The sequence below is a fragment of the Eleutherodactylus coqui genome, chromosome 2 (genome assembly GCF_035609145.1).
Source record: "Eleutherodactylus coqui strain aEleCoq1 chromosome 2, aEleCoq1.hap1, whole genome shotgun sequence".
Classification (NCBI taxonomy): domain Eukaryota; kingdom Metazoa; phylum Chordata; class Amphibia; order Anura; family Eleutherodactylidae; genus Eleutherodactylus; species Eleutherodactylus coqui.
In genome coordinates, this window is record NC_089838.1 from 58,686,099 (window position 1) to 58,807,994 (window position 121,896).

The window sequence follows — 121,896 nt, forward strand, 5'->3', positions numbered from 1 at the left end:
ATGTTGTACTATACATTTCTGTGGAATCCGTAAACTAAATGCCGCAGCAAATCTGTGATGTGTGAACACTAATTGGCTTTTTTAAGTATACACTTTGTTAATCTATTCCTGTTTTTTTGTATTTTGTCAGGTGTTGCTCAACTTCCAGCCGGTGGCGGCTCTTCTGTTCAAAACAGCTACGATACGATAGAAGGTGGTGGATTCATGGGTAAGTTCCTGCCCATCCTTGATATATCACAAAGCTCTGAGCTATAATGTCTAAAGTCCTTCTGTCTTCCTAGCATGTTTGGGTAGTCCGCTATTGTGACGGTGAGATTAACCCCAGCATACAGTTAAAAACCTTTTTTTTTTTTAAAACGACTGCACAAGCGCTGACATTACAGCTAAGGTCATCAGCACTCGTGCAGAGCATTTAAACTAAAAGACTTGCTGCTGGATCGCGGGTCTCTCGTCCGCTTCTCGCTAAGCTCTTCACCTCCTATGGGAAGTGCTGAGCCAGGAGCATTTACATGGAACAGCAAGCCAACGAGGTTTTTTAATCTGACTGAAAAGTCAGCTAAAACAAGTGCGAATGACAAGTGAGTTTTTTTTTTTGTTTTTGTTTTTTTCTTCACCTTCACACTGAACTACTATTGCTCAAATTCGTTCGAATTTTGAGCCAAAATCGTTATGATTAAATGGGCCTTTAATTGGGTCTTGAGGAACAAGCGTTTCCCCCCTTTCTATCAATCTAGCTGTATCTCCGGCCAGCTCCACCTCTAGTCACTGTATGATCATCGCTCCTACGTGAGACCACAGGAGCGATCATATCACTGCGATGAGAAGTGCCAGACAAGCAGTCCCATGTAAAAGGGCCCTTAAATGTATTTTCCCCTTGACGCACTCTGTACATCCGCCGCCCCCTGCTTGTACCTCTTGACACTGAGAGAAGGGAGGGGTAGAGCAAAGAGAGTGGGCCCTGCCTGGAGCAATGTGCTGCGGGCTCTCTGCAGCAAGACCTCCAGCTAGGTGAGAGTTGCTGAGACTCCACAGCAGCAAAAAAGTTTACTTTTACTCCTGGCCTTTTAACAGCTACCAGACCACTGCAGATGATAATGGGCTGTGGTAGTCATGTGCCGACTCCTGACATCAGCGCTCTATCTTGGGAGCCGTGAGACCAGGAGGACAGCATGTGACCACTGCGGCCGCCGACTGTCAGAAGGGATCAGATGGTAGGGGTTCATAAAGACTTGGAGGATCGCTGCAAAACGAATGGGAAAGTATAGCTGCTATTATTTTAAAAAATATCAGCCGGACAAGCCTTTAATGTCTACGAATACAATATTTCTTACCTACTGTCTTTATCTGTTTATGTTGACTAGCTCCCTGGTTCTGTGATAGCTATTTAGATACAAGGATTTAGTATTGGAGGAAGTGTTTAATAATTCAATGCTCTTTCACACCATAGGGATGGTTCAACCCGTTCAGCCTACTCCACCACAGAATCCTAAAATAGCGAGGAGTGCGTACCCATCATTACCACCGGGTTACCAGAATGTTTTTCCAGCAAGTGGTCCAGGACTAACACCAGTAAACCAGCCGTATGCTAGCAGACCCCAACCTCTTCCACAGGTGGGCTGCGGTCGTTGCATATCAAAGTCTGCTGTGACGCTATTATTCTATTACTGTAGAACTATTTCATTACTATGTATATAAACTGTTGTGATATCTAGACAGAGACCAAACTGTCGTTCTACAGTGGCCAATGCACCAACATTAAAGGGGAATTATCCAATATTGCATGGAATCTGTCACTAGGTTTATACCGCTTATCGGAGGGCAGCATAAGCTGTATTGCCCGTGATCTGCTCGTACAGTGTAGTTCACGATCTCCCCGAGGCTGCTCTTGCCACTGATTGCTCACTTTCTTCCTACACACAGTATATGAAGGAAGAGGTCAGTCATTCACAGGAGGGCGACAGGCGCTTCTGTTATTGAGGACTGCAGCCGCGGCTTCTGCTGTTCTACAGTGATTTCAAGAAAAGGGCTGCGCCAAAGTAACATACATTGATAGAAGTGGGGACTCTGTCACTAGTTGGTTGCCTTTTAGGTAGGACATCATAAACCTGGATACAGATTCCCTTTAAGCATCATGAAGCCATTTTTAGGCATCTGTGTGATATAATACACTGAGTGGCCAATTTTATAAGAGGCCCTTTTATGATTGGAGGTTTCCTTGTATGGAAATTGGATGTATGACCCTGAAATGCAGTATAAAATCAAGTGAGCAAATTTCCCATGGATTAGTTTGTGTGAATCCACATAAAAATGGGAAAACCGGATGATCGGAGTGATTTTGAAGGACGCCTGATCATCTGCATTAATTTGCATGGGTCAGTATTTCAAAAACTGTCAACTTGCAATTCGAGAGTATACAAAAAACAGTGGGATTGAGAAACATCCAGCAAGAGGGGATCGCGTGGATGCAACAACTTGCCAATGAAAGGGGTCAAAGGAGGATGTCAAGAATCTTTCTGATGTATAGGCAGTGTGAGCAAATGTCTGATAAGTATAATGCTGGTGCTCCAACTGATGTGTTTGAACACACATCATGGTTGCTTGGCACGGATGGGCTACAAGAGCAGAATACTAGGTCGAGTGCAATTGCTGTCTAAGAGAAGTTGGCAAAAGAGCACAAAACTTTGATCACTGAGCAGTAGAAAAACATTACTTGGTCAGTCGGATGAATCAATATTTCCGTTGCGCAAAGCTGATGGGAGGGTCATAATTTGGCACAAGCAACATGAATTGATGATGCCTTCCTATCGGCTGCTCAAAACATGTTTGCAGCAACTGCAAGAAGCTGTCATGTCCGTTGATTGGAGACTTCTAACCTATAAATACACACATTCTCTTAGTAAATGTAAAGTGGGTTCTTCCACTGACGGGTTCCATATAAGCAGAGTTTTTTCATCTGCATGAGCCCTTTAGAATAGAGAATATTTTCTCATATATGTACTTTTCCTCTTGTGTGCCCTGTAAGACACTTATCATAGTTGGGATGGCCATATGATACAGCCCTGTATCTTTGGGTCTCACCTCTTCTGGATCCCCAGGTTTAGAAAGTTCAGCTATGATGTAGGCTCTTTAATGTTTAGACAAGTTACTTATTCATTCTCTAGGTTTGCCTAGTTTAATACTTGCTTTGTCTCCATACATGATACATTCTACAGCTTCTGTCTTCTGAATATACCTTGTGTATAGTAATGTATCTCTTCTGCCTTTTAGCCCAACGTTGGAGTGAACAATTTGGTGTCATCGGTAGGAGGTTTGAGTATTCATCAATCTCAGCAACTAGATGAACTTCGAGCTGTGAATCTTCTCCAAGAGAGGAACATACTGCCACCAACCTCCCTTAAGGCCCCTGCCCCTTGCCTGCAGGAAGATATCCAGAAACTGAATTGTAGCCCAGAGTATGTTTGTCTTGTGTTTCTTCTGTTTAGTCATGCTGGAGTTATTCTAAAGAGCAAATGTGCAGTGCGCGGTTTTAACCCATTAAGGACCAGGTGCCGTAAATATATGGCGCTTTATCCTGGGCCTTAATTCTAGCCGATAGTAAATATACGGCGCAGAATTAAAACTCCTGCAGTCTAGCAGGAGCAGGTCAGGTTCTTGGCTGTCAGACACAGCAGTGGACCCGGAGGAAAAGACAGAACCTGTTTTCAAATGCTCCTGCCTTATATTTACAAGCTACATATTGTGCTCAATGAGTGCTATGTAGAGAATACCAGAAACTCAGCCATTTCCTGCATGGGACCTAGTGAGCACATGATTGCTGGCAACCCCCAGCATGTCTGGGATGCCGGGCCTTAGGAGACCCCTGACCAATTCGGATAGTGACAACTGTCACACTAGAGAGGATGTTTACCGTGTAATGAGGGCTTTTATGGATGGTCCAGTTACAGTGGTAAAGTGTGAAATAAATAACAAAAAAAAGTGTGAATGTCCCCAAAGAGATCTTGCATTACATCATGGGGGACACAGATGTTAAAAAAAAAAAAAAAATTACAAAAATGTTGAGAGAAAAAAAAATACAGGATAAAATATGTATTTAAAAAAACGAAAAACTACTCCCCACCGACACCAACATAAACCGTCACCATATCCAACCTGGGCTGCACGATTCTCAACTAGCTCGTTCCGTTGGCCAACAAGGAGCGTGAGATTCTTGGCCCATGTAAAAGGGCCATAACTTATGGAGCTGTTGGGCAAGGTGACAGGGAGACGGGTGCTGTTTTGGCTTTTTTTTTTTTTTTATTAATGCCCAACTTATTCCTAGTACCTGCCTGTAAAGCCTGTTCTCTGGTTGTAAATCTGATTCTTTTCAGAGTCCCATGTGCGTGATCTTCCATAAACTTGTACAGGAGAGCATCTGGACTTTACAGTCAGGCACCACAAGAAGCTGAGGAATATGAAAAATACTGCACCCGATTCTCTGTCACCTGCCCTAACTGCACCATAAGTTGGTTCATAGTACTTTAGGCAGGTGACGGGTTACTTTTTAATTTTTTTTTCTTTTAATTCCCATAGGGGACTTCAGCTTATATGGTTTGATCACTTCTGCAATACTTCTAGGAATTTGGTAACTGCAGTGTATTGTATTTTCAGAGATTATAGTCTATTAAAGAGACCCTCTGCTCCTGGACAAACTATGATGGCCACACTGCTTCTCTGACCACCTGATGTGGATTAGTAATACATTGGTAGTCTGAGCCACTACACACTGCTGTGATTGGCCAAGGCTCTTCATGTGGGTAAAGCTGGCCAATCAGGGCACCATGTAGTGTCCTAAGAGTACTAATGCGCTACCAATGCACAGTGTACATCAGGTGGTCAGAGAAGCAGTGCGGCTATCTTGGATTGTCCAGTGATGATATGCTTGCTGGGTCCAAAAAAAGGAAACTGCACTGCCGCTTACTTTATTCTCTACATACTGCTCATTGAGCGCTGTATAGTCTGCAAAAGCAAAGGCAAAATCTGTTAAACGCATCTATCTTCCCAGGGTCCTTGGCTGCCTGACAGCTGAGGTCCGGACCGACTCCTACTAGACTGCAGGAGCTCTAAACCCGCACAGTAGATTTACAATGACGCAGACTTAAAATCCAGGACCAAGCGCTGTATATTTATAGTGCTTGGTCCTTATTGGGTTAATGGGCTGAAATACATGGCAGCGATAGGCTCCGGGTTGCCATGTAAACCCATCGGCACACTGTAATTATGTGGCAGGGGAGAGGAGACAATGACATGCCAGAGTCCGCTGCTTACTAACACCACACACACCCAACATATTTTTTAGGTTTGATTTCGTGGAAGGGTTAAAATGTCCTAGTTGTGCTTATTTATGTCAGGACTAGAGAAATTTTACATATTTTGGAGGTTTGTTTTTTGTTTTTTTTTTTAATTTTATGGTTGTAAGCTATCGCAGCCTTGGGGTCCATTCACATCTGCGTCAGATGAAATGGTGCAGCCTGCGTCCGTTACAACATCAATCAAAATTCCAGAAGCTTGATAGACCCCACTAGTCATTGTGGCCCGTTCTGCGCTGGCATGTGCCGGTGTTTTTGTTCGGCTCTAAGGATGGAATCGAGCGGAAATCATCCGGAGCCCCTGTGCAGATGGGAAAGGGGTCTTAGATAATGAAATGGGTTTTATTATGTTGCTGATTTTTTTTTTACTTATTCTATCTCCTAGACTGTTTCGCTGTACTTTAACGAACATCCCTCAAACACAGGCTCTGCTGAATAAAGCCAAACTCCCCCTTGGGCTCCTGCTACATCCATTCAAAGATCTGTCGGTAAGAGGGAATAAAATCTATGAGGGGAACTGAGCCCTAATTTATCCTTTGTCCTGGTGAGAGCGCTGAATTAAGTCCTCTTCTAACAAAGAGCACTGCTGGGATCTTGTTTTTAAGACCCATTTGCACTTAATGATTATCGCTCAAAATTCGTTCAAACGACCAAAAATGAGTGGTGATCATTACATGTAAACTCTGCATCATGCAGTTTTCATTTGAACGATTTTATGGTGAACTTGCAATCCATTGTTCAGTTACTGGAGATAAAGCAAACACATTTATTTCTCAGTAGACCACAGTCTGCTATCTTCACAGGGAGCTGGCAGATAACATTGTAACCTGCTGGCAGCCAGGATGAGAACAATGCAGCTTGTGTGCACAGCTGGGCATGTGAATAATCACAGGCTTGGCTCTGCAAACAGCTCCTGGAGGCCCTTTTACAGGAAGATGATAGTGTTAATGGCCATTGACACTTCATGCAAAAAGATCGCTGAAGGCCCATTTACATGCAAAAGGTAATTGTTTAAACGATAGGATTTGAGTGATTCTTTTACATAAACTGCTAATGGACACTAATGTCCAATAGCAGCTTATCACCTTTATTTGCATGTAAGTGAGCCTTTGGGACCTGTATGCAGAGAACAGCAGGTGGTCTGTTCTCTGCATTCAGCGTCTTTTGTTTTGCCCCAGGACAGCAACTAAATACAATATAATTAGCACTCCCATGTAGAGTACAGCATCATGGACAGCAAACACAGCATGCTGTCTGTTATCTCCAGCTGAAAGATGGATTTTATGCTCACTTAAAAATCACTGTCCAACTGAAGAATAAAAGATTTCTTTCAAGCGATTAATCGTTGCTTGTAAATGGGCCTTAAGTCCTTAGTCATTTGAAAGCTTATCTTTGCGTGTAAATGGGCCTTTAAAGACAAGGCCACTTTTTCTAATTGATCCAATGAATTTAAAATGAAGCAATTTTTTTTCTGGTTGCATTGTCTTAATTTTTTAAAAGTGTATTATTTTTTGTTTCTGCAGCTTTCATGCACACTTTGCTTCTTTATGATAACAGACAACCAACTGTGTAGCATAATTCTTCTAACAAGAAATGTCCATTACTCAGGAAAGTCCCATAAAAAAGGCTTTATTGTGGCCCCTTTACACATAATCACTCAAATTCATTCATTTGAATGCAAAAAAAAAAATCGCTCACCGTTCATTCACTTGTCATTTAAAAGAAACAAACAAAAAAAACCTCACTGGATCGCTGGCTTCTCATTACATGTAAATGCTCCCCGCTCAGCGCTTCACATAGAAGGTAAAGCGCTGAGCGAGAAGCTCGCAATGCAGTGATACGTTTTTCTGTGTAAATGCTCTGCACTAGCGACTTTAGTGATGACGTCGGCGCTCATGCAGTCATTTAAACGAGTGTCATAATCGTTCGTCGCCAAACCTGATTATGAAAATGAAAGCCCAGTTACACGGTTTAGGCAAATAATACATCCTTGATCATAGCCGTTACGTCCGCCGCGCGATCTCTGTTCATACATACCCTAACGCTGCAGATCTCCCATCATACACCATGGGACCCTGCAGTTTCTTATAGCAGACACCTGGCGACAACAGCTTCGGTCAGCCGCGTGGCTGATTGGGAATGTTAAACCTTTAAATGTCGCTGTTAATTCTGACAGCTGCATTTAAATCCACCAAACATAGTAGGGAGCCATGCAGATGTCATGGCAGCCGGGAGCCTTCTGAAAGGCGCCAGGGCTGTCCTGGCAGAATGCCTATCAAGCCATCGCCGTGTGGAGGCTTGATAGCCTGCCTGTCCGATAGCAGTATGATGTAATGCTATGGTATTACATCACACTGCAGAAGCAATCAAAGCATCGCAAGTTGTTGTCTCTGGGGACTAAAATAAAAAAGGTTTTTTTTCTTTACTAATTCTAAAAAAAAAAAGTTTAAATCACCCCCCCTTTTTGCCATATTTATAATAAATCTACATCCTAAAACAAATACATATTTGGTATCGCCGTGTACGTAAAAGTCTGATCTATCATAGTAACACATTTTTTACCGCGCACGATGAGCGTCATCAGGAAAAAAAAAGAATGCCAGAAATGCACTTTTTTGGTCACCTTGTCTCCAAGAAAAAAATTCAATAAAAAGTGATCAAAAAGTCGTATGTATTCCAAAATAGTACCAATGCAAACTACAGGACGTACCGCAAAAATGAGCCCTCGCACAACTATGTCAGCAGAAAAATTAAAAAGTTATTACACTCAGAAAATGGCGCCAGAAAATAATTTTAAAAAAAAAGGTCTTTGAAAAAAAATAAAAGTAGTACAGCGAAAAAAAAAATCTGGTATTGTAACAATGGTGCTGACCCATAGAATTAAGTTGTCATTTTTATTGCAGTTTGTGCGCCATATAAGCGCGCCATTTGTTTTCATTTTACGCTACATATATGGTACATTAAATATTACTATTGAAAAATACAACTCATCCCGCAAAAAACAAGCCCTCATACAATGACGACGATAGATAAATAAAAGTTGCCTTTTTTTGTTTTGTTTTTTTTCCTCCCTGCTTTAGAAAAAAAAAAAGCACAAATGAGAAAAGGGAAAAAAAGGGCCACGTCTTTAAGGGGGTTAAGAGACTATTATCTAATTAATTCACAGTAAATCCAATTTAAAATAGCATAGCACAAAACTTGACAAAAACAATAAATGAAATGACTTTGCGCACAAAACCAATCACGTGTTAACTGCAATAAATGACATAATATATTAATATTAAATCCCTTTTAAAGTTAGAAACCTAATGCTTTAGGGCTTATTTACACAGGCGTATATCGGCTGGCGTTTTCATAGCCGGTGATATACGCTTCCATCTGTGCAGTACCTCCCCTTCCCTCTCCCTCACTGGCTCTCTCCTCCCCTCTGAGTGATTTGCAGTGGAAGTGGGTGGAGGCGGAGCTAAGCTCCTGCCCCTTGTACATAGTCAGCAATGGGAGTGGGCGGGGCAGAACATAGCTTAGCCCTGTCCCGCCCCTCCCACTGCAAACGCTGGAGAGGGGGAGAGAGACGGTGAGAGGGAGCTGCTTAGATTGAAGCGTATATCGGTTGGCCGATATACGCTCGTGTAAATAAGCCCTTATAGTGTGTGTCAGTTACCATGTAGGCGCATTGTCTGCATAGGTGCTGTAGAGACAAAATGATGGGGAATTTTTTTTTCAACATCTATCCCAAGTTGATTTAAATAAAATGAATTTTAGAAAATGGGCATGTACATAACCTTTTAAGGAAGTTTTCTACCACTTTTATTTAGTCTAACACAATTGCCAGGGAACGGTAAATATGTATATAGGAGGAAGGGAAGGGCTCTCTTACATCCACCACCTTGGTCCCAGAAACACTTGCAGCAGTCACATGCCATTTATTGTTCACATGACTGAGGCTAGTGATTGGTCACTGCTGTTCATGCACACGACTGCTGCAGCCAAAGTATTTAAAGGGTTTGAAAGAGAAGAGGGCTTCTTGCCAATTGGGCCTCCCTGTGATTCAGCTGTTCGGTGCTGCTGGGTTGCCATGCCACGAGGGACCCGCAGCGTTTTACCAATCCAGTCGTGGATTTTTTTACCCCCTTTTTTTAACAATTGAGTATGCTATTCCAAAACCAAGCACTGGACCTTCTTGAATGTAGACTTTTACTCAACTAAGTTATTTTTTTCTTTAACCTTGTTCATACTTTTATTTACTTTGTTTTCCCAGCAACTACCTGTTGTAACATCCAGCACTATTGTCAGATGTCGCTCGTGTCGGACTTATATCAATCCCTTTGTCAATTTTCTGGACCAGAGGCGATGGAAATGCAATTTGTGTTACAGAGTAAATGATGGTAAAAATTGCCTTTCACTCTCTTGTAATGTAGTTATATCTCCAGATAGTGTAATCATAGACGTGTTTTTTATATTTTTATAGTGCCTGAAGAATTCATGTACAACCCTGTAACAAGAGTCTATGGTGAGCCCCACAAAAGACCAGAAGTTCAGAACGCCACTATTGAATTTATGGCCCCATCTGAATACATGGTAATTACTAACATTTTGCTATTGCAGCTCATGTCACATAGTTTTGCTGTTTATACCTGTTTTCTTACTTTTATGAACTGAATATTGTGTCAAACACTTAAAAATGCCATAAAGCTGTTTAATTGAATTTTCTTTAAAAATGCATCCTATTTTGGCTGTTAAAGCCTTTTGGAGAGATGCATTGATTGTAAAACTAGGCCATTAAGGCCGCGCTCACATTGTAGTTTTGACCTCGTGTTTAATGTAGGAAGAATTTCTGATGATAAACGAAGACTGACAGGCGCCCAACAATGGCATCCACTAGCCAAAAGCTAGATTGGCATCCATTTAAAGGGCCACTCTAGTGAAATCTATTTATTTTGTTATGTAACTATGGGTGCCCTTTAGGTCATAGGTGACAGAGGCCATTGTTAAGCATCCATTACACATAGGACAGTATGGTGTCTATTTAATAGACATGTCATGAATAGCTCTTCACATATACACTTTTTTGGTATCCTTTACCCAGAATCTGTTGGACTCGAGATGGAGAGCTAAAGTTTATACACTAACCTAAACTAAAAAACACATTGTGAACCCAGCCTTAGTTTGTAGGATCTAGTGACCTTTATGATACGTGGTGTGCCACACTTTTAAACCATGGCTGATATACCGCCATGCACTATACCTTTCCAAGATAACATGTACATACAGCAAACCGTATTTGAATGAACAAGTACATGAACTTTGAGGAATGTATTTTTGCAGTCTACACTGACATAAAGGTGTGTTGTAGCATTGCAATTTAGTGTTAGTCAATTGAATTTGGCTAACTGCATACAATTATAGGACATTCAATCAGTAGTTTTTGGGGTTTTTTTTCCCCTCCCTCCCCTCTTATTTTCTAGCTGCGACCCCCTCAGCCTCCTGTGTATCTGTTCATGTTTGATGTGTCCCACAACGCTATAGAAACGGGTTATCTGAACACTGTTTGTCAGTCCTTACTCGACAATCTGGAATGGCAAGTACACATTTATATTACTATTAGTTTCTTTCTTTGTTTCAAAAACTGGTTCTTAGAGAAGTACAATCTATGAGGACCTATAGATGTATATGCAGTCTATGAACAATAAGAGAAAAACAGTGAAGAATGAAATGCACAACCCTAGTGTTGCATTGTAAGGCTTTGCACTACTGTTACTGCGTAGCTTCAATATTTTAGCATCAAGCTCTATTTATACAATTTTTTTAAAATATTTTTACCTAGACTAGTAATTGAGTCCTCTTTATGTTAATTGCCCATCGTACATAGATGATAGTTGGCAGGTCCATAGAACTTGAAGTCTCTAATAAGGAGGAATATGTAAAAACATTAATTGAAGACAATGGGAGAACTTATTTAGAATGGCATTTCATACTCCAGTCCTAAACTGAGATGCCCCAAATTTATTAGGAGGCATGTGTTGAGCTATTCTAAAAATTAGAAGAATCACAGGAAAAAGGACATGGGGGAGGGGCCCTATCGCGTGTTGTAAAGTTATTTCAGTTGACTGAAACGGGCACAAATAACTGTTGGTTTCATCTGCCATAACTGTAGATGGGAGCACAATCGCATAGAAGCGGTTCAAGCAAGTGGATGAGAGACATTTGTCTGCTTTGGAAATGGCAGCGGTTGTTTTAACTGGTTTCTTTTATCTAAATCTTTAACAGTATTTGAAATCTACGACTGTTGCAAAGAGACATAGATTTGTTGCAATTTTTAATACGTCAAATGGATAATGACCTTGCCTCTCAGTGATCCCTGCCATACTCTTCTCCCCCACTCCCCAACTTCTGTTCAGCCACCGCCCATCGCTGCCACTCTTTACTTTCTGGGTGCAGGAAGTTAGTATATGGCATCACCAACACAGGACCATGTGACTGCTGCAGCCACTTAAGCCAATGATTTGCTAAAGCGATCATGTGACCTAGTGTCGGAACATCTTTGTTCAGCACCTAGAAGTGAAGAGCAGCGGGGACCTGGTCCCAGCAGACGAGAAGCTACAGAGCGCGCAAATATGGCTTTTGTTGTGTCCTTATGATATATTAGGTAGCTATGTAAAAAAAAAAAAGATAAAATCCTGGATAATTCCTGTAATTCCTCCAGATGTGTCATATAACATCAACAGTAAGTTCTGAAGTGGCTTGGAAAACGTTAAAATGTATAGATAACTGGTGGCTTATTTCGTATTCCTTTGGAGAATGGTCATCATCAGGAAACCTATATGGCATGGAATATACTTCTTGTTTATGATTGCACTGCCATGTTACGACCGCTAAAGACTTCAGTTGCGACCTAGTAAAGGACAAGAGAGTATTTGTCACTGTTTTGTTAAAATAAACTTTTGGGTCATGTAGAGCCCAATGACTCTGACAAAGCTGACCTTTTAGATTTTGCTTGGTATGACGTTTCAGGGTTGCAAAATGGATTCTGTCCGCGTTGGCAAAACTTCCAGCAGAACCTCATTAGGAGCAGAAATGCCATGGAACTAGCAATCCAGAACTCTTACAAACCCCATTACTTTACACACAGGCTTCCTGGCAATACAAGGACGAAGATAGGTTTTATCACATTTGACAGCACAATCCATTTCTACAGTTTACAAGAAGGATTGTCACAGCCTCAAATGTTAGTGGTGACCGATATAGATGGTAAGTATCCTTTATTGTGACGAACATGTCAAATTGTATCTTCCTTCTGCTAAAGATTCTGGTTTGTTCTTATATTCCCAGTCATTGTTACAAGGCCTATTAAACGGTCTGACATTGATTTGCAGCAATGCTACCTATCAATAGTCGGAGCTGTAGAGGCATTATTTTGTTTTCCAATTTGCAGAAACCTTTAATAAACTCATCCATGTGATAAAATGGCTCTCAATAGAGGCACCTTTTGTTCAACATATCTTTATCTTTAGGCAGTTTCTATGAGCATGCCGACGTCTTCAAATTAGCCACACATACTGTTTTTTGCCTTTTTAGCATGCTCCTTGATCACCTGATTGGCCTGAAACTGCATCAATTTGTATACCCTGTTTTTGTCTGAACATACCATAAAAACCGCATAAGGCTGTAAGGAAAACTCATGACAGTTGGATCGGATCAGACAGTGTTTCTATAATGTTATTGTGGATACATATGTGTCTATATAGGAGCTGGTGGCAAAAAATATTGGCTGCAAAGGTGTATAAGGCCTCCTGTACACGAGCAGCTCGGACCCCACATGCGGGATTCCCGCAGTGAAGTTCGACCCGGTGACTCCAGCTTACGCTCCACCGCCTTCCTCCTCTGCTGTGAGTGTGCAGCCGGCACACGTGCAGTTCAAGGGACGCTGGGCCATCACTATGGCGACTGTCGCGGGAGCCGCGTCATTATGCGATTGACCTCAGTGGCAGCCGGCCATGCTATGATTTCTCCCTTGCGAGCAGAAAATCGCAATCTATTTCCGCTCATGGGCCTGAATCGCATTTTGCCATAGCATGCTATGGGCTGGATTTGCTGCAGAATCCGAAGGCGAAATCCTGCTCCAGATTTCGCAATGCAAATCCACCAGTTTTGCAAGAGGCCTAGCTCGTATAATGCTGAATAAAAAAAGAATCTAAACACATTTTGTGTATGCCCCATGATGTACAACAAATGTTTCATGAACTGTAAACTTCTACAATAAACAGCACTGAACAATATGATTTGTGTCCATTTGCAGATGTGTTTATCCCAATGCCTGAGAACCTGTTGGTTAATTTAAATGAATGCAAAGAGGTATGGAATATCCAGCAAATGTTAACATTGGTACTTCAATATTTTCCCAGTAGCCTCTGGGAAATTTTTAACTTCAGTTTGTTGCAATGTAATTGAATGATTATTTCTAACTGCTCCAATAAAATGTATATTGGGTCATAAAAGACAGAAGAAATAACTTGTAGTATTGCATATGTTTAAAATACTCTGGCATACCAAAAGCTGCCCAATTTTTTTTCTGAGCAAAGCCACTAGTTAGAACTGATAGAACTGCAGGTACAACGTGAGCAGCATTGTATAAAGCAGGGGCAGCTTGTGGAAATGATTCAATATGATAGATTTAAATCGCTGCTTGCTCAATGCTTAGAGTCCAGTAGGGACCTGCACAGAGATGACAGACATTGCTATATGGACCGTCACAAGGGAAGGCGGTCCGTTACTGATGGGACCACCCTGTGGACTCCTAAGCTCAGAATAAGCAGGGATTTACATCCGTAAATTACAAACTCTACTAAATCGCTTTCCACAAAACCTATCAATCTGCTCAATTCCTCCTGCTCTACAACATACTGCCTGCAGATCAGTCACTGGTTTCAACATGAGTCATTTTTTTTAACAAGAATAGTTGAGGAAAAAGCTGAAAGTTTTCTAAAGTTATATGTACCTAAGGAAAAAACCTTGTGGAAATTAAATAATTATAGTGTGTTAGTTAGAATGTGTAGATGATTATATGAGGGAGCTTCCAAATTCACAATTGTAGTTTGTCACCTATAGAAACTGGGTCTTGCCACATTTGTTAGCTCAGGGGGATATATACAAATGTGCTCTGCTATTTAACAACTGAGTTAATGTTTTCTATACTTAGTTGGTCCAGGACTTGCTAAAGAACCTTCCACAAATGTTCACCAAGTCATCGGAGACTCAGAGTGCTCTCGGGCCCGCACTGCAGGCTGCGTACAAGCTGATATCACCCACTGGAGGAAGAATATCTGTGTTCCAAACCCAGCTGCCAACAGTAGGTGCAGGAGCTTTGAAACCCCGAGAGGAACCTAACCAGAAGTCCACTGCAAAGGTGAAGCCTACATTAAACTACGTGCTTGAGTTTATGCAATTGTAAAATAAAAACAAGAATCCTTTTTTAATTGCACGAATCTGTTCCCTTTACGAAGTTTCATTATAGTTTTCTTTATGATATAGATCTAAAATAGTGTGTATACAGAATTAAACTTTAATCCAATTATACAATATCCAAAGGATAAGACTTCAAAGGGGTTGTTTGAGTTCTGGCAGTCCTATTTTTATTAAGGCCTTAACGTACAGGACGTACATTTACGTACTGCAGGATCGGGCTTTGTATGGAGGGGATCGCAGGTATGCAACAGTTCCAATATACCGCCCTATTGATAAGAGTTGTTAACCCATTAAATGCCCCAATCGATGTTCAGGAGTCCCACGTTGCCCCCTGTAATAAGATCGTCAATTGCAGTGTGGTTGCCATGGCAGCCATAGGCCTTCTGAAAGGCCCCAGGGCTGCCATTGCCTATCAGCCATGCCTGTCAAATCGCTGTATAATGTAATTCTATGGCACTACATCATACTGGAAGAGTGAAAAAAGCATCGCAAGTTTTTGTCCCCCTATGGGGACTAAAAGAGAAAAAAAAGTAAAAAATAGTTTTAAAAAGTTTTATTAATAAAAAAAAATTTAATAAAAGTAAAAAAAAAACAAAAAAAACCTTTTGCCATATTTATAATAAAAGAATCTGTAAAAGTCCGATCTATCAAAATAACACATTATTTACCCCGTGCAATGAACGTCAGTAAAAATTAAAAAAAATACTAAAATTGCGCATTTTTTAGTCACCTGGTCTCCCAAAAAAATGTAATTAAAAAGTTGTATGTACTCCAAAATAGTACCAATAGGAACTACAGGACCTCCTTTTCTATGAATTAATCCACTCTGTTTTACAGGAGATTCATAATTTGACACCAGCCACTGACTTTTACAAGAAACTTGCCTTGGATTGTTCAGGACAGCAAGTAGCAGTCGATCTGTTTCTCCTAAGTGGCCGATACTCTGATTTGGCTTCTTTGGGTACGGTACCAACATCAGATTTGTTTCAATACTCAGCTTGTGTGACATTCCTTTTGTTTTGTATTACAATACTTACATTTCCTAATTTGTTTCAGGTTGCATTTCTAGATACTCGGCTGGTAGTGTTTACTATTACCGCGCTTACCATCACCAGCATAATCCAGTGCAAGTAGAGAAACTGCAGAAAGAATTAAAGCGATACCTTACCCGGAAGATTGGCTTTGAGGCTGTTATGAGGATAAGATGCACCAAAGGTTCGTATGAAACCAGACTGACCATTTTACTGCCATAAAGAACCACTTTCCTATTGTCTAGAATGGCCATCAGACCATACTTTTATTTACTTTCTGTACCTCCAGGATATGTGTGATGGGTCTTGATCGGTTATATGAACAGAAATTTTGTTCCTTTTTGTCTTGAACGATTTCAGACCTGCTTCTAAAATATTCGTTTCTTGGCACCTTGCAGTTTTTATATTTTTTTTCTAACCAAAAACGAAAGGTTATATCCGCCTTTATACACATGTGTTTTTATATATATATCTCTCTCAATATCATCTTGAGTGGAGTCAACTTATACAAACATTGCTTTTCTATTGTACCTGTCCTAAATTAAAGCCCTCATTATAGTCTAGAGTTAGTCATGATTCAGGCATCCGTCTATCTAAACTCCTATAATTCAAGGAAACATTGTAGTTTATCCTACCTCAGGTTACTGTAAAAGGGCTACAGTTCCCAGAAGGATTTCATCATAACCTGCTCTGTTCAGACTTTGAATTGGCAAAGAATGCGTAGAGATTTCCACATTCTGCAGAACTCACTACAAACTTATTCAACCTTTTTAACTGGATTAAATGTAAGCTGTATAATAATCATGTGGATATAGGCTTTAACCCCTTCAGTGGCAGGTTTATTATCATGTCAGCGCAGCAAGCCCCGGAGATTTTCCTGAGGTAATTTGAAATGGCAAGCGTGTACAGTGGCACAATAACTGTGTCCTGGCCAGCATTTCAGCACTAGAGCTATCCAAGGAAATCTTCCAGGGTTTAACTGCATGATTTTCCGGGCGTGCCACTAAAGGGGTTAAAGGGACTCAGGACAGCATAAATTTGGTTACAGTCTGAGGATGTAGTTTTTATTGCCCTCATGAATATTATTAGATTGGTAGCTGAAACCTTCAGATGTCTAATGTGTGTGTGTTCAGCTTCACTTGCCATTTAATAGTATTCACCATTTGCAAGATTTGAATTTGTTGTATTTGCACCCTTCTGTAGGCCTTTCTATCCATACATTTCATGGAAACTTCTTTGTTCGGTCTACGGATCTTCTGTCACTTCCCAATGTAAATCCTGATGCTGGGTATGCAGTACAGATGTCTGTGGAGGAAAATCTGACCGATACACCTGTGGTCTCCTTTCAGTCTGCTCTTTTATACACGTCCAGTAAAGGTAAGTGCTTTGTAGGTATACGAAAATATTTGAATCTTTCTTCAGCACAGATCTGTGACTCAAGCTCATTAGCCCATTTTTAACACCAGAACCTTTTTTTACCTTTTACATGCCATTGTTCTGAAATGGGATGGGTTTTTTTTGTTTTTTTTAGTGATCAAATAGTTTACCACTTTTGTTAACCTTTTACAGGCTTAAAAAAAACATAAATTGCTTTCTTTTACCACATTTGGAGACCCACAATTTATTTTTGTGTCAATTTAAATTTTGTTGCGGCTCATTTTTTTTGCGGAATAAGCTGTTTGCATTCGGACCATTTTGGGGTACATACATCTTTTTGATCACCTTTCATTCAATTTTTGGGGGAGCCAGAACAACTGTACTAATATTTTTATTTTTTTAAGGTGTTCGCCATGCAGGATTAATATTGTCATATTTCTGTAGTTTAGACTTTTATAAACATTGTTCTACCAAATATCTGTATTTTTGTGTCTTTTCTTATTGTTTAGATTTCTTATGGGAAGCCAATGGGGAAATGTGTTTTGTGTGGTGATGTGTTTTTTTTGTTTTTTGTTTTTTTTGGGGGGGTTTTTTTTTGTACTGTGAAAAATCTCTGTAGAGGATTTGTACTTGCATTCAGTCATATGATCATTTGTACAATATATACTGCAACACCCCAGTATTGTAGTATATCGTGTGTTTGTTTTTTGTTGTTTTTTTTTTTTGTTTCCTATTAAGCCATGCTACAAGCAGGGCTTAATAAGCATCCATGCACAGCAGCCCTGCAAGCCTTCACTAGACTCCATGCTATCCCATTGGCTCCCTGCTATCATGTTGGATGAATGGAGTGCCAGAAGCTGGTTAAAAAATACCCCTCCTCCGGCTGACTACTTAGACATATGATCAGATTTGACCCCAGCATCTACCCAGTTTACTGCTGCAATCAGAGCTAACTCCCATCACACAGCAGTTGCCTGCATATGCAGCGGTCTCTGCTTCCGATCCTGCTCCATACACCCTTCACAATCACATGGTTAAATTTTATCTCCTTGAGGGCATTTTATTCACATGTTCTATTCGGTTTGCTTGTCCTTTTAACTCTTATCTGGATTTCTGTGAGGTTGGTGATGATGCTTGCACGGGTTTAAAAGTTCGTTTCTGGCTTTAATTTAGTCCAAAATAAACAGTGCAGGCGCTGTGAGCATATAACATGTGCAAATAAATAGAAAACAAATAAAATGCTTTTGGAAAATGTTATATGTCAGGCTTCCACTCAACATAAGGGATCAGTAGAATAGAAGCACATATTGGAGTAAAACCTACACACCACTTCACTTTTGCTAGCAGTGTATTCATTTTGAAATGCAGACATTGGGCTACTGTGGCCTGTCTATTTTGAATGTTCTATAGGCAGAATACTGGCAGCTATAAGCTGTGCCCTGCGTTCTGCTGAGGAGTTATTTTTGATTATTAATAATTTTTATTAAGCGTATCATATGGTTCCTTTATACGGTTAGAGTAGGATATTATCGTTTAGGCCATTTCCTAATACATTGGTTAAGCTACCTGAAAGGCGAGCTTATGTTTTAATCCACGAAATCTAAAATCTTTCTTTTGAGGGCTCAGCAGTTGGAGTATGGTGCTGTACCCGTGCTAAAATATTTGAAAATTACCTAAATTTACAATAAATTGTCTTCTGATCCCAGTAGAACATTTAAAATATGCACAAAGGATTTAATTCTGTTACTAAACCAGATATTGGTTTAAATATACCGTATATACCGGCGTATAAGACGACTTTTGAACCCCGAAAAATCTGCTCTGCAGTCGGGGGTCGTCTTATACGCCGGTAATTCAAAAAAAAAGTGTAAAAAAAAAAAATTCATTACTCACCTGCCCCGGTGTTCTGTCGCGCTCCGGCAGGATGTCGCTCGCTCCGGCAGGCTGTCGCTCGCTCCTCGTCCCCGGCGCAGCATAGCTTTCTGAATGCGGGGCTTGAAATCCCCGCTTCCAGAAAGCTAATACACACGCCGGCAGCCATGACATCATTGAATGGCTGTGATTGGCTAAAGCGCACGTGGCTTCAGCCAATCACACTATTCAATGACATCATTGAATAGTGTGATTGCTAACACGTGCGCCTTCAGCCAATCACAGCCATTCAATGCTGTCATGGCTGCCGGCGTGTGTATTAGCTTTCTGGAAGCGGGGATTTCAAGCCCCGCATTCAGAAAGCTATGCTGCGCCGGGACGAGGAGCGAGCGACAGCCTGCGGGAGCGAGCGACAGCCTGCCGGAGCGAGCGACATCCTGCCGGAGCGCGACAGAACACCGGGGCAGGTGAGTAATGAATTTTTTTTTTTTTCTCCACTGAATACCGGCGTATAAGGTGACAGTTGGGGGGTCGTCTTATACGCCCCGTCGCCTTATACGCCGGTATATACGGTAGGCTCTAGAATGCCTGTGTAGCATAGGAAGGGGGGCACAATTTAAGAAACTCTACTATAAAGTGTCTTTGGTAAATCTGTGACCTCTCCATGATCTAGAAGTCCCTTCATTGGTGAATTGTGCTAAGAGGGGATTTTGCTGACATGGGATTGGTGCGCAGTATCATTTTGTTGGGCCTTTTGAAGTTTCACTTTTTTTTATTTTTTTTTTGTTCCCGCTTTGTCTACCAACAGGAGAGCGGAGGATTCGAGTGCACACGATGTGCCTTCCTGTTGTTCCAGCATTATCCGATGTATATGCTGGGGCTGATGTGCAGGCAGTGATTGGACTGTTGGCAAATATGGGTAGGTATGAAAGTCTAGTAATAAAAATTTAATTTCTTGTTCAAAGACAGTGTTTTAAGATCCTATATGGCAACTGACATAGCAAAAACTGGGCGGACAGTTGTTTGCTTAGGTTTCCTAAGGACTCGTTCACAGTTTTGCTGTCCGTTCGTTATTCGACTAGGGAACGAGCAGTGATGAAACCAAAATTGCTGAATCGCACAATGACCCAAATTATTTAGAACAAATTAGCGATGCAGTTTCATCGTGTATTTTAGCAGAATTCAGTTACGGAATCTCTGAACGCGGATGTGATCAAACCCTAACTTCTGCTTGTCCACTACAAGCCGCTGTGATTTTTGAATATGTTAACATTCGGCTGGACTATTGCATAAGAATTTAATGTATTGTAGAAATAAGTAAGGAGTAAAAAAAGTAAAAATTTTGGCATAGATGTAGGCCATATGTGTTTTGTGTGCTGTTTTTTTTTTGTTTGTTTTTTTTCTAACGAAGATTTTTATTAATTTTCTAATTTTAATGACACTGACGTCTTATCAATCGGCAAATGCAGGTAAATTATTACAGAGAAAAAGGGGTAGGGGAAGGGGAACATAGTGGATGGGGGGGGGACCAGGATTGGGGAAGGGAGGTGCGGCCTGGAAGGGTGCAAGGCCCCTTGTTATGAGGCAGAAACCCAACTTCTAGTTTAGCGGCCATATGTGTTTTAATGCACCACTCGGGCTCTGTAATTTATAAAATGTAGATTTAAGTATATAATCTGAGACCATAAATACTAAAAGTACAATAACATGAACTTCTAAGTGACAGACTGGTACAGGAGGAGTGTCTGGGCCCTCAAGAACTTACAATTACAATGAATGGAGGAAGAAAGATAGAATCTGCTTATAGTGTAGAGGCAGCAGGTTGCTTTTGAAGGTTCAGATCTATCTCTGTTCATGAGCGCTTTTGTATACTTGCCATAGAATACAAATGCCATGAAGACTAATGTCAGGACTTATCCTAATATAACTATTGTTGCTTTCTTAAGCTGTTGACCGATCCATTTCATCAAGTTTGAGTGATGCTCGAGATGCCCTTGTTAACGCCGCAATAGATTCCCTGTCTGCTTACCGTACGTCAGTGCTAACTGTACAACAGCCAGGTCTTCTAGCACCAAACTCGTTGCGTCTCTTCCCGATGTTTGTACTGGCGCTCTTGAAGCAGGTTAGTTCTTTTCTGCTAAAGTTAGTTAATTTTGAACCATTTTTGTTGCATCACTAAGCATACCTGTACTGAATATAACCAATTCATTTAGTACTACTTGGATGTAGATATTAGATTCATTTTCACAAAAGACATTTTAGAGATGAGGAATTGGTTGAAAATTTGCCTCATCTGCACAGCATTTTTGTTGAATACTCAAACTATATCCCTTCATCTGTTGTCTTTTTATAATATTGTTTTTTCACCTACAGAAAGCTTTCCAAACGGGAACAAATGCAAGTTTGGATGAGAGGGTATTCTCCATGTGTCAGATCAAGAGTCAACCGCTGGCGTACCTGATGCTTATGATACATCCTAACTTGTACAGAGTAGATAATCTATCTGATGAGGTGAGTGTTTAATTGTACTATCTCATACTTTCTAAGGAGAATCTATCTGGGTAAGCAGTTTGTCTCGTGATGGGTCAGAGGTTTGCTTGACAGCTCACCATTCAGAGGTTCTGGATCCTTCTACAAAAGGTTCTAAACAGATATTACTTAAAGTGCTAGAAGACATTCAGCTACGAAGTCTATGATGATGACCATAACCTTATTAGCATATATCAGAATAAAGTGTAAATCCAAATCATTTTACTCTGTCTAAAAATGCATAGTTGTAGGCTTTTCTAAAACGGTGGGTTTTCAGGTTGCTTTTTAAAGGTCATGGAGAGTCTGATCATCTGGGATAATGAGTTCCAGAGTATGTGATGCATAAAAGAAATCCTGCTGGCGATTGGAGTGCAGCAAAAGAGGTCTTCTCCCCTCATGTAATCTCAGGTTAGGTCACATGTATGGAGGAAATACGTTGTAGACCACCTTATATAGTATCATTAATATTTCAATCCGGGTAGAGTGAAATGGCAAAAGAAAATGAATTCTGTTTTCACCATGTTAACCCTTAAGGGTGCAGCCTTCCTCTTTTTTCCAATATTGGTTTCCCCTTCCCATTTTTAAAAAATCGTAACTTGTTTGTTTTTATTTTTTCATAGTCGTAGCTAGTGAGAGGGCTTGTTTTTGTAGTTTTCAATGGTACTATTTAATGTACCATATAATCTGAAAACAGAAAAACAGAAAAAAATTTTTTATGTGGAGTGAAGTGGAAAACCATCTTTGGAGGGGGTGGGATCAAACTTACACAGTGTGCAATAATGACATAACTTCGCTTGGTCAGCATGATTACGACAATACCAAATTTAGAGTTTTTTTCTGGACTGCCTTTAAAAAAAAAAATCTTCAAAAAAATTTGCTGCTGTCATCTTCTGACTGCTAGCCACAAAGTTTTTAGGCACCTCTTGAGATCTGTAACTTTTTTTTTTTTTTTTTTACTCCTTTTTCATATAGCATATACATTTCTCAGCACTGTATAGCAATTATCATTTTGTTAGCTCTTGTGGTATGCTAGAAATAGTAAACATTATACTAATTGTGAATATGTGCACATGTTGCTGCTTTATTGGCAGTATGAATAACACTGTAATTTTCCTGCAGGGAGCCCTTAACATCAATGACAAAACAATACCTCAGCCACCTATTCTTCAGTTGTCTGTAGAAAAGCTAAGCAGAGATGGAGTCTACCTAATGGATGCCGGCACGGTATGATTCTGGTCTTTTTATAAGCTTGTTTTACTGAAGAACAACATATTAATAGAAACCATTACCGTTACAATGTATTACATTTTTCAATAAGTGTGATAGGTGTAATATTATAAAGGAAGGTATTACATAGATTAGAGTCACAAAATACATAGAATTCTGATATGGATACTGATCGTTTCTTGTAAGAAGGGGAAAGAAGGCGTTTCAAGAGATCAAGAATTATGTTACCAGAGAGGTGATATATATTACAGATGTAAATATTAGTTTGGCAATAGTGAACATTAATTAGATCTAAGGATAAGTGATATTATTTGATAGTATTATGAAGTTGCAAGATGATCTAGTAAGTATTGGAGAGAATTTTGAGTAATCGCAGGACTTCGTGGAAGTCTGAACAGATACAACGAACGTATGATACACTCAGATTAGAGGATACAAAGATGTTTTGAATAAAATGTTGCCGATGTAACTCCATGTTCAGCCCAATATTCAGAGTCAGGGAATCTTAAAAAGGTGGGGAAACCTCTGTTATTCCATAAAGTATTTGTTTCCAAAGTTTAGATGGTAATTCTTGATATTTTGACACTTATATTTGAATGGCCAGTTTATGAATGAGTAAAATATGTCTAGTTTATATTTTCTAAAACTGAGCATGGAATATTGGAGGTGGAGTATTGTATTAAGTGGTGGTCTGCATTGGGAAGGGGTTCATTTGATACCCAGTGTCTTAAATATCGTAGTTGTCCTGCAATATAATCTAGTTTTAAAATCCAGTAAAGCCGTCCCTGCTAAGTCTTTGGGGCTTTGTAGTGTTTCAGTTTGAATTTTATGTCGAGTTTCCCCATAAAAAAGAAGATAAGGAATTTATGGTATTAAAGAATTGCTGTGGTAATAGAAGTGTGTTCTATGTTGTGTAGGAGTTAAATAATAATCTTAATAATCTTTATTTGTATAGCGCCAACTTATTCCGCAGCGCTTTAATATTTTAACATTTCTTTGGTTCATTTTGAGGGGAAAAAAAACTCACACTTGAACACACAGTTTAAACTACGTTATGGGAATCAAAGGTTGGGGAACGCGGTGCCCGGAGAGCGCTGATCTATACTCTGAGCCCCGTTCCTGTACTGTTGTCAATGACTATGCAAATAGCATTAGGTAAACAGATGCAGCCTGCCAAACATTAATTTGGCACATGGCTACATCCGTGTTTTTACTTACCTGTTGTAAAGTTCACTCTAGGATGAAAACTTCTTTTACTTGACTGTACTTGCTTGCAGTCATACTTTGCATGAAAATATTTCACAACTGTACTTTGAAGTTTAATAACCTTTTTTTATTTAAGGCTGCCTGTCTACGGGCATAGCGATATCCCTCGGTGGATCTCCACCGCGAGAGCTGCCGCCGGGGAGCAGGAGCCAACTGACAGTTCTCCGCACTGAGCCTGACAGATAAGCTCACTGCGGAGAATCGCTATGATTCTCCGCTCGTGGACAGAAGGGCTGCGCTTTGCATAGCAACGCTATGGAAAGCGTTCATTACTTTTCCCGTGGCCGGATTATTGCCGCGGGGAACGCAATGAAAATACGCCCGTGGAGAGGCAGCCGTAAGCAGAGTCTCTTCCATGCAAAAATCATCTTATATAAATAATACAAGTAGCAGCCTGAGTACCAACGGGACAGTTTGGTCCTGTTGGCCTTATTAAGGGGTTTGTAAAGTTTAGCTTTTCTAGTGTGACTCTGGAGGAGCCCTATGAAATGTATTGGTCACCCATTGAATTTTATAAACTGCCTCAGTGCCCCAGCTTTCCTTTAGCTGGACTGCTGGGAACTTTAAAGGGGTTATCCAGGGACATAGTGTAACACAAGCTTGCCGAGCTTGCAGTAGTAAAATAACAGACTACATACTCTGTCTACCTTACCCCGCTGCTGCTGGCTGTCTGGTTCCTGTTGAATTTCATTTTCGGGAGGGGAGTGATGAAGACCCTACCTGGGTCACATGAGCTCTGCAGCTATTCACAGTCTGAAGGGATTCGCATTGTCCTTTTGTCAAAGACTACATTGCCAGCTCCTGGTAGGGAAGATCAGTGGTGGCCGGAGAGGTTGCCGAAGGGTGAATGTTGTTTACTGCTTTGTGTAACACTCTTTCCCTGGATACCCCCTTTAAGTACTACTTTATTGGCTGATCAGGTTGCTTCGGGGTCATTCCTAAACAAGGAAAGTCCAAATCAGTCCAGGTGCTACCAAAACTTGCTATTGAAATACAGGTGCTACCCAACAATTGGCTGTGATCTGCGTGTGATTTTACAGTGGATCAATCACAATGTGCATAGCCATGCTAATTGGTAATATCCCTGACAGCCACACACAATGGGCTTATGTGTTGGCAAACTTATGTCACAATTTCTACAGTTAGATTAGTTGAAGGAGATGATCATCAATCCATATATAGGTGTAAATTTGACAGATATATTCCTACAATTTGGGAGTCTGTCACCACACTCTCCCTTAGAGAATACTACAACTTAAAATGAACTGATTTTGTAATAAAATTGATAGATAAAATATGTAGTTGTCTTCCTCTTAATGTAATTGTTTTATTGGCTGTTTAGATTATGCTGCTGTGGGTGGGCCGCAACTGTAACCAGAATTTCTCCACTCAAGTTCTTGGAGTTGCTAACTACTCGGCATTATCTCAAGACATGGTAAGTTCGCAGGTTTTCCGATGCTCCTATTTATAGTACCTGAGTATTTTCTGGTGTTGAGTTTTTGGATATCCCTTCAAAAAATGTGTTTTCTGTGGTTAGTAACTTTCATTCGCTACTAACTAACCAGTAGTAAAACACGAGTAAAAAAAAAAAAAAAACCAGGTAAACATTGTTAATTTTTCCCATAAAGGTAGCAAAATTTGGCTTCTACCTCATGGGGTTGGTTGCCTTCCCCTGGATCTATTTTGGGGGGTAATAGGCTAAACTGGATGGGCACATGTTTTTGTTCAGCCTAGCATACTACGTATGTAATTATAATGCATTGTTTTCTATTGTGAGCAGACTCAGCTTCCTGAACTGGATACAGCTGAATCTATTAGACTGGTAGCTTTTATCGCCTGGCTTCGGGAGCAAAGACCTTTCTTCCCAACATTACATATAATCGGGTAAGTGAGAAATACATCACTATATTATAGTTGATTTAATGTACGGCTTGTCAGTGACTGCATCTTCACATCCTTTCCCTCTTGGTAGTGTTAGTCCCTGTTCTCATCATGGTAATGGCTTCCATTTGATATGTTGACTGGAAGATTGTCCTGGCGTTCATCTCCGACAGAAGCCTGTGACACGTTCCACTGCGTAGGCGTTTAGTGGAATATATCATAGGCCCCACTGAGTAAAAGAGGAAAAAATGTACATGTTATAACGTCCATGTTTGTTTTTCCCTTCATACTGTTGTATGTATTAACATAATCTACTATAGTCCATACCTTTTTTTTTTTTGTGGTATGGAAGCCCTATTATGAATACTTTGCGTGTATGCTAGGGAAATCTCCCAATGTCGTGAACAAAGCCTTACACTAAACAGGAAATTGAATATCATGGAATAATTGTTTGACTTCTTTCCTCATTGTAATGTATTTGTATTGGGAACTCTGTACTTGGAGTCAAAAACTTTAAGGTTCTGTCATTCAACTAGTCCTTTCAACAACATTTTTTTAATGGATTTCTCCAATTCACATAATAGAACCCTGTCTTATATTGGGCAATTCGCGGCTTATTTTTATGTTTTATTAATGCTATCTCTGTGATTCTAGCAATGCCCTTGTTTTCTTCAGAGATTTTTTTTCTAGTCTGCATTGCAAAATTTTAAAGAACCATTTATTTCCAAGCAGAGCTGCTCTTGTTTGTTTTTCGATTTTACCATTTCTAGTGCGAGATTTCCTGGCCTAGGGCCCCTTCACACAGAGAATGATTATCGTTCCAAAAAATCGTTGGATAATGTCTTCTGAACGATTATCGTTCAAATTCGCAACCCCTTCATTTGAGATTACATGATCTTGTGTTTGCATGGGTTTAATTGTGCCCATGAAATTTGCCCATATGTGTTATTAAAATGGAGAAAATAAATGATGAGCCCCAGTAGAGAGAGGGACTGATTTTTTTGAATTTTGTGACACTCATTAAAGCGCCGTAAAATATGTTGGCACCATATATGCAACAGTTAATGGAAGTGAAGTTCTTACTGTAAGCTATCATGTATTATAAAGAGTAAACACCTTTTGTGTACAGAAATGTCCCTAAGAGTCCTGGCAGTGTATGATTGACTAATTGTCTTTTCTTCTAAGGGATGAGAGTCCTTTAAAGTCTACTTTCCTTCAAAACTTGATTGAAGACAGAACAGAATCGGCCTTATCATACTATGAGTTTCTTCTTCATCTCCAGCAACAAGTGAACAAGTAAAAAAACAAACTTGCACTAAACAAGTGTGCATGAGAATGAATCTATCCCAACAGTATCACATACCGTGGCCTGGAGCTACATCCGCATCGCTAAGGCCTAGGCCTCATGAAATAAGATGTGCATACACTGTGATTTCAGCAAAAATAATCTCCAGATCATACATGGGTACAGATATGTGCAAGCACACAAGCTATTTTCAATAGAGTATAAGGAAAACTAAGAATTCAGACATGCCTTTTGTACCTGGTGTCTACCAGAACTGCTGAAAATCTGTTATTTGCTTTCAGATAGGTGATTGTAGCCCTTATGCAGAAGCCTGTATTGGCACCATGAGGTTTCTACAGCATTCAGGAGGTGAAAGACATTTAAGAATATAAAGTCAGATCTTACTGTGGAAAACAGATTTTATTTTTTCCCTTTTTTTTTTTTTTTTGCATTTTATTTTGCTGCTAGATTTTTGAAATTTAACTAGCTGAAATACAAGTTGCTGCTATGACAAACTGCTTTGTACTCACATGTATATGTGTAAATGTTTTCATAAACTGGCAAAACTTTACCTGTGTAGAAGATTATGTATTTACAGCCGGCCATAAAAGTAGTTTTCATCTGTAGACTTTTATTCCTATAATTTTGTTGCCATTATTATGGCTTAAAAACCTACAGGGATTGAAATGTAGTTATGTAGCAAGCCTTCATGCAAAGTGTATTATCAGAAACCTCTAAGGCGGAAAACCCATCGTCGGCAGGCAGTTCTTGGGATTTTCGGCACCTAAATTCGAACAAACCTTCTCCTTAGCACGTTGTCTTCTCTCGTGACTCTCATTGTGTTGAAAGGAAGTGATGAGGTTGTGTCGGACCTCGGCCAACTGTTACTGCTTGCTAATAACTAATCTCTGCAGGTTTTTCTAATGGGGTCCTGCATATGAGAAAGGAGTAAAGTGGACCGTATAACTAAAACTACAATCTCCCAAAATGTAGCCAATCTGTACGGTTTTGGTTTTGTTTTTTTTTTGTATGAATGATTCCACCAACAACATGCCAGACTAAACTGGCTGATGAGGAACGAGGTTCGAAAAGAAGTGTAAGAAACCACACTGGGCTTGCGCAAAGTGGCTAATCAGCTGACAACAGCCAACTTTTCCAACATGATGGATCACATTTTTGGCAGACTGATGTGAGATGTCAGCCATGACAAAAAATAGTTCACTTTTTTTTTTTTATTTTATGTATGTCCCATTCCCTATCAGTGGTTGGCCAAGAATGACCATTTTAGGTGACACTTACCTTATATGTATAGGCAGTTTTAGAGGGGAGGGTGTTATGGTTCTCTGGAAGTGCCACCAGAAGGTCTTTGAATTGAGTCATGGAGTTCTACTTCTGGCAAGTTTTGGTAACAGAACACATGCTGTGAATACTAAGTGAAGTTATCTGACACAGAAGCCATTTGTATTTTAGCAATAGTTTGCATCTAAGTTTTGCAAAGTAGGCAATGATCAAAAAAGGATGTTTATTATTACACATTGGCCAAACTTAGTGCTAACAATTAATGATCTATATGCAAGTGCATGTCCATTGCTACAATTTTGTTCCTCCTCTAGGACCAAAGTTAAGTAATTTTTGTGCATTCTGTGTAACGACATTATTATTATTATAGTCATACATAACACTGTGCATATATGTGTGGTGTTTTGAAGAAGGCATAGATTTGCTTGATGAACAAAAGGTAAACGTTATATGCACTACAATGGGGTTAACAGCTCATATGTGCGATTACATAGGCATTCAGCAATACATCTGAATTCATATGTTTTAACTTTTAGAATTTCAACTAATGCCAATCACAGCTAAAGTTTGTTTTTTTTGTTTTTCCTTTTTTTTTATCTATGATAAAATCTTGGATTCTATCAGCCTGCACATGTTAAGGAATACAAAGCCATTTTGTTGCTCATACCAATGCCCATGTTATACATTGGGAGTATGGTATTAAATATTGGGGAGAAAACAATGTTGGAAATGAAAATCTAAAAACAAGCTGAAATGCTTATTCCCAATCAACATTGATAAAATGACACAGAATTGCTACCACTTTGGCATTAGAGGAATAGACTTCTAACTGCAAATTGTCAGAACACATTAGATTTCTTTGTTTAGCAAGAAGTCTTTCCGCTATCCTTGTCATTTTTTTTTAATGATTTGGCACAACTTTCTATATTCTTGGTTAATTTATTGTAATGTGGAAAGGTAGAACAAAGATATGTGAAACAGATTCTGATTTTCCTTGTTTTAATAAAAATGCACCTTTTTATTCTGAATTTCATATTAATAAAGTTTTTAAAGATCAAGTAACACTTCCACAGTTGTATGCATATTTAGCCATCATTTTAAAAGAAGCCACTGCCGGTTGTCTGGCCAGCATTGTTTACTCGAACTCTAACATGGAGATGAAACAAAAAAGGTTTCTTTCGATGCTTAGACCACTTGAGATCTGGTTAGTGACCAAGCAAATAATTGTTTCAATTCGAGTTGCTGTTGAACTAGATTTTAAACAACGGTTTAGTCCAATGTCCTTCCTAAGTTTGGGTTATGAAAAAATTATCGCCTCCTCTCTTGTTCCCATTTTCCCTCTTTTTTTTATTTTTTATTTTTAAATCCTTTTCTGAGCTTCAGAAAGGAGAGGGTCGGCAAGTGCTGGTGAGTGATGTTACCAGCTTGTGCCCACCACTCTATTTGCTTTCACTGTGCTGACCTTTAATTACAGGTGACTGCACAGTATAATGAGTATTTTTTGGACTACGGCTTTCCCCGTGAAGCGACCACTATGACTGCCTATGGAATTTGAGGTAGCGACTTAAAGCTGCTACTGTGCTCTTACTCCTGGGCAATACTATAGCTGTTCAACCCAACAGAATTTTCAGAGCAACTTCTTGCTTTAATTTATGTGGACTGTGCATTTTAAGGTTGACCGTAACTAGAAAAGCTTTACTTTGTCATATCTTTCAATGGAATGCAACGAAATCGGCTGCCAGAATCATTTGAAGGCAGAGCAGAAGACACACTGAATTACACTATAATAATGACACTTATGCCCAATCGGATATCTTAGATTTATTGTATAGAAATATTTTGTGGACTGCGTTAAATCTCACATTTATAATAGGGCTTTTTAGCACTTGAAAGAAGATCTTTGTTTCCAGAAACAGTGTGACGCTTGTCCATATAATGCATCTGGGATTTCAGCTCATCAATACTGGACACAACTGTTTTATTCCAGAAAGGGAGCCATTCTTTAGTCCTTTTCTGTCTCTGTGTAGACAACAGGGCGCACTAGAATTGAAGGCGTAGCACAACAAAAGTCTTATGTGGCCTCACGCTGCAAATGTTCAGTTGCTTATGCTAACCGTGCACGTAAGATTGCTTATCTCCCGGGGTGCAAGGACTGGGCTTTTTTAAAGCAGACTCAAATGACCCAATTTGTATGGCCATCTTTAGATCATTAGATTCATTACATAGAATATTATTTGTAGGTTTCCAATGTTTTACTGCCTTTCCAGCGGTATATCTGTGCTGTTTGGATAGTACAAGTTTATGCCCAAATTATAAGAATTGGACTGGGTCAGTGTATCAAGTCAATTGTTGTACCATTCAGCAGAATGAAGGTTCATGGTAGTCTCTAATGCATTTTTACTGCGTATAATGAGGATTTGAGTTTGGACAAGAAGAACATCTTGCCTTACAGCACAGAGACACACATGTTCCTTTTTGTAAAATACCCCTTAAAATTGGTATAATAGAAATTGTACAGTTAATTTAGTGTATGTATGTATGTAATGCATTCTAGGTATATTTTAATATAGTTAAAGCTCAAGCCAAAGAGGAAAAGGCCTCCTGCTGAGTTCTTGCATTATTGGATAGTTTGAACACATTCTTTGACAGTGTGAAATGGTTTAAATTTGGCCTGGATCCAGACAGGGCAGTTCAGTAATGGATTTCAGATTTGTAATGCATTGATTTATTACTAAACTGCGTGTCAAATGATGCACCATCAATAACAAAGGAACCCTTTCACTTTCCTCGCTCACTTGGCGCATGAGGATCCATAAGAAAGTTGATGTACTGAGATCGGGAGGGGTTTTTTGCTCTACTATACTTGCGTTAAACTGCTGTAGTGCGTCAAGGTAGCACAAGCCAACTTTCTGTGCTGCTCCATGAGAAAGTGAAGAAGGGGGCTTCTGGAAGTTCTAAACTTTAACACTTCTATGAAGTTTAGAGTATTTGATGTCTGAGGTATGGTCAACCACTAGAAACCAGTTTAAAGGTCTGTGCCCACTCACTTGATAAATCGTAACACTACAGAAGTTCTTTTTCTGCTTGTCAAGTTGCCTTTGCTTTTGCAAACACTGCTCCCTTGGGTTATATTTGGTATTGCAGCTGAGTCTCATACATTTCATCCATGTTTATTTGAATATCGTACATAGCCAATGTGACAGGGTTCTGCTATTTCTAGGCGCAAGCTGCCATGTTTTCCTAATCTCCTATAACTGCTTTTTGCCCGATCAGATTTTGCTTAGGTCAGCAGTATGATTTCTCTCAGGCCGTTTATATTATGTACTTGACATAGGAGGCATCATTTAACCAATATATTATGAGCATGCTGTACTGTATGTTCAGAGTGCATTAATCCAGCGAATTTTTATGAATAAAATTACTAGCCGCTTGAGGGTACATTCTGGCCAGATATCAAATGTGCATATAAAATTTGATGCCGGCAAGGAAACTGCTCTAATTATAGTATATATGAGATAAAAGTAAGATATTGATATTAGATTTACTGATTCCATCCGATATTTGTGTACTGCTGTCTTAATATTTAAGATTTTTGAATGTATATACGATCAGCTGTCAGGCAATATCACACAACCGCAGCAAATACTGGTAGTTAGAAAACTAGACAGCCATCTTTTGTTTGTTAAATTGCTCTGGACTGTAGCTTTCAAACTCGACTGCTATCTCTGACCACCTGTGTACCAAAATGTAAAATCAAGTAACCTTATAAAAAAAATTATGTATTCTGCCACAGGTAGAGGAAAATGCTGCCCTCTGTTGGCAGGGAAAATGTTATATTTATCATATCCTTTAATTGACAACAGCTCAGTTGTAGAAGTTAAACTGAATCCAATTCCACATTAATGTATATAACACTTGTTATTCATTTCTAGTAAGTATGAATTTTGTAAAGTAGTGTAATATTTGTAACATTAAAATCATATCTGTAGGAGGCGGAAAATCTTTGAATTAAGAATAGAGAACACTTCACCTCTTAATGAGAAAAATATTGAGACAAGTTACTTGTCTTTATTTTTACAGTTTGTACTGTAATTTTCTGTTCCTGTAAAAAGTCATTTGTAGCATATGCAAATGATTATTTTATCTGTGCTAATTTATGAGACTTGGCAATTTAATAAAGATACTGAAAATGTTGTGATCCTTTTTAATGGCCTGTTTTGTTATCCCCAATACATGCTCTTCAGATTGCATTTTTCTTTTTTTTGAGAGATTCATTTTATTTGGGTAGCACACATTTTCTTTTTTAAATTTGATTCCTAGTAAATAGATTAGTTACCCTTTCCAATCCACTTTTGGATTAATGGTTTCCTAGGGGGCTTGTTTCTGCTTTTATTGAAGAAGGCCATCTGCTGGCTAAAGCCAGTAACCTACACCATACGACACGTCGGAGCCGGTAGCGGAGCTGGCAGTAGAATACAGTAAGTATACCCTGTCTTACATCTTCCGACATCAGAGCTGGGCAAGCTTCAGTGATTTATGTAGGAAGATGTCTGACAGTTGACATGAAAGAGTTAAGTTACATTTTCAGGTGGCATTATGAATTGCATGAAAAGTCCAGTTTTTACTACATGTGATTCTATCAATATTACAATATATGTTTCCTTGTATTAAATTAATGGCAGAAAAAGGCTAGCTGGTTCATCTAGTCTGCTCTTATATTTATCCTAAAACACAAAAGATTTGTTTTTTATTTTGGGAGATAAATAAATATATGCACTGTCTAAAAAAAAAAATCAAGTATGTAGGACTTGCCCTTTTGTTGCAAAACTCTGCATACCGTTACATCTCAGGCACATATGCAAATGATTAGAGTTGTGTGATTAGATGAACGGCCTTGCCACCTGAGGCCCTAAAAGTGGTTCCATCTTGGCCTCTCAAAAGGGCTCCGTGGCTACTTGAGTGTAGTAGTCCTTTTTTTTTCCACTTGTGTAGAGCTTATTGATCACTAGACATGCCTCTATGGTACAATCAAAGAGATTTCGCCTTATTAATAGTTGGAGAAGGGGTAATAATTTTAATGCACAAAGTTTGATGGTCATATCAGGGAATTGCCCGCTGCCTGGTCCTTTGTGACCAGGCAGGAGCTGTTGGAACCAGTGGGTGCATGAGGGCAAGCACACAAGGCGACCAGCCTCAGGCTGCCCTCGACAGACCACCAGTAAAAAGGACAATCTGATTGTCAAAGCACGAGTATCTCCAATTATTCCATTGTCTGCCATCCAAAGACAGTTTGCACCATCATTTCAGGCCCCTGTGTCTGTTGAAACAATTTCCATGTGCTTGGCTGAAGGACATTTAGTCACACTGCACCCATTACATGTACTGCCTTCGACACCCACCCACTGTCTCCTCCATTTGCAGTGCTGTCATGAATGACAAAACTGCCCTTCTACAGTGGATCTGGGTTGTCTTCTGTGACAAATCCAGGTTTAGTTTGGGTACTGACAGCGGCCGTAGTCATGTCTGAAAACCTAGGGGTGAGCGCCTAAATCCTGCTTTTAGAGGAGTAGATAAACTGGACAGCACCTCTTGTAGGTAAACAGTTGAAGGTATACCTGGGATAGTTTGTGATCAAAAACACAGAAAAGTATAGAGGAATTGTGGTAGTCACAAGTGGGGGAAAACCTTGTCCCAAGGGGGGACATCAGTCTAGGGGATTGTACCTCCAGAAACAGTGACAAATGGAAAAGAAAAAAGTGACTCCTGCGCTCAGGGTAACCCATGTGGTACCGACTGTGACTGCCTAAAAGGGACACGTATGGGTGTATGGACCAGTGTAGTCCGTGCAGTATAAAGGAAGGAGACAGAGCTCTCTGTGCTAAAATAAATGTCTATTAATTTGTACAGGGCTCCAGACGTCAGTGCATTTCAACGCGTTTCAGAGCTAAAACGCTCCTTTCTCCAGCACAAATTAACGAGGTCCGTGTCGCTCAAGTGTCAGAGCTCTAGAGCGACACGTGACAGTTGATTACCCCTAGTAGTTGTACAAGTGACAATAGCAGGTCAACGGTATGGTCAGGACATTCTGCAGCTAAGTGTTGCCGGCTTCCAAGACACATTTTCCAGCAGGATAATGCTCGGCCGCATGCACACAGGTGCCACAGGAATTCCTCCACAACATTGTCACACTACCATAGCTGCCCGGTCACCAGAAATATCGCCAATAGAACATTTATGGGGCCAACTTAGACAGCCTACAAATTTGCATGATCTAGAGGCTTGGTTATAACAAATGTGGACCATTATGCTGCAGGATACCATACGGAACCTGTATACCTCCATGCCCGCCCGTATCACATCTTGTATCCAAGCTAGAGGCGGTACAACAGCCTCCATGCCCGCCCATATTGTATATAAGCTAGAGCCTGTACAATAGTACTACGTCCTCCATTCAAGTGTTCAGTTTTCCGTAATAAATTCTTTTGCTCTATTATTGAAATCACATATCAATGTTCATCATAAATTTCGTTCTGTTCTGACAACTCCTAGGTGCATGATTATTTTTTTACAAATGTATATATAGTCCATCAACATCTAATATTAGGTCCAGAACGAGTTGAAAATATCGTAGGTTGAAACCATAATGCTATGAATATCTAGTAATTCATTCTGAAGCCTCCAAAATGAAGATTAAAGGGGTACTCCTACCTTAGCATTTCAGGACTGAGATGGGACACTCGTACCTGTTTATCGACCCCCTTGCTGAGTGTTAAGGAAACAGTTGAGGTAGCAGCCTTCTGCCATTTCCTTTTCTCCTATTGAAGTGAATGGAAGTTATCTAAGCCGCATATCACAGTGCACAATGTGTCCATAACTCCTGTGTTACAGAAACCGCATTATCTTTTCTCCTTGGGGAGAACACCTAGACAGCATAGCATGCTGTGCTACACTAATTCCATAGTGTTACGGCAAAAATGTATGACTGTTTAAGGAAAGCTGAGTGTACCTTGTGAATGACGTCATATGACCCATGCTACGGCGATAGTCTGCTGAGGGACAGCAGTGTGCCCTGTGACTGAAATCCAGGTGGCCCATGCAGTAGGGCTGCCCACACCAAGACTTCAATACGTCATATGATGGAGGAATTAAATGACAGAGCACACACCATTATGGATTCGTCAAAGAATTCCAACCTGATGGCTATCAGGCATCTTTATAGCCCCCTTACATTGGGGTGTCACAACATCATTGGACAATTAATTATTGGTTAGTTTTCAATCCAACATTTTCATAGGTCAATTTAACACTTCTTCGTGTTTTCCTGGCTTAAAAAGTCATCTTATACGGCGGAAAATACGGTATTCAGTCCATGACTACTTTACATTTCATTATTATATTATTCTATTGGTTAATAAAGGCATCAACGCTGCCTATTAGTTATATCTTGATATTCTTGGTACAGCATCTAAGCCAAATGTGGAACCTTCTTGATACTCTTATCTTATCTTGACATATGTCTTTCAGTACATACAGAAATTAGATAAGTTGTTTTCTGGTATATTCCACGGTGTCTGCTGCTGCATAGTTTAAAGTCATACTATATATATATATATATATCAATTATAGATCATCAAAAATTTTCCATTACACATAGCTTCCATTCACTTCGATGGAAGTTATGGAAACTGCTCCTGGCAAGGTGTTTGTTATGTCTTATCTTGGCCATGAAAAACTGAGATGGGAATAGCCCTTTACACAGTTAACTAATACAGATAAAGCAAGTCTTTATATACAGTAATGTTATAGTAATAATATATGTATTCTATGGTGTATATATGTTTCTTACATTAGTCTAGGCAAACACGTGTGTGTGTGTGTGTGTATATGTGTGTGTGTGTGTGTATATATATATATATATAATCAGCTGATATACCCGGCCTCGCCCGAGGTAATTTCATACAGGTGTTCATGTGTTGTTTGCACTGAAAATTTTATGAAGTCAAGGTTACTTTGACTTCAGCGGTATAATATATAACAACTAGGGATGAGCGAGTATACTCGCTAAGGCACTACTTGCTCGAGTAATGTGCCTTAGCCGAGTATCTCCCTGCTCATCCCGAAAGATTCGGGGGCCGCTGCGGGGGAGAGCGGGCAGGAACGGAGGGGAGATCTCTCTCTCCTGCCCGCTCTCCCCTGCTCCCCGCCGCAACTCACCTGTCAGCTGTGGCAGCCCCCGAATCTTTAGGGACGAGCAGGGAGATACTCGGCTAAGGCACATTACTCGAGCGAGTAGTGCCTTAGTGAGTATACTCGCTCATCCCTAATAACAACCAATCACAGCTTAGCTTTCATGTTACCTTAGCAGTATAATATATAACAACCAATCACAGTGCAGCTTTCATGTTACCTCAGCAGTATAATACATAACAACCAATCACAGCGCAGCTTTCATGTTACCTCAGCAGTATAAAATATTACAACCAATCACAGAGCAGCTTTCATGTTACCTCAGTAGTATAATATATAACAACCAATCACATCACAGCTTTCATGTTTGTACAACAGCAGGGAGTTAGAGAATCAGATTTTGTACATTACACGGGGGCGCCAATACTTTTGCACTTAGCATTGATTTTTTGAGTTGTGACCCCTTTACTTTTCCTATTTAGGACCTAAAGAATGCTCCTGCCAAATTTCATGTTTGTACGATATCAGAAAGTTAGTTAATTAGTGGCAAGTCAGTCAGTCAGTGAGGGCTTTCACCTTTATTTATATATATGTGTATATATATATATATATATATATATATATATATATCTACCTTCTTAATAAATAACTAGCATCTAAATGGTTAACTCGTTTATGTTGTACACTGGTATGTAGATGCAGGCTCATACTCCTCCATACCCTTTCCTGGCTTAGGAATGTCCCAAGATAGTGGGTTCTGACCCCCTCCCTTTGGAGAGGAGCAGTTAGAACAAAGAATATAGATTGAGCCTATTCTCCTCCTTAAAGGGGTTGTCTCGTGAAATCAAGTGGGGTTCAGCACTTCTGTATGGCCATATTAATGCACTTTGTAATACACATCGTGCATTAATTATGAGCCATACAGAAGTTATTCACTTACCTGCTCCGTTGCTAGCGTCCCCGTCGCCATGGATCCGTCTAAATTCACTGTCTTCTGGCGTTTTTAGACGCGCTTGCGCAGTCCGGTGGTCTCCCTGGTGAATGGGGCCGCTCGTGCCGGAGAGCTGGTCCTTGTAGCTCCGCCCCGTCACGTGTGCCGATTCCAGCCAATCAGGAGGCTGGAATCGGCAATGGACCGCACAGAGCCCACGGTGCACCATAGGAGAAGACCCGCGGTGCATCGTGGGTGAAGATCCCGGCGGCCATCTTGGTAAAGAAAGAAAGAAGTCGCCGCAGCGCGGGGATTCGGGTAAGTAATAAACTTTTTTTTTTTTTAACCCATCCCTTGGGTTTGTCTCGCGCCGAACGGGGGGCCTATTGAATTTAAAAAAAAACCCGTTTCGGCAGGAGACAACCCCTTTAAGTTTCTGTTTCCTTGAAATTTTATATTTAGTAGTAACACACCTCAATGCGTTACCATATGTTAAATCATTAGCACCTAGAGCCCATCCTTATGATTACAGGGGGGCATGTATGTCTGATCATACGTAATCTAGGGTATATTTGTACTGTTAGGATGTTAATAAAGACAGAAGAGCATCATTGTCGGATAATACCGGCTGTGTCATGTGTTAGTGATTTGTGTACACAACTTCTCATATAATTCGGGCCAGACAATGAAGCATTCTAAGAAATCTCTGATGATTTCCCTAACCGTATAAAAGTCAGAAGTCACTGATAGAAGCTGTAAAGCACTGTATGTTGAGTACATTACTTCCTGTACAGAGCAAACCTTGAACCAGAAAAATAAAATTGGCCAGCAGTTGAAGGCAGCTTCAAGGATCAACTCATCCTGGCACAGTTAAGGGGCAGTAGAAAAAAATGTATCACACCCTACTATAGAGTGGTGCTATGAGACAGCCACACAGTAATACAGGTGTTCTATCAGTGAAATACCCTTGCTTGCAAGTCAGTAGTGATTCCAGGATGCATGATTCTTCTAATGCGTCATCAACATGGTACTGCAGAAAGGTGGTGCTTCATAGAAGAATTCATGATCATATCCTTACAAAATATATAGCAGGGATGGTAAATGGCACTAAAGTGTATGCACACATGGAGGAAATTTTCTGCATGTAAATCCGCACATAACTTTATTGTGGAGTTTTGCCATGGATTTCATTCACTAAATTGCAGTGAATGAAATATGCAGTGAAAATTTGCCCCTTTTCCCCAACAGTAGAGGATGCAGTGGATTTAAAAATCTGTCGCATGACTAGATTTTGCTATGGATTTTTTTTTCTCTGTGAATGAATGGGCTTTGTTTAAACCTCATTCAGTTACATTGTACTGCACTTTTTTTTGTGAAATTTCAGTGTGCATTTTGCAGTTGAGCCACAACAATTCCACTATGTGTGAACTCACTCTGACTTGATGTCAAATGCTTATTCGATGAAACTGGGAAGTGAGCTCTGGTAATCTACTCTTAAGGTGCATTTAGACGGAACAATTATTGTTCAAAAATTTGGACGATAATTGTTTAGTGTAAACACAGTCAACGATCAAACAATGAATAATAATTCATTCACTTATCATTCATTTCATGCAAGCATGAAAATCATTGCTTGCTCGTTCGCTAATCAGTTTAAAATACCAGTCGTTCTCATTCACTTATACAGTGAATGTAAACGACTGAATAATTTAGCGAGCGAGTGAAGATTTATCTGCCTGTATAAACAGGTTCCATGAGCGAGCTATGACATTGTTCATTTATTTGAATGGTAAATCATTCCGTTCAAAAGGAGTCTTAGATTTCACTATGTCAAATCTAAAAAAAAAACCTGTGCTGCTTCTCTGTGCTACAATATTCTATCATCCAGGGTGGAGATGCTTTCACAGCAAGGTCAGACTGGTCTACTAGAGGATCTACCAGTGTCCCTAGCTCTGACCATAATATAGCATGGCCCATTGGCTCATATTGAAGACACGTGCCATGTACATGAAGGTTCCAAGGAATGAAGTCTAATGCGTTGACAAATTTTCTAAATTAAACCTCTGTACACCCATACAATGAATATAAAACAAGGCAGCTAAGATGTGATTGAAGTGTAGACTTTAAGCTTTGATTCAAGGGGTTTAACAAGGATATTGCATTAACATTTAGGACAGGCTCAAAAGTACAGTAATTTGACAACTGACCAGCAGTTTCATGGTCTGCTGTTGCCTGAAAGACCATGGAAGAACACAAAAGTTGATAATTGCCAAATCCTTTCCTTGGTCAAGAAAAGCCCAGCACAACATCTAACCAAGTCAAGAACACTCTCAAGGAGGTAGGCATATCATTGTCAAAGTCTACATTAAAGAGACGCTTTCATGAATGTACGAGATCCAAACCACTGGTAACACTCAAGAGCAGAAAGACCAGAGAGAACTCTACTATTAGACAGCTAAAAAAAAATAGCAACCTCATTCTGGAACAAGATTAACTTGTATGGCAAAGGAAAGGAAGGGCTCATCATCTGTCAAATATAGTTGAAGCAGTGTTCTTGCATGAACAAGTATAGGTGACAATGGAACTGGGTCACTTACGGATGATGTGACTCAGAATAGAAATATTTTGTGTAGTGCATTCTTAACTTGTACCTGAGATTTCAGGTGACTTTTCAAAAGAAATTGTCAAGAGTGCACATGAGGAATAGCGCTATTCCTGGACATTGTATGGCTAGTATCTTTTTCACTAATTTCCCCTCTCCATACTTTCTAATTCTCGGTTTTCCCTGAGCTAGTGAGTGAAGACTATCTGCTATAAGGTCTCACAAACACAGAGAAGATATGGAGATTCTGCTCCCCTTTACACAGAAGCAGAAGCAAATACATTACAAAAAGGCAGTAAGCAGTATACACTGGTCGGAAATCAGAGTATTACACGCAGACAGTGTTGGAGAAAATTTATGAACTTGGATCAAACTATTTCCACATGAAGAGTATTGAATAATTAAAAATGTATGATGTTTATTAGTATGCAACAATTTATGGGGCCCTTTTGTCATTTAAAATGCTACATTGTTTTAAATAATGAATCATAAAGTGTGTTGTGTAAGATGGTCCTTTTTTTTTCCTCAGTGACCAGGTATTCCAAATTGTGGAGTTCAAAGTCCATACACCCAAATGTCTTGACTTTGAGAGAATTTGGATAATTGACATGTTCAAAATGGAGGCATTATCGTGAAATCTCCCTAAGGACTGGCCGACATTCAATGTCAGTACATAGTCCCATTCTCTCTCTCCCTACTATGGGGACCCGCGAGAGATATCCCCATAGCGCAGAGAGAGAGGGAGCGAGGCTATAGGGATTCTCACAGAGATTCCCCATAGAATAACATAGAGGGAGCTAGGGGTGAATCCTCTAGCCCCGCACCCTCATCCCACGCTCTCGGTGGAAGCCCTTTAACCCCGCTGCCCCCTCTCATTCCCCGTAATATAGGAAAATCCCTTGGGGAGAGAGGGGGAGGGAGTCCCCTACTGCCTCCACTGCTGGGGAATTGCCCAGCAGGGGGGCAGGAGGAATACCATGCAGCTTACAGCAGAAAGCACATTTTACCTGTTGCTTTGTAAATTCCTGTTAGTCCTTGCGGGGATTAACGGAACCCTTAACAGGAGTTTCCAGCTAGACATTTAAAATGTGCTTCTGGGCAGCACCTTCTAAATGTCCTGCTGTAAGCTGTGGGGAATCTATTCCAAGCGCAGGAGTTTCCATAAACTCCTGCTTCTGTAAGAGTCAATGGAAACTCCTGCGCAGCACACAAAAAATAGCCAATGTTCTATCTTTGTTAGGTGCGCGCCGTTTTGTGCTACGACATTCTCTCATGTGAGCACTTCTATAGGAACCCATTGGTTCTTTTAGAAGCGCTCTTTTGGCGCACCCAAAGCAACGCTCATCTGACTGAGCCCTTACGGATAATGGCTCATGTAGATGGGCACATGTATTGTGAAGGAACCACATTTGCTATCAAGAACAGGATTGAATCCTTTTCTGTGAGTTCAAGACATTTGCCAAGGCATTATTTCGAAAATGGGTTTTCTTATCCCCAAAGATAGGATCTTGGGATCTGTCCAGAAGTATTGGTTCTGAAGTATCATCAGCTGTTTACGTTGTCATAAATTAAGTCTAGCGATATGCCAGATAAGAATGGCTATTAAAGGGATCGACCCAGCATTAAATAGTAATAGTAATCAGCATGACATTTTGTTTACATTTTGTAATTTGCCATTTGTGAAAAAAGTTTTATTAATGAGTTAAACTGTTATCAAATTATATAGTAATGTGTAAGTCCACCTAATGAGCTGCTTGCCGTCAGTCAGATCCTCCAATATCCTCACTGTGGAGGAAGCACAATGACAAGTGTAACAGTGTATGGAACAGTGGACTATGCTCAGAAAAGTGTAAAGAGACAAAGCCTCTTAAAGGTTTCTCCCACTAAAAATACTTATCACCTCTCCATAGGACCACAGGATAGGTGGTAAATATAGGATTGCTGGGGCTCTGACCACTGAGATCCCCGGAGAGCATGAGCATGAGTATGGCAGACACTGAATTACCCTGGTGAATGGAATGGTAATGCACATGTGTACCACCACTCCATTCACTAGGCCCTAGGGGGACTTTGGGACCACAATTCCCATGATCACCACATACATTTATCATCTATGGCAACAGATTTAAGATAAACACACATGTACTGGAATTCCTTCACATTTGCAAATGGAAAACACGCAGAAGATCACAGTAATGGCCATGTGGAAGCTATTTCAACAAATCTCATCCACCTGGTATAAACTTTTTCTGCATTAAAATTGACAGCTGCGGTAGAGGGGGACACAGCAGCGGCAGACAGGTAAGTATTTTTTTTTTTTTACACTACTTTTAATTGCTTTTCAGGGAAGGGCTTCATAAGCACATATGTGGAGATAAGATAAGAACTTTAAGAAATTTCTACTGCGCCACTTGGAAGGTTGTCAAGAAAGCCAGAATGTATCCAATAAATGCCATTTAACGTCTAAAGTAACCAAAGGTTGGGTTGTAAATTGTCCAATGATGTTGTGACACCCCAATGTAAGGGCTTTTACCCACTAGCAGTTTTGTTTCGCTGTGATTTTTTTTCTCCAAATGTCAATGGGATTTTCTAATGTTAAAATCGCATCGCTCAAAAATCGCAAAATGTGATTGTTCCCAGCAGGAGAAACCACATAAAAGATCACCTGGTTTCTCTTGCTGGGAACAATCATATTTTTCTCTACTGGCTAACACGGTACCAAACCTTTGTTTTCATTATACAAAAATCACAGAGGCTCAGACTTGCGATTTTTGTGTGATGCGATTTTAACATTAGAAAGTCTCATTGACATTTGGAAAAAAAGCACAGCGAAATCGCAGTGAAAAAAAACCCGCAAGTGGGTAAAAGGCCTTAGGGGGCTATAAATAAAAGGTCAGGTAGGAATTCTTTGCTGAATCCATAACTGTGCGGGCTCCGTCATATGACATCTTTCACAGGTGCCCTCAGTTGTCCTTAAACGGCCATACATTTTTGCTGTAACAGGCCACTATAGCAAACCCTATTACTACTGGGGCCACTATGGGGGGAGTCACTATTACTACAGCCGTTACTATGGGGGTCCTTATTACTATACAGCCTTACAATTACAATTGGCCCTTTGAAGGCAACCATAATGGCGGCTTCACATGAGTGTATTCGCGTGCGTCTTTGCATGCACAAAATTTGTGTGCGCAATACGCAGAGAATAGATTCCATTGCTTTCAATGGGTTCGTTCTAATTTTCACACCAAAGGCCCCTATAGAAGTCTATCAGGGGGCGCAAATGTGCACACAAGGCGATGCGTAAAACACTGCGCAAGAAAAAGAACATGTCTGAAACTCATTACACTTAATAGCCATTTAAATTAAGGTCCATACACAAAAGACTCATAGCGCAAATATGTTGAGGTGAGCCGTGTGCAAAAACGCATACGCCCGTGTAAAGCCACCCTAAGGCAGGGCTGACACGGCCGTAAGCGTAAAACATTGCGTGGGTCATGCATCATTTTACCGCTGTGGAGCCGCTGGTGACCGTATCTCACGCACGCAGTCAGACGGTTTTTAGGTTTTTTTCCAGCGCCCATACATTATGTAAATGTACATGTGTATATATACGCAGCAAAACAGAACATGCGGTTCCTTTTTGCGCTTGCGTATTACATAAATCTAAGCAGAACTGCGCAAAGTAATATTATTGCCTGTGAATTACTGCGTATCACATGGGCATACAGCGCATGCGTACACGGTAATCATACGCGCATGAGAGCCCGGACAAGGAGTTTGACACCTCCCCTGGAAATGCTGCTTCATTTGTCTATACCGCGCCATTTAAAAAATGTTACAATGCTTTCCACAATATGGGGGTATAAAGTGCAGCTGATGGAGCTACAGGAATAATAAAACATTCCTAGCTGTCAGCCTCTGCAGCCCAGCAGTGTCCACCTGCGCTGCCCTTCCATTCCCAGCCTGCTGCGGCGGAGCTTCCAGCATGCAGTAAGCAGTGGACACCACCAGATGGCGATGCGGCTGCTCGGCACGTCATCAGTGCGCGCCGCAGCCAGCTGCCAGGGATGTGAGCCGCTTATTGTGCCTCGGGCTGCAGGGTGGCGAGAGACTGGCGATCAGCGCACACAGTATGGCGAGCCCGGCCGGCGCGGAGGAGCTGCTGACCGCGTCCCAGAGGAGAGCCGAGATCCGGCGGCGGAAGCTGATGAACAACTCGGAGGAGCGGATGAACAGGATCATGGGGATCCACAAGCCGGCCAGCAGCGGTGCGGCATGACGCAGGGACAGAGCCCGTTCTATGGCTGCGCAGCATGCACAACACCGCATCCCGGGCGCAATGCTTGCGGAACACAGCAAATCTGTGGATTTACACCCAAAATCATTCTGTGCTGGGTTTTTTGCTTGTGTAAATCTGCAGTGTATTTGTGCACACAAAAATAGCGCAGGGCAGGCGAAACAGGTGGGCGTAAGGCGGCCTGCGCACGGAATGTGCCCACCGCACGCATGGAATCCGCCCGTTGCAGCGACCCTGCCTACCTGTCTTCTGTCCTGCGGATGGCGCACTACGGATTTCCTGCACCGTCGCTAGGCAATTCCACGGCCTTTCTGCAATGATGACCGCGGATCGGACGGCCTTCTTTGACTTCAAGGAAAGCCGTCCGCGTGGAAAATGCTCTAAATTAGAGCATGCTGCCATTTTTCTTCATCCGCGAGTGGAAACCACAACCGGTCTCTGCTTGTGTGCATGAAAAATCCCTTTTCCATTCTATGCTACGGATGGAGATCGTTGCAGACGCCGGCCGCGGATTCCGCAGCACCGCCCGTATGCATAAGCCCTCAGGCCGCCTGCACACGACAGGGCGGAAATCCACATGCAGAATTACGCAGCGGCGTCCGCATTTACCTGTTACTTTCCGTTTTCAGTCTGTTGTGCGGATGGTCCAAATGGCGAGCCGTCAGGCATGCGCAGTACAGCGATGACACAGAATCCGCAACCTTTCCACAATGCGATTGCGGACGGGCCGCGGATCAGACGGCTTCCATTGACTTCAATGCAAGCAGTCAGTGCAGAATCCACACAAAAATAGAGCACGCCGCGGTTTTTCCTCCGCTTGCGGAATCCATAGTTGGTTTCCGCTCATGGGCAGAAAAGTCAATTTTCCGTAGCATGTTGTGGGCGCTATTTGCTGCAAATCTGCGGTGCAGCAAATATCTGTCCGTGGATCGGAGCCAGAAGCGGTTTTTTTTTTATTTGGTAGTGTTAATCCGCTTTGCACCTCCGCCGGTGTGAATGAGCCCTTAGATCAGCGCTGCGCACATTGCTGTGGGACATTGAAAATGAGTGAAGTTACATTGTGACTCCCAAGTTCGGCCCCCTTTGCACGCGTGTATGTACAGAGTATAGAATCTGTTGATTGCGTTTTTTTTCTTGCGCATTTCAGTCGTGCAAAAAAACGTCAGCACGCTCTATTTTCCTGCGCACTCAATGTCCCCATAGAAGTCAATGGGACTGCAAAATACACCAGAAGATGCGTGATACGCTGCATAATTGCGCAGGAGAAAGAACACATCTGGAACTCGTTAGCCTAATTAGCCGTGTCATTCAGTGCGTGTTTTTTTTGCCACACACAAATGGACAAAAAAGTACAGTAAAATATGATGATGTGCGCTTAAAAAAGCATAGTTCATTCCGCAACTACGCAGCGCTCAGGCGCACCCAAATACACGTACGCCTGCGTGAAGGGGGCCTCACTGCTACCTATTAGTCGCTGGAAATCCAACATGCAGTCGTCGGCTCGTGGCAACTTATAAGCCACAACGCGACCGTACACACTGCCACTAGACTGCTTATCCCTCGGCAGGACCGCGGTCTTCGGCCTGGCAGGATGTTGCCGCTGGTGGTCTGATAGGCAGGCGCCGCTAGATCAGCCTCTATTGCTGCGGAAGCAAAGTTCAGCAACTCCTACAATATCCCTCTGCATAGTTAGGCTAATTTCACGCGCGAGTGCAATATCGGGCCATGAAAGTCACCACATATCTCGCTCGCCAACATGCAATGTCCCCACTAATGCAAAAACGTCTTGCATTACACAAAGCATCGTGATTGTTTTCAATGGGAGACCGCATCGCACTCGCCTGCACCTCTCAGTGTGGCCGGCAAAGCATGGCACGGAGGGTGAACAACGGGCGAGGCGTTCTGAGGGAACGCCCAAAGATAGGACATGCCACGACACGAGACCTAACCTTCCAGTCTGTGGGAGATCCAAAACTGCTTCTTTATGGCTTGTTTACTATAATGGTCGGTGCCAAGGTATTTGCTGGCACCTCTCATGGGGCACAGGTTCTTGTGATTGGCAGGGGATCTTTACTGGCACAACACAGAGTATAGTATGTATGTATGAGAAGTTAGGAATGTGTCTTACATGGATATGTATATAAAGGTCCTCGTACACGGGGCGGTTAATACATGAATATTCCTTGGAAACAGTTAATTTTGGCGATAGTTGTCCCGGGTACATGTGCCCACTGAGGGGGCACTGAGCAAGAAATCGCTGTCTTGTTAGAGCCGCTTATATCCGCCTGTGTGAACAGGCAGTTGCTCATGTATGAGTGACTACCTGTTTACTCTGAATGGAGGCGGGCAACCGGAAGTGTTCTCCAGCCGCGCCGGCCTCTGGAAGACTATTACTCCTGTGGAATGGCTGACGGGCACTTCTGCTCCCAACAGTCATCTTGGGTACCTTGGCACATACGACTTTTCTGTAGGGTCTTTGAGATTTGCTCTTTGGGTCTGACTTGCTGTTGTACATTATATTACATACATTATATACAAAGTTTGACTACATCTGAGTTTAAATAATTTTCCTTTATATCATTAAACGTCTTTTGTTTTTTTTTTAATTACCTGAAACTCGTAGGAGTTCATAGTTAATTGGGTATTATGGGCAATGTTTCATGTAAATTAACTATTTTTAGGAAAATGGATTCGTCTGCCTGATTGTTTTATTATTTTTTTCTCAGTAGAAGAACTCCGAATGGAACAGCTTGATAAAGCCGGCTCGTTCCCATTGCAACCGTCCTTATCTAAGCGGGGGACCATTCTTACTGGAGACAATGGCACACCAAGTGATCACCCGTGTGGCGGCGTGGACGGTGTGGAGTCGTACACAGCGGAAAGAACAGACTTGAGCAAGAATTCTGAGTTGAAGAAAGACGGCAACGATCTGAGGAACAGGACAGACGGGACCTTTGAGTCGGCTCCGCGAGGCCTGAACCAGTACATAAGTAGATTCGATGAGGCCATCAAGCTTAGGAACCAGCTCAGCAGTGACAAGCCAGCTCCTGAAAATGGTAGCGGGATGGAGGAATTGGACGCTTTCCGCATTTTTCGGCTGGCCGGTAGTGCTCTTCTCGCTTTGACCGTTAGACTGTTTGTGTGCAAGTATCTGGTAAGAATATTACTGAAATGCCGTGTATACATCATTCTTCATATTGAGGGGGTGCAGTGGTTGTCACTAGAGTCATCATCGTAGAAGCAAATGTTTACTGGTACAACTGCAACATTAACTGCCCTATAGGACGTGTCAATCTCCCCTCTACGGGGCTCCTTCCCACGAACGTATCGCTACGGTGTATTACGCCAACGGGTTTTGTGTGCGGAATACGCTGTACCAATCTGCCATGGGCTCTCATGTTGCCACTCATGTTGTACGCAGCACAGATCGCAGCATCTTGGCTCATATTACACATGCTGACATGCCAAGATAGTGCATGGCGATCGGTGGCCTGCAGCAAGTACGCTATGCCATTGCATACATGCTGCATGCCATGCGGCATGCAGCAAATTGCGCTCATGTGAAGCAGAATTGGTCACGTTTTGTTTAGCTGTTAGACCTCATTTATTTATTTTGGGATTTTGCTTCTGCCTCTGTTTAGGGTTTTGTTTTTTTTTGTCTTAAGTGCCTTATCTTGTCTTAATCCCAGCACGCTGTGTAGCTAGCACCAGTTGACAAGTTACGCTTGACTTTAGCAGCTAGTTAAAACTAGTTAGACGCAAAGTGATGTTTGCATGACCTAATTCCAGCTTTATTAGGTTCCCATATAAGGGCTAATGCCCACGGTTGGGTCGGATTCCGACTGTAAAATCTCCCAGCAGAATTAGACCCGGTGACCCCCAGAGACCCATACTCGCCTGTCCGGATCTGCCGTGAGTGTCTCGGCTGGCACACATGCGCAATGCAAGGCATGACGTGCCGGCGAGGACGCGGATCCGCAGCGACTTGCCATGGAACGGATGTCTTCAATTGACTGCAATGGAAGCCGTCCGTGTGATTTTCAGCATAAAATAGAGCATGCTGCGATTCTTCCCCGCGAGCAGAAAATAGAAGTTGACTTTCGCTCATGGGCTTGGAAGAATCTTTTAACATGGCATGCTATGGACAGTGCTGCGAAATTTGCGGCAGGCGTCTGGCTGCGAATTCCGCAGCGATAATCTGTCTGTGGGCATTGGGCCTAATACAAAAAAGCTTCGTTCAAGCAGGCTTGAAAAAAGGTTTACTAGAAGCCATAACATTGTTTGTTTTTGTTCTTTTTTTTTTTTTTTTCCTTTTATATTATAAAGAAACAAAATTAGAATGGGGACTTGCTGACGTTACTTCACTTCTTTGTTAGGATTCTGTTCTATACCCTAGGTGGAATGTCTTGGAGATATATATGGGAATCGCATAAACAGCAGTTCCTTTAAAGCGATCCTGCTGTCATTCTTCTAAGCCAATGTCCCTCAGATTCACTGGTTTGGTTGCTCTAATGTGCAGGGTTATTCAGAAAGGAGGAGCAGATCTAGAGATTTAATAACAAACTACAAAAGAGAGGAACACAATCCTCACATCCCTGAAAAGAGGAAGGTTCAATGTTCTTTATGATGTAGCAGTAAGTTCCATTTTCTGCCGCATCTCACCGCTGGGTGTCTAGTTTAGTTTTCTGGTCCCTGAGCGACCAGTGCTTTTTTGTTTGTGTTCTTTGTTATTATGGACTAGTATGTGGGAGGCGAAGATGTCTGGTCCAGCAGGGTGTATGTGCTTTATGTTGAAGTGTCTCCAGGAGGAAATGGCTATACAGTCCGTCCCCTATAGACGTGGGAGATGCATGCAGAGGCTTATATATATATATATAGAACTTTGTTTTACAAGTCTAAGCCAGAGAACAGACATAAGTGGCGTGCGTGAAGACAAAAATGGCCATGTCCTGAAGGGGTTAAAAATGGATTTGATCTAATTCAATATTTTAGGGAATGGTGCCAGAAATGGATGAAGGGAACCTGTCGCCACCATAAACTAACATACGGTGCTCATAGGACAGGTCCCGAGGATTTTCTCACGGTGCGACAGCACTACAAACCGCATGTATGTGCAGCCCGTGGTTTCCAATGGGTTCCTTCACATTAGTGATGCTTTATAGGCTGCTGCACTGCAGGAATACAAAATCACAGCACGCTCTATACAGCCACGATTTGAGGTGTTTTGTAGCCCATGTTTCCCTACCAAGCCTTCGGTTTTCGTGTGATGCAACTTTTACAGTTGGAAATCCTTCTGCTTGAGCCCTAAAATAAAGCCTATCTGCATTAAAAAACCCACAATACATCACCTAACAGGCGCTGTCTCCTCCGCCGCGCTTCTCCTCACAGTTTCCCGGCATATTTGCTTGTAGTTTTTCCCCAGCGCTTCCTGGTCAGGAAGCAATATCGCTGTCGCCCATGTGAAAAAGGCCTAAAGGACCACCATGTAACCTGGTGTAAATGTATCCATAGTCCCTCACATACTTGACTGAGGGCAAGTGTCTTGTTGCACTTTTTTTTTTCTCCGTGGAGTTCTATAGTCAACTATTTTATTGTATTCGAAGGCGTTCAGTAAAAAAAGTACCGTATATTCCGGCGTATAAGGCGACGGGGCGTATAAGACGACCCCCCAACTGTCACCTTATACGCCGGGAATACAGCGGAGCAAAAAAAAAAAACATTGCTCACCTCCCCGGCGTTTTGCGGCGCTGCTGCAGGATATTGCTCCCCCCTGGTCCCCGGCAGAGCATTGCTTTCTGAATGCGGGGCTTGAAATCCCCGCCTCCAGAAAGCTAATACTGTGATTAGCTAACACACGCCGTCAGCCAATCACAGCCATTCAATGACATCATTGAAAGCTGTGATTGGCTAAACACACGTGCCTTCAGCCAATCCTAGCCATTCAATGATGTCATTGAATGGCTGTGATTGGCTGGCGGCGTGTGTTAGCTAATCACAGTATTAGCTTTCTGGAGGCGGGGATTTCAAGCCCCGCATTCAGAAAGCAATGCTCTGCCGGGGACCAGGAGGGAGCGACATCCTGCAGCAGCACCGCAGAACGCCAGGGGAGGTGAGTAATGATATATTTATTTTTTTTTTGACACTTTTTTCTTTTTTTTTTGTATTACCGGCGTATAAGACGACCCCCGACTTCAGAGCAGATTTTTGGGGGTTCAAAAGTCGTCTTATACGCCGGTATATACGGTATATAAATTACATACAAACGAATGTATTTTCTAAGTTGCATGCCATTGCGTATGTTATTATAATGCAAGGGAATATATACGGTACTGACATCTTATATATTATGTTAATGTGGTAATGCATAGATTAACTATATAAAATATCCTCCAAATAATTATTTTGTAGGTTAGCAAATCCCGACTTTTTCCATAACAATTGATTGTGACTTATTTTTTGTCTCTACAGTCCATATTTGCTCCGTTCCTTACGTTACAGCTTGCGTTCATGGGACTGTCCAAGTATTTTCCAAAGGTAAAAATAGAAATGCTTTCAAGCTTTGCTCAAGTCTAATTTGCTGGGCTGCTCTTAAAAGAACATCTTGTATACATGCTTGCTTGTATATATTGTTTGATGCGGCTCGAACCGCCGCACCTTGTAAACTATTTCACACAACTTTGACACAATTTTCCAGAAAGCCAGAACTCAATGCACTTTATTTCACAAGACTCTTCTGTAACCACTAAATGCTTCCCCTTTCCCCTATTTCTGGACAGTGGAGACAAAGGCTTTCCTGCTCTGTGTGCTGGTACAAGTGTTCCTTTGGCAGGCGCGCACCTGAAAACTTAGCGTGTGGAAAATAAGGATATGCAAATAAGGATGATGAAACAATACCTCTGCAGCGCCCCCTATTGGATGGCAGCATTCCTGCAAATCAATGCCTGACCCATTACACAGGTCTTTTAGAGCACTGATTGTAAATTGTATACTAAGCCAGAATCCATACACAGACAGCTGTTTCAGGGTTTTGCCCCTCATCAGTGTGCAGTAGGATCCTGGCTTGGCTAGTGAGAGGCCTATGACGTGAGTCGAGACGGGTATCATTACTCCTTAAGGAGAGCACCTAGAATGTGAGTGAGGAGACTTTATAAGACCATCCATGCTCCTCTGGGTAATATGCAAATAAGGAAGATGAAACAATACCTCTGCAGCGCCACCTATTGGATGGCAGCATTCCTGCAAATCAATGCCCAGCCCTTTACACACTGATTGGAAATTGTATACTAAGCCAGAATCCATACACAGACAGCTGTTTCAGGGTTTTTGCCCCTCATCAGTGTGCAGTAGGATCCTGGCTTGGCTACTGAGAGGCCTATGACGTGAGTCAAGAGGGGGGGGGGGGTGTATCATTACTCCTTAAGGAGAGCACCTAGAAGGTGAGTGAGGAGACTTTATAAGACCATCCATGCTCCTCTGGGTAATATGCAAATAAGGGCGATGGAACAATCTCTCTGCAGCACCACCTACTGGATGGCAGCATTCCTTCAAATCAATGCCTGACAGGTATTAGAGCAATGATTCCATGCCTGAGCTTGCTGTTGCCCTCGTCCAACACCCGACACTTTCCCTCTATCCACCTCAGTGGCAAGTGCTGATGGCCATGGTCTTTTATCTGAGAGTATGTAGAGACTGAGAAAAAGAGACCCGGGTGCAAAGAGCCGAACCCAGCCTATTCACTCAGTGTCGGCCTTTGTTTCTGCTTTTCTCTTCAGGCTCTGCTGACTGACTCTTTTCTGTCATGGGCAATTCAGGAATAAAATTAAATGGGTTGTCTAAGATATCTGCTTTATTAAAAACTGGTCCCCTAGTGTGCAAAACATAATAAGGAGCTGATACTCTCCACTCGTGTACCTGCTGACGTCATCAGCCTGTGACATCCCAAAACCTGCTACTGGAACCAATGACAGGGCTCACAGGTAATTGTTGAGCTCTGTCATTGGTTGCAGCAGCCTGTTTATTTCATAGTGTGTGCTATATTATAAATATACCATAGACACATGCGGTCTATTTAGATTGGGCACTTTTGTAAAGAGCTTTTCTGAGATTAAAACATTTACATGGTATTAAATAGAGAAAATAAGCCATATTCTCCTCTCCAATGGCCGCCACTGGTCCCCTGCCAGTCCAATCCTGGAAGAGACTGCAGAAATCATGTTCCATTCATCATACATAGCCACTCTGCTAATCGCTGGCCTCAGCAGGTGAACATAAAGGGTATGTGACCACTGACACCAGCGGAGCAGTCAATTTAGTGATGGACATGACTGCTGTGTTGCTGGATGCGAGAGGTCCATGGAAATGTGCATATGGCTTTTTTCCCTCTGTTTTAAATGACTATCTACCCTTACATTTTTATTTTCTTTTTAAATCTTGGGGAAAAAAAGTCCTTGTATAGACCACAGAATTGTGCTTTGTGTATTCGGGCAAAGATCTAAGTGTCCTGCCCTCCTACCCCACAGAAAATACAAATGTATAGCACCAGAGCCAACTTAAGTACAGAGATCAGTTACAAAGTCACATTAGCCAAAGTTCATATGCATTTGTATTGGGTGAAACTGCATCTCCGATACTGACCTGTGCAATGGTAGGAGTATGGTGGGAGTTGCTGTTTCACGAGTGACAACACTTTTCCACATCAGTCTGTTAATCATAGGAGTGACTACAGAACTGATCAGATATAGTCTGAATAAACAGTTACATTCTGAGACTCACAGAAAATGGGATTGGTGGTTTTCTGTTTTGTTCTCTATCTGGTGCAGATCGTATGATGATCCCTCCCAGCAACAACTCTGCTGAGTTTGTCACCCAGATGTCTTTGGCTCCTCACAATTGTGGCACATCTACGCACTGGGACTCTGAATATAATAGTGTGACATATAGTGCCTCTTGAATTTAAACAAAAAAGTGTCCCTGAATAAAAATAAGCCCCCTTAAATCTACTGTAACAGCTCAACCCACCTTGTCCCCAGAATATATTGCGGGAGTGAGCATGGGGGAGAGAGAGATCTTCCTCCCCGCCGGCCCCCCGAATCTTTTGGCACGAGCGGGCATGTACTCGAAAATGGCAATACTCGCTCGAGTAATTTGCCTTAGTGAGTACGCTCGCTCATCTCTACTGATTACAAATACCACTTCTGTGACCCCTGTTAAAAAAAAAAAAAAAAAAAAAAAAAACCTCCACTGTGTCTTTTGAATTAAAAAAATTACCCGCACGGTGCTGCTGAAAAAAAAGCCGTTGTCCTTCAAGTACAGATCACTCACCTTCTGATGTTCCCATAACCTCAGCCTGTCTGTCGTCTTCTGCTGAGGCTTACAGAGAAAATGTATCTGTGTCAGAGTATAACATTTTTTTTTTACTTGTTAAATGGCCAGGCATGCTCTAAAATGGCAAATATAATGGATACCTACCTCTCTTTTTCATTCTCATTCCATTGAATGTCCTACTGTCAGCGCTGGCTGGAAATCAGGTAACCGCTGCGGCCAATCAGCAGCCGCAACGTTCTATCCTGAACTCTTGGCATCGTTGCACCCAGGATGTGAGCACTCATGGCAAGAAAACGAGAGGTGACGCTGTGGCCTCTGATAGGTTGCAGTAGTCACATGACTTCTGGCCTGCACTTACAGCAGGAGATTCAATGGAGCCACTTAGCTGCTTCCAGGTGAAAGTGATGAGAAGAATCTGTTCTTTTATTGTTTTTAGAGCAAAACCAGGAATTAAAAAAAAAAGATATCTATCTATCACAATCTCCGACAACCCCTTTAAGGACCATGGATACATTTGAATCCAAGGTAGGGGGACTGGCTCAATGCACCCCCTCTAACTATGTATAATCAATGAGTTAATACAATAGTTTTTGTGTGTTTTGGCATAGCACCATAATTCCTATGAAACTGGCAACCTAGTGACTACAACACTAGGGATAATGCCAGTAATAATAATATAAGAGAAGCTTTAAGAAATAGAAATTCTGAAAATGACAAAAATATTTGCTTTACTGATTGACTTCTTTGTTTTTAAGGGGGAGAAGAAGACTAAAACGACTGTCCTCACTGCTGCTCTCCTTCTGTCTGGAATCCCTTCTGAGGTGATAAGTCGTTCGTTGGATACATATGGCAAGATGGTGGATGTTTTCACTGACTTATGTGTTTACTTCTTTACCTTTATCTTCTGTCATGAAGTACTCCGATACTTTGGGATACAAGAGCCATGACTATTCATTCTTTCACAAGAGACTGTATATCTTCCAGGGATGATTTATTCTTACATAGATTCTAAATAAAATATTATCGCTATCATTGCTCAGAAATGAGCAGTTGCCCCAATAATATATATTTTTTACCTACTGTAAATGTACCTTGTTTGACATCTCCAACTGTTCTTATTTATTGTGGTTTTTTTTTTTGTTTGTTTTTAAATATCAGTTTGTATAGCAACTGGAAGTTATAGCATATCGAAAGAATGTATCAGTCCTGTGATTACAACAAAATACCACGCATCACTATGTAGCGTTTCTAGAACTTATATACATTGTTGTATGAAAAGACTCTACATTCATTACGATTATTAAAAATTAAAATAATTGCAAGTACGGATTTAGTAGAGGGACTTTAAGAAGCATTTACAGCCTTGAAGCTTTGTGAATAGTTTGTAAATAGTTTTAAATATGATGACTTCCGTTTTCCCTATTTTTCAGTCTGTCCTCAACGAATTGTCATTCGGACTGAAGTCTGTGTGATGTTAACATTGCTATAGTTACACCATTTTTGTATAGTTTCAGGGTTGTTTTGTAGGGAAATATACTTTTTTTTTTTTTTTTAAACTATGGCCATTTTGGACTCTCAGCCATGGACACGTGTAACATTGTTAGAAGTGTTCTTCATCACAACAGAAGAGTCCAGTGTGATGACGTTAGAGCTCATCACACTGCTCTGTTATGGTTAATACAGTTGTGCCATGTTTTACTTCTTTCTTTAAAGATTAATTTATCTATACTCAAAAAGAAATTCATTGACTTGAAACTTTCCTTCTGTCCCCCTCAAGTGATACTAGATGTGTGATTCCGGCCTTATTTATAAAAGCAGTTGTTCCAATGATGTAAATGTGCTATAGAAGAGTGACTAATTGTAAGTTCAGTTGGTTTGTATTTAATAATTCTAATGAATGTAGGTCACATTATAGACTTGTATTTACTTTGACATTAAAGAACATTTAAAGACTGAAGCCTAATCTTGTATAATTTAAACATTTTGCCAAATTAAAAAAAAAACACATGGCTGAGCGAGAGCCAAAATGGTCGCTTGATAATGGCCCTTCAGTACTCAAGTCTACCACATGGGCTGCTATTGTTAATCCGTAATAGATTTCTCTTGCTTTCAACAACCTCACAGGATGCTCAGAGCCAGCAGTATTTAAAGGTTAAAGCAGGTCCCGGGTAGATGGCAGATTTTTACATTCTTCCTTCGTTACATACCAATCAGCTAGTGCAGCTCAAAGCGACCTATTGGAGGGTCAGTCTGATACCTCGCTCCACAACAAAGTTGCCTAAAAGTTTCCTAAAGCGGCCCTCTCATCTCCTCCAATGAGCAACTACGGAAGAGGAACAAGAAATCACTTCTGCCATGCATTGTAGCCCCTTATAATGTAGCCAGGGATCTAATATGGAGGATGCCAACAAGGACATTCTCAATAAGTGCGCCGCCGACCTCTGCAGCCTTCAGGAAGATGCTACATGGGATGATAACTGGAACAAGCTGCGCTCAATTCACCTCCCGCAACCCCTTCATGCAGGACTTCTGCTGTGCAAATGCACAGAGTGTTGGCAACTCTTGGGGATATAAAGATAGATTCTGGCTCATTATTACTTCTGCAAGAAGACGCTTTTCTAATTAATAATATTTAAGACAAAGATGGGACTTATTCAGAATGTTTTCATGAAATAGCGCAATTCATGAAGATAACACTTGAATTCATTTTTTAATGTGATGATTCAGAAAAGGGATTTTTAGGTTTTGTTTTTTTTTGTTTTTTTTTTTAAAAATGAAATTTTTTTTCCTTGTTTTATTCTTTTCTTTAGTCCCCAGAGTGGACTTGAACTTGCGATTGATTGCAATAATCAAATGTTGCAAACTTTGCAGAGATAAGTTGTCGCTGGAAGAAATCTTTGCCTGGGAAGAGTGAACAACTTCAGAAAGGACATACTCTGAGTCACTAAAAATAACTGTACTGCAATCACTAACACAGTCTGCAGAGCACTTAGTGTTTCCCCAAAAATAAGACACTTTTTTATATTAATTTTTGCCTCAAAAAGGCACAGTGTCTTATTTTTGGGGGGGTGTATTATGATACTTAACTAGAATCCAGCGTTCAGGTCCCTTGCGTTGGTCTCCGTCGCTGCTGCAGTCTTCCATGTCATCCTGCACGCCAACTGAGCAGTTCTTCCTGGTAGCCGGGCTTGAATACCCTGCCTCCAGCATGCTAATCCTCTGATTGGTTAGTTGAGTGCCACGTCAGCCCATGAGAGTCGGCGCTCGATTAACCAACCACAGCCATTCATTGCATGACATCAGCGCGAGGGACCCAAACACCGGCTGCTACGTGAGTTTTCTTTTTTACATGTAGTGTAGCTAGGGCTTATTTTTGGGGGAGGGCTTATCTTTCAAGCCCCAACCCCCCCTTCCCATCCGAGCATCAGGGTAGGGCTTATTATCTGGGAAACACAATATGTAGAACTGCTATCACATGATGTGAGTGATTCGCCGTATGGCCTGCTGCATGAGAGATGCTCCCCAGAGCATCCTTGTCCCCTGACACCGCCACAACAACCACAACAAAATTTGTTCACCAAAAGGTGGGGAAAAAGGGGTAGAGGGGTCAGGGGCTTAAATCTCCTTTTATTATGGATTGTCTGGTTACTGGACAGCATTGCCCCTATAGCTACAACGGTGTTAAAAAAAAAAATCAAAAAGACTATTACTAAACCCTGTTCTGCCGCAGGCTTCCAGTGTTGTAGCCTCGCCTTGGTCCCTGTGCTTGTTAATACTGATGTCATCGGAAGTAACCTGACTGCAGCAGCCAATCGGAGACTGCAGCGTCACCATCCTGAACCCCTGACATCATAGCACCCAGGATGTATTGATGCCAAGAGAACAGGCAATGACTTATTTTAACATAGCTGGAACAATGTCATCCGGAAACCACACGGCCACTTTTAACGTCGTTTTCAATTCTACCGGAGAATGGGGGACGTTTGCCTTACATAAGTGTGCTTGTGCGGAGCATAAGGGTTACAGCCACAGATTATAATGTGCATATACTGAATATATTTAGAAATGTCTAAATCTTCAGGGACTGCATGCCAATTGGGTTAACTGTTTTTCTTTATCACACAAGAGTACACAGTAGGCAGAGTGCCACATGGACAGCGAGGGCTCGGGAAAGACTTGACTACTTCCATATGTAGTTCAGAAGAAGGCATGCTGAGACTGTGGCCCTGCTTACCCTGCAGTACACAGATGTACATAAAAAATGATAAAAACATCATGCTGCAGTTAGAATACTACAGGGACTTCTGTATCAGAAACTCTAAATGGAAGGTTATTTGTTATTTTTTAGAACACTGAAAAACTCTTCATTTTAACACCCCCACCCCTTATGAGTGAGATCTGAACTTTCAACACTGTTTCTAGAGATGCAGTTTATGGCTTGCTGTCATGTCTCTGACTGCAGTGCTGGACTTGGGAGCCAACGGGATTGTTAAATGTGCAATTTCTTTTCATTTAAGCCAATAAGGCCGAATGCCTTGTCTGTTACCCCTGCGTGCATCTCTGAATTCTTATCTGTGCTGTGGATGTGCCGGAGGGTGCACGTGCGCAGTACAGATGATGCTACGCAATGTCGCGGATCCCGTGGCCTTTCCGCAATGATTATTGCGGAAGGGCCAAGGGTTGGACGGCTTCCATTACCTTCAATGGAAGCCGTCCAAACAGAATCCACTTTGCAAGCGGAAAAGCCCACTTGATTTCTGCTTGTGGCCAGGGTAAAGCGATTTTCAATAGCATGTTTATGGGCAGTATTTGCTGCTTAACCTGGATCCATATTCCGCAATGCAAATACGCTTGTGTGCATTCGAGCTGGTAGTATAGACATTACACAACTCAGAAAACCCATTTAAGAAAAAACAAGACAAATGATCAGTATCAAGAGAGAGCAAATTTAGGATCACATGACTGCTAAAATCTACAATAACCAGTATTGAAATGATCTCACTGAGTTGACTGCACCGATTGGACAATAAGGTTAGAGGCAATAATTAGAAATGATATTTATTACCGACATGCTCATACTTGTGGTTTACACTTGTCAGCCAAAACATTCCACTGTAAAGTTAACATAACAAGCATGTGCTCGCCTCTCTCCCCGCTCCCGCTGTGTCCCGTGCCGTTGCTGCAGATCTCCCCTAAGTCACGTTTAGAGGGTGCCCCAGTCTGTTTATGGGACATCATAGTCGCTATAGCCAAAGATCACTGAGCTCTGTTATTGGCTGCAGCCCCTGTGACATGTCGTAAACCGGGCAGGACCAGACACTGCCTATTTGTTAGGTTAGAGCATGGGCAACTGGTTGTACAGACATTCTACAACTCAGACAATCCCTTTAATGTAGCATTTATAAGATGATGTCACACAGTTTTTTGTTTTTAAATGTTTTGGCAATTTTAACGCTTTCTTGATGTCAAAACACACTGCCCCTAGATTTAGCTGTAGGTCAGCAGTAAAATAGCCATTACAAATATTTGTCTTTTTCAGTGCTGTTATTTTTTCTTACAATTGCAGCATTTTTGGGTCCATGGCATTTTTCCAAATTCACAGCATGCTCCGAGTCTGGCATTTTTACTGCCATTTTCCCACAGGCTTCTTTATAGGAAAAGTTAAAAAAACAAAGGACGCAGTATAATTTGATTATAATAATGGCACCATATGCAGTAGCGTAAGACACGGCCATGTGATGCACTAATATTATGGCTTTAGCCAATATGCCTTAGGCTGGTGACATTTGACACTATTACAACCACATTCATGCGTCCGTGATACAGACCAGTGTCCTGGCCTGATAATGGGTATCCCGACTCGAACTCGGAGAATCATAGGGATCTATAATGGTCAGAGTTCAGATCAGGATACTTGCAGTCAGGCCGGGACACTCGTCCATAATATGGACAAGACATGTAAATGCAGCCATATTATGCTCGTATGTCACAGGCCTTAAAAAGAGTGTCTGGCATTTATCACAACTGGGACTCATTCTACTGAGTGCCGTAGGGTTTACGATAAGTAAAATATCAGAGCAACAATGTTGTCTATGATTTAATAAGAGTGAACACTTTTTACATTTATTGTACCGTTTCTCTCAAGGAATAAAGGCCAACACAATGTTGTTTTATAAGAATAATCATGTTTGAATTTTTGCCAGTACAATGGCAATACATAGACATCCATTTCCACCTTCAAGTCTGTAGCCTTTCATTACATGAGCTAGACATTCATGTTTGAGTCCATGTCAGTTATTTCCAATTTGTCAGAATCTGCAGTAACGAGAATTCTTCTCATGTAGGACTTGCACATTTCAGTTTCTTTTCATTGTCCACATTATAAGCTCCTGTCCTGTGATACCTTGAAAAATAAAAACACTAGTAAATCATTCAAAAAACATTACTATACTGAAAATGCAGTATAGAATAGCTTGTATATATATTTTATTATATAAAAAATCCACCCCAAATATAAATCCATGGGTAATGATTGGAAGGAAAAACAGTGAGTCGCTGTTTCTCTCCTCTACCGAACAGACCTCAATTTAAAAAACAAAGAAACATAACTTAATTTTCTGCACTTTATGGAAAGAAGGGAAGTAATGAATTGACAATCTTATTGCTGAACATGTCTGTTATGTTCCAGAGTCCTAGCTGCTGATTTGTCTCACCTCCTTCAGCATTCACTATTCTTGTCCCCCTGCCCCTGTTGGCGGCAGCAGCAGGTGCCACATCTGCCTCCGTCCTGGGGCCATCTGTCACTGTCTCCCATTGGGTGCTTTTCACACATGCTCAGCCTCTTAAACAGCCCGTGTGTGCACCGAGCTTTCCAGTCCCCAGCTATTCCTAACAGGTCAAGGTCTATTTAGGGTAACCCCTCACACTAGAGAGTGCCTGAGCTATTAGCTTCTCTAGTGTGCAAAGGTGTAATATTGTCTTGACTCCTTTCCTGGTTTTTGATCCTTGTTTGTTCCACCAAGAGTTCCTGTCTTTTCCACTCCTGGCCTTGGCTTGTTTATTGACCACATTTACTGTCCCTGCCCTGATGCTGATTAATTGTTGAACAAGATATCCACCACTCCTGAGCTTAGCTTTGTTCCACCACTTCGTCCCTATCTGTTCCACTGATAATGTATTATGGTAACCCTGACCAGTTTATATTAGCTGCCATATAACCAAGACTATTTCTGGGGTCTGAGGTTCCTTCCAGCGCAAACTAGATGCCCAATTGGTAGATTTAAAGCATGAAAACCAGGGAACCACAGGTGCTGCCCCCAAATCTAGCCCTAAGTCAAACTGGTTTTGTGGAACAGCAGGTCCACATCTGCTGTCTTAACATCATTCATCAAAGCTAAAGGCCCATTTACATGCAACTATCATCACTCAAAATTCATTAAAAGCCATAGTTTGAGCAATAATTGTTGTGTGTAAATGTTCCCACCTTTCACTCTTTGGCTGAACGATGATTTATAGGTGAGCATAAAATCCATCGTTCAGCCGGAGAGAAGATAACACAGACCGCATGCTGTGTTTGCTGTCCATGGTGCTGTATTCTCCACGGGAGCGCTGATTACATTGTATTCAGCTTGCAGCCTCATGGCAGAACAAATGGGCTGAATGCAGAGAACAGACCACCAGCTGTTCTCTACATACAGGTGTGGAGGCTCATTTACATGCAAATGAAAGTTATAAGCTGCTAATGGACATTAGTGTCCCTTAGCAGTTTATGCAAAACAATCACTTAAAACCTATTTTTTGAATGATTATCGTGTGAATGGACCTTAAGACATTTGTACTGGTTTAGCTTATCAATTATAAATTGCTATAATACAATTATATGACATTAACTTAAAGTGCCCTTTTATATTGTGTAAGGTCCCAGGAGTATCTACAGCACAGCTAGGAACCTGCTGCACTGCAGACCATCTTGTAGTAGGTGCTGATATAGGTCAAATAAAAAAGGTCTCATATGCACATGGCAAAGTTGTGTACATGGACCCTGTATGATGGTGCACAGACTCTTGTGTATTGCAGTGTATTACAGTGTTACAACCCACAATCACCCCTTCCTTCCATAAAATTACTGATATGCCACAGTGGTTAACCATCAGCAGATCACTTAATAAAGGCATAAATGTAGCTTCACAGGCATCATAGTAACAAAGTATGTTAGGCCGAAAAAAGACACATGTCCATCCAATTCAGCCTATTACCCCCCCCCCCCCCCCCCCCCCCCCCAGTGTTGATCTAGAGGAAGGCAAAAAAACCTCAATGAGATAGAAGCCAATTTTCCTCATTTAAGAGAAAAAAAAAATTTTGACACAAAGTCTAGCCATCAGAATAATCCCTGGATCAACAACCTTTCTGAAGAAATGTATGACTAGAACATGTATTATTGTAACGCTCAGGTGTCCAGGACCCTCTTAAACTCTTATCAAGTTCACCATCACGACATCCTAAGACCTTCTGTAGTTCAGAAGGGAGGGGGGAGGAGAAGAGTGGAAACTGGCTATCTGAAGAAGCAGCACCTTGGGAATCCCAAAGTCAAACCAGTGTGTGTCAAGGTGGATCTACATCCACCATTCTGACATGGACAATGAGAAGTTGCTACACAGATGAAATGAAGAAGTTAGACAAGTACCTGGAACTCAAATACAGTATTTTGTGCTTTTGTATCTGGAACAAGGAATGGTATAATAATACAGAGGTTTTCTAGAGACTTCAGCAAACAAATATTCCATATGAAACATGGTCTTTGAGTATCTAAAAAGTTTTATGTGTATGTATACTGATGCTAGATGGTTAGGTTGTGTTATGAATGTTAATGCAACAATATTTTCATTGTTTTTTGTCAGGCAGACTGATGTGGATCTGCCTTGTCACACACCGCTTTGGCTGTGGGTTATCTGAGGTGACAGCACCTGGGAAACACCGATTTTCACCCTTAACCCCTCCAAGTGGGATACAGGCTTTGCTGCAGTATCTCTAAGCCATTACACATACAGATAGTAATGTGGCTGCTGACGCTGCACTTGGCTGACGTGCAGTACCTGATGGTGTGAACAGGAGTGTAGTAGAAAAACATGCTGCAGTTAGGGCTGGCGCCACAGGTGCAATAGGAAAATCCAAGCTGTAGGTCAGGCTAGGCAGTAACGAAGTCCAGAGTAAAGAACCAAAATAGTCAGTTAGGCAAAGGTCAAAGCCAGTACAAACACGACCTGGGGCTTTGCCACAAATGTTAGTATGAGACTAATTGCTTAGGCATCCACCCTAGGGTGTGGATACCTAATATAGGGAGAGCAGGAACAGGATTGGAGAGGGGAAGTTATTGGAGTGCACACTGGCCCTTTAACAGACTGGGTGGGTGCATGCAAGAGCTCTAGGGGCAGAATTTAGGAAGCAAGCAGAGGAAGGAGCAGGTGAACCTTAATGGAAGGACCCGCCATATGTGTACCCTCATCATCCAGACATATTGAACATTCCTAGAGAACAAGTTCTCACTAAGGTTCATCCACATACTACAACTGCGTGAATTTATACGCTAACTGTGAAAGACACCCAAAGCACAGAAGAAGCGCTGCTATAGCATTATATTTCATTCTATAATAGAGTAATTTCCTAAACAAGTGCTGAGGTATTTCATTGAATGTGGCGTATACTACTTAAATATATATTTTTTTACTCCTATTCCCACAACCATCCCAAAATGAAGATACGGTATTTACTTCTATAATATACCTTTTTCCCCAAAAAAATGGAATGTACACTCTTTTAGACATTTAAGGTCAAATTTCACATCACATAAACCTTGAAATTAAGGAGTTAATATTTTATTATAAGACAATGTTTTATGGAAATGTGCTGTCTATGTTTCAAAACAAACTCAAGATGAGCTTTCAGCCAACATTTAAAGCAAATTTATGAATTTTTGTGTTAACTTTGTAAGCATAAAATTCCCTTTTTCCCCCCTCATGTTTGCAACTACAGTATATGGGCTAAAATATGTAAGTTACTTTATGCCCTCTTCGATCCTGCCAAATTTCATCAACCTGTGAGATGTTTGGGTTGGGAGCTGTTGATGAATGGCCCTGTGGTAAAAACAGCCCTGTTATTAACTGACTAGCTATTGCTGGGTACTTGGTGATGATGGGGCATTTCTAATCAGTGAATCATGTACTAGTCACTCACTGAGTTATTAGCAACACAAGTCTATGACAGCCATTGGACAGCCACTCTCCTTTCCTTTGACGGACTATTTAGCCTTGCAGCTGCAAACTGTTCAGCACTGTTTGTAAACTTAGAAAACAAAATAACACCAATCCCCGCTCTTAACCCATTACATGCATGATCAATGTACATTGCAAAATGTAAAGAGTTCACAGAGGGCTGAGGGGTTGCCATGGTAACTGGACGCCATACACTGGTGTCCAGGCCTGCCATGACCTATGATCACTATTGTGAGTGATAATGCATTGCAGTATCGAAGTACTGCAATTCATCATAGCTTTTATGGTTCAAGTCTCCTGCAAAAACATAAAAAGTGTAAAAAAAATAAAATAAAGCTTGTAAAAAAAAATATGACAAAAGAAAAACTTTTTTTACTCACTTTCCAGTTACTATAAAAAAAATGTTTAAATCCACGTATATGGTATCATCATATCCCTAATGACCTGTACAATAAATTGAACACTTTATTTATCCTGCATGGCAAAAACCATTTAAAAAAACCCTTAAAAATAAAGGTAAAGTGCTTATTTTGTTCATTTTGCCCCTCCCCCAAAAAAGAATGCAATAAAAGTAAACGAAATAGCCATTATGTACCCCCAAAATGGTAGAAATAAAAACTCAGCTCATCCCGCAAAAAACAAGCCCTCACAGAACTCAGTCCATGTAAAAATAAAAAAATTATATGAATGCAACAATGTGATACTTAAAAATTTCCAAAACAAGTGGAAAAACTGGTCGTAATCGTACCAACCCACAGAAAAACTGGATCATGTCATTTATGCTGCACGATTTACGCTGTAAAAAAAAACAATGGTACAATTGATGTTTTCTCTCCCTCTAAAAAAAAATTTTATAAAAGTTTTACAATACATTATATGTACCCGAAAATGGTACCAATAAACACTAGAGTTTTCCGCTGAAAAAACAAGTCCTCATACGGGCAGAGGGACAGAAAATGTAAAAAGTTATGGCTTTTGAAAAGTGGGCATTAAAATCCCCAAAAATTGTTACGTCTCTAAATAGGCTGTGCTCTTAAGGGGTTAAAGCACCAGAGTATGTAAAAATGAGTCCTTTTATTATACTCACGAAAAGTATAAAATCAAACAAAATATAATAGAGACTTATGATTCATCTGCTCTGGAGTCGGGCTGGAGCTGCTGAACCCCTGAGCCTCTACTATGCCTCAACATTTCTTAGTGTAGAATTAGTTTAACTCCTTAGTGGCATGTCTATATTTCTGCCTTAAGTACCAAGCGATTTCATAGTTTAATTGCAAGAGCCATAACTCATTGACATAACTGTATCAGGGCTCGCTTTTATGGAGATGAGTTGTACTTTTTAATGGCGTATATAGTATTGTAAAACTTTTATAACATTTTTCGTGGTGGGAAACTGAATGACCAGGAATTCCGCCATTGTTTTGGGGGATTTGTTTTTATGGTGTTCACCATTCCGTAAAAATAACATAACTTTGTAATCGGGATCAGCATGATTACTGCCATTCCAAGTGTGTATAGATTTTATTTTTTTTACCACTTTTAAACAAAAAAATGTTTTTAAAGAAAAACAATTGTTCTGCAACTCTGCATTATAGGACCCATAGCATTTTTATTTTTTCAGCTGTGTGGGGTCTTGTTTTTGCATTGAACTTTTTTAATTCTTGAAGGAGACTTGCAGATGTGATCATGTGATCGCTAGGATAGTACAATGCATTACTTATGTAGTGCATTCTGCTAAGCCTATTAGACTCTGCTGGAGGTGGGGTCTAATAGACAAAGTTACATGGCAGATATGGAGGCCTTTGTCAGGCTTCTGGCTGCCATGGGAACCCATTTGTACCTTACAATCACACTGCAGAGTGCTGATGGGTGACAGAGGGAGCCCCCTTCCACTGTCATCTGCTTATATACTGTTGGTGCTATTGATTGTGGCATGTTAAGGGTTAAACTGCCAGGATATGAAGTTTGTCCGCTACTGGTAGTCAGCGTAGAAGCCCGGCTCTCAGTAGTCAACCAAGCCACCGCCTTAAAAGATGTATGTGCAGATTTAAAGCCCATTACTGAGGTCAGTAAAAAGGTGTATTTGCCTTCACTAAGGGGTTAACTGAGTGCAGTATCAGCAGTTTGTTATTTACTCATAAAGGCTAAAAGCAAGGTATCTAATAGTACACAGACAGAACACAACGCATAAATGTGTGAACAATGCCTTATTTTCTTCAAGAAGATTTAATGTCAGCCATACCTTAATATTAACAATGATGAAATAACAATTAAACAAAAAGATGAAAGTACAACTGCGACCACGGCCAAGACAGTTGTGTGATCATATGGGCTCAGTGGATTCCCCAGAGGAAGAGTAAGTGCGTGGCATCTCTCTCCATGATATCCTGCTTGACACCTACAAAATATATTTAACAATATTAGAGCAGGATTTCTTAAATGGGCATGAAACAATAGATCAAACGTCAGTTTACCTACATTGAAAGTGACTGCACAACAACTCAGATAAATGATATTTTCCTAGGTAGGTTAAAAGAAAGGTTAGAGGACAAATTTCAAACTGGTTGTTATCAGAATAAAACAAAATTCTACTAATACTACTGTTTCTAAAGGCCCATTTACATGCTGAAAAGCGTTTGAGCAAAAATTGTTGCGTCTAAACGCGCGCCAATCATGCACTTTTCGTGCACTGCTAGCTGAACGTTAAATTCGGTCCAACCTAAAAATCGTCCTTCAGCCTTATCAGCAGTTCTCCGCGGGTACTGCTGATAGCATTGTTTCCCACTGGAGAACAAAAGAACTGAAAGCAGGTAAGATTCCTCGGACAATTAACTGCTTTCACCTAAGGCTTCATTTGCACACTAAATTGCTCTTAAGTAGCTGAGTAGCTACTTAAAGGTTTATGCAAAATGAACGCTCAAAGCTGTCACTCAAACGGTCGTTTGAGCGATCTGTGAGCGATCATCGCTCCATGTAAATGGGCCTTTACTGCAACAAGGAAACAAGACTCTATTTTAACCAAGTCTGTAGGTACACTGCTGATGTGTATGGAAAATCTCCCGACTTCTACCCTAATGTGCCCATAAAGTCTAAGGGTACCTTCACACTAAGCTGTGGGTATTCTGCAGCAGAAGACCCAAAGCAATTACTAAGGAAAATTGCAGTGGTCAAATCCACACCTAGCAGGTGGTTAGGGCAGCGCCTCTATTGATGAAGATGTTGATTGTAGCCAGTTGTTTGGAGAAAAAAATCTATGTTTTTTTTTTGCATGATCCGTAGTGTATAGATAGAGAGATGTGCTAGTGGTGGAGGACACCCTGTCCAGATGGACACCCTGTCCAGATGGACATCCAAAGAGAGCAAGCAAGAAGAAGTTCTTTAAGAAATAGACTCCTGCACTCAGGGTGCCGCAGAACACCAGATGCACCAAGCAGTAGGCAATGCAAAAGGACTATGTTAGTGGAGAGACTTCTTGTGTGATCAAAGGAAAGATGATCATAAGAAAGTGAGGAAACCTCCGTATTAAGATCAAGATTATATTAATTGACAAAAAGTGATACAGTGCAACCACTGAACTGAAGCTTGATTTACTGTATCAATTTGGAAGCTGTATATGTGTACATTGTGATCCTAGTCTTCACCCTACATGAGTTTTGTTACCTTTTGTTACCTCTGACTATCAAATGATCTGTGTTGCTCTGATGAACTCAAAATGTTTGGATGCAACAGTTAGATTCCAAGTACTGGGATTATTATGGTAATACTGTATTGAAAAAATGCTCTGAAATCTGTTTTCAGAATGGACAGTGCATATAATAACATACATGACATGTGAGGCATACCTACCAAATTTTGGGGCAGTCAAAAAGGGATACTCACAGGTAATTGTGTGACAGATCCATTTTATCATCCACATCTATTGTAGAAGTGCAAAACCAGAGATAGCTTTTAGGGTACTGGAGATCAGGCTTTCCAAAGAAAGATTTGGCAGAGACAGAGTGTAGCTTGCTCATTTATCAGGGAACACCTGTGTGGCTGTGGCAAGACAGGAGAAAAGTTCCAGTTTTGCTGAGCTCAGGGCCCTCTTTTGTGAGAGTAGTCTATTGCAGATCAAGCTACTACCATAACATCTGACAGGTGAGGACACCCCCTAGACTGACACCCTGGTTGGGTAAAACTGATGGACTTTTGTCTGTACTTAAGGCACTTAGCTTAAAGGGGTTGTCTCGCGGCAGCAAGTGGGGTCATACACCTCTGTATGGCCATATTAATGCACTTTGTAATATACATCGTGCATTAATTATGAGCCATACAGAAGTTATTCACTTACCTGCTCCGTTGCTGGCGTCCCCGTCACCATGGATCCATCTAAATTCGCTGTCTTCTGGCGTTTTTAGACGCACTTGCGCAGTCCGGTCTTCTGCCTGGTGAATGGGGCCGCTCGTGCCGGAGAGCTGGTCCCGCGTCGTCATCATAGCTCTGCCCCATCACGTGTGCCGATTCCAGCCAATCAGGAGTCTGGAATCGGCAATGGACCGCACAGAGCCCAACGTGCACCATGGGAGAAGACCCGCGGTGCATCGTGGGTGAAGATCCCGGCGGCCATCTTGGAGAAGGAAGAAAGAAGTCATCGCAGAGCGGGTATTCGGGTAAGTAATATATATATATATATATATTTTTTTTTTAACCCATCCCTTGGGTTTGTCTCGCGCCGAACGGGGTGCCTATTGAAAAAAAAAAAAACAGTTTCGGTGCGAGACAACCCCTTTAAGTCTCTGCACTTTTGCCTTATGTTAAAGAGGGCAAACGTATTGTGCTATTTAGTGGCCAGACAGTTAGGGGTGTGTTAATATGTATGTGTGTAATGTGACGTATTATAACAACAGTGCAAAGATTGTTACTTTTGCTGTCTGTTATGTTACCATAATAAAGATGGATTTATGGACTTTTACCAAACATTTGGCTTGGATGTGGGTTACTGAGGTGTGACCACCCATCTAGGTGGAGACAACATGGCGATCCTGTGAGCTCAATACCCCCAAGTTGCCACACTATACACTTGAATGCTTTTAATACAACAATCATTGGAATATATATATTTTTTTACAATCCAAATTGCATTATATGATGGAGTAATATGCAAATTGGGTTCTCAGATACAGGTAGGAACATACTGATACTTTATAGAGCAATGTGGTAAGCTGATTAATGCAAATCTATTATCAAGGTCAAAAAGATAGGTAAAGATAAAGTCCCCCAGTGCAAGCACTGAATTTCTTGGCAGATTGCTTTTGCAGGGTGGTTTGGCCTTGCCCTCCCCAGTCATCTTTTTACCCCCCCAGCAAGCCGGGTACTCATTTTATCGACCTTGGAAGGATGGAAGCTACCTGAACGACGTGAGGATTGAACCCACAACCTTCAGGTTGTGAGAGCTTAGAACTGCATTTCTGCTGCCTTAACACTCTGTGTCATACAAGGCTCCTAAGGTCAAAAACTGTGTCTTCAAAGCAGGGACACTTGGGAGGTATGTGTGAGGTACCACAATTAACTCGATGAGGACCAAGTGCAAAAAAACACCAAAAAACGCCCACGTTACTATAGCCACCCCATTATCCAAGCCTAAACAAGATATATATCAAAATGTCCAAAACAATATGGGGAACCCATTCCTGTACTTTATTTTAGTTATAATTAGAGATGAGCGAACGTACTCGTCCGAGCTTGATGCTCGGGCGAATATTAGCGTGTTCGGGATGCTCGTTACTCGTAACGACTACCACGCGATGTTCGGGTTACTTTCAGTTTCCTCTCTGAGACGTTAGCGCGCTTTTCTGGCCAATTGAAAGACAGGGAAGGCATTACAACTTCCCCCTGTGATGTTCCAGCCCTATACCACCCCCCTGCTGTGAGTGGCTGGGGAGATCAGATGTCACCCGAGTATAAAAGTCGGCCCCTTCCGCGGCTCGCCTCAGATGCCTTGTGAGATAGCTGAGGGACAGTGCTGCTGGTGCCGGAGCTGCTGTAGGGAGAGCATTAGGAGTTAGTGTAGGCTTCAAGAACCCCAACGGTCCTTCTTAGGGCCACATCTAACAGTGTGCAGTAGTGTGGAGGCTGCTGTTAGCAGTGTTGCACTTTTTTTTTTTTTTTCCAAATCGGCCGTGCAGAGCATTGCGCCCTGCAGTAATACTACAGGGACAAAAGTGGTGGTTAGGCAGGGAGAGTGTTAGGAGTTAGTGTAGGCTTCAAGAAAACCAACGGTCCTTCTTAGGGCCACATCTAACAGTGTGCAGTACTGTGGAGGCTGCTGTTAGCAGTGTTGCACATTTTTTTTTTTTCCAAATCGGCCGTGCAGAGCATTGCGCCCTGCAGTAATACTACAGGGACAGAAGTGGTGGTTAGGCAGGGAGAGTGTTAGGAGTTAGTGTAGGCTTCAAGAACCCCAACAGTCCTTCTTAGGGCCACATCTAACAGTGTGCAGTACTGTGGAGGCTGCTGTTAGCAATGTTGCACATTTTTTTTTTTTCCAAATCGGCCGTGCAGAGCATTGCGCCCTGCAGTAATACTACAGGGACAGAAGTGGTGGTTAGGCAGGGAGAGTGTTAGGAGTTAGTGTAGGCTTCAAGAAAACCAACGGTCCTTCTTAGGGCCACATCTAACAGTGTGCAGTACTGTGGAGGCTGCTGTTAGCAGTGTTGCACATTTTTTTTTTTTCCAAATCGGCCGTGCAGAGCATTGCGCCCTGCAGTAATACTACAGGGACAGAAGTGGTGGTTAGGCAGGGAGAGTGTTAGGAGTTAGTGTAGGCTTCAAGAACCCCAACAGTCCTTCTTAGGGCCACATCTAACAGTGTGCAGTACTGTGGAGGCTGCTGTTAGCAGTGTTGCACATTTTTTTTTTCCAAATCGGCCGTGCAGAGCATTGCGCCCTGCAGTAATACTACAGGGACAGAATTGTGTAGGCAGGGCCAGAAGACATATTTTATTGATTGAATATACGCAGTGGGCCTTTTCTTTAAAAAAAAAGGGCAAAAATTCTATTTGGCCTGCAGGCTTGCGCCAATTTATTTCCTGGCTGGGAAATCACCGCTCTTCTGTAGTTAATAACTGTGCAACACTGCAGTTCTGTGACACATTTGCAGGGCCACAACACATTTATTATTCATTGAATATACGCAGTGGGCCTTTCCTTTAAAAAAAAAAAGGGCAACTACTATTCTATTTGGCCTGCCTCTGACAGTCCTCAGCGTTCTGGGTACGTGTGTGCTGGGTGGAGAACATAAAAAAAATCATACGCAGCCAGCTAAGTTTAACAGCAGGCTTGCGCCAATTTATTTCCTGCCTGGGAAATCACCGCTCTGCTGTAGTTAATAACTGTGCAACACTGCAGTTCTGTGACACAGTGCAGGGCCACAACACATTTATTATTGATTGAATATACGCAGTGGGCCTTTCCTTTAAAAAAAAAGGGCAACTACTATTCTATTTGGCCTGCCTCTGACAGTCCTCAGCGTTCTGGGTACGTGTGTGCTGGGTGGAGAACGTAAAAAAAATCATACGCAGCCAGCTAAGTTTAACAGCAGGCTTGCGCCAATTTATTTCCTGCCTGGGAAATCACCGCTCTGCTGTAGTTAATAACTGTGCAACACTGCAGTTCTGTGACACAGTGCAGGGCCACAACACATTTATTATTGATTGAATATACGCAGTGGGCCTTTCCTTTAAAAAAAAAAGGGCAACTACTATTCTATTTGGCCTGCCTCTGACAGTCCTCAGCGTTCTGGGTACGTGTGTGCTGGGTGGAGAACGTAAAAAAAATCATACGCAGCCAGCTAAGTTTAACAGCAGGCTTGCGCCAATTTATTTCCTGCCTGGGAAATCACCGCTCTGCTGTAGTTAATAACTGTGCAACACTGCAGTTCTGTGACACAGCGCAGGGCCACAACACATTTATTATTGATTGAATATACGCAGTGGGCCTTTCCTTTAAAAAAAAGGGGCAACTACTATTCTATTTGGCCTGCCTCTGACAGTCCTCAGCGTTCTGGGTACGTGTGTGCTGGGTGGAGAACGTAAAAAAAATCATACGCAGCCAGCTAAGTTTAACAGCAGGCTTGCGCCAATTTATTTCCTGGCTGGGAAATCAAATCACTGGTAATACAGCATGCTGAGGGGTAGGGGTAGGCCTAGAGGACGTGGACGCGGCCGAGGACGCGGAGGGCCAAGTGAGGGTGTGGGCACAGGCCGAACTCCTGATCCAGGTGTATCGCAGCCGACTGCTGCGCGATTAGGAGAGAGGCACGTTTCTGGCGTGCCTACATTCATCGCACAATTAATGGGTCCACGCGGGAGACCTTTATTAGAAAATGAGCAGTGTGAGCAGGTCCTGTCGTGGATGGCAGAAAGTGCTTCGAGCAACCTATCGTCCACCCACAGTTCTGCGCCGTCCACTGCTGCAAATCCGAATCCTCTGTCTGCTGCTCCTCCTTCCTCCCAGCCTCCTCACTCCACTACAATGACACATGCTCAGGAGTGGGAAGACTCCCAGGAACTGTTCTCGGGCCCCTGCTCAGATTGGGCAGCAGTGGTTCCTCTCCCACCAGAGGAGTTTATCGTCACTGATGCCCAACCATTGGAAAGTTCCCGGGGTCCGGGGGATGAGGCTGGGGACTTCCGGCAACTGTCTCAAGACCTTTCAGTGGGTGAGGAGGACGATGACGATGAGACACAGTTGTCTATCGGTGAGGTAGTAGTAAGGGCAGTAAGTCCGAGGGAGGAGCGCACAGAGGATTCTGAGGAAGAGCAGCAGGACGATGAGGTGACTGACCCCACCTGGTTTGCTAAGCCTACTCAGGACAGGTCTTCAGAGGGGGAGGCAAGGGCAGCAGCAGGGCAGGTTGCAAGAGGCAGTGCGGTGGCCAGGGGTAGAGGCAGGGACAGACCGAATAATCCACCAACTGTTTCCCAAAGCGCACCCTCGGGCCATGCCACCCTGCAGAGGCCAAGGTGCTCTAAGGTCTGGCAGTTTTTCACAGAGACGCCTGACGACCGACGAACAGTGGTGTGCAACCTTTGTCGCGCCAAGATCAGCCGGGGAGCCACCACCAACAGCCTCACCACCACCAGCATGCGCAGACATATGATGGCCAAGCACCCCACAAGGTGGGACGAAGGCCGTTCATCGCCTCCGGTTTGCACCGCTGCCTCTCCCCCTTTGCCCCAACCTGCCACTGAGATCCAACCCCGCTCTGAGGACACAGGCACTACCGTCTCCTGGCCTGCACCCACACCCTCACCTCCGCTGTCCTCGGCCCAATCCACCAATGTCTCGCACCGCACCGTGCAGCCGTCGCTAGCGCAAGTGTTTGAGCGCAAGCGCAAGTACGCCGCCACGCACCCGCACGCTCAAGCGTTAACCGTCCACATAGCCAAATTTATCAGCCTTGAGATGCTGCCGTATAGGGTTGTGGAAACGGAGTCCTTCAAAAGTATGATGGCGCCGGCGGCCCCGCGCTACTCAGTTCCCAGTCGCCACTACTTTTCCCGATGTGCCGTCCCAGCCCTGCACGACCACGTCTCCCGCAACATTGTACGCGCCCTCACCAACGCGGTTACTGCCAAGGTCCACTTAACAATGGACACGAGGACAAGCACAGGCGGGCAGGGCCACTACATCTCCCTGACGGCACATTGGGTGAATTTAGTGGAGGCTGGGACAGAGTCAGAGCCTGGGACCGCTCACGTCCTACCCACCCCCAGAATTGCGGGCCCCATCTCGGTGGTGCTATCTGCGGCGGTGTATGCTTCCTCCACTAAAGCACCCTCCTCCTCCTCCAACGCAACCTCTGTCTCGCAATCAAGATGTGTCAGCAGCAGCACGTCGCCAGCAGTCGGTGTCGCGCGGCGTGGCAGCACAGCGGTGGGCAAGCGTCAGCAGGCCGTGCTGAAACTACTCAGCTTAGGAGATAAGAGGCACACGGCCCACGAACTGCTGCAGGGTCTGACAGAGCAGACCGACCGCTGGCTTGCGCCGCTGAGCCTCCAACCGGGCATGGTCGTGTGTGACAACGGCCGTAACCTGGTGGCGGCTCTGCAGCTCGGCAGCCTCACGCACGTGCCATGCCTGGCCCACGTCTTTAATTTGGTGGTTCAGCGCTTTCTGAAAAGCTACCCACGCTTGTCAGACCTGCTCGTAAAGGTGCGCCGGCTCTGCGCACATTTCCGCAAGTCCCACACGGACGCTGCCACCCTGCGCACCCTGCAACATCGGTTTAATCTGCCAGTGCACCGACTGCTGTGCGACGTGCCCACACGGTGGAACTCTACGCTCCACATGTTGGCCAGGCTCTATGAGCAGCGTAGAGCTATAGTGGAATACCAACTCCAACATGGGCGGCGCAGTGGGAGTCAGCCTCCTCAATTATTTTCAGAAGAGTGGGCCTGGTTGGCAGACATCTGCCAGGTCCTTCGAAACTTTGAGGAGTCTACCCAGGTGGTGAGCGGCGATGCTGCAATCATTAGCGTCACCATTCCTCTGCTATGCATCTTGAGAAGTTCCCTGCAAAGCATAAAGGCAGATGCTTTGCGCTCGGAAACGGAGGCGGGGGAAGACAGTATGTTGCTGGATAGTCAGAGCACCCTTTTGTCTATATCTCAGCGCGTTCAGGAGGAGGAGGAGGAGCATGAGGAGGATGAGAAGGAGGGGGAAGAGACAGCTTGGCCCACTGCTGACGGTACCCATGCTGCTTGCCTGTCATCCTTTCAGCGTGTATGGCCTGAGGAGGAGGAGGAGGAGGAGGAGGAGGAGGATCCTGAAAGTGATCTTCCTAGTGAAGACAGCCATGTGTTGCGTACAGGTACCCTGGCACACATGGCTGACTTCATGTTAGGATGCCTTTCTCGTGACCCTCGCGTTACACGCATTCTGGCCACTACGGATTACTGGGTGTACACACTGCTCGACCCACGGTATAAGGAGAACCTTTCCACTCTCATTCCCGAAGAGGAAAGGGGTTCGAGAGTGTTGCTATACCACAGGACCCTGGCGGACAAGCTGATGGTAAAATTCCCATCCGACAGCGCTAGTGGCAGAAGGCGCAGTTCCGAGGGCCAGGTAGCAGGGGAGGTGCGGAGATCGAGCAGCATGTACAGCACAGGCAGTGCAACAGTCTTTAAGGCCCTGGACAGCTTTATGGCTCCCCAGCAAGACTGTGTCACCACTCCCCAGTCAAGGCTGAGTCGGCGGGAGCACTGTAAAAGGATGGTGAGGGAGTACGTAGCCGATCGCACGACCGTCCTCCCTGACGCCTCTGCCACCTACAACTACTGGGTGTCGAAGCTGGACACGTGGCCTGAACTCGCGCTGTATGCCCTGGAGGTGCTTGCTTGTCCTGCGGCTAGCGTCTTGTCAGAGAGGGTGTTTAGTGCGGCTGGGGGAATCATCACAGATAAGCGTACCCGCCTGTCAACCGACAGTGCCGACAGGCTTACACTCATCAAGATGAACAAAGCCTGGATTTCCCCAGACTTCTCTTCTCCACCAGCGGACAGCAGCGATACCTAAGCAATACGTAGGCTGCACCCGCGGATGGAAGCATCGTTCTCTCTCACCATCCAAAACGGGGACATTTCTGCTTCATCAATCTGTGTATAATATTCCTCCTCCTCCTCCTGCTCCTCCTCCTGAAACCTCATGTAATCACGCCGAACGGGCAATTTTTCTTAGGGCCACAAGGCTCACTCATATAATTTTTCTAAACAATTTTTATACGTTTCAATGCTCTTAAAAGCGTTGAAACTTTAACTTGAACCAATTTACCTCCAGGCCTAGTTACCACTTAAGCCACATTAACCAAAGCGATTAATGGGTTTCACCTGCCATCTTGGTTGAGCATGGGCAATTTTTTCTGAGGTACATTACTACTGTTGGTACACCAATTTTTTTGGGCCCTCACCTACAGTGTAATCATAGTAATTTCTATGTTCTTCGCCTGCACTCATGGTACAGAAAGGTGTGTGGGGTTGGCCTACACTTTAGCTACATAAATGTAACTGGGGGCTTGTCTATACTGCAGCTACTGAAATGTGAAAGAGACTGTTATCTCCCTAAACTGCTGCAATGGGAATGTTACTGGGGCCTGTCTTGAGTGCTACTATTACTGAAATGGAACTAAGACTGCGCTCCCCCTATACTGCTGCTAGTGATATGTTAGTGGGGCCTGTCCCTAATGCTACTGCTGAAATGTTAATAATTGTGGGTTCTGCCTATACCGCTGCTAATGGTATGTCACTGGGGTGTGGAAACAGAGGCTTCACAAAGACATGATGGCGGCGAGGCCATTTCCCACCAACGCTGTTACTGTTAAGGTGCATATAACCACGGACACGTGTAGAGGACACATAGTGCCTCCAAAACATCCCCCTCCTCCTCCAACAATGAAAACATTCTTGGCAAATACCTTTGCATTGGTCCGTCTGGTGGCAGTCCAAGAATTTCACCTTTAACGACACAACAAGAGAGCACCACCACCATCCCCCCGCCACGGCCCACTTAATCCTGGCCACATTCCGAAAACCAACTACATAAAACCGCGCTACCAGGTCCGCAGTCACCACCACATTACCACCAACGAGGTTACTGTTAAGGTACATATTACCAGTCTGACTGGGGCATGCAGTGTGGGCCGAAGCCCACCTGCATTAAGCACGACATTACTACCTCAGCTGTGTTGGGCAATGCAATGGGATATTTTTATGTACCGCCGGTGGGTTCCTGGCACCCACCCATGCTGTGGGTCCACAGGGAGTTGTTACTACATCTGTCCACTTGTAAAGAACCCCAGTCTGACTGGGGCATGCAGTGTGGGCCGAAGCCCACCTGCATTAACCACGACATTACCTCAGCTGTGATGGGAAATGCAATGGGATATTTTTATGTACCGCCGGTGGGTTCCAGGAAGCCACCCATGCTGTAGGTGCACACGGAGTTTAACCTACATCTGTCCACTTGTAAAGAACCCCAGTCAGACTGGGGCATGCAGTGTGGGCCGAAGCCCACCTGTATTAAGCACGACATTACTACCTCAGCTGTGTTGGGCAATGCAATGGGATATTTTTATGTACCGCCGGTGGCTTCCTGGCACCCACCCATGCTGTGGGTCCACAGGGAGTTGTTACTACATCTGTCCACTTGTAAAGAACCCCAGTCTGACTGGGGCATGCAGTGTGGGCCGAAGCCCACCTGCATTTAATCGGACGTTACCTCAGCTGTGATGGGCACTGCAATGGGATACATTTATGTACAGCGGGTGGGTTCCAGGGAGCCACCCATGCTGTGGGTGCACACGGAATTCCCATTGCGGAGTTGTACCTGGCTGTGACTATTCATAAAAAACCGCGGGCTGACTGGGGCATGCAGACACCTTGACAGAATGAATAGTGTGTGGCACATAGGTTCCCCATTGCTATGCCCACGTGTGCAGCTCCAGATGGAGGTGGCACAGGATTGGATTTCTCATTGCTTCTGTACAGCATTGTGGACTATCGCCCCGCCCCTTTTATGGGGGGGTCGCTGCCTAGCCATGCCAACCCTCTGCAGTGTGTGCCTGCTTTTCCTGTGGCAGACGCACTTATAAATAGACATGAGGGTGGCGTGGCATGAGGGCAGCTGAAGGCTGGGCAGGGACAATTTGGTGTACGCTGTGGACACTGTCGTGCGGGGGTGGGGGGGTTGGGCAGCATGTAACTCAGGAGAAGTGGCAGCGGAGTGTCATGCAGGCAGTGATTGTGCTTTGTTGGAGGTAGTGTGGTGCTTAGCTAAGGTATGCCATGCTAATGAGGGCTTTTCAGAAGTAAAAGTTGTTGGGAGGGGGGGGGGGGGGGCCCACTCTTGCCGCTATTGTGGCTTAATAGTGGGACCTGTGAACTTGAGATGCAGCCCAACATGTAGCCCCTCGCCTGCCCTATCCGTTGCTGTGTCGTTCCCATCACTTTCTTGAATTACCCAGATTTTCACACATGAAAACCTTAGCGAGCATCGGCGAAATACAAAAATGCTCGGGTCGCCCATTGACTTCAATGGGGTTCGTTACTCGAAACGAACCCTCGAGCATCGCGATAATTTTGTCCCGAGTAACGAGCACCAGAGCATTTTGGTGCTCGCTCATCTCTAGTTATAATATATTACATTTAAAAATAAAGTAAAATTAAAATTTTTTTTTTTTACTTTTCCTACACATTACCCCTAATAAAACAAGAAAAAGGAAAAACCTTTCAGCCAAAAAGGTGTTAAACAGTCCTATATGATACAAAAAATACAACAAAAATAAGGGACATCAAACCCCCACGTGTTAAATCGCTCAAAAGCATCTGGTCCTTTAGAACAAAAACATTGGTCATTAAGAGATTTGATTTAGAAACTTTGTATGATATTGAAAGGTTTCCAAAATATATCTGCACTACAGCAAATCTGTCCATTAAGTGTACAATTCACTGTAGAGATAGCACAGATTTTTTTTCCCACACATGGACTTAAAAAGCAGAATGAGTCCTTCCACTCCATGCACGTAGCAAGTAGTCACATCAATCGATTCTGCATGCCAGCTTATGGGGTTCATCGGAGCTGACCAACGCCCTTTACGAAGCTCCTCTTCTCAACATATAAAGTGATTTGCATCTTCCAGCACCTGTTTCTGACTGTTTTAGGTAAGGACTTGCTTTATCAGTTTCTTTATTCTTCATTTTATATTACTACTGGTTGATATTTTGCAGGTACAGATAGTCCCCTACTTGCGAACAGGTTCCGTTCCAGGAGCCTGTTCGCAAGTCCGAACAAATGGTTGTATGGAGGGGATCGCGCGTGGATCCCGCTCCATACAACGTCGGATACAGGCTGTTCTTACAGCGGACACCCAGAGGCAGCAGTTCCGACGAGCCGTGCCGCTTGTCGGAACTGTTAACACTTTAAATACTGCTGTCAGAGCGGTATTTAAAGTGTTAACATTTCTGACGAGCGGTGCGGCTCGTCGAAACTGCTGCCGCCGGGTGCCCGCTGTAAGAAACAGCCGGCACCTGGCGTTCAAGGGGCCTGTATAGTGTCCTGCGATGAGATCGCTGGACGCAGTGTGGTTGCTAGGCAGCCGGGCCTCCTGAAAGGCCTCAGGGCTGCCTATGCAGACTGCCTATCAAGCGCACGGCTTGATAGGCACTCTGCATAGGCAGCCCTGGGGCCTTTCAGGAGGCCCGACTGCCTAGCAGCTGCACAGTGCCCCGCGATCTGACCAGACAGGCTTCTATCAGGCTTGATAGAAGCCTCTCTGGTCCCTGCACAGCATGATGTAATGCCATAGCATTACATCATACTGTGCAGAACAGATTGTTCGCATCTTGCGAAGTTCATAAATCGAACGTTCGCAAGTCGGGGACTATCTGTATTTGTAATATCTCCCAAGATCCCCAAATATACTTGTTCTCATTACTCAGCGTTTCTTCCCTACACTTACACTCCATTATTTCTTTAGTTCCTCCTGGCAGCAGCAAGTCACATGACTTTCACATCACTATCAGCGTCTTTTGTCACTTCACTTCAGTGCGGCATAACCGCCACATACAGCTTCATACTTTATGGCCATAGGCTCCGACCTCAAATGCCACATAGAAGTGGCTTCCTCTATGCAGAACGCTCTAACCCGTTATAGATGTCATTTATATTTCCAGAGGTCATACTGGCGGTTCAATACCCCGCGTCACACATTACTTTATTCAGATCCATATTACACTTTGTCATGTGCCTCACTGCGCCATTCCATATACTACGTCATTTTTCTTGCTCTGCCATTGCATTCCTCTGAACTGTCATAAACACACAGGAGATAGGGAAAGTACATTGTCCTATGCTTCTGCCGTTTCCCTCGGATCAGGGTAATTATATAATATGAGTGACATATAGGGGTCTTTGCCGGTGCGGACTCATGACCAGAGGATCGGATAAGATTAGAAGTATTTATTGAGTATTGGTAGTCTGTGACATCACAGCTTTCCATGGAAGGAAGCTTTCTCCATTCAAGTCCCAGTACAGAACACTCACATTGAGCGCTGAGTTAAGCATTTTTTGTGACGCAGAGCTCATCATTTCAGCTCTGTTACGTCAGAAGGATAAGACTGGCACAGCATCAGCCATTAAAGAGCTCAGCCGAACTTCTATACAGCGTGATCAGCTGTTGAAGAGGATCATGCATATTTGCATTCTAGCTGTACGAGGCATTGGTTGCTGGAACATAAATATATGTGTAATGGATGTCTAGGGGTTAAAGGGAATGGGTCACCACCGGACATCGCCATAAACTGCAGCCATATGTTCTTGCCTCAACCTAAGTAAACTGCTGTTGAAGTGAAATCTTGCTGAATCCGTGTGATCACTGCACCATCAGTACCAACATCCATAACTACAGAATGCCCCTCTTAAACTCTCTTAACCTATTACAAAATCTGCAGCATATTTGAAATTCTGCAACATGCCCCACGCCCATAGCTCTAACTGAATACTGACCACTATATTGCATTAACTTACTTATATCAGGTGGGACTTGTGTTCCATAATCTACTGTCTTTTTCTAACTATGCATGAAAAGCACTGCGGAATAAGTTGGCGCTATACAACTAAAGATTATTATTATTAACTACAACTTCTGATCCAAATCTAAAGATTCTATCACGCAGCTTTTTTTTGGTCTTTTTTTTATAGCTTGCATAATAATGCTTTAAATTTCATATGGTTTTTACAAACTTTTTTAGTTAACTATTCTCTAATTCAGATTTTTTTTTTTCAGGAAAAAACTCCTAAAAAACACTACTAAAAAAATACTACTAAAAAATACTTAGAGCATGCTTTATTTTGAAAGAAATCCATAAACCCCAAAAAATGCACTAATAGTAAGGAAAAATACCGTAAAAAAAAGTAGTGCTTTTCATATTTGGCTAACAGGTAACTTCTGTTTTGTTTTGTTTATTTAGGGGGAGGGGGGTCTGTGGAAAATAACCACAATGTTTTTTAAACACAATGCTGTGTGAAACTACCTTGAAACTGATGCTATTTTACATGGCTCAGTATGTGTTCTCCCTCTAACAAAGTGTTTAGTTTTAGGGTAATATACTTTTCTGTGGCATTTTTATGATAATTTAAAAAGCATAATGAATAGAGATGAGCGGGGGGTTGCAGAGGGGAGTGGGGGGGAGAGGGAGAGAGAGAGAGCTCCTACCTGTTCCGCGCTGCAACCCCCCGCTCCACCACGCCACGCCCCGTCCCACAGCGCCCCCGAGTACTTTTCACCCGAGTAGTGAAGTACTGGAAAATCGCGGTGCTTGATTGCGAAATCGGCCTTACCGAGTACGTTCGCTCATCTCTAATAATTAATAAAAATCAAATATGTGGGTAGCTATACTCTTTAGCTTCCTTTCATTCCATACTTTACATGCAACCCCCCTCTTCACCCAATAAATATTTTTTTTAAAGCATCAAATGTCTTGCTTGCCAAAAAGTTGCACACATGTGTAGGAGAGTATTTGCATCTGTTAGTCACAAAATAGACCTGATCCAATAGACTTAGCAGGTAAATAGACTTGATTGTTGATCAACCCCTTCCTGATGTGCACCGTATAGGTTTCTGTGTATGGCTACATGCACTGCGGATGTTAGCCATCTTTAACAGCCGGCAACAGCTGCGATCAGTGTTCACACTGATCATAGCTGTTACCTTTTTAAATTTCCCAATTGGCATTTGGGGGGGTCTCAAATGCTCCACTTCCCCTCACAGTGCAATCGGGGGGTACCGTTTGGTTGTCATGGTGGCCTGGAGCCTATCAAGAAATGCCTATGGCATGCGTTCATAGAGTTCCTGTCAGAAAGTTCAAGTCCCTTATTGGGACTAAAAAGAAATGTAAAAATAAGTTAAACAAGTTTTAATACATACTGAAAAAAAGTTGAAAAAGTTAAAAAAACAAACTTCCCAGTCATCCATTCAAACATAAGGAAAATTTAAAAAAACAAAAAATTGCTATCACTGCATCTACAAAAGTTCACATTAATAAAATATCACATTATCAGTCCCGCACAGTGAACCTAGTCAGAAAAAAATATACGTGATGCTAGAATTGTGCTTTTTTGGTCACCCTGTATCTTAGAAAAAAATTGAATAAAAAGTGGGGCTATTATAGGGGACACTATTACTACAAGGGTCACCAATATAGGGGACACTTACTACTGGAGACACCAATATAGGAAACACTGTAATGGCCACTGTGGGGGGTCACTATTACTATTTGGACTACTATGGTGATCTCTTATTACTACTGAGGCCACTATGGGGGTCATTATTACTACTAGCAACACAATCGGGGGGGTCACTATTACTATACAATCTTACAAATTACAATCGGCGCTTTGAAGGCAACCATAAGACTGATGCAGCCGTCGATGAAAATGACTATGACAGCCCTGCTCTATAGGGTTAGTTGTCATATTTGCATTAAAGTATGGTAGGTATGAAATCAGTACATACACACAATAGGGCTCCTTTGTTACTTTAAGAAAACGACATGATCCATGAATGCAAAAGTCCTTGTATTTCCTTTGACATGGATCCCGCTTTCGACCTTTGCCTTTTTTTCTTCCATTGTTAATGTTCCCTTCTCCTTGAACTTCTCTGGGTTTTGAAGAATATGCAGCTAAAAAAAATTATATGGTCAAGATACAGTGTAGACATCAACAGCTGGCAACACGAATACAAAGTTGCCGTATTACATTCTTTGCAGCATTTGGCAATTTGTTAGAAACATGTATATGTCTGTGTACAGATGCATCTGGGATCTCTCGACAACCTTTAGGCCTCATGTCCACGGGCAAATTATGAATTAGGATCCGCAGCGGATGACCCGCATGTGGATCCACATCCATAGGGATGCATTGACCACCCGCGGGTAGATAAATACCCGCGGATGGTCAATAAAAGTGATTTGAAAAAAAATGGAGCATGAAAAAAAATGGACCAAGAAATGGACCAAAATCGGAATATACTCACCTACTCCAGATCTTCCCTTCTTCGCAGCTTCATCTTCTCTCCGTCGCAGCCGGATCTTTTTTCTTCGGGCCGGCGCATGCGCGCGGCACGCAACCGACGTGCCGTGCGCATCCGCTGGGCCGAAGAAAGAAGATCCGGCCGCGACGGAGAGAAGATGAAGCCGCGACGAAGGGAAGATCCGGAGCGTGCGATAGGTGAGTTAATTCTTATTTTAAGCGCTCATGTCCGTGGGGCAGGAGGGACCTGCTATGGGTTCTCCATGGAGAATCCGTAGCGGGCCTGATTTTCCCCGTGGACATGAGGCCTTAATGCGTACGGGAGCCTGAATACTGTGTCCTCACAACAAATGATGGAGAAACAGGGAGTAAACACGATGCATTTCTGGGGGGAGATACACTGCTGCTATTAGTGTCTCTATATTAAAATACATGCTACACCAAGAGGGAAGATACTGTAGCTCGGTCAAAGCAAAACCATAACCAAACATGATAAAATGTGGTAACTTTTTAACTTTATTGCACATGTTGATATGGCTATGAGGAGATCATAACAAAGATTCCCTCATGTCCTAACCAGCAGCACAATATTGCAGTATTCTTGCCCCTGTGTAAAAGTGTGGCTATTATTTCTATGCTTCATGCTAACAATACAGCTGTCAGTGCACAAGCAATGAAGCATATAGCTTGCCATCCTAGCCAGTGTTTCCGAGGGCCCGGCTGATTCCATCTCTGCCCCATACTGCCATGGATGTTCATCATCATCACTGTCATCATGTTGAGTGTCTGCCTCAACCTCTATGTCTTCCTGTGATGACTCCATTTCTAAACCCACCTCCTCAACAATAGGGCTTTAAGCCAGATGTGATCCTTCCTCCATTCCTTGCTGAATCATCTTTGTGGACATTTGCTACAGAATGAATATCAGTGGCATAAAACCATTCATTCCACTGTTATCCCTGTTGACAAGTCTTCTTGACACAAATCTCTGATCAGTTGCTAATGCCTGAGCTGAAAATTATACTGGCCTCTAAAAAATTGCCTGTCTGTTGCATGAGGAAATCATTTACTGTTTTCTGCTGTACAGATGGTCCAGTGTGTAAAGTGAAATTCCAGCATGGTGCAATGTCACATATCAAGTGGTGTTCAGGGAGAGCATTCAGTTTCTGCCAGTCTAGAAGGGCATGCTTAAACACATAACAATGGCTAAAGTGTATGCAAACTGTCCTGGACATGGCCCATACATGCTTCAAACCAGCATATGTGTTTAAGAAAGGTGTTACGACCATATTGGTCGCATGTGTCATGTGACCTAGACGTAGAATGGTCACTACATAATGATAATGTAGTTCTGTGGAAAAGAATGTGTCTTTAAACGTGTGCCTTTAATTGTGTTATATCTTGTAAGGATGCTGCTTTTAATTGTGTTATATACTGTAATTGCCTTACTTTCATTATATACAAAATATTGTATAATTTTGTATACTACATTAGTATCCACACTTGAAGCTGGTGGTTTGAGCATAGTTTAGAAGGGAATAGAACAACTCCAGTGACTGTATGCCCGGTCACCCAATCAGCACTAAGCTGAAGGGAAGTGCAAAAGTTATATAAGTTGTTGTAATGTTTCAGAGGTTTCAGAAGAGGAGAGAGAGTCTACAGATAAGAAGAGTGTTCTAGAAGCAATGTAGCATTGAGTCATCTACCAAACTCATTAGAGGAAACCGTTCCTGAACAACCCTTCTTAGATTTGATGTTTGGAGGATACAAGGTGCTTAGTGCAGGTTGTAAATATCCCGGGGATATCCTGTTAAAAAAACAAACAGATCAGCAGTATGGATTATATAAAGAGGCAGCAGCACTTCAAGCCACTACCTTCAAGACTGTATTTGAGAGGCTCGATTGTAATGGACTTTAACCCTTCATCTGAATGAGTGTAAGTTAAACTCTGCTTCATTGGGGACAGGAAAATGTCAGCCGCAAAGAACATGGAGCAGGAAGAGGACTCGGAGCTTAGGCCCATTATGTCAGAAGTTGAACCAGACTGGCACAACCATGGTGTTGTCAGTAATACCTAGCCTTGTTTCAGTGGTGCATTGAACTGCAAAATATTGACCCAGTGTACTGTCTTTGGCCATAATTGCTGCTCACGTGTTGCACACTAACGATCGCAAGAACTGGCCCACCCTTTTCCCCATATGATTGTGCAAGGTAGGAACAACTTTCTTCGAGAAGTAATGGCTAGGTGTCCACCACCTAGGCTGAGCGAATGCCATCAGTTGCCTAAAAGTGATGAATTCAAAGAGGTGGTATGGCAGAGACTGCACCATGAACAACTTCGTCAGGTGTGAGTTCAGCCACATGACAACTGTATGACTGGGCACAGTGTTGTTTGTTGACTATATATTCCATTATGGATAACTGATGGGACAGAGGAGGAGGAGCAAAAGATGACATTCGTGATGATGACAAAAAGATTGTACTGACGTGGATAAGGCCTGGCTACTAGACAGATGACAGGGATTCAAAGCAGCAACAGCAGCAAGGTCTTGATCACATTGTGGGGAAATTTGATTCAGCACAGTGCCATATCTCGTTCCTCTGGGGAGTTTATAAAGAATTGCCATAATGCAGAGTACTAGAAAGAGCTGGTATAACCACCACCACCACCCGAGTTTACCCCTATTCTGGTAAGTTTTCTTCTGGAGCCTACACTGGCAGCAGCAGTGTCGCTGTCACTTGCTCCTGAGTCGATCATACCAGCAGGCCTACTCCTGGAATGTTTTGCAGGTGTTCTGGCCCTAACAGCTTGGCTCTTTATCACTGCCAGTGCTGCCACTACACTCCTCCTCTGGCGACGTCAATGTCATCACCTCCTCGTCACCTGGTTTCCACATCCTGACTAAAAACACATCATCATCATCATATTGTTCATCATCCTTGCTACCTCTCTGTCCTGATGTCTCATGGACTCCTTGCCCCCACCATATTCGTATTCAGAACTGTCACTATCACCATGGCTACCACCACCTGCAATAGTACCACAGCTAGGCGTCTCAGACACAACACGCTCCGAAAACTGACTGTCCTCACACAACTCCACATCATCACTATGTTGGTATTTTCCATTTCCTTAGCACCTGGGGTGCTGGCTCCTAGAAGAAAAGGTGGCACCTCAGTAGGAGGGGGCACTGAAAACAGAGATAATGGAAGGGAAAGGCTAATGCTTCGATCATTGTGCCAAGTAGTTGTAGGAGAGTAGAAATCCACTAAATCCAGGCTCAAAGTAACGTTAGAATCTTTCTCATGAGATGACTAAGAATGAGTCAAGTAGTCCACAATGGCTGTAGTATTCTCCAAAATAACACACCTACTGGGGGAGATGGACAACCCTGGATTGCTGCTGCTACTATTACCAGGGACATGGCTAATGCTACTACAATTTTCTCCCAAAATAAGCCCTACACAGATAGTAAGCCCTACCCCTATTTTCAGTGTGTGCGTGTGGGGGATAGAAGTCCTTCCCCGAAAATAAACCGTAGCCACAGTAGGTAAAAAAAAAAAAACAATCCTTACGTAGCCGCCGGCATCTGTGTCCCTCATGCTAGTCTCTGGCGCTGTGGCAGGCTGCAGTCCTCAGCGCTGATAGGATTCTCTTTTGGTGATGGGACTTTGAGTATCCCACTTTCGTTAAGAGAGTGCTTTGATTGGATCGAGTGCCAGCCAATGACATCACTGAATGGCTGAGATTAGTTCATCGAATGTCGACTCTGATTGGCTGGCGCTCGATCCAATCACAGCGCTTACTGGAGGCAGGGTACTCAAAGCCCTGTTACCAGGAGAAGAGAATCCTGTCAGCACTGAGGATGCAGCAGCGCAGGGACCAGTGGGAGGGACACAGACGCCGGCAGCTGGGTAAGTATAAGACACCATCCTGAAGATAAGACACAGTGCCTCTTTTGAGGCAAAAATTAAAATGAGACAGTGTCTTATTTTCCGGGAAACACGGTAGCACTGGGCCTGGACACATGGCTGGTGCCAACAGTGCTTGCATGCGACATGGTATGAGTGTTTTTTCATTTCCCCTGTCCTTTCCCACTTTTCTTTTACCAGACATTATTTCTTATTTTAAAAACAGATGCACGCTGCTGTGTATCACACACTACTTTGGACAGAAAACAATTGTGAAAAAATGACACTTGCTCAATCCATTGGAAATTGCACTGCTGGGTCACAGGGGACCGAAATCTCGTGGAATGATTGCAAAATTTCCGCAGGAGAAATGCAGCTTCAAAATTGCTGCGGATAGTGAGGAGAGAGGCTGCCGTGGAAGAATTGACCTGCCGCGTCTTTGAATTCCTCGCGGCATGGCAAATTTTTTTTGCAAATCTTGTCCACATTGCTGGCTAATAAAAAGCTGTGGGCGGAATTTCCGTGCAGAAAGTCTGCACAGAAATTCCGCGGCAAATGACGCCCTGTGTGAACCCAACCTAATAGATTGTTTGCAGATTTGTACTGAAACACAAAGCTCTGAGAAATGCTTTGATCTGCTCCAGTACTGCACGCTGTCCCTTGCAGACCTTCTTGTAGCTCTTCCCCTGCCTAAAATGGTTGCTGCAGCTATGAGCATGACTTTTTATAGTGGATCGGACCTCATCCCTTTACTTCCACCTGATTGCCTGGGAGAGCCATTTGCAAAGCTTTAAAGGTTACCATAAGGTCATGTGTTCCTTCCATCTTCTATCTTTCAAGTGTCGGATGTCATCTTAGTTGGTTCTGCTGAGATGAAGCGCATGGGTTTTGGTTAGCCGAGAACTGAACTTTTAGTAAAGCTCATCCAAAATACATGTTCAACAGGTTCAGTTCGTTCATTCTTAGTTGGGAGCTTTTCCCAGTGTATATATTAAATGCCTTATCTATGTGTAAGTAAGTACTATATACTATTACTTAATCACTCCCCCAATGCAGGGTGGGTGTATCAGTGGCTGTTCATCAACATTTTCATAGAGCATTTTGCCTTTCTGGGAATTGGTATTTGTAACTGCCCATGTATCCGTAAGTATGGCCATTCTCAGTTATTTTGTATGCATTGATCTCTTTTTCAGTGTATTTTTATATAGTAACATAAGCCATTTATGTCATGTGAACATAGCCTCAGATGTAAGCAATGGATTAGATTTTTTTATTTGCACAAATTTCTGTGACAAATCTACAGCCTGTATATGCTACTCTTCATAGTTTTGATTTGGCTTTATGTTTGCAATCACTAGGTAAGATTCTGTTTCCTTTTGCACCAAAATATTTAAATCGTATATTAGACACTCTTTGTGCCCCACTAGACATGAGCTGCGGCTTAGAAAAAAAAGGATGTGGCTTAGCAGGGAAGGTGTGTCCTCAACAGTGACAGTGTGTGGCAAACGTTTGGCACAAAGTACATGGAATGAACGAGTAGTGTAATGTTAGACAAAAGTGTCACCGTGTCTAGCTAGATGAATCAAATTTATCATGCAGCGTGATTCACTGTGATAAATTTGGCATATCTTCAGACTGTCTGGTCTATAAATATTAGACAGGATACCTAAATCTATCCCAATATCTTTAACTCAACGCTGACTTTCTCTTGGGTAACAATTTTTGCATGTTTTTTATCTTTCATCTGAGCTGCAGCAGCTTTTAATTCTCTTGGAGTTCACAAAGGTTTCTTAATGGGCTTCTTCACTAATGCTTCAGAGAAACAGTGATTGCTGAAAACAAGGATGTCTTTGTCTGCCAGCGGTAAAAACTTCTGAGAGTCTGCCATGGTATTTCAGGATGAACTTTTCATAGACAACATGTAGTTGTTTGGTTGTCCAGATAGAAAATGGTAAAAAATATGTATAATTATTGACAACAAGGTGCAGCACACAGTCAAAATTGCAATTTCCATGTGAGTGCTAAGCTTTTTTTTAAATAGTGAAACGACATGCATTTTTTTTCTCCACGTACATGAAAAACGCATGACATTGATGCGAATTGTACATTTTTAATGCATCATTACATGTCTGAAAATCACTGATAAATGAGTGCTATGTAGGTCAGATTTTCACTGACGTATATCGCACTCGCCTTTTGTGAATACAGCTTGAACCATTCTATTGGTACTAAATATTGCTGTTAATTATGCCAGCCCAGAGGCAACATAAAGATGGGGAAAGTACCTGTCAGTTTCTGCTTCTCTATTTTAGTTTTATGCTATCCAAATGTATGGCAATATTATAAATCAGCCCCATTATTTCTGGAGCTGTGGAATGATTAATTCTGTCAGAAAGTACTTAATCTGAGTAAAGAGACCACACATGCCAGCCTTGCCAACCATTTATTTCGTATGAGGGGGTCTACTGATTCTTCCTTGAGAGCAGATATCGAAGGAGAGAAATGTAATGGGGTGTGCTGCTCCCCACCTGCTCTCTGCTTTACTATTTTGCTTAGCCATAGTTTATGTTCTATTACTGAATAGACTATATATATGTGGGTCGCTGTTGCCCTCTGGTGATTAGTACAGGGACTGCTGTTGTAATGTGATTATAATGATTATCTGATTAGCTTGTAGTGAAGGAGTTACTTCCACTGTAATTCCTGTTTTGAATTGTTCAGCATGCACTTCTGCTAGTACAGCTTGCGTCACCATTCGTATAACCATGCAAGTAAACAAGGCATAACCTTACAGAAACTGCTTAGTACTTAAGCTAATACTTTTTCTTTAAGGGACTGGGAAATATTTGAAAAGACTAATTTCAGAGTCCCATGTGTTGAGAAACTGCTGTCTACCTATGCTACAACCCTGTGATCAGGTCCATTACCACCACTGACACGAAGAAGATGTCTACTTTGGATCCAGTGAGTCTTCTAGCCCCTGCAGAGTGCTCAGCCCTACAACAGGAGGGTCCTGTGGTCTAAGTTTTGGTACCGCCTCTGATAGACCTCCATTGCCCGATCCTGTCTGTGGCACACATGATATAAGAGCCCTTACTTTGTTGATGTATTCAGTAGGATGGGGGCCTCTGCTGGAGGTGTCTTAGCATTATTTGAAAATCCTGTGTTGGAAGTTACTTTCAAACAGGACGATCCAAGAAGTCCGCCTAGGTCCGACTCACCAGAGGTCTGGCAGCTATTAGGCCCAGTGGACACGGAAAATGTTGGCTAATGAGCCCCACCATTAAAAACTACTTTCAGTACAATGATGATACCTGCAAGACTCAAAAACAATTGGAGGCCCAATACTTTTTTTTTTATACTACCATAGCAAATAATGCTCAGGACACCCTCGACAGACCACAAGTAGAGAGGATCATCTGATTATCCAACAGAGGATTGTTCATAGTTTAGAAGAATATCTGAAAGCCCCTATTTCACTAGTAGGCCTCCAGGTTCATTTTTTTGAAGCCAGAGAGGGAAGTCCATTGTTCAATCTTTTATTATTACCATGCTTTTACAACAGGATACAGAACTCCACTAACATAATAGCACCAAGATCAGGCTTCACTGAGTAATTCTGACTAACAGACTAGTTTATCCTTTTCAAAACAAGCTGCAAGAAATTTTCAATAATTATGAGAAAGAGATTATTGAGGATAAGAAATACAAATTCAGTTGTGACAGGTCAGATTTTGAAAGGAAGGTTGCTTACAAATGAATGCACTTCGGAAATTCACAAGGAGGATCTGGACAATTTAAATAAGGTGACATCCAATATCAAGAGAGCCCAGCTTTAGTGACTTGTAATATTAGAAACCAGAGACATTTATAGATGTGGAAATAAAAAAATCCAAAAAAAAAAAAGGTTCCTGACGTTGGGATGCTACACCAACCAATCTTTGCAACAGGCAACACAAACATTAAGTTCAAGCAACAGACAGTTACACATTATCAGCCTTTCCTGTTATGTTCTTAGAAGTCAGGGCTTTTACCCACTAGCGGGTTTTTTAATGCTGCGATTTCGCTGCGCTTTTTTTTTTCAATGGGACTTTCTACTGTTAAAATCGCATCGCACAAAAATTGCAAAAGCACAAACTTGCGATTTTTGTGCAATGCGATTTTAACATTGGAAAGTTTCATTGAAAAAAAAATGCAGCGATAACGCAGCAATAAAAAACCGCTAGTGGGTAAAAGCCCTTAGGAGAGTTTTGTCTTCCAAAACGGCCTTACTTTTTTGTCAATGCATATTTTAGAAAATTTTATTGTTATTATAGTGTCCCAGAACACCATCCTGGTCCCCTTCATAATTGTCATACATGTGTTGTCTTTGCACTTTGCAAAACTGTTATGTCAATTTTCTGTATGTATGTTGCACAGCTGTGGCATCTGAAAGGTTAACTAAAATCATTGCCTGTCAGCTCCAGCTGCTGAATGTATCTTTCTTACTGTGTCATGTGGTACAAGTGAGGTTAAAAAAGTGAGTGTCTGAGAGCGGGAAAGGTTGTTGATGATCATCCATCTACCCATGCTGTTGGAGGACCCACAGTGATGCAGGGAAGCACCTTTAGCTTCCTTGCATTGAAAACGGAGAAGAAGGAGAGGCTCCCTATGGAGGAGCTGAGGATCTTCCCTCTTCCCCAACCTGCTGGAGAAACCGCAGGGGCGCAGGGAGACACCTCTGGTTTCCTTTTGTCTAATATTGAGGATAGGAGAGACATCTCTACCGCATGTGATACGCATGGGAGAACAAGTGAGTTACTAAATTCCCCAGAGTGAGAGCAACCCCCAAATAATTCTATATAGAGCAATCCACTAAAACAGGTACCCGTTCACACTACAGGCATCATTTTTCCGTCCGCCATTAGGATCACCACACAGAGGTACATATAGTCTAAGCCCTTCTTCAATAATTGTCTGCTAGAGTGTATGTGGATAGACCCCAACCTTTAACCTCCTCTGGAGTATACCCAATTTCCAGGACCAGTGACATATAGATAACGTGGACTATAGGGCCGTATTGTTCCTGTGTTTCCTCCCAACCTCTGAGCTTCTGCCTCTAACTTTATGCAAGTGAATGATACCTGTTATTGCAAGTTTATTTCAAGTAAAGTTTTACCAGGGCTCACCTGTTCCTGAGGACCCAAGGTACGATACGCAAGTCTCTTTGTTTATTACTCCCCCATATAGAATAACCATGTGTGGGAACGGTGGCGTCACGACATGATATATACATATCCCTACAACAATTCCACCTTGTGTTACCACTTGGCAACACTGTGACAAGGACTAGGCCTTCGCCATAAGCACAGTGAGTGTATTGGGGTGTTTTATTATTAATTATGTATATCTTTGCAGGAGATTGATGATCAATGATACTGTGTTTGTCCAGTTTTCCAGGATTTTCTGAACCTTTTTAAAGAAAACAGATTAGGAGAAGGTCCAGCAAAATATGTTCCTTCTTCATGGCTTTTTCTTGTCATCTAATTCTTTTTGAAGAAGTCAAGTCAGATATTAAAAAGCTTCCCTGGAGAGGGGAAGAGCCTAACTGTGAAAGGAAATGGACATATACCTCAGTGCCCCTATCTAGTCTCATGTTTGTCTTAACTTTTAATAGCTTCCCACAATTCATGATGCAAGGACTGGAAAGACAAAGGCAGGGATGTTCCCTGCACTCTTATGATGCAAAAGATGCAGCCTGATCTGGTGAAATTTCTCAGAATTGGACTGCAATATCATCTCTGGGTGCGGCCAAAATGGCGCCAAACTCCATTTCTAAGCTGGATCCAATAAAGGACTCAGAGGAGGTAAACTTGAACTTTGTATCTCAAAAAAGGCTCACCATTAACCCAGGCTTTAGGAAACTACTGCTCCTTGAGATCTCAGTTTGGAGTCTTGGCCAGCTGCACGTCTCAGCAGCATCAGACAATGAATCCAATGTATGATTGTTGCCAGCTTCTACACACGAATTTCTTTTTTAAATCTTTACTTCAAATATTCAGACACATGTTAAAAATGCATGTCTCTGCTAACAAGTAGCTGACATGTTTCGACAGACAGGCTACCTTGTACCTTAGGAGCTTGTGGAGTGGACAGACTAAATACATTGGGTTTGCCTTACCAATAAAATGTGTGCAAAATATTTCAAGCTGTCTGAAAAAGGAAAGCATAAGTGAGGTAGGAGATTGTGAAAAACGTATTCGAATTTAGGCCAGTATATCATTTTGAAAATATTGATGCTTCCAGTAAGAAGCAGTGGAAAAGGGGACCATGCCTTGAGTATTTGTTCAGTGGAACATACCAATGGGTCCGGATTAACCCATTCCTGTTCCATGATGTACATGTATGAGCAAAAATGGTACTAATAGAAGCTTGTCACACTAAAAACAAGCCCTTACACAGCCTCATCCATGGAAAAATAAAATAGTTACGGGTCTTTGCATGCAGCTGTGTCAAAAAAATCAATTTTCAGCAAAAGGATTTCTCTTGTACAAAAATGAAAAAACCCAAATAAAAATACAATTTTGGTATTGTAATCATACCAACCCACAGAAAACAGTTATTATTTCATTTCTATCACATAGGGAAACGATAGCAGACGGTGGATTGGCCATTGAACGCACTGGGCAAATTTCCAGTGTGCTGGTTGAATCCTGCGGCCTGTGGAGGGGCGAAAATGTTGTAAAATGTACTTTTACTGTTAATGTACAATAATAAAACAGTTATACTCACCTGTGACACTCATTCCTCACACTTCCAGCCTCTGCATTCTGTGTCCGCACTATTCACCTGGAATTCAGTAGATTCACAGTGCGGGCGTGGACTGAAGAGGGTGGGAGAGTAAAACTTTTCAATTTTAATACATATAAGGCCCTTTAATACTGAGTTGGGGCTGGGACCTTTTAAGGGGCATTATTTGGAGCACTAAGGGGCAGTGTTTGGAGCACTAAAAGTGGCAATTATTGTGTGGGTCCTACAGGGAACAAAAAAGGGGGAACACTATTACTGTGTGGAACACCATGGGTGGCATTATTACTATCTGGAGCAATATGGATGGGGATATCATGTAGAGGTTTGGAAAACTAAACCAGGTGGCTGGACAATTGAAAAGTCAAGGATTAAGTGAGAAGTAAAGTCCAAGGCAGCATACCAGGATGCAATAGAAAAATAACGCTTTTATTCCTCCATAAAAATAACCGCAACGTTTTGACCTGGACAGGTCTTTTTCAAGCAATTTTTCCATTGCATCCTGGTATGCTGCCTTGGACTTTACATCTCACTTAGTATTTCTGGTGGAACCAAGATCCGATTTCACTTTCCCTTGGCGTGCATTGATATCACAGTCCTGCCATTTTTATGAATGAGTGTGAGTGCTGCCTGTTGACATTTTCTCTAGAAAAGTCAAAGATTGTTATGAACTGTTTAGTCATCTGTGACCCTACAGGCTCCCTCCCCTCCATGGTTTTTGGTTCTGCACTGCTTCTTTCAGCTGTGTGATATCCATGCCACTGTCAGCTTTGACAGTATCAGCCATCGTGTCCTTTGGCGGCCAGGTCTTCTTTTGCGACTGTCCAAGCATTATAGATTTTTCTAATGACTCTGCTTGCATTACATGACCAGAATATGTGAGTCTGAGTCCAATCATCTTGCCCTCCAGTGATATATCAGGTTTCATACAATTCAGGACTTCCCTGTTTTACACTCTTGCCATCCAGGGCATACGCAGCAGCTTTTGCCAGCACCACAGCTCAAACACATCAATCCTCCTATCAGCTTTTTTTGCAGCCCTGCTTTCACATCCATACATGGCTATGGGGAAACTGATGGTTTGCACTATCCTGCGTTTATTTGCTATGCTGATATCCCTACTCCACATTTTGTCCATGTTTAGTATTGCACTTCGCCCCAATGCTATCCTACGTTTTATCTCTGGCATAGATTATCCAGCCTGGTCAATTTTCGAACCAAGAAAGATGAAGTCTCGCACGCATTCTATGGCCTCGTTGTTTGGATTAAATTCAGGTAGAGGCCCATTTTTTTACTTTCTGTTTTAATCTTCCATATCAGCAGCTTAAGAGCAGCTTCTGTTTCTGTAAGCAGAGTTGTGTTATCTGCGTAATGGAAATTGTTGATGTTTCTGCTACCTATTTTCACCCCAGTTTTCAATTCATCTAGGTCCATTTTCCGCATGATCACTTCCGTATACAGGTTAAACAAGAAGGGTGAGACGATGCAGCCCTGTCGGACGCATTTGCCGATCCCAAACCAATTTGAGTCCCCATACTGTGTTCTCACAGTGGCTTCTTGATTGGTATAAAGTGATTTTATCAGCTTTACTAGATATGCTGATATGCCCAGTTCTTGTAGGGCCTGCCATAGCTTGTCATGGTCAATGCAGTCAAATGCCTTGATTTAGTTGATAAGGCAAATGTAGATAATGCCTTTGACATTCTCAAGCTTTTTGGCGTGTCCTCGCAGAAATCCTACCTGCGCATCAGAGAGTGCAGCTTTGACTACTGATCGCAGTCTTTCCTATATAATTTTGAGAAGGATCTTACTTGCATGCGGAATGACGTCTATTGTTCGGTATTTGGAGCAATTCCGGAAGTCGCCTTTCTTTGGCAGAGGGATGAAGACAGATCTTTTCTAGTCATGTGGCCATTGCATGGATACCCATACTGCCTGGCACAGCAATGTGATGGTTTTCACTTGTACTGGCAGCAATATCTCTGCCAGTATGTTATCTATGCCCGGCACTTTATTTTTGGCTAGTTGTTTCATTGCCATAACCACTACTGACTCCAGAATGGGGGCTCAAAGTCCACAGGCTCCACCTCATGCAATGGTCAAAATACATGGTTGTAGGCATATACTGCACTTCCCCGTAAATAAGCCCTACTCCTATAATAAGCCCTACACTGATTTCCGGGGGGAGCTTGAAATATAAGCCCTCCCCCCCAAAATAATAGATGCCACGGGCCAGGTGGGTATAAGACCCCCTGAAAATAATACACCGTGCCTCTTTTGGGGCAAAAATTTATATAACACAGTGTCTTATTTTCAGGGAATCACAGTAATTCTTCTCTGCGTTTTTCCCCCACCTTTCCTTGATACTCTGTTGGTTATTCAGTTCCTTACTAGTTTTGCCTTTGATTGTGCCATTGAGTGCAACGGAAGTCATTGGGAGATGCCAATGTGTACATTCAGCATTTGTGTTTCATAAACCATGTGTTTCTTATCATGAGCTGATATTCTTGGCAGAACTGTACCAGGTGATCACTGGCTTCATTTCTTTCACCAATCCTGAATCTTCCTGTGGTGGTTGCTTCTGGCTGGAACTGACTTTGGAACTGAAATAGCCCAAAATGTAAATTATGTCCTTCTTTTGCACATCATTTAAAGTTTTCTGGACTTTGGCATAAAAACCTTCAATTTGTCCTCGTCGGCATCTGTCATTGGGGCATAGACCTGTAAGATTGAGATGTTCACTGGCTTACCATGCATCCAGATGGCTATGATACAGTCACTGATTGTTCAAAAACTTTTCTACTGCTTTTGTAGACCACTTCTTCACAATAAAGGCTACTCCATTCCTCTTGATTTCCTTGTGTCCAGCATAGTGCAATGTGAAGTCATCGGACAGAAAATATCTATTTCCAGTCCACTGCAATTCACTAATCCCAAGAATATCAATGTCAAGTCTTGTCATTTCACATTTCACAATATCCAAAGTGAAAGAGGCCCGTGTCAAATTTTGCAGGGACATGTTGTGACTTGGAGAAGTTGTAATGGTGGTCTGGGCCAAATGGAGAAGAAAAGAAAAAGTCTACAGACTCCAGTCATAGACAATGTCACCTGTAATCACTGGATATAACGTTAATATAATCAGTTATATGGTCTGCACAGTTTATCACATTTATATTATGGTGGATGATGAAACACTTAGAATCCTGATGCTTCTAGAGGAGTAAGTACTGCACTGAAGGACGGCCTCCTTTTTTCACACAGGTTTTCCCAGACCAATATAGTTAGCTTGTTTATATAGCTTATACATATTCCACAGTGCTGTAAACAGACTTATAACTTACATTGGACCCTGTTCCCACAGGGAATCACAATCTATATTTGCCTATTAGTATGTTTTTTGGAGTGGGGGAGGAAAGCAGAGAAAACCCATGTGAACATTTAATTTAGATTTGAACCTATGACCCAGTGGTTGCAAGGCAACAGTGATAACCACTGAGATAGAAGGAAGCTTATGGCTGGGTTCACACGGTGCGGATTGCCACAGAATTTTTGTACAGAAATTCTGATGGCAATCTTAAACCCGAGCCTAAGCAGCAAAGTGGACGAGACAGTCTGTTTCGGTCAAGCCACACTGAAACTTACATGCCGTGCGTTTTTATGTCGGGCCCAAAAGATAGTCCTGAAACTATCTTTTGGGCCGGAAAACGTCGGCTGCTGCATGGGCTCCTATGAGAGCCCATGGAGGCGGCTGGAGGTGGAAGGGAGTTTAGCAGCGTGGTTGTTAAACTCCCTCCCTCTGCTCTCCTCCCCCGTGCAGGCTCACTTCTGCTCTCCTCCCTGCTGGCTCTCCTCCTTTTCAATGGGAGGGGGCAGGGCTAAGTGCTGACCCATTGTTGGCTGCTGACAAGGGGCGGTATGTGGGCGGAGCCACGCTCCCGCCCCTTGTCCATAGCCGTCAATGGGAGGAGGTGGGACTGGACAGCGCTTAGCTCTGCCCCTGTCCCGCCTATTGCAAAGAACGAGTGCAGTAGGAGTGCGCAGAGGTGAGACTGCGATGGGGAAGAAGGGGAAAGGGGCGATGGCATGGTAGTCTCGATGTATATGTTCCGGGACCCATGCCGTCTGAACAAACACTTGATTTGTGCGCCCGTTCAGCAGTTTTATCTCTCCCAACGTAGCGTATATCGGCCATCCGTTTTCATGGCCGGCCGATATACGCTCGTGGGAAAGAGCCCTTATATTGTAATTTAATAAAATATAACATTTACTTTCACTTCCAAGACATGTAAATATTTCTTATTGTATATATGTATACTGAGATATAGTAATTGTTAATGCACAAAAGTCTGTCTGTGATGGATATTTGAATCCAGCACTCAGAAATTAGTCATTCACCCATGTTATAAAAAAAAGGTTTTAAATTGTTGACCAGTGTTATGAGGAATATCTTGAATCTATTTCCTTCTTTAGTTAAAATTCATTCAGTATGCATCTAAGGCTGCCTGTCCAAGGGCGTAGCTATATTCTGCGGCAGATCTCCACCACGGGAGCCGCCCCCGGGGAGCAGGAGGCAGCTGAAGGTTCTCCGCACTGAGCCTATCTGACAGATAGGCTCACCATGGAGAATCTCAGCAAATCGCAGCATGCTGTGATTTGAATCGCTATGATTCTCCGCTCGTGGACGCCGCGGCTGCGCTTTCCATAACAACGCTATGGAAAGCTCCAGACAGTGTGATTCGCCTTATGCATCACATTTCTCATTTCACAGTTGAATTTCTCAATTTGAAGCTAATCATCAAAGGGGCACCACCTTCAACCACATATAAACACACCGTTACATTTTCCCACTTTCCATCTGAAACAACTTAAAAAAGGAACACTGACTGAACAATTCCTCTGATGGAGGAGAAATTGCCTGGTTTCCCTTACACAATGCGTTAAAGACACAAAGCTTCAGAGACCATATCCATTTATAATCTTAGGCATACCGAAGAGTAAAGGACGCACTCAAACAACCAATACATGAATGTTTACAATATTCTTAGGACACATTTGACTATTTTTTCTAATAGACTAGTGAGGAGTTAGTAATTGGAATACTCAGTTCAGCTTGGGATTGGCTCGATTTTCCAAAAATCATTAGGAATCAAGACCACCCGATCACGATTCTCATTAAAGGCTATATACATCTTTGCACTCTTTTTTATTTTCTTTAATTAATGTATCTTTCAAAGTGAGGACTTTTTGTAATTGGTTTTCATTAAAAATTTCTAATTGCTTAAGGCCCATTTAGATACAATGATTATTATCGCTCAAAAGCCATCTTTTGAGCGATAATCGTTGTGTCTACACGCGCAGCCATCGTGCACTGTTTGTGCACTAATAATTCCTCAGTGATTTCTAGCAAACTGGAAATCACCGATGACTGTCATCAGCGCTGCACACTGATTTTATCAGCAGGTGGCTGATTGGATTCTTTCAGCTGGTATTCCACTGGGACTTCTCAACAGGATACCAGCTGAAAGCTCCGAGAACAAAGCAGCTGCCAGCACTCCTGCTGTTTCTTGGAGCTATCAGCTGAGGATACCACTGATAACTGCGAGAACAAAGCAGCTGTTTGCATATACAAAACAGCTGTTTTTCTTGGAGTTATCAGTGGTGTCACACTCCGCCTGCATTTAACTCTTTAAGTAGCTAATTAGCTACTTAAGAGTTATGCAAAGATGATCGCTCAAAACTGTCATTTGAGCGAATTCTGAGCGATCATCGTTCCGTGTAAATGGGCCTTTAGTTTTTATGCTTCTATTCTATGGCACTGAAGATTGGAGGACTGTCAGATTTGAAAAATTTGCCAGTGAGAGTAAACTGACCACTCCTTATTAACCCCTCCTGTAGCCTGCTCTGTCTGTAAGGGAGCAGCTGTGAGGGATAACACATTACACAGCAAGGGATTTGTGAGACACAATCATTCAGGGGCTTTCTACAGTGACAGGAAGAAATCAGCACCTTGTGATTTGTACGGTGGGCATCTGTCAGACATACACATTTTTTTTCTGATTGTGCTACACATCTTGCAACATTTTGACTCAAAGGGATTCTGTCATTAGAAAAAAAAAAAGTAATACTTAACTATTCCTCCCCAGGCAGCCTTTTTACCAGATCCTTACCTCACCAATCTTCTCCTGGCTCCTGCAGTCTCCCGGGTCACCTCAAGCAAGCCAGCCGACCCCCTCCTCTTCCGGTGACGAAGCATCGATTCTCGTCAGTCTCCTTCCTGCAGGGCAATGTATGCTACATCACTAGTGACATAGCGTTCACTGGCTAGCAGGGAATGCCGAGCTATTGCCGAGACTGCGCATGTGCACTGTCTCGTTGCAATAGTATATGAACACTTGCGGCGATACAGCGCACATGCGCAGTCTCGGCAATAGCTCTGCATTTCCTGCTAGGCAGTGAATGTTACATCATTAGTGATGTAACATACACTGACCTGCAGGAAGGAGAATACTGAGATGGGACGCTACATAACAGGAAGAAGAGGATCCAGGTGGCCGGAGGTGAGGTGACCCGGGGTACTGGAGGAGCCAGGAGAAGATCAGTGAGGAGAAGATGCAGTAAGACGGCTGCCTGGGAAGGAATAGGTAAGTATTGATTTTTTTTTAAATTAATGACAGAACCCCTTTAATTTTCAAGTTAAAGGAGGACACATCTGTATATAAAAAACATAAAAATGCAATGGCAGAACTGCTTTCCTCTGCAGTCAGTAGGTAAAAAAACATAAATTAGCACAGCAGCAGATGTGCTCGGAAAATCAGCAGTAAAAGAATGTAGGCACGCCTGGGATAAATATACTGTATCTGCCTTAGGAGGAAAATAAATCAGAAATATAAGATCAGACTAGATGGAGCATATGGTCTTTTTCTGCTGTCAAGCCTCTATGTCTCTTTATTTCTATCCATACAGCACATGTGTCTAGCTCAACTGAATAATATAAGCTGCAGTAGTAGGTACATCTGTTCTTAAGGGTCCATTCAGATGACCGTATATCAGCTGGGTTTTCATGCCCAGCCGATATACGGTGTCCCTCTCTGCAGGGGGAGGAGGCTGGAAGAGCCGGGAGCAGTGCTCTGAGCTCTCGCCTCCTCTCCGCCCCTCTGCACTATTTGCAATGAGAGGAGGCGGGACAGGGGCAGGGCTAAGTTCCTGGAATTAGCTCCACCCCATCCCGCCTCTCCTCATTGAAAATAGTGCAGGGGGGTGGAGAGGAGGCAGAGAGTGGGTGGGAGCTCAGAGCACTGCTCCCGGCTCTTCCAGCCTCCTCCCCCTGCAGAGAGAGACGCCGTATATCAGCTGGTGTGAATACTCAACCGATATACGGTCGTATGAATGCACCCTTAGAGTGAGTCGCAATGATCACATGTGCCCCAAGGGCCCTTCATTATGTTGATTGGCCAGGGTCTCAGAGTTGGGCCCACCACCAAGTAAACATCTTTTGTATCTTAAGCTTCCAAACTAGTGGAACTAGCAAATATTTCAACTACAAGACCTCTATAACCGTGTGGCAGAAACCCGCAGCTAAGCTGCATATTTGTGATGTGTATTTTGCTGTAGATCCATGGATTTAACCATTGTGAACAGAAAAAATCCAAGTGCAGAATTTCCGCTGTGGATTCACATTAAGAGGGACACCTCACTTCTTTTTTCCCCTGTAACACAGGATTCAAATCAGCGGAATAAAAGTTCGGATTCTGAGAGGCTGTGGACATAGGGGGCACACTTTTACATATCTTTTGGAGCTACCCACTTATTTATAATTTGTGGGGCTCAGTGTTCCGTCTCTTGAAATCACTCTCACCTTCACCCTAAATAAAAAGTAGTCCAGGCCTGGCCGTTTTGCTGCTCAGCATTGACAGCCTCCCACTGAATATTCAAACTATCACATGCCATGCTCTTCATGCTTCCCATCCTACATTAGCACGTAACTGGAAAAGCAATAGAATATCTTCTATCAAAGCTATAACACTGATAGTTTCAAACAACTGCCTATATGAAAAAATGTTAGTAGTTCAAGGTGGGAAACTAGACACCTTCTATGACAAATGGAAGATATGGCTTAATCATTACCCTCCGCCAATCTAAAAACTTAACCCCTTCCCTTAATCCCCCATCCAACAATATCACAAGGCTCAATAACTATCAAAATGGTACACAATGGTTAAATGTTATTTCTAGGTTCAAATGCTAAGAATGTTACTAATAAAAGAATCTGAACATTTCAGCTTACAGATAGACTTATAAAATAAATCTGTATATACAGATCATATGCGGTATAGGAATGTATAGTCTATCCTTTGTAATTCATTCATATGACCATAACCACAAATCCACTTGTATGTTATGTTATTAAAAACAACAATAAAAATCATTGGAAAGAAAAATTCAGATTTCTTTCAAATGGATAGAAAGCGAATTTGGCACGAATTTTGGCAAAAGATCTGTGCCAAAATCCACAGTGTGAACATACCCTTAGGCCACCTGCAGATGGCTGGGTCGGATCCGGCAGTGAGAATTCTTGCAGCGGGACCCGACCCAAGCGTCTGCAGAGAGCAGCGTGGCACTCACCTCACTCCACGGCTCTGGCTCTTTGATATGCCGGCTCGCAGAGCCCCGCACAGAAATAGGGCATGCCACGATTTGTTTGCCGCGCGATATTTCGCACGGTCAAATCGCAGCCGTCTGCATAGGATTGTGTTTGCTAACGCAATCCTATGGCAGCTTCCACGGGCGGAAATTCTGTGGGAAATCCTGCCGCGGAATTTCCGCCCGTCTGTAGGCGGCCTTAGGGAGCTTTTACATGAAATGACTATAGCTAAAAAAAATCAACGATCGATCGATGAACAATAATTGTTCACTTATCGTTTATTTCATACAAGCATGAAAATCATCATTGGCTTATCGTTCCATTGATACAGTAAAATAATTGATTGAACAATCCTGTAAGAAAAAAAATAAACAATTTATTTGTGTTTAAATTGAACGTTGAGCAAACGGTGACATAATTTGCTCGCGCGAATGATTCCTCGCTCTGTCTAAAAGCATCCTTACTTTGCCATTTCATAGAAGTAAACAGGCTCCTTGATGTAAGTAAACAAAAGAAAGTTTTCAACATAGGACAACTATGCTAGTAGATCGTAGACTGAACATGAGTCAACAATGTGATGCAGCAGCCAAAAAGGCAAACACAATTCTGGATATATTAAGAGAAGCATAGCGTCTAGATCATGTGAGGTAATTATCCCCCTCTACTCTTCCTTAGTCAGACTTCATCTGGAATACTGTGTTCAGTTCTGGGCATCCTACTTTAAAACAGACATAGACAAACTGGAGCAAGTTCAGAGAAGAGTTACCGAGATGGTGAGCAGTCTGCAAATCATGTAGTATGAGGAATGGTTAAAGGATCTGGGAATGTTTAGCTTACAAACAAGAAGGCTGAGAGGATACTTAATAGCTGTCTACAAATATCTGAAGGACTGTCACAGTGCAGAGGGATCAGCCCTATTCTCATTTTGCAGAGGGAAAGACTAGAAGCATTGGGATGAAACTGAAAGGAAGGAGACACAAATTAGATAATAGAAAAAACTTTCTGACAGTAAGGGTGACTAACGACTGGAACAGGTTACCACAGGAGGTGGTGAGTTCTCCTTCAATAGAAGTGTTCAAACAAAGGCTGGACAATTATCTGTCTGGGATGATTTAGTTAATCCTGCACTGATCAGGGGGTTGGACTCGATGATCCTGGAGGTCCCTTCCAACTCCACCATTCTATGAATTAATTGAACAATTAATGCTAGGGCTATTTGTCAACCTTAGCCCCGACACACACAGCGAACGACCAAAGACTGCAGTGCGGTTGATGTGTGACACGGCAGTTGCCAAAACATGATTGGATTTGGATTTCTTGCAACTAATAGGTGGTGCTGCAGAGGCAGAAGAGCAGCGATGGCCTAATAAGTCTCCTTACACCTTCTTGGTGCTTTCCCTAAGAAGAAACTATACCCTTCCTGACCCACGTCATAGGCTTCTTGCCAGTCAAGCCAGCCACCTACTGCACACTGATGAGAGGTAAACCCCCAAAACACCTGTCTGTACAAGGTTTAGCTTTTACTTCGAGGGAAGACTCTGGCTTTGGCTTATATTCCCAGTCATTGTTATTAGGCGTGTTAAAAGGTCAGGCATCGACTTGCAGGTATGCTGCCTTCTAATAGGTGGCGCTGTAGAGGCATTGTTCCATCTTCCTATTTCCCTACAACTAAAACACGTGTAATTTGCAAAACCTAGCTTTGCATAAGTTTTCTTACATTAAATTAAAAGAGCCTTTAGAAAGCACAAATATATTTACATATCTTCAAATAAATCCAAGTATTTTAACAAAGGGCAAATGCACCGCATAGGAAAGAATGTGATATTTGTACAACAATTCCTACAGTTACAGTAGGAAAATTGTAAGTGGGTTTCATCCCACATAGAAAACCATCAATGCACTCTTTGTCTTGGCATTACCAAGTGTCAGTAGCAGAGAAGAAGAGTAACAGAATTTGTAATGCTGAAAAAATGACACCGGTCCATCCAGTTCAGCCTATTATCCTGCAGTGTTGATCTAGATCACATGTCACACTCAGGGTCAGTGGGCCGAATCCATCCCACCACCTCATTTTATGTGGCCCACTGCTGTGCAGTAACCTAACAGGCATTCCACTCAGCCAGCCTGAAGCAGCGGTCCGGTGGCAGTGCAGTTTGTAACTGCTGACCTCTATCCCCCGGTGTTTGTATGCGCCGTTCTATATGAAGTGCAGATGCCGAGGGGAGAGGTCAGCAGTCAGAGACTCATCAGTTGCTGCAGACACCACCTGCCAAAGGAGCAGGCTGGGTGAGTGGAATGCCTGTAGGGATGCTGCCAGGCCAGAGGCCAATATCACTACTGGGCCCACCAATATATGGGACACTTACTACTAGAGCCAAAACGGGGCATTATTACTATTGCGGCCACTACATTATTACTACTGGAGACACTATGGGGGTCCCTATTACTGGGGCCACCAATGTAGGGGATACTTACTATTGAGGTCAAAAAGGGGTATTATTACTATTGCGCTCACTATGGGGGTCACTATTACTATATAGTCTTACGATTACAATAGTCCCTTTGAAGGCAATCATAAGGCTGATATGACCCTTGGTGAAAATTAGTTTGACATCCCTGATCTAGATGAAAGCAACCCCTCCAGGCAGTAGAAGCGAATTTTCCTCACCTAGGGGAACAAATTCCTTACAGACTTTAAATATGGAGAATCAACCCCTGTAAGTTCTGTGAATAGTAATGAAAAATACTACAGTTTTTAATTTTCAAGACTAATTTCCTAACAATTAATTTTATCTACCGTAATCTGAGAGCATCTAACCCTAGATCATATCTATGTGTATGACATTACATCAATCCCTGAAAAGTCCATCAATCATATGGTACAACTGATACCAAGCAATGGAACAGATATAGGCGCAAATTGAACTAGCATTGTTCGCTCTGGTATCTTGGCTTATGATTATAACAGAAACCATGATGCTGTGAAGTATCCATTATCCAAATGATCCAAATGGACACATTCAATTTAAAGGAAACTCACAGTTCTGGTATGTTGATGGCAAAAACAGAGTTGCAGACTGAGCTATTATTACCATCCAAAATACCACAGCCCAGTGTAACTCCCCACAGATGCTGACATCACGCAAGCTTGAACTGAGCCTAATTACCCAGTTAGACAGAACAGTACAGATATAGCTGAGCAAAGTCATCAGGTAGCTCAGCTCATTGCGTCAATCTCTTATCCGTGGTTTTACATGCAGCTACATTATCTTTATGTTGTGAAAAAGGCAGATTAAAATCTTGGCCTAATTTTTAGGCCCTTTTACACGGAACGATTAGCATTAAAAAAAATGGTTCATACGAATGAAATTGAACAATTATCATTCAGTCTAAACGCAGCCAACGATCGAACATTGAACAATACATTTCTCACTTTTCGTTCGTCGTTTATTCTATGCCAACATAAAAATCGTTGTTGGCTCATTCACTTATCGTTCAGTTTAAATAGTTCTCATTCAGTCATTCTCGTTCATTATACAGTAAATGAACGATTTTGTTAGGTACCAGCGCAGCCCCCCATAGGTGACGGTTGATTGAGCTAGCTGGATATGGATTTCTCCAGGCAGTCAGTCCCCTGGGTCTTAGACCCCTGTGTGTTCGATGCCTGTGTTTGTTGTGATGTTAGACCCCTGTGCGTTGGATGCCTGTGGTTCCGGAGGCCTCACTTTAAGGGGGAAGTACTGTTAGGGTTAGCTGCTTGGATCTGTTGTACTACATGGGTTTCTAGCAGTGCAGCACAGGTGTGGGATGATTGAACTGGCTGGGTGTGGATTTCTCCAGGCAGCCAATCACCACTGGTCTGCTGCTCATATATACCAGCTCCTCTGCTAGAGGCTGTTGGGCTTTCCTCTGTTTGTGCAGTGTATTCCGTGTGAACAGTATCATGTTCCAACATGTCTGTGCATCTGCCGGACATGTGGTGTTAACAGTCTTGTTCAGAGTGCATGGTGTTCGGTGTTGTATGCAAATCCCTGGCATGTTGGTGTGAGCTGTGGTCAGTACTAATGTGTTTCATTTAACATCTAGGTCTGGGTAGGTCCCTAGGTTCCAGCGCAAGGCCGTCCCTGTTGGAACAATCGCCCTGCATGCAGGCAGGTTTCATGTGGTAGTTGTCTCGTTAGAGTAGGGACCCGCAAGACAACAAGGACCCTTGAAGTGGGCTCATGGGCTTAAATATCTTGGCCAAAATATGAACCAATACCTTGCATCGTATCTATTTACATCTGTTTATGCATGCAGGTATGCTTGGTCATGTTTTGGGCATTTATTAGTCATGATTTATGTAAGTTTCTTAGTTATATCCGCTGTTTCTGAGTTCTGCCGGAGTTTCGCCAGTTCGTGAGTATGAATGACATAACAGGTTTCTTGTTTGGCAGACCAGCTGAATATGGCAATTTTTCTCTCCGTTAAATAATTTTCTTGTGCTTCAAAATAAAGTATAAAAAAGCTAAGCAAATTTGGAATTTCCATAATCATACTGACCAACAGAAGAAATCAAACATTTCAGTTATACCACATGGTGAAAGGCATAGGAAAAAAATAAATAAAAAAACAGGTGCCAGAGTTGCAGGTTTTTTGTATTCCTTGCTTTTCAAAAAAAAGTAATAAAAAGTGTTCAAAAAGTCAGCTGTTCCCCACATATGGAGAATCAGTACTCAGGATAAATTGCTTAAAAAATTGTAGGGTATTGTTTTCCTATTGCCCCTAGTCTCTTAAATAATCATAGGAAAATCCACTTTGCCTGGGTGCGAGCTGTCCCTTTAAAAGGCAGGCCGAGCACATGCACCATACAGGCACAAGTGACAAGAGCCCTGTATGACAAATTCTGTGGCAATTGCCGCACATGACAGGAGGAGGACATGGATAGCAGCGACTGGTGGAAGGAGGAGGTAGGATGAGCTACCGATTGCAGCAAATGACCAATTTAATATATAGACTCATCAAAGCCACATTAAAACTTAATTGGTTTGTAAAAAATAGATTTTGGAAATGTTCTTGAAAGTTTGGAAAAGTTTTCTAAACTTATAAGCCTAAGGATGGTTTTAGACAGCCAAGAATCTCACGCGATATTTGTGCATTGCGAGACCCACAAATCTCGCACGAATATGAACTCCTTTATTTTGAACGGGGTCATATACACAATATTAAAAATCGCTGCATGTCCTATCTTTTCACGTTCCTTGTAATGCATTATTTTTATTGGGACATTAAAACACATCCCACGGAGTGCGATGCAAGGTTTTCCATTGAAAACAATGGGAAACACTTGCCAATCCTCTAATGCAGCTGAAAGCCACGCCGGAGGATCGCCAATTCACAGAAGTGATGGGAGGCATTTAAACCAAAAGAACACCTCGTATTAGCGTAAAAATTCTGAAAGCCGTGCCAGAGGATCGCAACTGTATTGAGGTGATGGGAGGCATTTTTGACACAAAAACGTCTCACATCCACGGTGACATCGCACGTGCATGAGCGCGATATCGGGCTTAATCTTCATATCGAACTCAGCTATGCGTAGGAAGCCTTACAAGTAGAGATGAACGAGCACGCTCGGTAAAGGCAGATACTTGAGCGAGCATCGCTCTTCTCGAGTAACTGCATACTCGTCCGAGCAAATGCGGGGGGCGTGGCAGGGGGCGTCGGGGGGGAAGAGTGAGATCTCTCTCTCACTCCCCCCGCCGCCCAACTGCATTTGCTCGGGGGGGTGGCGGGGGGGAGTGAGAGAGATCTCACTTTCTCCCCCGTCGCCCCCACCACACCCCCCGCATTTGCTCGAATCAGTATGCAGTTACTCGAGAAGAGCGATGCTCGCTCGAGTATATGCCTTCAGAGCATGCTCGCTCATCTCTACTTACATGCAGAAAATTTCTACATTTTAAAAAATGTAAATTTTCCCAAAAGATCAGTAGATTTTTAGATTTTTTTTTTATAAAACACAAAACATAGTCACCAAAATTCATCACTAATATAAAATACAAGGTGTCATGAACAAACAATTTAGAATTATTTGGATGAGTGACACATAGCAGATTAGAAAAATGAGATCGTGTCCGAAAGCCCAAAAACTGGCTGCAGTGAGAGGAGGCTGGACAGCTTACATGGTACAATGATCTGTCAATTATCCTCTTAAAATACTGTATTTTGATCTCAATGTCATGCAAAAAATGGGACGTACTTTGACCCTTCATTTCTCATACTTGTTAGTTTATATCTGAGCTGTGTCTTAACCATTTCATGGCCTAACAGAGGCATTGGTTCAATTGATTCAATATAGAATCCTAAACCTACTAGTTACCATGTACACCTCTACTTTGACCAACAGCGTTGACTATTTCCTGATTTTTTCCAGTGCAATGTACCATTATCTGACAGCAGTATCTTTACCATCCTGGGTCGAGGAACTGGCATCAGTGGTCAACCTAAACCATTTCCAGCATTGTATCTGCTTTTGCACAGACATCTCAGGTGAGCCGTTTTCCTAGTGTTTCCACACGATGGAGCACCATTTTTGTTTCCTATTGTAATATAATGTATTTAGAAACTCTTGTCAATCTTAGAGGGGGAAAATTGCAATTCCGCCATTGACTGAGTTTTATTTTACGGTATTCATCAAGCAGTGTATTTAATTCTCCAAGTCTGTACAATTATAGAACTTCCAAATTTCGTGTTTTTTTTTCATATTCCACACACAAAAAATAAATCGTTTTTGTGTTGTCATACTTTGAGAGCCATAAGTTTTTTATTTTGTCATCAAGGGAACTGTATGAGGAACTTTTTAGCAGTGAGAGTTGACATTCTGGATAACAAAAGACTCTTTGGCCATTTGTATTATATTTTTTTTAAAGCAGGATAAATGGCAAATTGTGTTAAGCAACCCCTTGGCAGTAACCGTTGTACTAACCTCTTCATATGTCGCATAGTGGTTAGCGTTTTTCATATAGTATATTTTACACACTGCATTCTATTGCTTTCAAAAGGGGACAATGCTGCTATCAGTAGTCGAGGGGAGGGAATGGGGACAATGCTGCTGTCAATAGTGGGGGGGGGGGAGGGAATGGAGAGAATGCTGCTTTCAGTAGTGGAGGGGAGGGAATGGGAACAATGATGCTGTCAGTAGTGGAGGGGAGGGAATGGGGACAATGTTGCTGTCAGTAGTAGAGGGGAGGGAATGGGGAGAATGCTGCTGTCAGTAGTGGAGGGGAGGGAATAGGGACAAGGGTGCTGTCAGTAGTAGAGGGGAGGGAATGGGGAGAATGCTGCTGTCAGTAGTGGAGGGGAGGGAAAGGGGACAATGTTGCTGTCAGTAGTGGAGGGGAGGGAATAGGGACAATGGTGCTGTCAGTAGTGGAGGGGAGGGAATAGGGACAATGGTGCTGTCAGTAGTAGAAGGGAGGGAATGGGGAGAATGCTGCTGTTAGTAGTGGAGGGGAGGGAATAGGGACAATGGTGCTGTCAGTAGTGGAGGGAAGGGAATGGGGAGAATGCTGCTGTCAGTAGTGGAGGGGAGGGAATGGGGACAATGATGCTGTCAGTAGTGGAGGGGAGGGAATGGGGACAATGTTGCTGTCAGTAGTGGAAAGTAGGGTATGGGGACAACGCTGCTGTCAGTAGTGGAGGGGAGGGAATGGGGACAATGCTGCTTGTAGTGCTGCACTGTGGCATTTGGTGCTTTGGGGGAAGTATTTTGTTGCTGCACTGAGGTGTTTAGTGGTTCTTGTGAGGTATTTTGAGTTGTATTTCCTTAGCATTGCTAAGAATCTATGTTGTGCTGCACTGTGATATTTGGTGTTGCTAGGGGTTATTATGTGCACTGTATGGTGGTAATTATATTACTTAATTACTTAATCTTTTTATTTAGTGTGGTTTTCTGATCTTAGTCATCTTAGTCATCCCCCGGGCTGTCCAATTGTCTCTGGATGCGATTCATTATTCTCAAATGCCTCGAAATTTGTGGATAAGGTGCTACGTGAATTTGCTGTAGGTTCTACATCTTACATTAAGGATACTAGCCACTTTTTGGAAAAACTAAAGGGAGTGCAGATAACGCAAAACACCTTATTGGCGACATTTGATGTTGTGGCTTTATATACTTCTATCAAGCACTCCAAAGGTTTGGAGGCGGTTGAGCGTTATCTGAGCAACTCAGGTATCCCCATGCGGTGTGTTGCGTTTGCCCTGTCGCTGCTGGAGTACATCCTCACCAACAATTATTTTTTGTTTGGGGAGGTGTACTACCAGCAGCGACAGGGCACCGCCATGGGGGCGCACATGGCTCCGACATTCGCAAACATATTCATGAGAGCGTTTGAGGAAGATCATGTGTACACCTCGGTATTTTGGCAGTATGTGAAGTCATGGTGGCGCTTCATTGATGATATTTTTGTGTTATGGGAAGGCACTGTTGAGGATCTGAGTTGTTTCCAAGAAGCCTTGAACAGTGTCTTTCCTGAATTGCGTTTCACCCTTACGTGTTCGGAGAAACAGATTCAATTCTTGGATGTGTTGATAATTAAAACAGCGAACACCTTGAACACAGACATCTATAGGAAGCCCACCGATCGCAATAATCTGTTAAGATATGAAAGCTTTCACCCAAGACCCATGATTACATCACTACTGGGAAGCCAGCTTTTGAGAGTCAAAAGAATTGCTAATGAGGAGGTAGTAGAGGAGAGGCTGGAACAGATGTGCAATAGATTTCGCCAGAGAGGTTACCCAGAGGTGGTTCTGAGTAGAGCAAAAAGAAAAGTGGAAGGAGTTGGAGTGGTGGCCACTCGAAACACTGAGAGGACAGTAGATAGGATCCCTTGTGTTATGTCGTATAGCAATATGAGTGGCCGGATAGCGGGCACATTGAAGAAGCACTGGGACATACTACAAAGAGGTTGTAGTGAAATTCGTGAATTTCAATCTCCCCCCATCATGGCATACAAGAGAGGAAAAAACCTCAAGGATATGCTTGTACATACAGTAACGGAAGAGAGGGGGGGTCCCAAACAGGGACTGTTGCAGCCTTTTAGGCCTGGCAACTTTCCCTGGTTGGGATGTGCCTGCTGTGGCAATTTAGTAAAGGGTAATTCGTTTAGGCACCCTTTTACAGGAAGAGAGTTCCCAATCAAGGGGAGATTTACTTGTAATTCTAGTTTCGTAGTGTATCTATTAACCTGCCCGTGTGGGTTGGGATATGTGGGAGAAACCACGCAAGAGGTGAAACAAAGAATTTTCCAACATAAAAGTACTATACGTACAAAGAAAAAAGAACTGCCTATCCCTAAACATTTTTTAGAACATGGTCATACCGTAGACCAATTACGGTTTAGGGTTATAGACCATGTCCCCATATTAAATAGAGGGGGGGATAGAGCGAACCTCTTGAAACGCAAGGAGCTTCGATGGATACACACGCTAGATACAATGACACCGAGGGGGCTTAACAATGAATACAGCTATTTGCCACATATTTAGATTATGATTCTGTGTGTGATTAGTGTTTTTAATTAATGGAGAGGCGGCATTACAGGAATAGGTATTAATATGTTTCTCTATTTTTTCTAGGATTGGAGTTCCTTTTTCCCGGTGCATCAATACAATTTTGGCTTGACACAGTGTAACTCGTATCAGTGTGGATACTGTGCGGTTACATTTTGATTGATTCTGATTGTTTTTGCATTATCTGAATCTAATAAAATATATGCAAGGAAATTTATTGTAAATTTAATGATTAGTACTGTATTGATGGGTTTCCCCTTGGGGGTATAATAACCTGGGAATTGGTGACAACTAGGTCAAAGGCGGTATACTGTGTGGGTACAGTGTCAGGACATCAATTGGGCTAAACATCAATATATACTGTACACTATGGATGAATATGTCAGCTGGTTATACAAGCATAGTAACAATGGAGATAACAGAACGTTTATAGAACGTGATGTGCTTTGGGATTTACCGTGTATATAATGCAGGTAAACTAAGCGCTATTGTGGTATTGCCCTTGATACATAATGTGTTTAATATAGGAGTTGCGGTGATAAGATATGATAGCATGACAATGCGGCACTGTAGAACGGTCCCTGATGCATTATACAGCGATAAGATTGGCGTAACAGTTGCCAGGATACGGCGCTGTGGCTTGATGATGCGACGCTGCAGAACTGTTCTTGATACACAGGGCTACACTGTGATTGGTGTAGCCGTTGCTGGGATACGACGTAGTAACGTGATTACAGACTGCAGGGGGAGGGAATGAACGCGGAGATCGCGATGACGTCAGCAGGAAGTTAGGGCAGGCGCGCTGCCCCTATTGAGACACCGGAGATTGAGGCAGAAGCTCTGGTGATGGCGCGCCCAACCGGGGAGGAGGACTCTGGATCCTTGTGTGTCCTGGATTGGACACAAGAGCTGCTATGGTACAGCTGACAACTGATTAAGTGGTAGGAGGAACGATTTGACAACCAATGATATGCCTGTATTTTCCATGTTTTAAACTATTTAAGGGGGGTTGTATTTGATTGTAACATGCTTGACAAAGGCTGTTTGTAACGGCCGAAACGTTGCGTGCTTACTGAGGATGGAATAAAGAAAGAAAAACCTGTTTTATCGCACCTGAATGTTTCTGCTGCCATTTCTGTATAGGATTTTGGGAATTAAGTGGAAGATTTGGATCCATCTTCTGAACAGTGGCTGTGCAGGGAGAGCCTCCCCTTGAATAAGGGTTTGCTGTGGTGCTGCGGGCGTTTGATTGTGTTTGGAGTGGTTTTCTGATGTGTCAGTAAATAATTTTGGATATATTGTCCAAAAAAAAAGAAAAATTCTGGTATTTGTTTCCATCAGGCTAATTGGCATCCAAGGGGTTTTCCAGAAAGAACATTACCGATGACCTATCCTTAGAATCCTCTGTGCAGTGACCAATGCTTGTAACTGCAGGCACGGCTCTCATTGAAATACTATTGATGACCAATCCTAAAGATAGGTCATCAATAGTATTCTCCCTGGAAAACTCCTTTAAGCTTAACAGGAACTTTGAACGGTGTGATGTTAGGCTCCCTGACACCTACCCTAACATAACCATAAGTTAGTTTATGATGCATTAGACACGTGACAGGTTACTTTTAAATACTTAATTGAAAGCGTTGACGGCTGCGATTACAGTTATATCGGATGCTAACCATAGTGGCCGAGTGTCGGCTGTGTTTCATGGCCAGAACCTGCTGCATATGAAGGGCGTTTGGTTCCCAACCCCACAACATACACTAATTGTAAAAGAAAAGTCAAACACCTAGAAAACAGTTGTCGGAATGGAATGAAACTTTCTCTGTGTGATTGTAATGTTGATATAAGTGATTACAATATGAGAACAAAAGGAGAATTTATTGTGGAAAACTGACCCCTTAAAGGGAGGCTCTAGTACCTTGCTGGGCCGCCTCTAACTTGAATACGAGATGTGCTACAGGCAGCATGGAGGGTCTAGTACCCTGTTGGGCAGCCTCTAGCTTGGATACAAGATGTGATATGGGCAGGCATGGAGGCCCTAGTACCCTGCTGGCCGCCTCTAGCTTGGATACAAGATGTGATACAGGCAGCATGGAGGGTCTAGTACCCTGTTGGGCCGCCTCTAGCTTGGATACAAGATGTGCTACAGGCAAGCATGGAGGCTCTAGTATCCTGTTGTACTGCCTTTAGCTTGGATACAAGATGTGATATGGGCAGGCATGGAGACTCTAGTACGCTGCTGGCCGCCTCTAGCTTGGATACAAGATGTGATACAGGCAGCATGGAGGCTCTAGTACCCTGTTGGGCCGCCTCTAGCTTGGATACAAGATGTGATACGGGCAGGCATGGAGGCCCTAGTACCCTGTTGGGCCACCTCTAGCTTAGATACACAAAGTGATACGGGTGGGCATGGAAGCATGCAGGTTTCGTATTGTATCCTGCAGCATATCAGTCCACACTTGCTGTAACTGAGCGTCTAGTTCATGCAAAATCATAGGCTGTCAAAATTGGCATCCCAGATGGTCCCATAGCTATTCTATTGGTGATAAATCTGGCGACTGGGCAGACCACAGAAGTGCGGCAATGTTGTGGAGACATTCCTGTGACACCTTGTTGTGTGCAGTCGAGCATTATCCTGCTGGAAAATGCCTTTTGAAAGCCGCCATGAGAGGAACACATGTGACTGCAGCATGTCATTGTCCCTCATGCCTCTACTAGGGAGAACCAACTGTCGTATGCGATGGACCCCCAGACCATCACACCAGCAATGGGAGGAGTGTGCTGTTTCACAGCAAAGGCAAGGCGAGGTGCCCACCCATAGGTCTCCAGGTACGAACATGGCCGTCATTAGTGCCCAAACTAAACCTGGATTCCTTGTTGAAGACAACTCAGTTCCAGTTTTGTTGTTCATGATACCACTGTAAATGAAGGCAATGGTGGCTGTCAAAGGCAGTACACATGAGTGCTGTGAGACCAATGCTTCCGACAGACACAGGGACCTGTAACGATGGTGCCACCTGTCTCTGGATGGCAGATAACCAAACCGTTGGTCGTGACTGGTGGTCTGTCGAGGGAGTACTGAGCCTGGTCGCTTTGTGTGCATTCCCTGACACATCTGCTGGTCCCAACACCTCCTAACATTTTTGTCAGAATGGCCCAGGTGGTGGGCAATGCTTCAATGTGACCATCCAGCTTCTCGCATTCCAATAATGCACCCCTCTCAAACTCTGTAACTAGGCAACATCTCTTTGATTGCATCATAGTAGCATGCCTTGTGGTCAACAAGCTCTACCCAAGCTGAAAAATAGGTTCACTACACACAAGTAGCCTCTGAGATCCTTTTTATTGGCGGTTTGTAGCGGTTTATCCACTGCACTTGCAGTGTAGACGAATACACTGCATGCTGGAGGACTAAAGGTCCTGCAAGATCTGAGTCCTACAGTTGACAGGAGCAGAGGGAGATGTTTAGCCTTAAGCTTACAGGGGGGTGAGAAGAGATGAGTTATGTATAGTTTACAGTAGTGGGGGGCGTAGGAGATCAAGGGAACATTATTATAACATTAATTATGATTTTACTTACACAGCATGCCTTGGGGTCAACAAGCTCTACCCAAGCGGAAAAATAGGTTCACTACACACAAGTAGCCTCTGAGATTCTTTTTATTGGTGGTTTGTAGCGGTTTATCCACTGCACTTGCAGTGTAGACAAATACACTGCATGCTGGAGGACTAAAGGTCCTGCAAGATCTGAGTCCTACAGTTGACAGGAGCAGAGGGAGATGTTTAGCCTTAAGCTTACAGGGGGGTGAGAAGAGATGAGTTATGTATAGTTTACAGTAGTGGGGGGCGTAGGAGATCAAGGGAACATTATTATATCATTAATTATGATTTTACTTACACAGCATGCCTTGGGGTCAACAAGCTCTACCCAAGCGGAAAAATAGGTTCACTACACACAAGTAGCCTCTGAGATCCTTTTTATTGGTGGTTTGTAGCGGTTTATCCACTGCACTTGCAGTGTAGACGAATACACTGCATGCTGGAGGACTAAAGGTCCTGCAAGATCTGAGTCCTACAGTTGACAGGAGCAGAGGGAGATGTTTAGCCTTAAGCTTACAGGGGGGTGAGAAGAGATGAGTTATGTATAGTTTACAGTAGTGGGGGGCGTAGGAGATCAAGGGAACATTATTATAACATTAATTATGATTTTACTTACACTAGCTAATCACAAAGTGCAGTCACGGCTCAGTCAGATAAGCATTGTTTTTTGCGCAACAAAAAACCCCGGTCCACGCATGTTAAAAATGTGCATGACTGAAGCTCAGTTCGCTACTGCAGCCAGCCCCATTAAAAGCAACAGGATGCAGGCAACCCCCGCAGTGATTTTCGGGGAAGGGCTTGAAATATAAGCCCTTCCCTGAGAACCATCCCTAGCTGCAGTAAAAAAAAATAAAAATATATATATATATATATATATATATATATACACATCACCTCTCTGGCGCTGTCGGGGCTCCGATGCGTCTTGTTGCTGGCTCCCCGACACTCTTCTGTAGTACTTTCTCCAGGATGGGGATTTTAAAATCCCCGCCCTTAGAAAGTACTCGGTCTGATTGGCTGAGTTCTCAGCCAATCAAAGGCAGCGCTTAGCCATTCATTGAATGACAGCTGAGCACTACCTGTGATTGGTCACAGCACTCAGCCATGAGGCAGGGCTCAGCCATTCATTAAATTCAATGAATTGCTGAGCACTGCTTCTGGTTGGGTGAGCGTTGTGACCAATCACAGGCAGTGCTCAGCTGTCATTCAATGAATGGCTGAGCGCTCAGCCAATCAGACCAGCACTTCCAAGAGTCAGGGATTTTTAAATCTCCGGCCAGGAGAAAGTGCTTTAGATCAGTGCTGGGATGCCAGAGAAAAGACGCGCCAGAGCCTGGACAGCGCTGCTAGGTGAGTAATGTTTTTTTTTTTCCTCTACACCTAGCGCTGGCCCCATTGGAAGCAATGGGAAAACACTGCGTTCCCTTGCCACAGCTGTGGTAGGGGAATTCTTTAACCCCTGCAGGGAGTCCCCTTGTCACTGAACACTGTGACAGTGCTGTCAGTGTTCAGTGAGGAGGGGACTGGCCGCGGGAAATCTTTATGCGCAGCATGGACCTTCCTGATGCACGGATGTCCTATCTTTTGCAGGTGCGAGTATTTTGCACCTGCAAAAGATGGACATGTGAACACATCATAGAAAACCGATGGTTCTATAAGACGCGCTTTTTTTGCGCACTTATGTGTGCGCAAAAAAAAAGCTCATCTGACTTCGCCCTCAGTCAGCACTGTTAACTACCTGTCATTTACCCCTAGGAGCTTGCTCCTTGTTGTAAACGAGTGGAGCTGACTTTGTCCTGAAAGTTAATTGCTTTTCTCTTTCTGCTTTCATTGTACTGCTGGTGCAATCCAACTTCTTTGCACCCTTTAGCCAGCGGTAGCACTGACAGCAAATAGAGAAAATCAAAAGGGTTATCTGGGTGTGAGACTATTTTTTTTTAAATTGGAGCCAAATCTGATTAAACTCTCGTGTGAGAATGAGATAAACAACATAACTAAGATCTCCTGCAACCCTTCAACGCTGTAAACTATACATAGCACAAACACAAACTCCTGCGGTAGGCTTCAGGTTAAACATCTTCCCGCACTGTTGGCATTAATTGCAGACGGAGACAGAGTCCGTGGGACCATTGCTGCAGAGCCATGCAGCCAGCCACGCTACCTTTACACTATGACAAGTGCTCTTTAAGTGATTTACCAAGTATAATACTACTCAAAGCGCCCCTAGGTGGATGCGAGGTTAAAAACACAGTAAACTTCCCTAAAGACAAAGAATGAAATATAACTGTTATTTCATCTCCAATATTCATCTCCACGATGTTAGAAGTCTCACTTTGCTCCTTTCACTCTTGCATTTGGGCTCTGTTCAACTATATGTTTGCAATCATTTTTGTTCAAAGGTGTTTTCCGAGAATTAAAAAAAAATATTGCACGGTCATGATATATGGATACAAATAAAAGAACTGTTTAGATCTTCCCAGCGAGATTCAGCGCAGAAGAAGCTGCAGCGGTCATGTGACATGACCGCTCAGCCAATCTCTGGCTTCAGCAGTCACGTGCCATTCATGGCAGGACATCTGATTGGCTAGTTTCTTATATTTGTATTATCACCTTCTCGCACCTTTTTTTAAATCTCGGTAAACCCCTCTAAATATAATAACGTGTAGAGAGGCCCTCAGCCGCCCATGGTACCTCACACCTCTGTGGGCGACTGAATGTTAGTGATGAAGTTGCCCTAACCAACTACTATACTCCGACTCCTCAGTGGGCAGCGGGCACAGATGTTACCTCACACCTACCTCTGGAGGACGCAATGATGTGATTCCCGCCAGTAAATAATGCCTTCTCGTTGAGACCAGATGGTTCAGCTTGCTCTGCCAGCTCATTGGTGGGTTTCTGGAGAACCTCATTGTGATTAATGACGGCTCCATGTAAACGAGTGACAGATATCAATCCTGGAAGAGATTGTGAACCACATTTACCTCACAGACTGGAAACTCGGCGCTGCCGATGATATAAATAGCCACGAGTTGCATTTCACAATGAGGTACGAGTGTGCCATTTATAGCCCGGTCAGCCCAGAATAGACGACAGTGACAGGACGCGACACGAAGCGCACAAGTTGCTGAGACATGGAGCGCAGCTTTACCTTCTAGAGCAATGATGAGCACAAACTTCAGAAACTTCATGGTCGCTCCAGGGAGAAAGTGTTCAGCAACGCTAAGCCCCGAGAGGCGTCCCACGCCATACAGCCTGCATGTCAGCCGGGCACCGCTCCTCACTGGCACTGGACTGATGTCTGGTTGCGACTGTTGCCTTAAATATGACTAGCCACTCCCTTCTTGACTAAGACCCCAGTCACACTCAGGACGTGGGCACTAGTGATGAGAATTCTGGCTCTTTTTGGTGAGCTGGATCATTTGGCTTTTTCTATAGAGTACTAATGCTGCTGTGCCCCCTCTGCTGCCGGCTGGCATGGAGCTGACCCGTCAAGTACACACTGCCATTACTGCAAGCTATAAACCACTATCTATAGAGATCTGGATGCTTGACCTCATGGGAGCCTCCAGAAAGGGCTTCTGTACATTACAGGCTGTAACCCTTTCACTGCTGCAAACCTGACCTGGGACCCCCACACAGCAGTGAGGACAATTAGTTAAGGGTTATTTAATGCACACATTCTACTAAGCCCTGTAGTAGGTATAGCACATATAGCAGGATGGGATATATTATAGGCTGAGCCCACAGAGGGATTTCCAACAGACGACTGCTCAGGAGACTTTTGCAGTGACAGGAAGAAAGCTGCCCGTTGTCATTTGTAGGTTCATGTGACTCTTCCACACAGGGAAGTGCAGTGGAAAGCTTATATGTCATTCTTTACTATATTCACTCCAAGTCAAACGTTTCAAGAGAGAATGAAAAAAACCTGCGATATGTCTGGAGCGAACTAAGAAATTTAGACATCGCGAAAATGCTGCAGAATTTCTGCAACATTTCCACAACGGAGTCAAAATCCGTACTGTTTGTGCAGATTCTCACTCGAAATAGTAAGTGCAGCATTGCTGGTCAGGTGATGCCGAAGTGGCATCACTTGACCAGTGGCGCTGTGCTCACTACAGGGTGTGCTGACAGACGAAGACTTCAAAGGTGAGGCGCATCTTCTAATATCGGCTATGGTTACGCAGCTGATGTTGACTCAGAATCTGCACAAATGGTGTGGATTTTGACTCTGTTTTGGAATCGGCAATGCTGCAGAACTTGCGACATAATTTTCCACTACGTAAATTCGGTAGCATTTCCGCTACGTGTAAGGGCTCCTGCCCATGGATGGATATTTGCTGTGGAATCTGCACTGCAGATTCGCAGCAAATAGTGCCCATAGCATACTATGGGAAATCGATTCTTCCTGCACACTTGCGGAAACCAAAGGAGATAAAGCTGGAAAAGCAGATGGTTTTTAAAAAAATTGTATGTACTGCACATGTCCGACGGCTTGCTATGCGGACTATCCACAGCACAGAAGAAAAAGAAACTACACAAGCACATGCGAACACTGCTGCTGGCGGAGGCAGATTCTGCTGCAGTATTCCACATGCAGAATCCGTCTCTGCAGTGTGCAGGGGGCCTAAATGTACCCTAAAGGTACATTTAGCAGATACATTGGTGACAGTGGGAGGATGAAATTATTATTTTAAAAAAACACACACCTCTCCACTGCTTCCCTGCTGTCACTCCAATAACTTTTTCTGCAGCAGTCAGTTGTATATTCACATCACTGCTGCAACCAATAGGAGGACCCAATGCTGGGCGTCATCCATGACATCCTGTAAATAGGCCAGGGCTTCTACATTAGAATTCCATGTGACCAGTTTACGAGACATCACCGGACCAGACGACCCAGTGACATCATGGGTCAGATTCTGTGGTAGAGCTCCACTCTGAGAAGGGTAAGCATGGCTCTGTTTTATATGCACCATCTGCCTCTGCAAATACTATTATGCAGGTGATTTAGCTAGTAGTGTGTATATGCAAAATGATAAACAAAATGGACCTACTCTATGTGATGTTTTATTTTAGCTGTGACTAAAACTAATACTGTTTTGGCTTCCCTTTATGCTCAGGTTGGTAGCCTGAAAGAGGATATTGGATTTTATAAGACACGATTTGTAGAAAGTTACTGAAAGATTCTCTAAAGAAATGTAAGAAATAATCGTTCCTCTGTAGAATAAAATTAGTAAATATGAGCGGTCCGCCCATACTCTCCAGTGTAAAGCAGATGATCTGGAAAATAAACTAAGGAGAAATATTTTGCGACTGGTGGGGATTCCAGAAAAGGTGTAAGGATTGTATCCGAGAGATTTTTTTGGGAGGGATGGCTGAAATCAAGTATTGGGGAAGCTACTTTGTAAATAATGTATATCATTTACTATGGTTCAAGAGGCTAATATAATTTCGTAGAATGTGCGGGGTAGGGGGGATAAAACTAAAAGATGTGCTATTTTTTAATCTATTAAAAACTTTCAATCAGCTATGTTTGTCAATTAGAAACACATTCGACAACAGATACTGTGCACTTGATTATCACTAATTGCATCATTTGGATGGCATAATGATAGGTTTTATGCATGTTATACTTATGCATGTATAAATGCATAGAAATTAAGGGGTAATTGTATTAAAAAAATAACCTTAATAAAAATGATATCATTAAAAAAAAGGTGCTCTCGTGCCATGGTAAGTATATTGATAAAATATATTTTTGAGCAGGGGGTCCTTAACCCCTTCCCGCTCCAGGGCGTAGGTTTACGTCCTGGCAGCGGGGTACTTCCTTCACGTATGATCTCACGCTATTCCACAGCGGGAGCCGGCTGTCAGCCACAGCCGGCGTGCCGATGTTAACCCCTTCCCTGCCGCGATCTATGTAGATCGCGGCATAGGAAGGATTCACAGAGGGAGCGCGCTCCCGCTGTGAAGTGGGCGGGCTCTCGCGATATAATCGCAGAGAGCCTGGCCTGTTTCCATGGCCATTGCCAGTGCCTGAGATCGCTGTATAAGCGATCATCAGGGCAGTGTTGTAAGTCCCCCAGAGGTATACAAATTGTGTTTAAAAAAAAAAGATTAAAAAAATGAATAAAAAAATGTGAAAAAAAAGTAAAAA

General features: G+C 42.7%; 3 protein-coding genes across 5 annotated transcripts in view; 2 read left to right on the forward strand and 1 right to left on the reverse strand.

Moving 5' to 3' along the window:
• The window catches only part of SEC24A (SEC24 homolog A, COPII coat complex component), an 84,760-nt gene extending 51,983 nt beyond the window's left edge, over window positions 1–32,777 (forward strand). Inside the window, exons 4-23 of the mRNA XM_066591023.1 lie at window positions 131–208; window positions 1,448–1,611; window positions 3,268–3,452; window positions 5,731–5,833; window positions 9,604–9,730; window positions 9,814–9,923; window positions 10,811–10,923; window positions 12,475–12,593; window positions 13,642–13,697; window positions 14,542–14,748; window positions 15,645–15,768; window positions 15,864–16,022; window positions 17,042–17,215; window positions 19,896–20,006; window positions 21,034–21,209; window positions 21,461–21,598; window positions 22,736–22,840; window positions 25,452–25,544; window positions 25,890–25,993; window positions 27,176–32,777. Of these exons, the coding sequence (XP_066447120.1) occupies window positions 131–208; window positions 1,448–1,611; window positions 3,268–3,452; window positions 5,731–5,833; window positions 9,604–9,730; window positions 9,814–9,923; window positions 10,811–10,923; window positions 12,475–12,593; window positions 13,642–13,697; window positions 14,542–14,748; window positions 15,645–15,768; window positions 15,864–16,022; window positions 17,042–17,215; window positions 19,896–20,006; window positions 21,034–21,209; window positions 21,461–21,598; window positions 22,736–22,840; window positions 25,452–25,544; window positions 25,890–25,993; window positions 27,176–27,290 (2,561 nt within the window). The 3' untranslated portion in view covers window positions 27,291–32,777. The remainder of the gene's footprint in view (window positions 1–130; window positions 209–1,447; window positions 1,612–3,267; window positions 3,453–5,730; window positions 5,834–9,603; window positions 9,731–9,813; window positions 9,924–10,810; window positions 10,924–12,474; window positions 12,594–13,641; window positions 13,698–14,541; window positions 14,749–15,644; window positions 15,769–15,863; window positions 16,023–17,041; window positions 17,216–19,895; window positions 20,007–21,033; window positions 21,210–21,460; window positions 21,599–22,735; window positions 22,841–25,451; window positions 25,545–25,889; window positions 25,994–27,175) is intronic.
• Window positions 32,778–44,333: 11,556 nt separating this feature from the next.
• On the forward strand, window positions 44,334–55,868 carry CAMLG (calcium modulating ligand). Of its 2 annotated transcripts, none has more exons than XM_066591024.1 (4): window positions 44,334–44,565; window positions 47,321–47,748; window positions 51,063–51,128; window positions 54,674–55,868. In XM_066591024.1, exons 1-4 carry the CDS (start codon window positions 44,430–44,432, stop codon window positions 54,863–54,865), a joined length of 822 nt encoding a protein of 273 aa, XP_066447121.1. In that variant the 5' UTR covers window positions 44,334–44,429; the 3' UTR covers window positions 54,866–55,868. The 2 variants fall into 2 exon arrangements, with proteins under 2 accessions (XP_066447121.1, XP_066447122.1); XM_066591025.1 differs by having other exon boundaries at window positions 47,324–47,748.
• A 4,215-nt stretch (window positions 55,869–60,083) lies between these two features.
• HBEGF (heparin binding EGF like growth factor) lies at window positions 60,084–119,305 on the reverse strand. Of its 2 annotated transcripts, XM_066591026.1 has the most exons (5): window positions 118,888–119,194; window positions 118,538–118,693; window positions 82,737–82,902; window positions 66,429–66,584; window positions 60,084–60,321 (listed from the first exon to the last, which is right to left on the reverse strand). In XM_066591026.1, exons 1-5 carry the CDS (start codon window positions 118,925–118,927, stop codon window positions 60,255–60,257), a joined length of 585 nt encoding a protein of 194 aa, XP_066447123.1. In that variant the 5' UTR covers window positions 118,928–119,194; the 3' UTR covers window positions 60,084–60,254. The 2 variants fall into 2 exon arrangements, with proteins under 2 accessions (XP_066447123.1, XP_066447124.1); XM_066591027.1 differs by lacking the exon at window positions 66,429–66,584 and having other exon boundaries at window positions 118,888–119,305.
• Window positions 119,306–121,896: the final 2,591 nt, after the last annotated feature.

Coding starts and splice junctions, on each gene's coding strand:
- HBEGF (XM_066591026.1), bottom strand. CDS start 118,927: ATGAAGTTTCTGAAGTTTGTGCTCATCATTGCTCTAGAAG. Junction 118,694..118,887: donor GCTCATCATTGCTCTAGAAG/GTAAAGCTGCGC, acceptor AATCTCTTCCAG/GATTGATATCTGTCACTCGT. Junction 66,585..82,736: donor ACAAAGGAGCCCTATTGTGT/GTATGTACTGAT, acceptor TATATTTTGTAG/GTGTCAAGCAGGATATCATG.
- CAMLG (XM_066591024.1), top strand. CDS start 44,430: ATGGCGAGCCCGGCCGGCGCGGAGGAGCTGCTGACCGCGTCCCAGAGG. Junction 44,566..47,320: donor CCACAAGCCGGCCAGCAGCG/GTGCGGCATGAC, acceptor TTTTTTTCTCAG/TAGAAGAACTCCGAATGGAA. Junction 51,129..54,673: donor TGTCCAAGTATTTTCCAAAG/GTAAAAATAGAA, acceptor TTTGTTTTTAAG/GGGGAGAAGAAGACTAAAAC.